General features: G+C 38.3%; 3 protein-coding genes and 1 pseudogene across 7 annotated transcripts; 2 read left to right on the top strand and 2 right to left on the bottom strand.

Moving 5' to 3' along the window:
• Positions 1-41,425: 41,425 nt before the first annotated feature.
• C10H3orf38 (chromosome 10 C3orf38 homolog) lies at positions 41,426-47,421 on the bottom strand. Of its 2 annotated transcripts, none has more exons than XM_038346282.1 (3): positions 46,942-47,421; positions 45,291-45,529; positions 41,426-43,292 (listed from the first exon to the last, which is right to left on the bottom strand). In XM_038346282.1, the coding sequence occupies exons 1-3, from the start codon at positions 47,066-47,068 to the stop codon at positions 42,615-42,617; spliced, it is 1,044 nt and encodes a 347-aa protein (XP_038202210.1). In that variant the 5' UTR covers positions 47,069-47,421; the 3' UTR covers positions 41,426-42,614. The 2 variants fall into 2 exon arrangements, with proteins under 2 accessions (XP_038202210.1, XP_038202209.1); XM_038346281.1 differs by having other exon boundaries at positions 41,426-43,295; positions 46,942-47,419.
• Positions 47,422-54,870: 7,449 nt separating this feature from the next.
• On the bottom strand, positions 54,871-126,756 carry Znf654 (zinc finger protein 654). 2 transcript variants are annotated; one of them, XM_038345402.2, is made up of 9 exons: positions 126,504-126,756; positions 103,460-103,605; positions 81,610-81,691; positions 68,588-68,723; positions 65,999-66,201; positions 65,322-65,461; positions 62,070-62,211; positions 58,665-60,957; positions 54,871-57,839 (listed from the first exon to the last, which is right to left on the bottom strand). In XM_038345402.2, the coding sequence occupies exons 1-9, from the start codon at positions 126,690-126,692 to the stop codon at positions 57,832-57,834; spliced, it is 3,339 nt and encodes a 1,112-aa protein (XP_038201330.1). In that variant the 5' UTR covers positions 126,693-126,756; the 3' UTR covers positions 54,871-57,831. The 2 variants fall into 2 exon arrangements, with proteins under 2 accessions (XP_038201330.1, XP_038201331.1); XM_038345403.2 differs by lacking the exons at positions 81,610-81,691; positions 103,460-103,605; positions 126,504-126,756 and adding an exon at positions 74,086-74,140.
• Positions 118,809-119,439, top strand: LOC119824861 (annotated as a pseudogene).
• Positions 126,757-127,032: 276 nt separating the features above from the next.
• Positions 127,033-131,562, top strand: Cggbp1 (CGG triplet repeat binding protein 1). 3 transcript variants are annotated; one of them, XM_038346391.1, is made up of 3 exons: positions 127,033-127,226; positions 127,759-127,975; positions 130,974-131,562. In XM_038346391.1, the coding sequence occupies exon 3, from the start codon at positions 130,991-130,993 to the stop codon at positions 131,492-131,494; it is 504 nt and encodes a 167-aa protein (XP_038202319.1). In that variant the 5' UTR covers positions 127,033-127,226; positions 127,759-127,975; positions 130,974-130,990; the 3' UTR covers positions 131,495-131,562. The 3 variants fall into 3 exon arrangements, with proteins under 3 accessions (XP_038202319.1, XP_038202317.1, XP_038202318.1); XM_038346389.1 differs by having other exon boundaries at positions 130,971-131,562; XM_038346390.1 differs by lacking the exon at positions 127,033-127,226 and adding an exon at positions 127,486-127,621 and having other exon boundaries at positions 130,971-131,562.
• The last annotated feature ends 12,617 nt before the right edge of the window (positions 131,563-144,179 follow it).

Raw genomic sequence — 144,179 nt, 5'->3', positions numbered from 1 at the left:
TAAGATCCGGGTCTTCTATTCGATTCCATTGGTCGACTTCTCTGTTTTTATGCCAATACCAAGCTGTTTTCAATACTGTAGCTCTGTAATAGAGTTTGAAGTCACGGATGGTAATGCCCTGTGAGGCATTTTCTTGATTTCTTATTAACTAAAGAGTTGCTAGCCCACTGTGAATGGTACCATTCCTGGGGGTGGGGGGGGGGCGGACTGTATAAGAAAGGTAGTTCAGCAAGCTAATAATTGGTGTTCTTCTATGACGTCTGCTGCAGTTTCTGCCTCCAGGTTTCTCCCTTACATTTCTGTCCTTGCTTCCTTCAGTGATAGATTGTGCCCTGGGAGTTGTAAGTTGTAATAACCCTTTCTTCCTTGGGTGGCTTTTGGTCAGTGTTTTTCACAGCATCAGAGAGGCAAACTGAGACAATTGGGGGAACTCAGTTGTTCAGTAAAGAACTTCATTCTTTCTTTTCATGTTTGGTCAACGTAAAGATAGATTGTGCTGGTCTTTTTCATCTGGGGATGATTTTATCCCAAGGGCATTTGAAACCATCTAGAACATTCTTAATTAGCACAAGTAGAAAGTCAAAAGCTAAGAAAACTGATAAATATTATACAGTGTCCAGAACTCAACCTCCTAAACACCCACATAACAAAGAAGCATTCAACCATAAATATCAACAGAACTGAGGATGAAAAACTAAGAATCAAAGAGTGAAGAATTCAAATTTTAAATAAATATTTTTTTAAAAAAAATAATTTCTGAATGTCTAAACTCTTCACTAAAACACACAGCAATCTGATTCAGTTGAGTAAATATCCTCTGTAATATCAATTAATATTTAAGGCTTTTCAAACTGTATGGTTTCCTACCAAGCATGGTAGCTAAAGCCTGTAATCCAAATGCTCCGGAGGCTGAGGTTGGAGGCCAGCCAGAGATTTACGCTCACCTTGGGCTACCTAGTGAGTTCCATGAAAGCCTGGGCCACGGAGTGAAAATGTGTCACAAATGACAAGGAAACAAAACACATGGCCTCTGGGCCACATGCAGCTCTGGACTATTGAATCACAAGGGCAGCACAGCCTGTGATTGAGCATCCACGAAGTTCAGTCAAATGTTATTTACAAAAATTCACAGCCAGTGGAATTTAGCCTGTAGATCACAGTTTGAGCATCTCTGGAAAAGTTTAAAAGCAGCCTAGCAAGATGGCTCAGTCGGTAAAGACACTTGCAGCTACTACATATGGTGACCTGGGACTGATCCCTTGGAGACACACACACACACACACACAGACCACACACTGAATGAATGAATGAATGAGTTAGTGAGTGAGTGACTGAATGAATGAATGAAATTTTGAAATGTGTGTAAGAATATTTCATTAGGAAGCTATGGTGGCCAGAGAAGGTGTCACAGTGGAAGAAACCTTTAAGCTGAGGCTTGAGTGATACAGAAGGAGAACACAAGCCATAGTAGAGAACGTTTCCTCGTTTCACTTATTGTTTGATTCTCATAGCAACCCTGTGACATTGATAGAACAATAGCAGAATATGTTTGGACGATAAGACAGGACAGAAATACAAGTGCCATAAAGGTACTAGAGAACACACTGTAGAACATGAAATTTAAACTCACAGGTGCTCTGAGTGTTGGAGAAGAGCTTCAACAAAAATACCACTTACCAGGGTAGGGAATGGGGATTAGAAAAGTTAATGAAGAGCCGGGCGGTGGTGGCGCATGCCTTTAATCCCAGCACTCGGGAGGCAGAGGCAGGCGGATCTCTGTGAGTTCAAGACCAGCCTGGTCTACAAGAGCTAGTTCCAGGACAGGCTCTAGAAACTACAGGGAAACCCTGTCTCGAAAAAAAACAAAAAAAAAGAAAAGTTAATAAAGAGAATAAGACATGAGTGAAAATAATAAAACAGAAAATGTGGGGCAGTACTGTAAGCGAGCGCCAGTGAATGCTGAAATCACCCACATTTAATTTTCATTTGCTTAAATACCCCGACCCCAGAAGGAGTAAGATTTAAAAAAAAAAAACTGCATTAATGTGATACCAGGAAATGAACAGACCAGTTGAAGACTGCAGGTTACATTTTTACTTAACCATTCTGTTGCTAGAACAAGATGAGTAATGTTCACACCCTAGACCAAAACATTCTGTAGGCAAATCACTCCCTGGGTAGAATCCATAGTTAACTCCCTAAGGAAGAAGGAACTTAATAGGATCCTAAGACTTTTGAGGTAGAAATAGGTCTGCTTCTCTATACCTGAAATACAAGGTCTGGATATTAGCCACACCTGTTAACAATAACCTTGAGAGAGCAGAACACTGTGCTAAATCTAGGTAGGACCTTCGTTTGAGGTAGAAATAGACAATAACCTTGAAGGAAAAGAAGTAAGTTCCAAATCTCTCGTCTTTGGTCAGGGTGGAATGGGCAACAACTTTGAGCAAGCTGAAACTCTCTGACCTTCAGACAAAGTGGAAATAGGCTCACATTTTTGGGCCTCCACATATTTTTCCCTTTTATTAAGTTTAATAAAACCTGTGCTTCTGCAACAGGATAAATGATTGTGTCTGCCTTCGGTGAATATTTTCCCATTTTTCAGACTTATCCATCTTTGGTATATGCATCTTAATCATACATGCCCATGTCTTAAGCACCTGAACAGGCACATGTATGATTTTAGCTAAGAAAAATGTCCTATTTCTTGTTATAATTCATAATCCAACAAGAGGAATTAAAAAGAAATCATAGTATGTGGGGCACAGCAAACATTCTAGCAGTGTTCTGTCTACATGGGCAGTTTGTAGAATATATTCACTCTTAGCCTAATCCCAAAGGGACAAGGGCAGATGTGTGCCTTGCCAGGTCTGTATCCCAATTCCCAATATCCAGAGAAATTTTAGTGATTTAAATATATATTTTGCTTCTGAAAGTCTTGATCTCTTTAATCAGCAGCTGCTGAAGTCATTTCATGCCAAGTCTGGCAGCTATATTTCATCCCAGATCCTATGGTGGAAGAGAGAACCGATTTCCACAAGCTGTTCTCTGACCATCACATGGCTACTTACTGTAGCTCAGGTATTTGTGTACACAGGAATAGTACTTTAAAGAGGAACAAGAATCATAGAAGAGAATTATCCCCTCTCTAGACAGATAATAGATAGACAGACAGACAGACAGACAGACAGAGAGATATATAGACAGATACAGTGGTAGATATTGATATAGATATATCCCTCCCTCCTCCTCCTCTCTTTCCCTCTCTTTGGGTCAAGTGAGGACACAGTACAGTGAGCTATCCATCTGAAAGCTAGAATGTAAGTTTCCTCTGAGCCAGCCCTGTCAGCTCTGGGATCTTGTGATTCCAGGCTACAGAAATGTAAAAGAGTAAGCCTTTTGTTTAATACACTCCATCTGTGGGGTTTTATTGTAATATCCAAAGTAAACCAATGTCTTGAACATTTTATAGAATGCACAGATAAAACTCTCCTTTCTATTGGAGATACAGTAGTCCTAGAGAATGTCTTCATTTACCCCTCAGAAATAGCTTTAATGCAATTTGAAAAAAAAAAAGGATCACAATTATTTCCTAGTGTCAACTGCCTGCTTGAAAAAGTAGAGAATTGGTTAAAGGAATATAACAAAAATCTATTACTCAACAATAAGAAATTCGCAACATTTAACATGCAATAAGTAATTAATGAAGATGTCAAAACAGAAAAATATAAAATCTAATACCAAATCCATCAATTAATATAGAGTAATGAAGGACAAAGGTGGTTTAAAGGACAAAGACTTTAAAGGAGCTATGAAAATATAAATAGATTTAGAATATAAAATAAAATATAAATACAATGAGAAGATGAAATATATAAAAACCCAAATAAGACTCTTGGAAATAGAAAATACATTATCTGTAAATTAAATTTTACTGGGAGAATAGACTAAGGTCTTAATAAGGAAGAAGGAAAAGTAGACTGGATGATACAGCAATAAAAGCGACCAAAACAAACCCCAAAGAAAACGATACAAAAAAATACAGTCTCAGCGTCAAGCAGCCTAAAGTGTGCGTTATTGGCTCTGTCTCAGATAAAATAACAGGTAAAAGTAGAGTGTGGAATGGAACTAATTATAAAGATAACAGCAGACATTTTCCAAATTTAATAAAAAAAAAAAGTGATAACACCAAGCTGCTTGATAAAGGAAAGAAAGGAGAAAACAAGGAAAGGGAATGAGGGAGGGAAGGAAAAAGGGAGGCTGGAAGGGAAGGAGAAAGTGAGGAAGGTAGAGGGGGAAGGGGAACTAAGCCCTTTAACCTGCTTATCTTTTAAGCAAACACCAATGCATACATTTATCTAAAGCCTTTATGTTTTAAGTATGTGTTTGTGTGTGGAGTGGAACATGTCTCTGATACTGCCAGTGATGCTGGAAGACAACACCAGTATGTTTTACCCATGTTTGTGTGGGGTGGAACATGTCTACGGCACTGCCAGTGAGGCTGGAAGATAGCACCAGTACCCGCTGGACTTGGACTTGCTAGTAGTTGTGATACCTGCATAGGTAATGGGCACTGAACTCAGGTCCTCTGCAAGAACAATACGTGCTCTTATCCACTGAGCCATCTCCCCAGCCTCCAATGCACTTATCCTATAACCTTTCTACTATCTCTTCTGAGACATAATTGCATCTAATGGAGTCAATTTGAAGAATTAACTCTTTTGTATCCCCTATTCAGTATCTTTTAGAACCTGTTCCACACCAGTCTGTCTTTCCTCTTTAGAATTCAGGTCTGTTACTGATATGAGTATAGTCAGTTAATTTTTAAAATATAGGTGGTTTTCATCATCTTCAGTCACATAATCCTGAAACAGTCCCTTTCTAGGCCATGATGTGTGGTAAGGAAGATGCTGGCCCTGCCAGAGAATGGCAAACAGGATCGCAAACTGTCTACAGAGTACAGAAGCATTCACTAGGTTGAGAAAGACCCAGGATAACCCACTGTGAAATATTAGGTTTGGCTTAAAGAGCCAACATTGCTTCCAAATGCATATTAAATATAATATTTGATTAAAGAGTATTAGAAAAAATATAATTCAATAATTTAATTTCTTAAGAAATAAAAATTTAACCAAAAAGAAATAAAAAAATCACTTTCAACTCTTACTTACATAAATTCATTGTTGTATAAGTAATTACGCTATAGCCGTGTGCAGTGGCACACACACGCTTTTAATCCCAGCACTCATGAGGCAGAGGAAGGTGGATCTCTGTGAGTTTCAGGACAGCCAGAAGTGTTACACACAGAAACCTTCTCTCAAAAAAACCAAGGGTGTGTGTGTGGTGTGTGTGTGTGTGTGTGTGTGTGTGTGTGTGTGTGTGTGTGTGTGTGTGTTGAGATACAGATTTGCTTTTATTTGTATGTGTATGTTGGTCAGTAACTGTGGATGCCCTAAGAGGCTGTCCAGTCCCCTATAGCTGAAGTTGCATATGGTTGTGAGATGCCTGACTTAGATGCTGGAACCCAATTCCAGACCTTCCACAAGATCAGTTAGCACTCTGAACCACAGAGCCACCTCTCTTGCCATAGCTTCCTTTTATAAAATACAGTGTTTTCACTCTGAGAATTTCACACATGCAGTCACTGGATTCTGAGCCTATTCAACCCCAGTTTCTCCTCTTAGCTCCTCCCAGTGCCAATCCTGGTCTCCCCTACCCTCCTAACTTCTTGTCCTCTTTTCCTTAGAACTGCCATGTTCAAATTTTAGTTCCCATATACTCCTGGATATGGGGCTATCCACTGAACATAGTCAATCCACAAGGGGCCACAACACTGAGCCAAATTGGCCCTCTCTACCCCAGAAGTCATCTACTATTAATATCTCCTAAGCCATTAATAGAGTGTTGTGAACCCAACTCTACACTATGGTAGAATATTAACTGACTTGACCTTGAATAGCTATTATGTAGGCAGCCACAACTGCCAAGAGTTCATGACTGCAGCAACCTTTTTTTGGTTTTTGCAAAGAAAAATATTCATTTATAAGTTATTTGGAAAATAAATGAGTGTTTGAGAACAAAGGTATTCAACCTGATTTAAATATTATACAATGTATATGTATATAACTTTTTATATTATATCATCAATAGCTATACATCTTTGTTTTATCGGTAAAAATAAATTTTTGCATATTTGAAAAATTATTAGAACAACTTCTCTCTATATAAAGTATATAAGCAATGGCAGCATCATTTCACACTGTTTTTAATTCTTTAGAGCTTTTTTATTGATATTTATTGAGCTCTACATTTCTCTCTGCTCCCCTCCCTGCCTTTCCCCTCCCTTTAAACAATCCCCCAAGGTCCCCATGCTCCCAATTTACTCAGGAGATCTTGTCTTTTTCTACTTGCGGTGTAGATTAGATCTACGTAAATCTCTCTTAGTGTCCTCATTGTTGTCAAAGTTCTCTGGATTTGTGATTTGTAGGCTGGTTTTCTTTGCTTTATGTTTAAATCTTGTCATGTCTAGAGGACACTATTTCATTCTGTTCCTCCCTTACTTCTGACTCTTACAATCCACACCTCTTCCTCAACTGTCCCTGAGCCTTGGTGAGAAGTGTCATATAGATATGCCATCGGTGGTATCTCTAGAATGACCCACAGACACCTATTCTGTACAGTTTATGCAGTTGTGAGGTTCTTCGTTAATCACCATGAATTGCACAAAGACACATTGTCTGAGAGCTACACTAATCTATGGGTAGAAAGATCCAAAGATAGGGGCAATTTGTTTTCTTTCTTCGTCTTCCTCTTCTTCCTCTTCCATAGTTTCATTTTTCTTCCCAGACGAACAGAACACCATGTGCATGAGTCCTGTGCTCTCGTTATCCATTCTAGGCTGTTTCCATGCCCCTGTTGCTAGCACGTCTCCCTGTTCTTGGCTTTACCACCTTCCCTTACCACTCAGAAGTTTCTGAAGTGTTGTTTTCTCTTTGTGGGAAACTCTTCACCTGCCTTGCTTGCTATCCTCCACTTCCTTCCCGTTTCCCTTCTTGAATCAGCTTATACTATTTCATATCTTCATGTAACTATGTATTTTCTAAGTGGGTAGTGTGCCTGCATGAACATATATGCATGACATGTGTGCAGTGCCTGCAAAGGCCAGAAGAAGAAATCATGCGCCCTTGTACTGGAGTTACAGACGCTGTGAACCATCATGTGGGTTCTGGGAATCAAACCCAGGGCTTCTGCAAGAGCACCCAGTGTTCTTAACCACGGAGTCATCTCTCCAGCCCCTAACAATGTGTTCTTAATGCCACGTAGGCAATCACCAAGTCTGTTCCTCTCCGCATATCCAGGAGCAGTAACTGGAGCAGCACTGTGGACTGGAAGCAGGATTTGCACAAAAACTCTATTGGCTACTTACAAGGAGTATTGTTTACTAGGAGTACTGTTTTATTCTCCAGCAAAGCCCAGGACTGGGCTGGTATTTGTCCTTATTTTAAATGCTGCATGACTCTTCAAATAGTCAGCTATACATTGAAATTTACTTATTTAGCTTTTCTTGGGATCCTAGGTGCTACGTGGAGAATCAGTTAAAAAGCATGATGTTACGTTTAACATTTAGAAGTAACATATAAAATGAAAATCTAATGACCCTACCAAAGAAAGTGACCTTATGCCAGGAAATGGAAATACTAGTTTATGATAAGATATTATAAAATGGGAAGGAAAATGAGTGCAGACCCAGAAAATCCAAGTTCACATGTGAACTCAAGCTTCCCGGCCTCGGCAATAGGAATCTATGTCACAACATCGCCACCCTGTGGCCAGATTCAGAATCGATTCGGCTCTCGTGTTTAAGCATGCTTTTCAGGTCTGTAAGTACAATGCTTTGAAGCGTTTACTTAATTCAGAAGAGAAGTAAAGTGAATAATCTCTTGAAAACTCAAAATTTTGTTAGATCCTTTAATCATCATGACTCAATACAGCATTGGAAATCTGTTGCTTTCCTTTTTGATGGCTCTCAACTCTTTCATTTCACATATATCCAAAATGTTATAAAAATCACATAATTATTAACAAGAATAACAAAAGGTCAAAAGGGGACTGAATTATCTTTCTCTTCTCCAATTCTAACTGTAACTTCTTTCATTAATCATTATCCCCTTCCTCGGAAATTTATCTTTCCTTCTATAATCTGAAATGCACACCCAGGTTATGCTTAAATGTAAGGAACAATGTGTATGTGTGCATGCACACATGTGTGTACAACTGTGTGTGGGTGTGTGCGTGTGTGGGGGTGGGTGTGTAGCAGAGGTATGTATGTTTATATGTGATGTTCAGGATCAAGCCCAGGACCTTATTAGGCAAACATTCTATGACAATTATTAATATTAAAAACTCCTAACTGAATAGTCAACTAGTCACTTTGCCATGCAAGAAAGAAAGGGCATTTTGTTAATCAAAAGTCTCTCAATACTGACAAGTTCCTGTGTTACAATCTGCAGATAGCACAGGGAAGGTATTGCCAGGCATGAGCCTCCAGGAGGGCAAGGACAGCGTGTTCCCCTGAAGATTCTTCTGCCACTTCCTAATGTAGTTTCACGTCTGTCATTGGCAATCGTATAGTATGTAGAATGGCTGAAGTGGGTTATCTATTTAATATATATATATATATATATATATATATATATATATATGCTGTGTTAATATGTCATATGAAGTTTATAGTCTTAGTTATTTTGGCTTTCTAATTCTGTAGGGGTCAAATGACAGAAGATTTTTCTCTAAGGCCTCTTCCAGATTGGAGATTGCAGGAGCTGATGCAGTCTACTTTTTATAGGGTGGTGGCATATATCTTAACGTATGGCAGTATATCTCTTATAGGGTGGTAAACGCCTTATAGGGTGATAGTTTTATGTAAGGCTCTTGGATGGATCCTCAAATCTTACATAAAATAAAAGGTGAAAACCAGCACATTGTTTACCAGCATGGCAGATACAAGCCCTATGCATTTTGGAAGCAGAGGCAGGACTCTCTGGAATTCTAGACCAACCTGAGCTACAGAGGGAGACAAGTGGCGGGGGGGAGGGGTTGGTTTTCTTTTATTCTGTATGTGAAAAAGGTTTTAAAATGGTTGCTACACACGGAATTTAGGGACTTTTTTTTTAACAAAACTACTTTAAAGAGACAGCAGCCGTGGGTTTTGAGAAAGAGAAACGGAACCATACAGATAAAGAACTTCAGTGCACCAAACGCCCAACTAATCCGGTTGTTTGAGGGACTGGCTTTGCCATATGCTTGATAGGCTGGTAACTACAGTTAGAGAGAAAGGCAAATTAATTCAAAGGCAGCAGCTGTCGGTAAACATAGCAGTCATTTCTATCAGTAAACTCACTGGAGCAAGTCACTCTGGAGAATTTGGAGACACTGAGAATGCCTCTGTCGATGAAGAGCAAATGAAGCTAAACTGTTTCACCACGCTTCGTTTCTCCTGGAACTATTTCTAGAAACTTTTGGTTGGCAAATACCCAGGATGTGAGAACATCCCTCAAAGAATGACAAATAGAAAGGGAAGTTTAAGACTCTCAGCAGACTGTAACGAAATGTCACAATTAATTAAAATAGTGTTTAAACATGCATTTGTTTTAAACTAATTTACAAGTATACGTCATTATGGGTTTAACTGAAGTACTGTATGCGTGGATGTTCTAGTCAAACATTTTCAGTAGCCACAGTGGTGTATGAGTCATCAAAGCCAGTTCTAAAGCTTCATAATGCTTCAGAGTGAGGGGGTAGCCATCTCCTTAGTACCTTTATTAGAACTGGCTATACAACACTCTCTTTCAGCACTCCAATAGTCAGTCCAGAAGATTCTTTTGCTTGCTAATATCTTCTATACTTGTGAGCTTGTTGTTGTTGTTTGTTTTAGGTGGAGTCATAACTGCGTGGTTTTAGGCATCATCAAGGAGGTTTATGGATCTTGGGAGGCTGCCAGGTATCTCTGTAGGGAGCATGTCAAGTTCAGTGTGCATCCAACTATATTCTTTATCTTCTTTGACAAGCATTTTGCACTGATATTGATTTCTATTATGCCACAAAACCTTAAACCTCTTTTCTCTCTCTCTCTCTCTCTCTCTCTCTCTCTCTCTCTCTCTCTCTCTCTCTCTCTCTCTCTCTCTCTCTCCTCTCTCCAACAGTGTGAAGAAGATATCTGAGTCACTACAGGAATAAAAGTCAGAAGAGGTATTTGTATTTCAAACAGGTATTTGTCAACCGTAAACATTTATATGTCCTAAAAATTCCCTGCCCCACACCTATCTTCTCTAGTTATAAAGTTATTCATATTTAAATTATTAGCAGCAAGGTTATTTTTGATGTGCAAAAATCCTATTTGTCCTTTTTGCATAACATAAAATGGCATTACAGAACTGCATTTCAGCAACATCTTCACCGTCACCAGCAACAGATTAATGTGGAGGGACTGAGGCCAGAGCAGAGAACAGTTATCAGAAAAGGGAAGTGTTGCTGCAGGAGAGTGCTTGCTTGCCCAATTGCCTGAGAGCTTAGGTTCAATATTTAACAGGAGAAAGAGGATAGGGTGGAGCAGTCAGGGTCGGGGGAACTAGACACATAGGGATAGAAAATGAATAGCCATTCAATAACCCTCCCCCGTGCATCCCACGGGAATCCTTTGACTTCTCCTCAGTGGTGATTAAAATACCCTTTCTAAGCCACAAGATCAGCTATTAACTTTCACTGTGGGTAACACCTGGGTCCTCCTTCCCAGTTCTCTTTCTGTAGTTGCCCCACACAGCTCCTCCCTCTTCTGCCCCAGAATGGAAGATTCATCACAACCATAGTTAACCCTTATCATGGACCTATCATTCAAAACAGACTGGGGTGGGGGAGTTGAGGGTGAATAGCATGAGGCCTTAGTAAGTAAAGACTTCTGCTGCCAGGTCTGAGGACCCAGGTTTGATCCCAGATATCACATTGGAAGGAGAGAAATATCATTTATAAAAGTTGTTCTCTGACCTACACACGCACGCACGCACACACACACACACACACACACACACACACTAATTATTAATTTTAAAACGGTTAAGAAAATAGAACTTGAGGTGCCTTTTGTTTTGTTTTGTTTTGTTTTGTGGTGCGATGCTGGGGTTGAACCATGGGCCTTGCTATACCAGCAACTGCTCTGAAGCTAAGTGGCAAGCCGTTGAGACAGGACTTCGGAAACCATTACAATCTTTGGGAACTTTCAGGACTATGTATTTTCCTATTGGTTGACCACTAGGAAGCTAGATCATGGACACAAAACACTCAGAGAACACTCTTGGCCACAAGATGTCAGTAAATTTCCACATTCTACTGTAAAATGTTGCCAGAGGGGATTATTCCTTCCAAAAGATTCTGAGAGGTATCAGGTTCTGAGCAAGCAAAGGAGAAAGGGCTTATGGTTCTTTTTAAAAATAAATTTTTAAAAAAGATGCGACCAACAAAGAAAGGATGCAAAGGCAAAGGAGAAGCCATTTGCAATACCATTTTGTGCTATCTGGACCTTTGCAAATTGGTTTCCAGTAAAATGAAGTCTAGTCATGTTTAAATGAGATTAGAATTAATAATTTAAAGTTTATACTTGAAAGTGGAGGAACTAGAATTTTTATCAAAATCCTCAGAAAACCAATAACATATGAGTATAAATAAATCCATCAATTGGAGCTAATTTACTTTAGATAATAAAACATCTGCTCATTCAAAAATGACTACGAAAACTCTAATTATTTTAGTCAATCTTTAAACTTACCTTAATATTTAGTCTTTAATTTTACCTATCTATATTCATATTAAATATTCATACTATATTATATGCATCCTGAAAAGCTATGTGAAATTTAAATGTTTACAAATTAAAATGAATAAAAACAACTGGAGTTTCTCCAAATTTGAAATTGATAGCACATGCTATATTATTTCAGTTAGATCTCATTGTGCTAACAGTACTTCTTACTTCACTTTTTAGAGCATTTTTTTTTATTTTTAAGCACATTATCATGTATCTTGGCATTTACAAAATCATCAATTACTCTGGCACCAGGAGGCATAAATTAAGGGTAAACATAATATTTTGGCAATGGCCACCAGAAAAGTATTTTACATGAAACAATAAAGTAGTGCTTGTTTTTTTCTACTTTTTTCTTTAATATTTTACTATTAGATTCCCTTTAAAAGACAAGGTTGAAATAATATAAGTGTCTATACATTTACCACAAAACTCCTGCTGTGAACTATTTCAGAACACTTGCTTTATGATGCATCTCCCATAGATCCTCACTGATGCCAACCATCAAGCCAATTGCAGATACTGGTAGATTTCTCTGTAAATACTTCTGCAGAAAACTATCAAAATAATTTCCTGGGGACAGTAGCCATATGTAGCTATTGCCCTAAATTCTTACAGAAGCAAAACAAATTCAACTCAACATAAGTGAATCTATGAGGAAAAAATTAATTAGTCTAAATGAATCAGAGACTGCCAAATGACTACTAAATGGGGACTGGGTGATCAGAAACTGCCAAATCTTCTGCAATTAGGAAATTTACTAAGCAGAAAAGTCCCAACTAATTTTTCTTGTGACTTTAAAACTCCTGATATAGTTTAACCAGCCAAATATTTTTTAACAGATTTTGTGCATAGTTCTGTTTTCCCTTTGAGCCCCTTCAGTGGACTCCAAGCCATGTGTATAGTTAGTGCTCCCTGATCCAGAGATCTGTGGCCCCAACTAAATTCTATGCTGTCCAACATCATCTCTTTTATAATTAACTAAAATTCAACACTCATGTAAAATTTATAGACACTACTTTGTTACTCATTTTTCCACAACTATGACAAAATACATGATACAACTAACTTGGGGAAGTGCTGCAGTTTCAGAAGTTAAAGTCACCATTTGGATGGCCCTAGTGCACCGGCCATCGGCACGGGCCATCGGTGAGGCAGAGCATTTATGATGGGAAGTAAATGACAAACCAAAGCTGTCACACTATGGACAAGGAAGAAAGAATTCACTTTTATAACAAAATCTTTCTTCTGAAACCCACTGAGCTGTGAATCCAAAAATGAATTAGCCTATTCATGAGATCAAAGCCTTCTGAGGCCCTGAACTCTGGTCATTTTTTCATAGTAGATATTTGGAGACATTGAAGATCTAAGCCATAATATTCTGCCCCAGTTTAAAAATGCAAGGCACATTCAGTCCATCTCCAAGGATTCTCATTGACTTAATAATTCCAGCATTGCTCAAATTTCTGAAAGGAAAGACTGGGCAAATGTTCCTTCCTTTATTCTTTTTAACTTAAAAAGCATTGCATTTTATTATAACATCTTCATACATGTATGCCATTTCACTATGTTCTGATTTAACCTTCTCCAAAGCCCCATATTCTGATATCCATTAAGTAGTCTCTACCTCCCACTAAGTAGTTTTACTTTCCTGTCATTTGCAATCCATTTGTCTCCCTTCATCTTTTATTCCCCTTCATCTTTCCTCCAGATCTTGAGATTTCTTCCCCATCTCATGGTCCCCTTTCTGCTGTTATGATATATATACACAGTGAGGAATATGGAGAAAGATAAAAATAAAATGCAATTTGTGTATATGAAAGAAATTTTGGTATTTGTCTTTCTGAATATGGTTTACTTCACTTGATGTAATGATCTCCAGTTGCATCTATTTTCCTGCAAATGTCATACATGTTTAATTTTTCTTTATGCCTGCATAACACTCCATTGTGTGTCTGCATACATGCTTTCTTTATCCATTTATCTTTCAATATCTGTAGTGATGGGCGGCGGGCTGCATCCCACCACCCGGCTCCAGCAAGGCTAGCTTTACACGCAAAATAACAACATACAAACTGTATTCTTTTAAATACTGCCTGGCCCATTAGTTTCAGCCTCTTACTCACATCTTGACTAACCCATATTGAATAATCTGAGTAACACCACGAGTGGTGTCTTACCAGGAAAGATTCAGCATGTCTGACCTGGTGGCTGGTTTCATCGCATCTGTCTCCCTGAGGAGAGGCAAGGCAGTCTGGCTCAGAGAGCAGAGGCATGGCAATTGTCTCTGAGAGGAGAGGCGGGGCAATTGTCTCAGCCATCTACCTCACTTCCTTCTTCCTGTTCTGTCTACTCCACCCACCTAAGGGCTGGTCTAATAAATGAGCCAGGCAGTTTCTTTATTAGCCAATGAGAGTCCTCCATCAAATATCGAAGCCTATTCTGTTTCCTTGTGAATAATGCAGAAATAAACATAGATAGGCAATATATCTGTGGTATGATGACTTAGCGTTTTGGGGGTATTTATACCTAGGAGTAGAGTAACTTGGTCACATAGTCATTATATTTTTAGTATTTTGAGGAACCTACACACTGACTTCCCTAATGACTTTATGAGTTCCCATCCTATAGTAATGTATGCGTTCCTCTTTCCTAACATATTTGTTAGAGCAACTTAACTCTTAACTGTGGAAATGTATAAAATAAAATAATAAAATAAAATAATAAAATAAAATAAGGAGGTGGAGATAAGGCTCAGAGCTTAAGAATACTGGCTGTTGTTCCAGAAGTCCTGAGATCAATTCCCAACAACCAACCACATAGTGGCTCACAACTATCTGCAAAGAGATCTGGTGTCCTCTTCTGGCCTGCAGGTACATATATACATGCAGGCAGAACACTGCTTACATAACAAATAAATAAATTAAAAATAAAGTAAAATAATGCATTCACGATATAATGGCACTGGATAAGCATCTCTGTTGGCAGAGCCTGTTTGTTCGTTCCTAGCTGCTTAGATCTAAAATAACCACACAGAAACTATATTAATTTCAATACTGTTTGGCGAATAGCATAAGCGTATTTCTAGTTAGCTCTTATATCCTAAACTAACCCATCTGCATTAATCTGTTCATTACCACAAGGTTGTGGTCTACAGGCAAAGTTTGGGCAGGCTACAGCAGAAGTATTTGTCTCCTATAGCAGCCACATGGCTTCTCACTGACCCTACCTACTGTCTCTCACATATCTGTTTGGATTTCCTGGCTGGCTTTATACTGTTAATTCATTGGCTGAAAGCAGATTCCTTATTCATTAACCAATAAAAACAACACATATATAGAAGGACTTCCCACATCATTTCCCCTTCTGTCTAATAAAAAGAAAGGTTTTAACTTTAACATAGTAAAATTACATATAACAAAACAGGTATCAAGCAATAATTACAGTTAGAATATTTATATCTACTTTATCTTTTATCCAAAAGTAAGGAAAACTGTAACTATTGATGTGGGAGTCCCTTCTGTGTGCTGTGATTACCATTAATGAATAAAAAGAACTGCTTTGTACCTATAGCTGATATAGATATGGATAATTTACATTGGTATAAGTTTTGCTTTGTTGATATAAATGTAAGGTCAATTTTGTTATATATATATATATATATATATGTATTTCTGATATTGATTAAGGTATTGTGATTGTGTAGTTCATTTAAAAATGTAATTTATAATTAAGAAATATAGGTTAATAGATAATCATCATAATAGTCAAACTTGTAGTCATTTAGTTAGACTTTCTAGATGTGCATAGATATTTTTCAGATAGGCATTCTTCATATCTTTTAAAGACTGCAGAATATGGCATTTAATGTTTTAATAACTTAGGGCTTTTCATGACAATAAGAAACATCTGCTCCTGGCAGCACCAATCTACTTCAAGAGGAAGATGGACATCAAAGAGGCTCCTTATGGAGTTTGATAGCCATTTGGGCAAGAAACTGCTCTTGCCTGGACTGATGCATAGACTAGACACAAAGAACCCGCAGAAAGAGGACTGCTGAACTTGCCTAAAGGTGAGATGATCTTTTGGGGTTCCTGATTCATGAAAGAGTCTGCGAGATATTCTACAGGACACAACAGATAGTGAATGAACTGTCTTTGAAATTTCCTGCTTCATGGAAAATCTGCTGGATACTGTGGGCCTGAAGGCTGAAGATGGATGCCCCAACAGTACAAAAGAACTTTGGGTGACTGTCCAGACAGCGAGATGTCTCTGCCATTTCTAGAGTTTGGAAGTTGCTTATTTCTTGTTTACTTAGGTAATATTATATCCTTCTGGAGTCTTTGATGGAGCTGAAAAATATATAGATAGTTATAGTTTTCCTTAGTTATGATAAAAGATAAAATAGGTATAAATATTGTAACTGTAATTCTTGCTTGGTAACTGTTTTGCTATATGTAATTTTACTATGTTAAAGTTAAAGCCTTCTTTTTTTGTTTAAACAGAAAAGGGGGAAATGATGTGGGAGAGTTCTTCTGTTTGAGTTGATTTCATTGGTTAATAAAGAAACTGCCTGGCCCATTTGATTGGCCAGCCCTAGGTGGGCGGAGTAGACAGAACAGAATGCTGGGAAAGGAAGTTAATAAATCGCCATGCCTCTGCTCTCTGAGCCAGACTGCCGTGCCTCTCCTCAGGGAGACAGTCGCCATGAAGCCAACCAACAGGTCAGACATGCTGAATCTTTCCCGGTAAGACACCACTCGTGGTGTTACATAGATTATTAGATATGAATTAAAGCAAGAGATGTGAGTATTAGCTAATAAGAGGCTGGAACTAATGGGCCAGGCAGTGTTTAAAAGAATACAGTTTCTGTGTAATTATTTCCAGTAAAGCTAGCCTGGTGGCAGGACATGGCCCACTCGCCTCCTTACTACAGAATGGGTGGGAATGCAGCCTGCCTGCAGCTCATCACTACAACTGAAAGATTTGAAGAATACCTATCTAACTGAGATATATCTAGAAACTCTAATACGATAACAAGCTTGACTATTATAGATGATTATTAACCTATATTTCATAACTATATATTACATTTTTAAATGGGCTACACAAACACAATACCATAATCAACAGCAGAAATTATAGATAGATGATAGATAATAGATAGATAGATAGATAGATAGATAGATAGATAGATGATAGATAGATAGATAGATTGATCTTAAATTTGTATCAATAAACAAAGATCCATACCAATGCAAATCTCTATAGCATATTCCACTTTAAATGTAAACAAACATTTATAAACAATATTTGGGAATTTGGGCATAGTTCTCTCCAAACTGCTTCCTGTTTTTTGTTGAGCAAAGTAATTTTGGGGTATGTTCATGGTGACTTTTTGGAGGTCTTGGTGCATCAACCATATTAGTCTGGAAGGAATCCACAGGTTTTTATCATCTATGGAAATAAAAGAAGAACCTCTCTTCCAGAGCAACAAATCCTTAGACCCGACTTTTGAAGTCAAGATACATTTAAAACATTTATGTTGGTTTAGCTTACAAGCACATATAGTGAAATATCTCTTTGTATTTAGCTTCTTCACAGTCAAAACATATAAAGAAAGCACAATAATATACATAATCCAGACTCTCCATGTACATTCCATCTTTATGTGGCTTATCTTTTTTATTTTTTAATCTATGACTGTCTGTACTCTATCTCTTTAAAGACTTTGTTTCATTTTTAACTATTTATTTTCATTTATAACTGTCTAAATTCTTTTTACTCTCTCTTCAACCTATGTACATTTTTGAAACACACTGTGACATATTTAGAGGTTTATTTTTATTTGAATCTGTCTTTATTGCATATTTATAATTATTTTCATTTTATTACTTCAAAAATATTAATGCAAATTCCCACTCCCTTCCCTCCTCCCACTCTCTCCATAAACCCTCCCAATCCACCACCCTCCAATCCTAAGAGAGGACAAGGAACCCTGCCCTGTGGAAAGTCCAAAGCCCTCCCTACTACAACAGGTTGAGCAAGGTATACATACAAAGAGAAGAGGATCCCAATGGCCAGTATAAGCAGTAGAGACAAATCCCAGTTCCACTGTCAGTGGCCCTCAGTCTGCCCCAACTGTCAACCACATTCAGAGGGAATAGTTTGATCCCATGCTCATTCACTCCCAATCCAGTTGGAGTCAGTGAGCTCAGGCAACCTGTTTCAGTGGGTGGAACCCACATGGTCTTAAATTTCTTGCTCATACTCTCACTCCTTCCACTCTTCAACTGGACCTTGGGAGCTCATTCCCAGTGCTTTGATGTGGGTCTCTGCCTCTGTTTCCATCTGTTGTTGGATGAAGCTTCTATGGTGATATTTAAGATAATCATCAGTCTGACTACAAAGCATGGCCAGTTCAGGAACCCTCACTTCTATTGCTTAGGGTCTTAGCTGAGGTCATCGTTGTCAATTCCTGGGGATTTTTATAGAGCCAGGTATTTTGCTAACCCCATAATGGCTCCTTCAATCAAGATATCTTTTTCCTGGCTCTCATATTTGTCCTTCCTCCATCTCAACTCTCCCATTCCCTCAATTTCTCCTCAATTATCCCCTTCTCCCCTTCTTACTACCCCCCTCCCCTATGCTCCCAAATTTTGTCAGGCAATCTTTCCTGTTTCTAATTTCCTGGTGGGTCTATATATGTTTTTCTTTGGGTTCACCTTATTACTTAGCTTCTTAGGATCATGAACTATTGGCTCAATGTCCTTTGTTTATGGCTAGTATCCACTTATGAGTGAGTACATAGCATATTCATTTGGAGGAAGCCTGGGTTATCTCACTCAGGAAAGTGTTTTCTAATTCCATCCATTTGCATGCAAAATTCAAGATATCATTGTTTTTTACTGCTGAGTAGTACTCTAATGTGTAAATGTGCCACATTTTCTTTATTCATTATTCAGTTGAGGGGCATCTAGGTTGTTTCCAGTTTCTGGCTATTACAAATAATACTGCTATGAACATAGTTGAACAAATGCTTTTGTAGTATGATTGAGCATCTTTGGAGTATATTCCCAAGAGTGGTATTGCTGGTTCCTGAGATAGGTTGATTGCCAATTTTCTGAGAAACAGCCATACTGATTTCCAAAGTGATTGCACAAGTTTGCATTTCCACCAGCAATGGATGAGAGTTCTTCTTATTCTACATTCTCTCCAGCATAAGCTATCCTTAGTGTTTTTGATCTTAGCCATTCTGACAGGTGTAAGTTGGTATCTCAGAGTTGTTTTGCTTTGCATTTCCCTGATAGCTAGGGAAGTTGAACATGACCTTAAGTATCTTTTGGCCATTTGAAATTCTTCTGTTGAGAATTATCTGTTTAGTTCAGTACATCATTTTTGATTGGGTTATTTAGAATTCTAATGTCTAATTTCTTGAGTTCTTTGTGTATTTTGGAAATCAGACCTTTGATGTGGGGTTGGTGAAGATCTTTTTCCATTCATTAGGCTGCCTTTTTGTCTAATTGACTGTGTCCTTTGCTTTACAGAAGCTTCTCAGTTTCAGAAGGTCCCATTTATTTATTATTGCTCTGGTCTATGCTACTAGAGTTATACGTAGGAAGTAGTCTCCTGTGTCCATGTGTTGCAGACTACTTTCCATTTTCTCTTTTATCAGATTCAATGTAGTCATATTTATATTGAGGTCTTTAATCCATTTGGACTTGAGTTTTGTGCATGGTGATAGATATGGATCTATTTTCATTCTTCTACAGGATGATATCCAATTATGCCAGCACCATTTGTTGAAGATGCTTTCTTTTTTCCCATTTATAATTTTAGCTTCTTTGTAAAATATTTTGGCTATCCTTGGCTTTTTGTTTTTCCTTATGAGATTGATTATTCTTCTTTTAAGGTTTGTGAAGAATTGTGTTGGGATTTTGATGGGGATTGCATTGAATCTACAGATTGCTTTTGGTAGGATTGCCATTTTTACTATGTTGATCCTTCCTATCTAAGAGCATGGGAGATCTTTCCATTTTCTGGTATCTTCTTCAATTTCCTTCTTCAAACACTTAAAGTTCTTGTCAAGTAGGTCTTTCATTTCCTTGGTTAGTTTTACCCCAAGATATTTTATGTTATTTGTGGCTATTGTGAAATGTGATGTTTCTCTGACTTCCCTCTCAGCTTCTTTAACCTTTGTGTATAGGAAAGTTACTGATTTTTTTTTAGTTGATCTTGTATTCTGCCACATCACTGAAGGTATTTATCAGCTATAGGAGTTCTCTGGTAGAGTTTTGGGGTCACTTATGTACATTATCTTATCATATGCAAATTAACAAAAGTTTGACTTCTTTCCAATTTAAATCCCTTTTATCTCCTTATGTTGTGTTATTGCTATTGCTAAATCTTCAAGAACTATGTTGAAGAGTTGTATGTATGGAGAGATTGGACAGCCTTCTCTTATTTATATTTTAATGGGATTTGCTTTGAGTTTCTCTCCATTTAATTTGATGTTAGCTGTTGGCTTGCTGTATATTGCTTTTATTATATTTGATATGATCCTTGTATGGCTAATCTCTCCAAGACCTTTATTATGAAAAGGTGTTGAATTTTGTCAAATGCTTTTTCAGCATCTAATAAAATGATCATATGGTTTTATTCTTTCAGTTTATTTATATGATGGATTACATCGATAGATTTTCATATGTTGAACCAGCCCTGAATCTCTGGGATGAAGCCTACTTGATCTTCATGGATAATTTTTTGATGTGTTATTGGATTCTATTTGCCAATATTTTATTGAGAATTTTTGAATCCATGTTCATGAGTGAGATTGGTCTGTAACTCTTTCTTGGTTGGGTCTTTGTGCAGTTTTGGTATCAGAGTAACTGTATACTCATAAGAAGAGTTTGGCAATGTTACTTCTGCTTCCATTATGTGGAACACTTAGAGAAATATAGGTATTTGTTGTCCGAGGTTTCTGTACTGCCTGGTTTCTGTCCTCCCACCAGGTCCCACAGCCGTTTAGCCCCAAAGAAATCACACAGAGGTCGATATTAATGATAAACTGATTGGCTCATTAGCTCAGGTTTCTTATTAACTCTTATAACTTATATTAACCCATTATTCTAGTATATGTTAGGCACATGGCTCAGTACCTTTTTAAGCGGGGTAGATCACATCTTCCTTCTGTACTTTTCTGTGTCTGGGCAGGACTGGGGAGGAATGGGCTTCCTCCTTCTCAGAATTCTCCTGTTCTCATTGTCCTCCTCTACTTCCTGTCTGATTGTTCCGCCTATACTTCCTGCCTGACTACTGGCCAATCAGCTTTTATTTAAAACATAATTGACAGAATATAGAGAATTGTCCTGCACCAGGTATTAGCTCTTCTTGAAAGTTCTGGTCAAATTCTGCACTAAAACCATCCAGCCAGGGCTTTTTTTGGTTGGGAGGTTTTTTATGACAACTTCTATTTCCTTATGGCTTATAGGTTTATTTAAACTGCTCACATGGTCTTGATTTAATTTTGGTATATGGTATCAATCTAAAAAATTGTCCTTCCAAATGAGGAGCAGAAGGAGGGAAAACATGAGCAAGGAAGTCTGGACTGCGAGGGGTGCTCCCATCCACTGAGATGGTGGGACTGACCTATTCGGAGCTTACCAAGCCCAGCTGGACTGGGACTGAAAAAGCATGGGATAAAACCAGACTCCCTGAACATGGTGGACAATGAGGGCTGCTGAGAAACCAAGGACAATGACACTGGATTTGGATCCTACTATGCATAATGGCTTTGGGGGGGCCTGGCCTGTTTGGATGCTCACCTTCCTGGACCTGGATGGAGGGGGGAAGAACTTGGACTTCCCACGGGGCAGGGAACCCTTACTGCTCGCTGTACAGGAGAGGGAGGGGGAGTGGATGGGGGAGGGGGGTAAATGGGAGGCGGGGAGGAGGCAGAAATTTTTAATAAAAAATTTTAAAAAATTGTCCATTTCTTTTACATTTTCCAATTTTGTGGAGTACAGGTTTTTGTAGTAAGATCTAATGATTCTCTGAATTTCCTCAGTGTCGGTTAGGTTCCCTTTTGCATTTCTGTTTGTTAATTTGGATGTTCTCTCTCCACCTTTTGATTAGTTTGGATAAGGGTTTGTCAGTCTTGTTGATTTTTCTCAAAGAAACAGCTCTTTGTTTCATTGATTCTTTGTATTGTTTTGTGTTTCTATTTTGTCGATTTAAGCCCTCAATTTGATTATTTCCTATCTTCTACTCCTCCTGGGTGAGTCTGCTTCTTTTTTTTCTAGAGCTTTCAGGTATGCTGTTAAGTAACTAATGTGTGCTTTCTCTGTTTTATGTGGGCACTTAGTGCTATGAACATTCCTCTTAGCACTGCTTTCATAGTGTCCCATAGTCTTGGATAGGCTGTGCCTTCATTTTCATTGAATTCAAGGAAAACTTTAATTTATTTATTCCTTGACCCAGGGTGGTTTAGTAGTTGACTGTACAGTTTCCATGAGTTTGTATGATTTCTGGGAGTAGTATTGTTGTTAAATTCTAACTTTACTCCATGGTGATCCAATAAGACACGGGGATTACTCCAATATTTTTTTGTTTCTGTGGATGTTTGCTTTGTTACCAAGTATGTGATCAATTTTAGAGAAGGTTCCATGAGATGCTGAGAAGACGGTATATTCTTTTGTGTTTGGGTAAAATGTTCTATAGATGTCTGTTAAGTCCATTTGGTTCATTACCTCTATTAAGTCTCTTAATTCTCTGTTAGGTTTCTGTCTGATTGACCTGTCCATTGGTGTGAAAGGAGTGTTGAAGTCTCCTACTATTAGTGTGTGTGGTTTGATGTCTGCCTTGAGTTCTAGTAATATTTCTTTTACATAAGTGGGTGCTTTTATATTAGGGGCATAGATATTCAGGATTGAGACTTCATTCTGATGGATTTTTTTCCTGTAATGAGTATAAAATGTCCCTTTCCATCTCTTCTGATTGATTTTAGTTTGAAGTCAACTTTGTTAGAAATTAGTATGGCCACACAGGCTTGTTTCTTAGGTCCATTTGCTTGATAAACCCTTTACTCTGAGTAGGTGTCTGTCTTTGTGGTTGAGGTGTGTTTCTTGTAAACAGCAGAATGTTGGATCCTGTTTTAGTATCCAATCTCTTAGCCTGTGTCTTTTTATAGGTGAATTGAGTCCATTGATATTAAGTGACATTAATGACCAGTAGTTGTTACCTCTCATTATTTTTCAGTAGTAGTGTTTGTGTGTTTCCCTTCTTTGGGTTATGCTGGTATGTGTGGGGGTTATCAGATGTTTGTGTTATTGTGGGTGAAGTTAGCTTCCTTGGGTTGAGATTTTCCTTCTACTACTTTCTATAAGGCTGGGTTTGTGGATACATATTGTTTAAATCTGTTTTTGTCATGGAATATCTTGTTTTTTCCATCGATGGCAAATGAAAGCTTTGCTGGATATAGTAGTCTGGGTTGCATCCATGGTTTTTTTAGTGCCTTCAGCTTATCTGTCCAGGACCTCCTGGCTTTAGTGATTTCCATTGAGAAGTCACGTGTAATTCTGTTAGGTTTACCTTTATATGTTACTTGACCTTTTTCCTTTGCAGCTCTTAATATTCTTTGTTCTGTATGTTTTGTGTTTTGATTATTATGATGAGGGGATTTTTTTGCTGTAATCTTGTACCTTCATAGGGATATCCTTCTTTAGGTTGGGGAAGTTTTCTTCTATAATTGTGTTGAATATATTTTCTGGGCCTTTGAGCTGGAGTCCTTCTCCTTCTCCTACCCCTATTATTCTTAGGTTTGGTCTTTTCATGGTGTCCCAGATTTCCTCAATGTTTTCTGTTAAGAATTTGTTGGATTTAATGTTTTCTTTGACCAGTGAGTCTATTTCCTCTATAGTGTCTTCAGTGCCTGAGAGTCTTTCTTCTGTCTCTTGTATTGATTATACTTGTCTCTACAGTTCCTATTCATTTACCCAGATTCCATATGCAGAATTCCCTCAGTTTGTGTTTTCTTTATTAACTCTATTTCAGGCTTCAAGTCTTGAATTGTTTCTTTCACCTGTTTGATTGCTTTTTCTTGGTTTTCTTGAATTTCTTTGAGGGATTTATTAATTTCTTCCAACTTTTTGTTTTCTCTTCCATTTCTTTAATGGAGTTTTTTACTTCCTCTTTAATGGTCTCCATCATATTCATAAAGTTACATTTAAAGTTGTTTTCTTCTACTTCTTTTGGGTTAGGATGATCAAGTCTTCCTGTTGTGTGTCCGCTGTTCTGGTGTTACCGTGTTGCTTTTTAGGATGTTGGAGAAATTCTTGCATTGACACCAACCCATCTCTTCCTTCAAATGAGGCTGGCAGTGTCTTGGCATCTTGGTCCAATGTTTGCTGTGGCTATCTGAGTATTTGGGAGTTTTTCTTGGTCTGCCTTCTTAGGGTCTCTCAGTATTGGAGCAAGCTGGGTTCCATGGAGCTTGCAGGCGAAAAGACATGTTTGGGGTGGAGTGGGTTGCAGAATAGCCTAGCCTCAGGAAAATTCCCTGTTGGCTGGCTAGAAAAACCAAGGAAGCTGGGGAGGTACCCATGGATTTTGTCCCACTGGGGAGATCACAGAAAGTGGGGCATCCAATTGTCCAGCCCTGTGGCTGCAGACTCAACTCTTAGGTCTCCTCAGTATTAGAGCAAGCTGTTTCAGGGTTTCACGATGCTCACAGGCAAACAGGCAGGTTTGGGGGTGGGGTGAGTTGGGGGATAGACCAGCCACAGGAAAACTCCCTGCTGGCTGGCTAGAAAAACCTGCCAAGGGAGTTGGGGAGGGGCCTTTTGGTTTGGTTCCACTGGGGATGTCCCAGAGAGTGGAGCATCCAGCTGTCTGGCCCTGTGATTACAGACTCACCTCTTAAATCCCCTTAGTATTGGAGCAAGCTGTGTTTCAGGGTTCCATGGAGTTTGCAGGCAAGCAGGTGGGCTTGGGGATGGGATGGGTTGGGGGATAGCCTAGCCACAGCTGTAATTATTTTCTGGCCAGGAGTACTTTTAAAATGCTAAGCAACTTGGTTACAGTGATTTTTAGATGCTGGCTCCACTTCTCTCCATCTTTCAATATGGTGGAGGTACCATTACAGCCAATTCTGGGACTGCCGGGTAGGAGCTGAACTCACCACTTTAACTCTGAGAAGATGCATGCAGCACATAAACCCCTTTATACTTGAGTAATAGCTAAATCTGCTATGCAGTGCACTGCACTTCCTGGAAATATCTTTATGCAGGATAGCAGAAATCCACCATGCTATCCTGCCTATGCACTCCTAGCAGACTCCATCCTGCAGCCTGCCCAGGAGGGGCATTCTGAGCCACAGGCATGGTCTCAGCTCTTTTTCCAACCTTGAGTGGGCATAAAACTATCCTGACCTGAAGTGGGTGATGAGCATCATTCCCAAATATTTCAGAATATGTCAGTGTGCCAATTTGTTGCAGTAGGCTGTTCGTTTGGTCCCGCCTGCCCTGACCCAAAATATTCACATAGAAACTGTATTAATTATAACACTGCTTGGCCAATGACTTAAGCATATTTCTAGCTAGCTCTTATATCCTAAACTAACCCATATCCATTAATCTGTGCATCACCACGAGGTCCTGGGTCTTCTGTGGTAGCTACTTAGCTTCTCCCTGACTCCACCTCCTCTCTCTTTACATCTCTGTTTGGATGTCCTGGCTGGTTTTTACTCTGTTAAGCAATTGGCCAAAAGCAGCTTCTTAATCATTAACCAATAAAAGCAACACATATAAAAAAGGACTTCCCACATCACATCTCCATTCTCAAAGGGATGAATATAGGAATAGATTAGACCCAAACCCAGGACAACAAATACTAAATCCTGTCCCATACTGCATTCAGGTCACACCAGAGTATGACTGGTTAAAAAAGACTCAAGCAGCATTTTGTGGGTGCAACATACTTGCTCCTGAGTCTTAATTTGTATCTGGCCTTTATTGATCTGGGAGGGCTTGACTCCAGCTATGGATCTGGAAGATAGTAAAAATGGTAGATATAGACTTTGAGAGAATGACAGTTTCTATTTGATAACTGGCTCAATGGAGAATGTTAGCATTTCCTCAGGAAATGTGGCATTAATTTTTCAGACAACAGTAGAAATGGCTCTCAACAACAAGGGAGAGGCTAGTGCACTGAGAACAGGGATGCTGCTGCCACTAGAGGTAAACCATTACCTAAGCTGGCATAAAAGATTTATCAGGCATGCTGGGAAAAGACAATGTATTATTAATTTCCCTATACCCATAAATAGTAACAGTAGTGATAATAAAATATAAAATATCTATAATCCAAATAGGCATGAACCTGGAACCTCTGGGTCCAAGTGTGAGTCTGGGACCTCTGAGGGAGTAAGCCTGGACCAGGTCGTCTGCAGTTCTGGGCACAGCCGAGCCTGGTAACTCCGAGGCAGTAGACTGGAGCAAGAAACCTTTGCACTTCGAACTCCAAGCCAGGGACTTCTGCAGGAGGGGATCCAGACCAGGAATTACAGAAACAGGTCAAAACCAATAACCTAGGCCAAAGTAGGCCCGAGGCAAGGAACTCCACCTTGGGCAACAAATTACACAGGAGTGGGACTGAACCAGATACCTAGGATAGAGAGGGCCTGAGGAAACATGCTCCACCAGGAACAGAAGCCAGGAGAAAATCCAGTCCCAGGAGCCAACCCAATCCTGGGACACTGGTGGATCAGGATTAGCAAGCGACCAGATCCAGAGTCAGAGATCTTCACCTATACAGGTCCAACTTCAAGCCAAGGACTTCTGCAGGAGGGGATCCAGACCAGTATATACAAAAACAGGACAAAGCCAGCAACCTAAGCCAAAGTAGGCCTGAGATAGCAAACTCCAAGGAAGCAGAGCAAAGCACAGGAGCACTGAGCTATCTCCAGAAACACAGAGTAACCAACAGGGTAACTAGGACTGTGGCACTGACTGTACCACGAGGAACAATCATCTGAGCTTTAGATTCACTGGCACCTAGAAGATTATTCAACAAAATTTCAGACAGCCCCAAATGCACCTATCAGAGGAAAAGATGAATAGAAAAGGTAGGAAAACACATAACACCACGAAGAGCAACACAACACCAGTAAAATCTAAAGACCCTACAACAGCAAGACCTGAACAACCAAATATGGATAAAGCAGAAGAAAATTACCTAAAAATAACTTCAAGAAAATGAAACTCTTACAGAGGAAATGAAAATTGAAACTCTTAAAGAGGAAATGAGAAATTCTCTTAAAGAAATGGAGAAAAAGAAAAAAATTGGAAGACATAAGCAAATCACTTAAAGAAAACCAAGAAAAAGAAATGAAACTATTCAGGACTTGAAAACTGAAATAGACACAATAAAGAAAACATAAATAAGATGAGGCAATTATAGAAACAGAAATCATGAGAAAACGATCAGGAACTACAAACGCAAGCATGAACAGCACAATACAAAAGATGGAAGGGAGAAATCTCAAGCACTGAAGATACAGGAGAGAAAATAGATTCATCAGTTAAAGAAAACATTAAATCTAACAGAAGCTTAACCCAAAATATCCAGGAAATATGGATCATGAAAAGACCAAATCTGAGAATAATAAGTATAAGAGAAGGAGAAGAAGTTCAACTCAAAAGCACAGAAAATATGTTTAATAAAATCATAGAAGAAAACTTTCCTAATCTAAAGAAAGATTTGCCTATGAAGATATAAGAAGCTTACAGAACACCAAATAGACTGGATCAAAAAAGAAGTCCTCTTGCCATAGAATAATCAAAACACTAAACATACAGAGTAAAGAAAGAATACTAAGAGCTGCAAAGAAAATGGTCAAGTACCATATAAAGGTAGACCTATCAGAATTACATCTGACTTCTCATTGGAGACAATGAAAGCCAGAAGGCTATGGTCAAGCATTATTCAGACATTAAGAGACCACAGATGCCAGCCCAGACTAATGTGCCCAGAAAAACTTTCAATCACCATAGAAGGACAAAACAAGATATTCCATGACAAAACTAGATTTCACCAAAACCTAGCCATAAACCCAGCCATACACAAAATACTAGAAGGAAAACTCCAACCCAAGGAAGCTAAACCAACAAAAACAGACAATTGACGGTCTCATAGCAGCAAATCTTAAAGAAGGGAAAAGCACACAAATTAACATCACAACAGTAAAAACTACATTAACAGGAGATAGGAATCACTGGTCATTAATATCCCTTAATGTAAATGGACTCAACTCACCTATAAAAAAGCAGAGGCTAACATTGAATATGAAAACAGAATCCATCTTTCTTCTGCATACAAGACACACATCTCAACCTCAAAGACAGACATCATCTCAGAGTAAAGGGTTGGGAAGAAAATACCAATCAAATAGACCTAGAAAACAAACTGGTGCAGTTATTCTAATAGCTAACAAAATAGACTTCAAGCTAAAATCAGTCAAAAGAGACAAAGAAGGTCATTTCACATTTGTCACAGGAAAAAATCCATCAAGAGGAAATCTCAATACTGAACATCTATGCCCCAAATACAAGGACACCCTTATATGCAAAAGAAACACTTCTAAAGCTTAAATCATACATTAAACTGCACACACTAATAGTGGGAGACTTCAACACTCCAATCTCACCACTGGACAGGTCAGTCAGACAAAAATGAACAGAGAAATAAGAGAACTAACAGATGTTATGACTCAAATAGACTTAACAGACATCTATAGAATATTCCATCTGAACAGAAAAGAATGTATCTTCTCAGCACCTCATGGAACTTTCTCAAAGACAGACCACATACTCGGTAACCTCACCAAATATAAAAATATTGGAATAACCCAATGTACCTGATCAGATCACCATGGTTTAAAACTAGGAGTCAACAGCAATATTAATTCCAGAAAATCCACAAACAAATGGAAATTAAACAATACTCAGTTGAAACATCAATGGGTCAAGGAAGAAATAAAGGGAAAAATTAAAGACGTCCTAAAATTCAATGAAAATGACCACAAAACATACCCAAATTTATGGAACACAATGAAAGCAGTATTAAGAGGAAAGTTCATAGCAATGAACACCCACATAAAGAAGCTGAAAAAATCCAACATTAGTGAATTAACATAATATTTGAAAACTTTAGAACAAAAAGAAGCAAAGTCACCTAAGAGAACTAGACAACAGAAATAATCAAATTGAGAGATTAAATCAACAAAATAGAAGCAAAGTAATACAAAGAATGAGACAGTTGGTTGTTTGAGAAAATCAACAAAATAGGCAAAGCTTTATCCAAACTAACCAAAATGCAGAGAGAGAATATCAAATTTTAAAAATCAGAAATGAAAAAGGGGACATAACAACAGACATGGAGGAAATACAGAGAATCATCAGGTCATATTTCAAAAACTTTTATTCCACAAAATTTGAAAACTTAAAGGAAATAGACAACTTTCTGGATAAATATCACTTATGAAATTTAAATCAAGACCAGATAAGCAAGTTAAACAGACCTATAACTGCTGAAGAAATAGAAACAGTCATCAAGTCTCCCAACCAAAATAAAAGCCCAGGACCAGATGATTTCAACTCAGAATGCTACAAGACTTTCAAAGAACTTATACCAATACTCCTCAAAATATTCTACCCATTAGAAGAAACAGAAGGAACACTGACAAACTCTTTTTATGAGGGTACAATTACCCTGATACCCAAACCATAGAAGACATTACTAAGAAAGAGAATTACAAACCAATCTTACTCATGAACACTGATGCAAAAATACTAAATAAAATACTGGCAAACTGAATCCAAGAAGACATCAGAACCATCATCCACCATGATCAAGTCAGCTTCATCTCAGAGAGGCAGAGATGGTATAACATACAAAAATCTGTCAACATAAACCACCATATAAACAAATTGAAGAATAAAAACCACGTGATCATCTCATTAGATGATGAAAAAGCTTTCGACAAAATACAACATCCCTTCATGATAAAGGTCCTGGAGAGAGCAAATAGACAAGGAACATACCTAAACATAATAAAGGCAATATACATCAAGCCAAAAGCCAACATCAAACTAAATGGAGAGAACTTTCAGTAATTCCACTGAAATCAGGAACAAGACAAGGTTTCCACTCTCTCCATATCTATTCAATATAGTTCTTGAGGTCCTAGCTAGAGTAATAAGACACCAAAAGGAGATCAAGGGGATACAAATCAGAAAAGAAGAAGTCAAACTCTTACTGTTTGCTAATAATATGATAGTTTACATAAGCGAGCCCAAAAATTCTACCAAGGAACATCTACAACTCATAAACACTTTCTGTGATGTAGCAAAAAAAAAAAATTAGTAGACCTCCTGTACACAGATGATAAAAGGGCTGGGAACGAAATCAAATAAACAACACTCTTCACAGTAGCCACAAATAGCATAGAATATCTCGTAGTAACTCTAACCAAACAAGTAAAAGACTTGTATGACAAGAACTTTAAATCTTTGAAAAAAATTGAAGAAGACACCACAAAGTGGAAAGATCTCCCATGCTCTTGGGTAGGCAGAATTCATATAGTAAAAATTGCAATTTTACCAAAAGCAATCTACAGATTCAATGCAATGTGCATCAAAATCCCAGCAAAATGCTTCATAGACTTCAAAAGAACAATATGCAACTTCATATGGAAAAGCAAAAAAAAAAAAAAATCCAGGTTAGCCAAAACAATCCTGTACAATAAAAGAAGGGACCACAACACCTGACTTCAAACTCTACTACAGAGCTACAGTACTGAAACAGTCTGGTATTGGGATTAGAAGAGACAGGAGGACCAATGGAACTGAATTGAAGACTTGGATATTAATCCACACTCCTTCGAACACCTGATTTTTGACAAAGAAGCAAAAAATATCAAATGGAATAAAGAAAGCATGTTTAACAAATGGTGCTGGTATAACTGAATATTAACATGTAGAAGAATGAAACTAGACCCACATCTATCACCATGCAGAAAATTCAAGTCCAAATGGATCAAAGACTTCACCATAAAGCCAGCTTCACTGAACCTTATAGAAGAGAAATTGGAAAGTACACTTGAACACATGGGCAAAGGAGACCACTTCCTAAATATAACCCCAGTAGCACAGACACTGAGAGAAACAATTAATAAATGGAACCTCCTGAAACTGAAAAGCTTCTGTAAAGCAAAGGACACAGTCAACAAGACAAAATGACAACCTACAGAATGGGAAAAGATCTTCACTAACCCCACATCAGACAAAGGTCTGATCTCCAAATTATACAAAGAACTCAAGAAATTGGTCACCAAAAGAACAAATAAGCCAATAAAGAAAATGGAGTACAGACCTAAAGAGAGAACTCTCAACAGAGGAATCTAAAATGGCTGAAAGACACGTAAGGAAATGTTCAACACCCTTAGTTCATCAGAGAAATGCAAATCAAAACAACTCTGAGATTCCATCTTATACCTGTAAGACTGCAGTTGTCCATGTTGGCACCATCTGCTGAGAGAAGTTTCTGTCCTGCCTGATCCCATAGTCATTCTGCCCCCCAAAAACACAGAGGCCTACGTTAATTATAAATTGGTTGGTCTATTAGCTCAGGATTCTCATTAACTAACTCTTAAATCTTAAAATAGTCCATAATTCTTGTTTGTGTTAGCCATGTGGTTTGGTACCTTTTACCAGTGAGGCATTTTCATCTTGCTTCCTCTTGGTCTGGGTAACCACTGCAGACTGAGCCTTTTCCTCTTCCCAGAATTCTCCTGTTCTGATAGCCTACCTATACTTTTTGTCTGGCTACCGGCCAATCAGCACTTTATTAAACCAGTTTAAGTGACAAATCTTTACAGGGTACAAGACCATTGTCCCACAGCATAAAGAGAGAGAGGAATGATATCAATAAGAAAGGGACAAATGATAGTCAAGATATGGAGAAGGAAGGGGGAAGGAAGATGACACAGAGAAAAGTAGGAAGTGGCCACTGATAGTTGTCTATGTCTCAGTGGATGGCACACAACCATGTTTGCTAGCTGGACAAAGGGGGTTATTAGTAACAATTCAAAAGGAAGAGGACTTGAAACTGGGAGACAGATGCAGTGGGAGTTCTTGGGAGGAGGTAGTGGTGGGATGTGATCACATACATTGTAGAAATATATGGAACTTTCAAAGAACAAAACATACTTTTTTTAAAAAGATTTATTTATTTATTTATTTATTTATTTATTATGTATACAACATTCCTTCCATGTCTGCCTGCCTGCATGCCAGAAGAGGGCACCAGATCTCATTATAGATGGTTGTGAGCCACCATGTGGTTGCTGGGAATTGAACTCAGGACCTCTGGAAGAGCAGTCAGTGCTCTTAACCTCTGAGCCATCTCTCCAGCCCCAACATACATTTTTTTTTTAAAGAAATAATTTATAACTCCAATTCTCACTCCTTGTTAGGTAGAGAACTCTGACGTCCCAAATGTAAAACAAGCCAGCACAGTAAAATTGGCCTTGGTGACAACATTCTGGAGGTCCTAGTAACAGGTTAAAAAAGTCAGTTCTGGAAATCTAAAATCCAGTGCAAGATGTGGTCAGTCTGTCCCTGCTCCTGGATGGCATGCCAGCACTGGAGAAAGTCACTGAATCACTCCTCACATCAGAGACTTCTGTGAGTAGGTCCAGGGGTTGGCAAGGAGCTATGCTGGGGAACAATTATGAAGCAGGCATAAGAACTCCCTACATACTGTGGGACAGGGCTGAGGCAGACTTTCTGGAGGACAAATATGTTGGATGTAAACATATATGGAACCTTGTAGGGAGCAGATGCACATGTTACAAGTATGTTGGAAGTCAGATTCTCAGGCATCAGCTCTCTCTAGTCACCCTGTGGGATATGGGGACTGAAGTCAGGTTGTGAGGTCTATGAGCAGGCGCTGATAAGGGTTGAGTCATTTTACCCTCCTGTCCCCCCCTCCCCCGAGTCTGTAAATAGCAAGACTCAGTTTGTGATCAACACCAGAGACAGTAGCTTCAAATTCTGCCACCTGTGGAGAGACTGAGAACTCCATGGGGGAGGGGCATCAACAATTGTTCAGCTCCCAGAGCTTCCTCAGTCCATGTGTGATTTGCCTAGAATTCTGAGGTGTGGAACATTCAGTGTCTAGAGCATCCTTTCTGTATGGAGTAGCTTAGTGATGGACAGGATCTGATAACACTGGCACTGGCTGGCAGAGTTCTGGTTCATTCTGTGTGCATGTTCAGCTATAGAATTAAGGTCCTGTTTGCTTTTCCAACTCTGATGCATTCAGAGACACCCTCAGCTAAATGTGCCACACATGGGTGCATACATATAGCCTGTGGAGTAAGTGGAAACATGCCTATCCCAAGATCCTAGAAGTCTTTAGAGCCAACAGTTATTCCTGGAATGCAAAGAAGAGCTTCTAGGGCAAATCCTGTCTGTGACAACATACATTAAAAACAAATTATTACTGTGGTGTGTGGTGTGGTGTGTGTGTGTGTGTGTGTGTGTGTGTGTGTGTGTGTTTGCTTTTGGAGTCCAGAAGTGGACAACAGAATCCCTGGAACTAGAGCTTTGATGTGCCCAATATGAATGCTGAAAAACAAACTCTGGTCCTACTCAAGAGCCTCTAGTGTTCTTAACCACTTAACCACTTCCTCTCTGTCCCTCCTTTCTCGTTTTTATTCAGTCCAAGACCCTAGTCATGGTAGGAAGTCTAATTATTAGCTAAATAGTCAGACCATCAAGTCTATTTCTTAGAAATGGAAACAAGGTGCACTAAAAGCTGCTGCCAGGCAGGTGACTTCAGTTAATCACTTGTGTGAAAAGGTAATCACTGATTTGTGGTAGCATACAGTTTTGTACAACTTTCAACGACAGACTGCTGGATGTTCAGAAGAGTTCTGGAAGCATGGTTTTCAGGTAGCCCTCGAAGGCTTGGTTGTCTTAAAAACCAATCTATACAAATATTTTCAACCATAAACCTTCTCGTTCAATAATCTTGTCACCTAAGTACAGGAAAAGAAACAAATCTGCCCATGGAAGATCTCAGATGGGCTTGCAATCTGCCTTTCAGTCAAATCCAGAAAGAAAGCCTTTCACAGCAGCCACAGTATTTGGATGTGGTTTGCACTAAGCCCCACCCACCAGTTTCTGCCGTACGCAAAACACCAAGCAGACTGTGACGAGATAAGCAGTTCTGTAGAACTGAACCATTTGTACAGCCACATGACTTCACAATCTTAAAATAACCAGCCCTTCAAGGCAATGCTTTGTGCATATGCCATATATGCAAGGTACCTAATAGTACATAATAATCCTTCACTAAACAGACTATCTCAAAGAAAGGTTTTTCTAATCCCAAAACCTCATGTGAACCCCTTCTCTCTATAAACAGGTTGTGTGAGAGATGAAAAAAGTTTGACTTCCTCCCCATTTTTTCTTCAGCATTATACCATAACTCAAGAAATCCAAATTTCCATCTACTTCCTTCAACAACAAGCCACCATGCTGACCTTAATCACTCTTAATCACTCAAATATTCAGTTAATCACTCTTCAGAAAGGAAGTGTTGTTTGATTTGTCTGTGGTGTCCTTATTTACCTGCCACCTTCAAGGTTGCTGAAGTTTGCATTACATCATCACAGTGAATGGCATGGTCTAAGCATGATGGGCTATTTTAGTCCACACCAAACTTATTTCCTAGAATAGTCATTTTCTATATTTCTGGGTTTTCAGAGAAAAGTAGAACAGGAAATTAAGGCCTTTTTATTTATACATGTAATACACTACGGCAAATAATGTTTCATGCCATGAATTTTGTTTGAAATTGAGTAACTTCAAAAACACAAGTCAGGACTGCTGTTCCACAGTCACTCAGGCTATTTTTCTAAAGTTTATTTTTATGTGTATGAATGCTTGTCTGCATGTATGTCTGTGTACCACATGCATGCCTTGTGCCCATGGAGACCATCAGATCCCCTCAAACTACTTATAGATGGTTGTGAACTACCATGAGAATGAACCCTCAGTCACATGAGGGAAGCGAGAACTCTAATGTTGAGTCACATCTAGCCTCAGCTATTTTCTTGCTGACAAAACATTTCCAATTGTTTCTGCTTTCCCTCATATTTGAACTGTGTACGCTTCTAGCAAGTACCTTATGATTTACTAAAATTCTATAATATGCTTCTAACTTTTGTTGCATCTACCTGGCATGGTGAACCAAGTATTATCTAACACAGGAAATAATTATCTAATAATTATCACTTACCAAAGAAGTCAATGTGCTTAAACAAAACGTTACTGGAAGATGGGGAAGAATGATGTCAAATGTTGTCATCTAGACGTGACATGGCCAGTCTGCTCATGAACTCACTGCAGCTATGGCTGCCTGCACAAAATCAAGCCAATGAGATCAGCCAACATTCCAACAAACACCCCTAGCTGGACTATGACTTACAAAAAGGGGAGGTAGTGCCGGGCGGTGGTGGCGCACGCCTTTAATCCCAGCACTCGGGAGGCAGAGGCAGGCAGATCTCTGAGTTCGAGGCCAGCCTGGTCTATAAGAGCTAGTTCCAGAACAGGCTCTAGAAACTACAGGGAAACCCTGTCTCGAAAAAAAAAAAAGGGGGAGGTAGGGGACATGGTGGGGGAAGGATATATATTGGGATTGCCTGGGGGGAGGCATAGGAGAAGAGCTTAGGGGAGGAGAGTTGGGGTGGACATCATCAAGATTATTTGCTTACATGTATGAAATTGCCAAAAAAGATTAAAGAAAACAAAATGATAATATGAATTTCTGGTGACATAATATAGCCATTTGACATGCTTTATACTTTGGATCAATAATAAAAGAATTTCAGGCCCTAATCATTTCAGATGGTAATCAATGTCCTCCTTTGCTTCAGCTGACTGAAAACACTGTACTTAGGATCTCTGGCATGGCACACACACAGTTTTTCTGAATCACACAAATCTTCCCACCACTTACAGTATGGCACTTACAGGAATGAGTTACACAATGCAATGCTCCCAGCGTATATATGAATCTAGAGCAGTGGAACTGAGACACTTCCGTGTATTGCTTTCACACATCAAAAGATTCTTGGTCAAACCAACAGAAGTAGAGAATTTCCTGCTTCTGTTTTGCATTTGATTTCTGTCAAACCACTTTGCACTTTTCTTGATTAAAAACACAGAAATATAAGCATATGCAAAAGCATGAAAAAGAGTTCAGCAAAACACGTTCAGCATTTACAATGATTAGAGAACATTACATATATTTTTATAGACTTAACACATTTTTCTTTTTTTGGTTCTAGTATAAAACTTTTCATATTTTCTGGGTATTAGCCACTGCAAATAAAAATTCAAACACTGGTTGGGCACACACCTTTAGTCCCAGATTGGGATGTAGAGGTATGTAGACCTGTGAGTTGAGGCCCCAGGCCAGCCTGGTCTACAGAGCAAGTTCCAGGACAGCCAGAGCTACACAGGGAAAGCCTGTCCTGGAAAATAACAACAAAACAAACAAAAAAAAGCCCAAATCAAAATAACAACAACAAAAGAATACTAATCACATTTAAGAGTATACATGATTTTATAAGATCTATTTTTATTTTTTACCTGTGTGAGTTTTGCCTACATATATGTATACCATGTACATAGGCCAGAAGATGGTATCAGAACCCCTGGAACTGTAGTTCCATATGTTTGTGAGCTGCCATGTGAGTGCAGGGATTGAATACAGGTCCTATGCAGCAAAAGGTGATGTTCTCCCGCCTCTGCACATATGTGCTTCAAGAACCAATTCTGTTTTCTATAAATATAACTTGTGAGGAAGGAAGATGGGTATTATGTTATATAACTTATTTTTTTAATTTTTTTCAAGACAGGGTCTCAATATGTAGTTCTGGCTGTCCTGTAACTCACCATGTAGACCAGGCTAGCCTCAAACTCAGAGATCCATCCACCTGCCTCTGTCTCCTGAATACTAGGATTAAAGATGTGTACCATTACACCCAATTCAGTTATTGAAATTATTAAAGTTCTAAACTGTAAAGTTTTATGGAAATCCTTTTCATTGAAAATTTGAAAAATATTAATTATATACAAAATCTGTGAACTACATATAAATGGGTTGTGAAGCGTTCTGTGCATTTGTTCCTGTGGAATTTCCAAACTAACAGACCAGAGGATCACTATTCCTCCAGCAGCACTGAAGGAGTCCTTGGCTAGGACTCAACCCAGTTTCAGATAAGTATAAAATATAGTTTAGGTAGTAAGAGCATCAAGGAGGCATCACAAGAAGCACTCTGTGGTAACATAAACTATTAATATAGCAAAAATTACCTTCCATAAGAAATTAGAAGAAAGCTTACATCTACCAAGTGCTCAACAACCTATCAAATTAAATCAAAAGGTTTAAGAACAAAGACTGGTGTGTTAAGATCAATGTTTTTTTCTTTCTTTGTATTTCCTTATTGAGACACAGTCTCTGTATATAGCCCTGGCTGTCCTGGGACTCACTATCCAGATGAGCTATATTGAAACTCACAGAGATCCAACAGCCTGTGCTTCCCAAGTGCTGGGGTTGAAGGCATGCACCATCACACTTAGCTGCCGATATTTTTCTTTTTCTTAAACTCTTGTCTGTTATAAACTTCTTCTTTAAAAGTATGGCATATGCTACAATAAAACTCTGAATTCCTCCTATCAAATATTTTCAGGCTTTTCCCATCTATATACAGAAATAAATTACTACCCACACATATACTTAAAAATGTATACCTGAGTTTTTGTTTGAAGAATGAATTGTGTTTTCAATGAGCAGTATTTGTGAGAAAGTGAGGGAACTGAATTTCCACACCTATGCGGTCACAGTACCATGCAGTGTCAAAAGCATGGGAAAGAGAAGCCGTTTCACCCTATCTTCCCATGAGAAAAAGTTCCAGAGTTTAAATAAACTACTTCAAACCAAGGGTCCAGTGAGATGGCTCTGCAGCTGTAGGTGCTTATTGTGCAGCCTTGACAACCTGATTCCAATCCCTAGAACCCAAGACAGAAGGAGAGAACCAAGAAGTCTCAACTCTCAATTCTCGCGTTTTCCGTAACCCCACACATACTGTGTCATGTGCATGCACATGCACGAATACACACACACAATGAATTCACATACTTGTCACACACTAATAATAAAAAACAAACAAAATATTTCAAGATAAGGTAGTATATTGAAAATGACAAAAAAATGAATATTTGCTTTGTAGTTTAAAACCAAAACTAAAAAATGGCCAAATAATGACCTCCATAACCTTAAAATGAAATGAAAATTTGAATGCTATTTACATATTGAAGCTTCAATTTCTTAAGCCTTTTATAAAAGTGCAATTATGACCTTAACTATTCTAGCAATCAGGAGTATTGTTCCTTGGCTCCAGTGGCATGCATGTGCAACGTCATCACTGAGAAGAAACAGACTGGAAGACAAGGAGGCTGGCCTAGAACATGTGAAGATTATTCTCAAAATAAACTAAGCAATTAATAAATTAAGTATAGTTCACTGGATAACTTTACCATTACCCATTTAGCATATATAAATACATGTACACACACACACTAGGCCCTGTCTTGAATGGACAGGGCAAGTCTGGAAATGCATTAGAGTCTGAATAAAACATAGTACTAAATTACTTACTTCTAATTTTAACAAGTATCTGTTGTAAAAAGCACTATGGTATAAACCATGTAAAACTCAGCTACCCCAGAGGTTGAGGCAAGGTGGTCAGCCTCCAACCATCTCAAAATAAATTTTGAAAGGGAGGTAGGTGCAGGGGGAGCTCAGTGGAGATATGTTTACCTAGTGTCCCTGAGACTCTGGGTTCAATCACCACTTCCAGGAATTCAAAAAACAAAAAACTGTTAAAACACTAGTCTCTGTACAAATAACAGAAACAGAATGTAAAAGAAACAACTGTAATCCCAACTTAATATCCTGTAGAAAGGATATTGGAAAAATTTACAACAAATAAAAAAATTGCTCATACTAAGCCAAAAAAGACATGCTGATGAAAGCCATTAGAGGATCTCCATGGAAGAGAGAAAATGCATCTAAGCCAAGTACTCAAAGACAAAAATGAAACAGCCATGCAAAACACTTGAGTGTTTCCATGTACCCATAACTCCTAAAACAAGTTTAAGAAATCCTTACAGAGAAAAACAGGAGCTGGAAAGGTGGTTCAGCAGCTAAAGGCACAAGCAGAGAACTCGTTTTCACAAGCTGCCTAATCTCTCTGCATGCCAACCATGCTGCACAAACACGCATACACAAACATAAAATGCACAAATACATGAATGCTGTAGAATAGTGTTATTCTTATGTGTTAAATTGGCTTACGTTATGAAATATTTGTTTAATGTTGCAAAGATGTGTTGCATTCTTTTATGTTGCATTTGTTTAACTCTGTGAAGCTGTGTTACTTTGCCTGTTAAAACACCTTATTGGTCTAATAAAGAGCTGAACAGCCAATTACAAGGCAGGAGAAAGGACAGGTGGGGTTGGTAGTCAGAGAGAATAAAAGAGGAGGTGAAATCTGTAAAGATAGCAAGGAAGAGATCAAGGAATGAAAAAGGAAGGGGTGAGCCACCCAGTCAGACACAGAATAAAAAGAAAAGATATATGGAAATAGAAAAAGGGAAAAGTCTAGAGACAAAAAATAGACAGGATAATTTAAATTAAGAAAAGCTGGGAAAAAAAATATAAGCCAAGCTAAGGCCAGGCATTCATAAGAAAGAATAAGACTCTGTGTGTACTTATTTGGGAGCTGGGTGGGCCCTTGAAGAGTAAAAATAACCAACACATGAAAAACATTCTTTAAAATATAAAGGCATCTTTGCCTTCGAAAGAAGACAATAAGCAAATGGCAATGTTCATTCTGAGGATGACTAGTCAAAAAGGGTTAGATATTAACCTTCTATACGCAATATAAAGATGCAATAGTTACCTTACAGCTCTTGTCTTTGAATGTCTGAGTTTATATCCAGATCTTAGTCAGGAGCAGGGGCACATACCTTTAATACCAGGACTCAGGAGGCGATCTCTTAAGATGAGGCTAGCTAGCACAGTCTGCACAGCGAATTTCAGGATAGTCAGGGCCAAACAGACCATGACTCAAAGAAAAAAAAATCTAGGTTATAAGATCATCTATTGCTACTACAATAATGGCAGTCAGCCAGAGTAAATTAATACATTCAGTGTACACAGGAAGGTAAACTGTCATATAATTAGTACTCTGAATTTATCTAATGCTTATCTTGTACAAGAAACTGTGGGAAGAAGTTTGATTGCAAAGTTAAACGGCTCTAGCAACGTACAACTTAGGGAGACAAAAGCAACTTAATGTAAGACTATGAATTATGTAAGAGTAATCAGTAAAAGAGATGACGATAAGAACCAGAGGAGAGTGTACAAATTTATAAACTAAATGCTTCAGCAATAACCTTCCTCAGTAATTTTTCCTTGGGGAGGGGTGCCTCATGCATCCCAGGCTGGCATCAAACTCCTATATAGACCAAGATGACTGTGAGCAGTCTGGTCTTAGTACTGCCTCTCTGGTGCTGACACTAAAGGTGGACACAGCCATACCAGGTTAATGCTTGGTGGCGATCACCCAAGGCCTCCTGCATGCGAGGCAAGAACTCATTCAACTGCTGCCATGGTGGTGGGCCAAGGAAGTCAATGTTTGCACTTTCTTTTGGTTCCAAGCTTCTTCAACAAATTTCAGTTCTTCTAGATTTCTTTCTCTGGACATTTTCTTCATATTAGCTCCCTATATATTTGTTACACTGTCTCAGTCACTAATATTCCACCAACCCGAATACAACTCTCTTAAATCTGAATAAGGAGGTCTACGTTTTTGCACATCTACATATTAAATCAACGTGACCAAAAAATATTGGGGTGGAAAACCAAACTTGGAGCCTCCCCACCTAGTGTTTTGCTCATTTATCTCTTCCCTGCAATATAAGGATCTACTTTGAGCCCAGATACAGAGATAACCCCCAAAAAGCAGTCAATCCTCTCAATCAAGAATACATCAATTTTTTTAAGTTGACTTAAAACTGTAGAAATATGAGCCTTTCTTAGTGTTTTTATACATTCAAAGGTTCAATAGTAAAGATAAGTGAAGATTTCCACAGTACTGACACAAATAGAACAAGGATAGTTTTTCATCTCATGCTTTTCTCAGGATATTTAACTTGATCCTTAAAACCTAAATGAATATAAAAATCAAACTAAGTTTTCAAACCCGAGGAGAGGCAGAGTGACCTAGTTGCCTTACCTTGTGAACACACGGTAACTGTTCTGTAGGCTGCTGTTTCTTTATAATATGCTGACAATATACATATAGGAAAAGCAGCTTTGTGGTGTTAAACTGCCTACAGCTCTCCTTAGGAACTATGGGCTGGAACCAAACCGTTTACTATTCTAAAACAGACAAAAAGGATTTCCCATCTTTATTAACTTATGTTACAACACACTGATTTGTACTCTTCAGAGACATGCCACTAAAACAAAAGGGAGGTGTGAATGAATGCTTACCTCTTACTTCCAATATTCATAACCAATCACCCTAAATTATCAGAGTGCAATATAAAAATTAACAAGTATAATAAACCATTACATTTTCCAGATACTTTTCCAAATAGTAATTTAAAAACTAAAATTTTTAACCAAATCCAGGATCAGCAAATAGTTACTAGGTGATGAGAAATTTAAACTCTAACCCGGCAAATCAACTTTGGATCTCAAATCTAGTAACACAGAGGTGCAAACCTTTGTTAGGCTATATGTATGCATATTTCCACAGCCATGTAGTAAGTTCTAAAGGGGCTCTGTTTCTATTTTGAGGAGAATCACCCTCTGCCACATTCAGTCAGGAAGAACAGTAATTTGATTCCTAGGAATGGTGCATACCTTTAAATGTTCAAAGCACAGTTTCCATCTTTAGGGTATCAGTCAATGTTCTAGAAAACTGTTGGCTAAAGCCTAAGTAGTAATAAGGTCTGAGTGGCAAACAACATCTACTGCCCAAAATAGTTGAGCAAAGTAGATTTTGAGATAATGTGGCTGGACTAGAACAGATAATTTGAAAGAGACGCTTCAAAAAGAAGTATAAGCTTTTCTTCCCAGGATAAATTATTGGACTCTTTGCACAAGTATATTATTCATATTTTATATAATTAGTAACACTTTTGAGTTTATACTAAGTATCTCTAAAATGTTACTTATTGGTTTGTTTTTATTTTTCAGATAGCACTTTAGTAAGACCCATTTGTAAGCTATCCAATAAGCCATGACTACTACTAATTGCTGCCACTTGGAGGTTCAGAGATTGTAAGTTTTCACTAAATAAATGAAAATAATACCTATGGTTTCTAAGGCACACCGTTATCTACATCTCAAGTAGGATTTATTTGATGGACTGCAATAAGTTCTCAGAACATTTGCTGTAACTCGGGTAGAAATAGCAAATATTCGCATTAGTCTGGAGTCCAGAAAGGTATTTCAGCTAAAAAACATCAATCCTCACGTCGGCAATCACTTAGAGACGATCAGCGTTGTGCTGGGAAGAGTTTCTGCAGCGACTTCCAGCTGTGCACAGTGCTCAGTGCTTCAGAGGGTTAGGCAAATTCAGTTCCCTTTTGTTCAACAACGCCTCATCTCCACTACCTAAAACCTGGTCTCCAGTTCCACTATCCAATATCTGCTTTACATTAGGTCTTCCTTCAGTGCTATTACACAAGGTGACTACATTATAAAAGGCCTCCAGATCACTCTGTTCAAATGTAACAGCTGGTTTCAGTGATGTTCCGGGAGCAAGGGAACCTCCTCCAATAATTCTCAGGTTGATAAATTTGATTTTCCAAGTATTTTCCACAAAAGGGCTACGGATAAGTCCAAAAATTTGCTCGAATATGCCCAAACAAGTATTTCCTCTGTGGACAGTCCCTGCAACTCCGACCATAACTAATCCATGAGGAGAAGAAGCACATTTTAGTCCTTGAGAATCGAGGTTGGGACTTAGAAAAAGAAATTCCTCTTTCACTAAAGACAGTAAACGAAGGCTCACGATTTCTGCTCCATGGTAGTCTATCACATTTTGTTCTGAGGTGCTATAATAAAACCTAAGCTTGACATCATGCCAGAAGTGCTGCGGGCCCCATTCGTCCTGAGGTGGTCCCATAAAAGGATTCTGAGAATTAAGAAGTTCAAAGAACCAGTGACAGAATTCTTCTCCTAAGCGACGAAAATCAATCTTTTCAGTTTTTTTATCTTCTTTTGCCTGCTGGTTTAGACAAACACAGTGAAGTGTAAGTTTCCCTCTCACAGCCAAGTCTCTACAAACCTAACTACGTGTCACGCACACTGGCTAGGGCAGAGGGAGCTGGGTGAAAGAAGCACAAGTGGAGTAAAGGTGTCCCTCTCACAGTCGTCTCTACAAACCCGTTTCCTAACTAATGAACACATACCAGTTAGAGCGAAGGGAACTGAACCATATCATACACAGAAAAATTTCTTTCAAAAAGGAAGAAAATATTTTAAATTTAAATTTTAGCTCAGTAAAATTTAACAAGGCCACTGCTGGGTTCAGTGGCACATAGCTAAGATGCCAGCTACTCAGGAAGCTGAGGTAGAAGGATGGCTTGAATACAGGAGTCCAACCATTCCCAGGATTCTCTCATTCATTCATTCTCTCCCTCTCCTTTCCCCTCCTCACCTCCTCTCATTTCCTTATCTCCCATATGTTGGGGATCAAACCTGACAGATACCCTCGATCTTTTGTATTTCCCCTTCCTCTAAGAAAGGGAGGGTCTTACTCTGTCCAACATTGATCAAGTCTCCCTCCTGCATGTGACAGTCCTCCTAGTCTCATATCCTGTCTCCTCAAAACCAATTATAACACAGTAAGATACGAATGTCATATGCGGTTTCCATGATTTGGTCTTAGAAAGTTTTAAAAAATCAAAAATGAACAAAACCCTTTAAAATATCAATGTCAGCATGAACAGTCAATGATAATTATTTGTGTATAATTTTCCCTTGACTGTACACATCTCTCAAAATTTAAAACAAATTGCTTCAAATGGACCCTTTATTGACTAAACTAAACATCAATAAAGGTGATTATGAAAATAAGACATTGCAATAATTATCAAAACTCATGAGGAATTTGCATTTTTCTAACTATTGAAAAGTAAGCTCTTGATCTTTTTTTTTTTTTTTTTGGTTTTTCGAGACAGGGTTTCTCTGTAGCTTTTTTAGAGCCTGTCCTGGAACTAGCTCTTGTAGACCAGGCTGGCCTCGAACTCACAGAGATCCGCCTACCTCTGCCTCCCGAGTGCTGGGATTAAAGGCGTGCGCCACCACCGCCCGGCCACAATGTTTTTTTTTTAAAAAAAAAAATTCTCCTCTACCATCTTTAAAGAGATATTTCTAAAGGTGATAGAAATTGTTAATTTTCCATGACTGGAATTAATACTATTATTTTTTTAATTAAAAGTGATTACTATAAAAACATGCTATATAAACGACTTCATACATCTATGTATTCCAGAACATAGTACTCACCAAGAATAAGATATTATGTCTTATTCTATACTATATGAAGTATCTGCTATTCAATATATTTAATAAAGAATATGATATTTAAGTACATTTTCCAAGTCTTCACAATAAGCTTGATAACACATTGATAAGCTTGATAAGCATTTCTTTTTTCTCTTTTCTGTATATTAAGCAAACAAGACCTTAACACATCCTTTCCTAAGCCGTACTATGAAAGTATAGTAACTACCCAGAGTTCAATCTATCAACATTAAGCACTCAGTATCTAACGCACACACAAACTAGAGCAGCCAGGATCAACTGAAGAAAAGTGGAAATCATTTTTTGACGCTTCCTAAATAAAATTTTGACATGACTACCAAAGGCAATCTTACAAAATGACAAAGGAAATTGATGATTAGCTTTCCTTTAAAGTACAAAAAGCATGAGAAATAGAGCTAAATGAAATGATTCTTATGTTTCTAAACATACACTAGCTCTCATCTGTGAGAGGAGGACTATACTCCCCCACCCCCCACACCCAATTCAATAGATTCCATGCACACCCCATCTGAGAAGGATCTGGCATCTAAGTGGCTTCAGTGGTCTTAAAGAACATAAAGGAGGTAAAGACTAGATAACACAAGTACTAAGAACCACTCGCCTCAGTTCTATAATTATTTGCACAGTTTCATACACAACAGGGATTCAGAGCAGAAGTACAAATCTAGTGTACCTGTTGAAAGAGCTGGATATCCTCTGTCTTTGTAACTGGTTCTGCTGTCTCCTTCAGTTTCGGTGACTGTTTTTCCCAGTAACCTTTTGCATACTGAATAAGATTGTGTTTTTCAGTAGCTGGAGGTACAACCACCCCTTGTGTTGCCAAATACCTAAATATGACTTCTCGGTGGACTTTTTTGCGCCTCAGAAGTTCTTCTACGTTTTGGCTATAAACTAATATTGCATGAATAGCATCTAGAAAAAAATAACAGTAATTAATAGACAAACACAAGGCATTTTGTAAATTTGCCCAACATCAGCAAAAACTCTACTAAAAAATATTTAAGGTCTTGTGATACTTGCTACTGCGTAAGACAGCTATGGCTTTGAAAAGGGAGACGTGGCTTATCCATTTGTTTGCTTTTCAAATCGTTCACACTTTAAACCTCCTTTATCTTACTGGTGGTGGTGGTGGTGGTAATGGTGGCAAAGACTTTAGTCCCAGCACTAGGGAGACAGAGGCAGGCAGTTCTTTTAGTTCCAGGTTAGGCTGGTCTACAAAGCCAAGTCCAGGACAGTCAGGGCTATACAATGAAATCCTGCCCCCCAAAACCAAAATAAAAAAATAAGAGTTGCTTTAATAAAAATATTTGACCCCGAAAAGATTATTTCTATGACCCAAACACCTAAAATCTATGAACCTTGAAGAAGTGATTAAAATGACAATATCTGAGATGTCAAGGAATATTGTCAAACTCCTGATTCTACAGATAATCAAAGTTGGTAAGCGGCAGAATCTGGAAGTTGTTTTTAAATTTAAAAAGTTGTGCTGAAAACACAGGCTAAAATATATCTTTCAGACACACGACAGGTGCAAAACAGCAAAAATTAATTTAAAAAAAATGCACATATACCTTCCAAAGACCTGATTCCATGGAACACACATCTTTGAAGCCCCAAGTTCAAGCTTCCCTAATGCTATTCTCTTTTTCTACCCAGCTCTGGGTACTACTACATTTGATTGTTTCGGTTTGTTCTTTTTTTAAATTTTTTTGGGGGGGGAAGTATTGTTTTCCCTTTCTTTACAGCAACATACATATCAACAGTCTGTATTTAGTAAGGATATTTTTAATATTTTATAAATTCAACGTACATATATATCTTTTGTGTATTACATACAACTTTTTTTGATTAAAAAAAACTTGTGGCTCAACTTTATCTGTAGGACGAAGAGATTGAGCATTCCATGACATATATGGATTAAAGCCACCGGCCTTTTGTTGGCTCCAGCAGGTTATTTCCCTAAGAGACCCACAAGAGGTGTTTATGTTCTCCCTTTTCGGTGGAAAATAAACAGCCAGAGCAGCAACCGCTCATTCCCCGGATGATAGAAACTTAAAACAAAAACCGACTCTGGGGCTTTCTGGAACTCCTGACAAACGGCGGACTCGTATTCGGTTCATCGTGTCACCTAAACTGTACCCGGAGCAGCTCCACCGTGAGACGCGCCGGGTCCCCGGGACCGCACTCCGCCCGCTCCGGAAGCTGCAGAGCCGCGCAGCCACGGCCGGAGCGGAGTCCCGCGAGTTCGGGCCCCGGGCGGCCCAGCAGCGTCTCCGGCACGCCCGTCCCCTCCGTCGGAGGCTGCCGCCCGCCGGCGCGCCTACCTTGGCGGTCCACAGGCTGCACCAGGCGGTTGGTGACGGTGTCGCACAGGGCCATGATCTCGTCATTGTCCAGCAGGCCGAGCAGGTTCCGGCAGCCCTCCGTCTCTAGGTGGCTGAGCCCCGACATCTCGCCCCCGGAGAAGGGGGCAGAGGGCGACGCCACTAACGTCGCCCTCTCGGCCCGCGGGCCAGCCGGCGCCTTGGCAACACACACCGGAAGTGCCTTTCCAGTCGCTGTCGCCGGAACCGTAACGGATATTCCAGTCCCCCCAACCCTCGGGTGGGGGGGAGCGGAAATGCTTCCTCAGAAAGTCCGCGAGAAAACGCTAGGAATCCCAACTTATGGTTCCGGGCTGTCTGGGAGTAGCGTTCGACCGATCGCGCTTAAAAGAGGCATTGTGACCATTCACCTTCCACTCGAGGGTTGGTTAGAAACGAACCTTTAAAGTCACCAGCACCGACTCTTCCGGAAGCGCGACTTAAAGTGCAGCTCATGCGCGGGCGGCTGCGTGGGGCGGATAGCGCAAGCGCGCTCCCGTCATACCGCGGGTCTTGCAGGTGAACTCGCTCCTCCCTTCTTTCCCTCCTGTCGCCCGGGAGCATTTGAATGTCTGTCGTGTGTGGCCGATTTTGAGTTAGGTGAGCCTCGGTATTCTTAGCTCCACAAGTGAAAATACACCTTTAAACACTATGCTTGGAAGATGTTTACGAAGAATTATAACTTACTTATCCGTGAAACCACGCTTTCCCACCTTGTGGATGGCTTTATAATCGAAACCCATGGAGGAGGTAGTGGAACCTGAGTTTGCAGATGATTGATCACAGGTACAACTGAAACAACCTGAGGCTTCAGATTTGTATCTAAGGTGCAGCTGAAGGGGCGAGGTGCCACACCGTATTGGGACTGTGCCTCTAGCTGCATATCCTGACGCCTTTAGATTTGAATTAATAGCTGGCATTTCCCACAGTAGTAATAGTTACTTGGTTGATGTGGGAGAAATATACACAGACAACATACCTCGGGCAGAAAATGATTTGTGTTGTGAGTATAAGCAGGAAAAACTGAATTTCAGTTAGACTTTTTCCTAAATACAAAATTATTAATATTTGGAGCAGGATAATTTGTTGTTGGAGAGGTTGAGTTCTGCATTGCAGGATGCTTAGTACCTTCCCTACATTTCCACAAGTAGTAGTATGTCCTTCTCTAGCTTGATGCACGTGACCATACCTCCAGAGTACCAAATGTTCCCCGAGAAAGAAAATCATCCCCAGGTGAACCACTGATTCACTTTCCCTAGGGGTTTCTGAACTAATGAAAAATACTTTCTGCATTACGCAAGACTAACCATTGTCCACTTCTGGGTTTTGAAATTTTGGGGTGCTGTTAGTAGTGTTATTCTTTTGGCCCTTTAAGGGGCAAGCCACGCCCACTCCCAGCGGACCCCCCCCCCCCGCCATCTTGGATTCCTCTCCCTGTCCTTTTCTGGTTCTCTGGGCTTGCGAACGGACCTCTCTGATGAGAAGCAGCAGCAGAGAGAGATTGGGAGAGTTAGGAGAGAGAGAGGAGAGAGAGAGTAGAGAAGAGCAGTAAGAAGAACCAGCTATTGAGAGCGCGAAGCGAAGCAAGATAGAGAGACTACGATAGCGAGGAGAGATGCGCTTATCTCTCTCTTCTCTTATCTCTCCTTCTATCTCTCTCTATCTCATCTCCTCCTCTCTCCTCTCTCCTCTCTCTCTCTCCTCTTTTACCCACCGCATGTCCATACCCGCCCGCTTGGGTGGCTCTCCCAAACCCACCAGGAGCTGTCTCTTCCCGCTTGCCACCTGGCGGGACCAGCTCGCCCAGGATGGGCCACTGCTCGTGCACCACCAGGGATCTTGGGCAACCGCTGGGGACCCGCTGGGCTCCCACTGCTCTGTGAGCTCGCCTCCTGCTCACATGGCCCCGGGGATCTTGCAGGGACCCACAGTCGTCTCTGCCTTGGGACTGGCTGCTCCCAGAGTCCACTGCCTGCCTACAGCTGCCGCCTGCGACTTTATAGCATTTTTTAAAAAACAACAAGTAGTAAAACTGAGTATTTCAAGTTTTCCTTGACTTTGAGTCAAGTTTTAATATCCATTTGTGGCTAGTGGCTACCGAATTGGATCATGCACATCTATCTACAGATTTGTAGGCCATTCCATAGACCTGTATCTTTTATGTTTGACCTCTGACTTCAATCCTTTTTGTTTTCTAAATCCATTCGTGCAGATAAGTCACAAGGGTTGCTTTCTTGGACTTCTGTTCCAGGTTTCTGCTTCAAAGCCTTTGTTCTCACTATGTTACCTGAGATGGCTTTCCCTTCAGATATCTCAACTGCTCATTTCCCCTACTATTTATTCAGGTTTCTGCTTCAAAACACTGCTAGGGAAGCCTCACTGCATTAGCCTATTCAAAGCACGATCATGTTTCCTTACCTACTTATGCTTCCTAACCATTTTGCATGTCTGCATGTCTCCAAAATGTTTATATAATTTAGTATACTATATTTTTTATTGCTCTCATTCCACCCCATCCCATTATAAGGTGAGCACTGTGAGGCAAGCAATTTTTGTTTCATTACTTTTACAAAGCCTGGCACATAATAGATGTTATTTTTAACAGCAATTTTTAATAAATAAATACACCATGAATCCTAGATGGTTTTAAGTGGGGATGAAATGATCCAGCTTGTTTCAAACAGGACGACTTTGAGTCATGGTATGAAGGGTAGGCTGAAGTGAGTGAAGAGGAAAGCAAGCCCATTTAGGAGGCTACTACTATTAGTCTGTGTGACAGAATATGGCAAGCTGAGGTAGAGTGGAACAGCCGATAGTCTTGGATAGCTGCAGGCTTTGGTTTGGGCCACCAGAGTTGCCATTTACTGAGAAAAAGAACATTTGGTAAAGTAGGTTTTAATGGAGAATATAAGAGGCAAGAGCTCAGACTTTCTAGAGCAAGTGATGATACCTAAAAAGGAGTAAATCAAAAAAAGAAGGTTGGAACAGAGAGAAGGTCCTGAATTAATTGTGATCAGTAGAATAGTATGAAGGCAGGTAGAATTTTCAATATGACTATAAGACCAGAGACAGAATAATAATCCTAACTAATTTAGCAAGAGCATAACAAGAAGGGTTTGGTGTCAGGGCCTTCAATTACTAAATTCTTGTAACCTTGCACCAATAGCTGTCCCATTTTACAGAAATATGAAGTCAGTTGGATACTTTTTAAATAGTTTATTAGTTATTTGAGCATTTTGTATTTTGACGACATTAACTCCCTTCCCGATACTTTCCCCAGATACACCCTTACTCCCCTACCTTGTGTCCTCATATTTTTGAGATGTGTCAAAATCAATTTGTGTTGCCAAGTATCCTTATACGTATGATCTTCAACTGGAACATGATCAACTTACCAGGGGCTAATTAAACTCTTAGAGAAAACTAACTTGCCCTCTCTGGGGGTTAACAATTGCTGTTCCTCAGCTAGAGCAGGACTGTGTGCCCAGCTTTCCTGTCCATGTTGTATTTGGCCTGGCTTGGCCTTGCACATGTCTTATGCATGTTTGGATTTCCTATTTGCTGCTGCCTGGCTGTGTCCAGAAGACAGTTTCCTTGTCTTCTACTGCCTCTGGCCCTTGCAGTCTTTCCTTCTCCTATTCTGAAGTGATCCCTGAGCCTTTGGTGGGAGAATACTGAGTGTGTGTGTGGCAGGGGCGGGGGGAGTACTGAGGATTCAGTTTCTTATTCTCTACACCTTGGCCAATTTGGTGTCTCTGTGTTATTAATCATTTACTATAGACGTAGAATCATCTCTGATGATAGTTGGGAGATGCATTAATCCATGGATATAATGATAAGTCATTTATTACCACTTACATTTCCAGAATAAAACTACCATTCTAGAATTTGAGCACAATAATCTTACTTATCTACATACCCTTTTAACTGTTTCTAGTAACTATGAACTGAATACTTTTTATAAGAGGTGAAAGACATATACATTGTAAAGAGACATCAGAGTATACTCAATATATTTTTTGAGAAGAAAATAAAATTTTCTCAGGGGTTAAGCCATTTCAGGTATCAGTTCTATACACTAAGTTGTGGGAGAGTTTTTGAGGAGTTAAGAGCAGTTTACCATATAGGGATATATGGTACACTGTGTTGTAAGAGTTCCCCGAAATTTGTGATAGATGTAATGGGTACTAGCTCATAGATAAGCACTAAGGAAACCAGGAATAGTAATCACACAGGCTTATCTCTTCAGTGGCAGGGATGTATACCTGTTTTTACCCCACCTGGAAGACTGGAAGTGGTTAATAACCTGGTGACCTTTGCTATCTGTAGGACTAGGCCTCACCCAAATCTCCCAAATGCTTATTTCAGATTCTTTCTCCCTAGACTTTTATCGTTAGCTATGTTTCTCAGTCAGTAGGACCCATCCTTATGGAAGATATCTCATGTACTTTATAGCCTGAGGACCTCTACACTATCTCAGAGACCACACCAGATCCTAGGCCAGTAAGCTAGAACCTACCTTCATGTACTTTGCAGACGAGTTTCACTGTTGTTATGAATTGTTTTATTATACACATTAGATTGAGATAATTCTTACCAGGAAACTTTTTTTTCCAAAATTAAACCATACTTAAATGTGTCTACAATAAACTGCATGGTGTCAGAGTCTAGAAGTTTGAACCAGCCTGGCTAAGTTGTGCTGAACCAAGTTTCCTTCTTAAATCTTGTGGTTTCTCTTTCTGCTAGTAGTAGAGCTTGAAGGGACCCTCTCCCCTCCACACATAATAGAAATAAATTGTTACTTAACCTAATATTTAACAAGCTTCCTCGTGATAACTGTTGTTCTGCTACAGGGACCACACTTTTAAGAATCATTAGAAGATATTAAACTGTCAACTATGTCCACTGGACTACAGCCTGTCCTTTAAATCGCTGATTCTCAGATAAGGTTGTCTCTGTTTGAACGTATGTTCATTCATGTTTGTAGGGACCATGGAGGACTAGAAAAATTTAATTATTCAATTGGGTAACCCTTCTAACTCTTAGGCATCTGACAGTGCTCACCCGTGAGTTATTAGAGGTGACACCTGGTGGGCACATGGTAAGACAGTAAAATGAGAAGCCGTTTTTCTTCTGTATGTAGCACTTCTCAATGAAACTTTTTTTTTTTTATGAAAATAACATTGACTGGCCATTTTAAAACGTGATATATAACCTGAACTTATGTCCTAGTTAAACACTGATTCTTCAAATTAATATGGATTTTTTTGCTGTTTGAATATAGCATGTTTGATTTGAGCATGTATACAAGTTCATACTAAGACATCATGAAGAACATTAATTATCAGATCATTAAATCATCCTTGACAGTATTAACTTTTGAAGGACTATGCTGGCTCCTGTGAGCTTGTTCCAGAACTCCTCCTCACTCCTACTTCTTGGCACATACCTTTTCTGCATGCTGCCTCTGCTTTTCTAACAAGACTGTAATATAGACAGAGTTGGTAGTGTGCTTTTTTGGCTTTCCCGCACCCAACCTTGGATTGAGTAAACTATGCTTATACATTATCTAGTGTTGAGTGTAATGGCAACACCAAAAGATGGAAAAACTATGAATGCAACTTAACTTGATTATAAGAGAACTTAGTACTATCTCCCCCAGATTCTTCCAGTTCCAGGAAAGGAAAATGGAAAGTTACCTAAGCAACAACTTGTTTAAATATCATAATTCATTGTTCTGAAAACAGATCACGTTTAGTCCAAGATCATATGTCCTTCAGTCAGAAAATTCTGCACTTCAGTGCTAGAATATTTCATGAAGATTTTCATGTGTCAAACTATTGTTTGTAATGTATGCAAATCCCTTTAACTTATCTATTCATTTACAGTGCTACCTCATTACTTTAAAAGATTTTCTACTTATACACCATTTTCCAAATTTTTAAGTTATAGCTAATTGGACAGGGTTATTTTTGGATTTTTGTTGTTTTGTTTTTGTTCCTTAACTAAAAGAGGAGCCCTTATGTTCAAGATCACTTTTGGAATCAAGTAACTTTCATGATTTTTTAAAAAAATATTCGCATTAAAACCAGGGCCTCAAGCATGCCAAACATGCTTTCCACTGCTGAATCATACCCCTAATCCTTTTTAAAATAAGGATGAAAATCCTGAGCATGACAGGGAATAAGGTGTATCCCAGGGAATAAGCTGTACCCTGACAACCAGTGACTCCATCATTTAAGTTACAGGAAGCACTTCTAATGACATACGCATTAGAGTACTACTCAGTGGTAAAAAATAATGACGTCTTGAATTTTGCATACAAATGGATGGAAATAGAAAACACTATCCTGAGTGAGATAACCCAGACCCAAAAAGATGAATATGGTATGTACTCACTCATTAGTAGACTCTTGCCATAAACCAATAGTTCACAAGCCTAGAGAAGCCAAATAACAAGGTGAACCCAAAGAAAAACATATATAGATCCTCCTAGAAATCGAAAGCAGACAAGAACTCCAGGCAAAAGTTGTGAGCATGGGAGTGGGGGCAGGGGTGGAGGTGAGGTTGGGGAAAGGAGAAAGGGGGAGAGGGAAGGGAGAAGGGAAGGACTGGCAAGAGCTTGGGGGAGTGGGAGGGTGGAGATGAAGGAAGGGTGGATATAGGAGCAGGGAAGAAGATATCTACATTAAGGGAATTATTTCAGGGTTTGCAAGAGACTTGGCTCTAAAGGGGATCCCAGGTGTCCACGGGGATGTCCCCACCTAGGTCCTTGGACAGCAGAGGAGAGGTTGCCTGAACTGGCCTTGCCCCACTATCACACTGATGATTATCTCGAATATCACCATAGAATCTTCGTCTGGCTACGGATGGAGATAGAGACAGAGACCCTCATCAGAGCAACGGACTGGGCTCCCAAGGTCCACTTGAAGGGCAGAAGGAGGGACTGGGCTCCCAAGGTCCACTTGAAGGGCAGAAGGAGGGAGAAGACGAGCTAGGAAGTCAGGACCACGAAGGGTTGGTCCACCAACTGAGGCAGTGTGCCTATTCTAATGGGAGCTCACCAAATCCAGCTGGACCGGGTCTAAAAGAGCTTGTGATCAAACCGGACTCTGATTGTGGCTGACAATGGGGGCTGAGAAGTCATTGATAAAGGCAGTGGGACTTATTTTTACGCCATGTTCTGGCTTTTTGGGACCCTAGTCTATATGTATGCACAGCTCCCTAGGCCTGGATGTAGGGGGGAGGACCTTGGACTTCCCACAGGGCAGCGGTTCCCTGCCCTCTCAAACAGGGAGAGGGAGGGTGGAGGGTGGGTGGGGGACAGGGAAGGGATTGGGAGGAGGGAAGGAAGTGTAAATATTTGAATGGAAAAATAAAAAGTTGGCATATGACATGGCCTGGCATCTGTTGAGCATTGATACTTCATTTTGCCCCAAGTCTGCAGTCTTTAGTTATCCTTTACTAAATTCTACTGAAGTAACTTCAATAGTCATCATTTTATGTGTGTGATGTTGGGTGTGTGTGAATATGTGTATGTGTATGTATGCCTGGTGCCCATGGAAGACAGAAAAGGGTTTTAAACCCCTGGAACTGTTGGGAGCTGTCATGTGATGCTATGAACTGACCCAGGTCCTTTAGAGAGCAGTAAGCACTCTAAACCTCTGAACCACCTTTTCAGCTCCCTCTATGAACTGTTACCCCCATCCAGACTTAAAATAGGAACAAAACCCTACTTCCATCATTTTCTATGAGATTTCAAAAAAATTTCAGTAACCTGAATGTGATACATTAACTGAAAAATTTCACTTTTAGGAGACATAAAAATTTCTTTCATATAGGCTGAATTCTTCTTGAAATCAGTGTACTACATAAAACTGAACACTTGCATTATCAACAAGGACAATGTTTTATTGAACAAATCTATGTACAATACAAAAGGTTTCTTGAAATGAGACACTATTGTCGATTTATTGCAGTTCAATGGCTCAGTTTTAATTTGTACTTTTATAAAATGCAAAGTAAAATAATTTAATATTCAACAAGGAAGCACAAATTTCCCTTCTTGCTGAATCTGTAATATCTTTTACATAATAACAATTCCAAAATGCATATGCAGCATTTGCTCATTCTGAAAAGGTGTTTGACAGTACCAAATAAATTAAAAAATAAACACTATCATCCCTTTTAGGCTTTTCATTCATACAACATTAAACCAAACATGGAATTACAGCTAAACGTTCAGTGTGATTTGAAAAGAATCACAAGATCAATGATATAAATTATGTATTCATTATATATTGGTGGTTTTAAAAAAATGAATATGGCTAGTGCCCAAAGTACCAGTGTCCTTGTCCATGGAGACCCCCTCCTGTGCGTTTTCTGTGTCTAGCAGCAAGGATTCAGGTATGCACTTTTCCTGACCTCACTGACACATAGAAGAATTTTAAAACAAAGATTTGAAACTTGGTCCATGTATCCTCAACACAAAAGTAGAAAAAAAAAGAAAGGAGATTGAAAAGAGTGTAAGACAAAAGATCCCCCCCCCCCCCAAAAAAAAGAGTGTAAGACAAAAGATCCCAAACCAGATCTGCTGGAAGTTCACACAAAAGCAAAGTGTTTTGGAGTAAAATCATAAAATGCACACATTCTTTCAAGAGGTAAAAGTGAGAAGTATATAAAGAGGTAAGGAGAATGTGGTCAACCAGAATGTTACATGACATTTTGATTTGATTAAATAGGAACCATTTTTATCTATATGAAAAAATTTCTCCTAGCAACACAAGAGAAAACCTTCAAATTAAGCTTAAAGTCAAAATAGCAGGTGGAATTTGTTTAAGACATCTTCACACAAACTTCAGAATTCATGAAAATAACATTTGATGTATTTATATTTATCAGTGGTTACAGTTTGTAAAAAGTAAAGAAATGGAAAAATGTTATTAAGTGGAAAATGTACAAAGCAGAAATTATGTTTCCAAAAAAACTTCATTGTGCAAATGAACCAGTTTCCAAACAATTTTTATTACAAGATATACTTTTAAGATGAACTAAAAGTCAATTATTACATTTTTTAGTGTCAGGAAATGTGGAAAACAGTTTGAGTTGAATTTAATGGATTTAGAACTTTTGAGTTGTACTTATCTATTTTCTGCATGTAAATTCCACAGCCTAATGTAGGCTATATAACAAAACTAAAACAAACTTAAATCTGATTGGAATGGACTAACGACCATCATTGCATAGTTGCAAATGCCCATGGTAAATAATAAAATACAGAACTTAAAAAAAATCCTCTGGTATAGCATTCCTGAAAAAAAATTTTTTTAACATCTGGATGCCACCCTAAAAGTAATGTCTCATTTTTATAACTTCATTCAAGTAGCCATAATGTTCCTAAAATCTGTAATATGTGTGATGAGATTGTCTGATTTACATAAAACCATGCTGGAATAACTGGAACACACTCAGTTGTCAGTGATATAGTGTATCTAAAGAATTCACCTGTTTGTAGTCTCTTTATCGCACTTCTGAGTAATATAGGAGTAGGTAGATAGGTGTAAAATATCTAGAGGATTTTTTAACCTGTAAAACATTTGTTTTAATAATTTAATAAGTTAAAATCTTTCTTAGGAAAATTAATGGTCACCAAAGACAATAATGCATTAATATATCTTATGTGTTCCTGTTGTGCAAATTTTGGTGTAAATACTTTCTTAAGTACAAAAATTATTTTGCAGGCCAAATTCATCACTGTTGAAGAAAGTACATTAGTATGGCTTACTTTGGAATTAATTCTCCTAACTCAACAAAGTAAACTTTTTATCTGATTCTTAATAGACATACTTTTAAGCCAATTATTTTCATAGGATCATACTTAGATAACTCACACTAATGTCTAAAGGACTTTACTATGAATCATCAAGCAATGTCCTAATACTATGTACAGATAGAAATAGCCCAGTGTGCTTTTACCATTATTCACATTGAAGAATTTTCAATTCAGTGTTTTCCTTCAATTGTCTACCATGCGATGGACTTAGATTCTTCTTGCATCCTCCCAAAGAAACTGATACTTTTCTTACTTTTCTACTTAACACTGCTGCATTTTAAATATAACGAACTGACTTTACAGAAGTGGTATGCTGAATGTTCTTATCAAGAGCTTAGCCAAGCACTGTTTTTGTTTGGATTTTTATTTTTCAATGGTGGCATGCCATTCACTCAACTCTGACCTGCCTACTTAGTCATCTGAAAACAAGTTACAATCTTTAGTAGATAGCATGGTGATAAATCAAGCTTAATTTCTATGTATCAGCTTCTAAATTATATCACAAACTAAAGAGCAATGAATGGTTCTTTAAAATATGTTTGACCAGAGGGAAGACATAATGAATATGCATGACAAGAAAAAAAATCAAATCCCATTTTCAGAATGTTTTACATTGTTTATTGTAAACCAGCTCCCCCTCCACCTTATTATAATTAATCAACTTTTTCCTTTCTTCAGTAAGGCCATAGCTGGTTTATATTTCTGACTAGTTACCCAAATGTGTTTTCACATAAGCAAAATTGAACATGCTGCTATCAATCACCATAAACTTTTAAAAAGTGGTTTCATGGATAACTGGTACTTTGGGAGTTTTATAACCCTTTTGGAGTCTTAGCCGGCACATCTCCTCTGCAAGTTCATTCCAGAAAATGTGCTTTGTCTTTTCTTTAGTAATCCGAGACCACTCTAAAATTAAGGCCATCAGGGAAATAGCAAACTGGATGATGCATTTTCTTGTAGTGTTTTTTGTTTGTTTGTTTTACACTACAGCACGATCAAAAGATCTTTCTGAGACATTATCAGGCACCTGTAAAATAAAATATGTGTTAATGCAAGTTTTATGGATTATAGTAGAAAAGCAAGGCTTATATTTTTGGTATCCATGTGTGCATGTGTTTTGTGGTGTACATGTATGTGTATGCATGTCTGTGTGTGAGCACATGTGTACAGGTACATGTGGAGACTGGAGGCTGATGTTGGGTTATCTTTCTTGATCATTTTCTACCTTATTTAAGCATGTTCTCTCACTGGAATCCAAAGCTCGCAGATTCTGCTAGTCTAGCTAGCCAGCTTGCTTGGTGATCTTAGCTGAGCCTCCTACATGTTAGAATTAGAGGCAAGGCACTAGGCCAGCCCAGCATTTACATGGGAGCTAGCAATCTGAAGTCTAGTCCTCAGCACTGCACATGAAATATTTTATCTGCTGAGCCATCTCCCAGGCTCTTATATTTTTGACACCAATTTAATTTCACTTGCTTCCTATTCTACCTTGCTGATGAAATTTACTATCTCTATTATATGAAACTTGAAATGAAGAAAAGCCACTGGTAGTAGAAAGAGTACAGAGCAGTAAGAAAAGCAGGAGAAAGAGTGAAAAGTCTTGAGTCCCAGCTTCCAAGGTTCACAACCCTATGCAAACTACTTGTGAGATTGTTGCTTAATCTAAAACAAGGAGATTAATTTCATAAAATCATACTGGTTGTAGAGTGAAAGGAAATATGTGAAATAGTGCTTTATCATCTGGGCTACATAGATGTTAGATGTTTATGGTCCTAGCAGTACAAAGATACATTTTGGCTACATTGATCATGTCTTTCTATCTCTATAGAGCTACTGAAAAGAGAAGACTTACTTTCATCATCTGAATCAAATCCAAAGAGTGTCTGACATTTCTTTTGTGCAAGGTGAGCCTCAAGTGCTTCTGCATTACAGTAGGTGGTCAGGCATTTGCCACATCGTAATCTTTCCACTGGTTTTTTACATATGTTATCTTGATCAGAACAGGCATCTACTCGATCAGTCAGAAATTTTCTGCGTTTTGGCATACTAAGGTATCGTTCATCAAGGTAACTGGGAGGCAAAGGTCTAACGTATGGCTTTGTTAAAATTAAGCCATATGAAGTATGTTCGCTTGTAAGATTTGGTTTAGATGGTGCCTGAGATAGTGACAGGGCACTGTGTTCAACATTGGTTAAAACAGAACCATTTTCTGTCCTGTTTCTGTTTATATCTGATTTCAGAGAAGGATCTGATGCAACTAACAGTGTTTGCTCTATTTCACTGTGTCCATTGACTAAGTCACTGGTACTATGACTATTTTCAGGATTTGGCTCTATGGCAGGCATCTTTTGGTCTATCAAGCTTATATTTGAAACAGTATCGTCAGAATGTTCATTTCCATTCTGAAATAAACTGTCTGTTTTCTTTTCCATAGTGTCTATATATGTCTTTGGTTCTGTAGAATCTTTCCTTGTTTTACTAGTAGAAACTGGCTGATAAACCGTTTGGTTCTCATCACTAGAAGGGTCTATTTCCTGATGATTAAGAACTGCTTCACTCAGTTGTGCAGATGATTCTGGTGTTTTGCTTAAGTAATGCTGGGCTTCATGTTCATATAACAGAGGAAGATCTTCAAAAAGCTCATGGCATTCTGGAAAACTACACTGAGCTTGAAATATCTGGTGACTTTTTGTATGTTGGGCAAGCTGGAATGGCAGCTTAAATGACTCATTGCAATTAAAATGCAAACAAAAGTACACATTTGGATAGCTGTGTCTATTAAGGTGATCTATAAAATGTTGAGAATCTTCAAACTGCCTTTGGCAAAATTTGCATTTTCCTTTGCTCCACTTCATTACTGTTTGCCGCACATTTAAATCGGTTGGATGTACAGTCCTTGCATGCATATTTAGAAATCCAATTCTTTTAAATATCCTTACACAGCCAAGAGCAGGGCACTTGAAATTACCTTCTTGGTCTGTAGCATATACATCTTTTGGATGGCAAACAGTTCCATTGATTTTATGAAGTACTGATGTTTCTTGATTCAGGTCATAATCATCTTCACAATCATCTTCATTCTCTTCCTCTTCATAGTCATCATCACACTGAGGTAAAGACTCTGAGATATTATTGAAAGAAGTGTCTGGTTTGCCATTTTCAATAGCATTCTCTGCTATATCAATGGGAATTTTAATAAATTCAGCCATGTGTTCACGGATGACCTCTTTGTTTCCATCAGTGGAAGCAGTCAATTTCTCTATTTCCAAACCCTTAGCATTTGAATTCCCATTTTCAAATGAAATGGAAGTTTTAGAACAATTTATTTCTTCCAGAGCGATGACTTCTGGATCATCCTGTTGTGCTGTAGCAATCTGCTGCCTCTGGATCTTCTTAACATGATTCTTTAAATGCTTCTGCATAAGTCCTCTGTTCCTAAATTTCCTACCACAGATCACACATGAAAAACTGCCTTTTTTCTGATGAGCCTGAGCATGTCTTACAATGTGGCCACCAAGGAATTCCTTGTTACATAACATGCACCGATGCCTTGGGACACTGTGATCCACTTTGGAAGTATTAAGAGCACTGAGGCTTCTCTTTGCATTAACATGGCCTTTAGACGGCACTCCAGACACATCATCAAGATCCGTCTCTCCAGTGCTCTGATCAGTGAGTGTATCAAGCCCTTCATCCACACTCTGCTGTTCCACTGTCTTTTTTAGACTACCTGCAGAATTCTCCAGTGTATTTTCATTCAGAAGTCTCACTGCTGATTTATCACGCAGTAATGCCACACAGTTTTTCTTAATCATTACAAAGTTCCAAAACTCAGGATCAAAAAATAATCCTTTTTTCAAAATTGGAAGTAATTCAAAACGAACACGATTTTGAACAGTACTTGTACCTTCACTATACTCTTCGTCAGGACGTCTGTAAAGCTCTTCAACAGTGTGGTAGGCCTCTAAGGAGCGCTCAAGAAAAAATACTGACAGAGCACAAACCCTGACGATTTCTAGATCATTTGGCAAAAAATGTGCAATGGTCTTATAAATAAGACATTTAGTTTCAGGATCATCATGAAGATCAAGCTGAAGGGCACAACCACATATTTCAACACAAATTTGTAAGCCTTCTTCTTCAACCTAGAAAAACAAACATAATTCTACTAAATATAACTTAAAAAATCATTATACTAACTGCTTTCGTGTTTAAATACAACTCCAAAAGGAAAGCTTTATGAAACAGTGTTCTGAAGTATGGGAAAGATTTCTAGTGTACATCTCTTCAATAATTATGTTTTTTACCCTTATATAGCACATATCTTTTATTAAGTGGTAATAACCTGATAGGGTTTTATATTTAATTTTCAAGAGTGACAAGACCAATAACCATAATATAAAATACTTACAAACTTTGTTTAGACTTTCAATTCTGGGCTCACTTGGAGGATCATTCTCATTCTCTGATAGAAAGGTCAAGGCATACTATTTCAAATAGATGCCGAGAAGTAATTGAATTATTTTTAATACCTGTGCAAATTTTCTCATACTAAATACTACTTATAATATTGTATATTATTGGTATTATTATACAGACTAGGCAATTTCTTCATATTTTTACAAATATGAAAGGGGCATCATACAAATCTAATAAAGTAGAATAATAAGCCTACTAGAAACTGTATGAAAATAAGTCAACCTTTACTTCTAATGATAATTGTATTAGCTTTCACTATAGAATATTTTATTCATCTACTGCAGTCAACTTTATTCCTGTAATGGTTAAAACAATCAATACTTACTTGAATAGGACAAGAAATCACAATGTACTTATGTTATAAGGTATCTGTGTATGTTGCGTGTCATACTGCCTACAAATGGTTATGGATTAAAGGTAAGAGTAACCATTTGTAAATCCTCTTGGTCTCTTATATTCTGGTAATCCCACTTAACTACATACAGTTTTACCATCAACTAAGATTTTTCTGAGACAGTTAATGGATATTATCAAATCATTTGTAAATTAGTGTTCAAAAACAGAACTTATTATGGTAAAAATGATAAATTTGCTTAAGTCATAAGAAAAGCATTTCAATATGGAAGCAATTGTTCTCAAATTAAGTAACAATAAACTGGCTTCCCCACCTTTATTTCATGTACCATGCTGAATGTTTGAAGCTGGATAGAAAAGACTGTGGCATACAGAGAATGCAGCCTTAAAATCTAAAAACTAAAAGGATAAATATCTTATGTACCTCATCTTTAATGATTTTCATGAAAGGAAATATGACTCTCACATTAGTTGCTGTTCTTAAAAGTTGGTAACATTGATCTACAAACACTTGTTTTGAAGGATTAGATTTAAGCTGTAGTTTACTCCATATGAAAATCAACTCCCTGTAAATGAGAAAAAGACATACATCAAAAAATAGTTTATTCAAGGACAGACATTAGTTCCTTTCCCCGATTCTAGACTGTCCTAGTTAGAATATACGTAAAGCAATTATAAAAGTGCACACTACATGTCCTACCTTTGAGATGAACAGAAGTTCAAAGAGAAAAATAAAATATTATAATTTTGAATTGATAGTAATGATTTCCAACAATATGCTGGCATGCCTAAGAAATATATAGTATTGAGTCAATGCAGTTCTAATTTTAATGTACTAATACTGATGTTATAACTTTAAAAACACACACTTCGACCTTTAGTATACTACTGTCAGAACACCATCCAAGAATGGAGTCTTGTGACCTCAGTTTCTTCAAAAGCATGGAATTGTTCTGGGAATGTCTTTTTGTGTCCCTCCCATGTGTAGTGAATAGGAATGAGTTTACTTCGGATTATTCTGCTGTTATTTGCTTATATGCTTCTATGGAAAAACATGTTTTTGACACATGTGACTTGCCCCTGTGATTGTAATCTTATTCATGTGACTCTTCTTAACCCCCAGAGTATAAAATGTCAGATGTTCTGAATAAAACTGTGTGTTCCTTGAGGCTTTAGTTAAACTCATTTACTGGCTTCATTCCCCCAGGTTCCAGTGCCAACTAGAGCAATAATTCTGTTAAAATACTAAAAGTAATTTTAAAATTTAAGCATATTATAGTACGAAATTGTATCCTTTACATCATCTTTGATTATGTACTTTTCTGCAATATTTTTGAACAGACAAACTATAGGGCACTTAAAGCATTTCACAGAAATGATTTTCCAATACATGGCCAAGGATGAACAAAAGACAAATAGGCAGGAGAATCTGAGGTAAAGGCAATGCATAAAGATTTAACTCATAGTAGCATTCTTTAAAATCTGCCCTAATAGTTATACAAAGCACTGTAATTTGAAACTACTAAACAAGTTGGTGGAGAATTTTCCTGTTTTCAAATGTTGATGTGGGAAGGTCTTCTGTTTTAATAAAGAAACTGCCTTGGCCAGCTCTTAGGTGGGTGGAGTAGACAGATAGGAAAAAGGAAGTGAGGTAGATGGCTCAGACAGTTGCCCTGCCTCTCCTCTCTGGGGAAGACTGCGTGCCTCACCTCTTCTCTCTGGGCAGACTGCCGTGCCTCTCCTCAGGGAGAGATGCCATGAAGCCACACACCAGGTCAGACATGCTGAATCTTTCCCGGTAAGACACCATTCGTGGTGTTACAAAGATTATTAGATATGGGTTAGTCAAGATGTGAGTAAGAGGCTGAAAATAATGGGCCAGGCAGTGTTTAAAAGAATACAATTTGTGTGATGTTATTTGGGGGTACAAGCTAGCCGGTGGCCAGGAGCGGGGTGGCGGGAACGTGGCCCACAGCTAATCACTACAAAATGTTATTTACTGTGTATGTCTTTGTGAGCCCAGAACATGCAAACAGACTTGGGCTCACTGGGCACAGGGCTCTTTTCTACATAAGAGGGTATTATCCTGTAAGTAAGACCACGTAAGTGTTAATTCCACTAGAAAAAAATGTAACAAATCTGGTATCAAAAAGTTCTTTGGGTCAAGACAGAATAACAAACATTTTTCAGTTAAAAATTCATTACTCCGTTATTCTGTATTATGAATTTTTAAAAATGACTACTACTACTCTAGGAAGAAGTAACATATGTTTGCTACACACAGATTTTGGTTTCAAATTTCCTGAAGCATCAGCTTCTGAGATGTTGGATGGGCTTGTTTATGAATCATATTTCCCAGCTATTAGTGCATATAAATCTCCCCAGTAACAATGTATGATGAAGATAATAACTGATGTTTAAAAAAATGAAAATATCCAATGTCCACTTACCTTTATTATTTAAAGACATCCCTAGTGAACTGCCTGATATGTATTGAAGCTTCATAGTTACTAGCTTCCTACATACATTCAATATAACCTTCAAGATACCAAGATATAACATTTATTCAATAAATTTTTATTAGCTGATAATCTGGGGTATTTCATTTTATTTTTATTCTGTTACTATTGTTCACAGATGCCAAGCAACTAACTATTCTATAATTAAGCTATTGCCTCATCCAGATAATCTAGCAACTATTATATTTCTAAATGCTGAAACTTCTTGAGGAATTTAGTAAGATAAAGTATATACATGAAGTGAGATTAAAGATGATAGTAAACATTTTAAATAAGGTGTTTTGATAAAATGGAGATGGAAAAAGCACGCAGATTAATTTGAATTATATTTAAGAGTATATATGGCTTAACTCTGCAACAGGTTTTTAAGACAAAATGATAGCTAGAAACCGTAAGATAAATAATCCATTTAGTATTTTACAAAAGAACATATTACAAATATATACATAGTTATTTCCCAACTTATTCCAAAATAATATGAGATTTTTAAATGGACATTCATTGAACACAAAAGGTTTGTTTTTTTTTAAAATATTTATTTATTATGTATACAATATTCTGTCTGTGTGTATGCCTGCAGGCCAGAAGAGGGCACCAGACCCCATTACAGATGGTTGTGAGCCACCATGTGGTTGCTGGGAATTGAACTCAGGACCTTTGGAAGAGCAGGCAATGCTCTTAACCACTGAGCCATCTCTCCAGCCACCATTGTTTTTTAATTCTTAGGTGATAAAAGTTTAATTTCCCTTTTGTTTTTATTAAATCAGGAGAGGGGTGGTCAGACTTGGTAAAGAAAATACTGCCCTCCCCCCACCCCGAAATGGGTCTGGAGAGATGGTTTGGTAGTTAAGAGCTTGTACTGCTGTTGTAGAAGACTCTAATTTAGTTCCTAGCACCCATGGTTGATGGCTCACAAACACTAGTCAGTTCCAGCTCCAGATATGATGCCATCTTCTGGTCTTCAAGGGCATCTGCACTCACATGTATATGCCCATACACATACATACACAGTTAAAGAAATAATAAAACTAAACCTTTTTATTTTAAATAAATACTTTCACACAACCGTAAGGAAAATATAAAGTACAAACTCCACTAGTCAACCCTCCTTCTGTTCTTCATTTCTTCATTTCATCTTCTGCATCAGAAACACTTACCATATGTAGTACATGTCCCCATTCTGGAGCTGTGGAATAAGAAAGGATTCACAGAGTTGCAAGGCTAGCAATGTCTTTCCTTCCTTTTCAGTGTTACAGATGATATCAATCCCACTCTTGCAGTCAGTTTTCAATAAATGCTATAAGAAGAAAGGAAGAATCAGTTCCTGCCATTAACAATGTATAAAAATCTAGTTGTAGTTACTGTTCAAATACTTGCAAGTACTGGTAGATTTCTAGTTTCTTTTAGAATTATACACTACAAAAATTTCATGGTCTCACATTTTAGAGTATTGCACATGTGTTTCACCAGTACTTGTAATGTCATCAATGCCTATGGGTAAGATTCAGATTAGGAAATAATTCCTTCTTTTATTGTGAAAAGGAAAATAAACATAAGCATTTAGCTTCTTAGCACTTTAAGAGGAAAAAACATGTTTCTTAGTTTCTGTCTGCATCATACCAAAAATTTAGTAAGTATATTGTATTAATTCAATCATTTTTTATTATCAGATTCTGACTAATTCACATGAGTTTGAAGAATGGTCACCAGAGAACACATTTAGATAATGTGATCTCTAAATCTTTGGTATTACTGCACATGAAATGCAATAACAATGGGCTTTTGTTTTAATTTTAGTAAGGTTAATAAAATGTAATAGGGAAAAAAAGGATACCTCCCGGAAGAGCTGATCTTCCACAGGTGACATAAACAGACAGGTGAAGAGTGCTTGATGGAAGTACAAGTCTTTACCGATTTCTGGGTGATTTATACAAGATTTAATAAGAGCCATTGCTTCAGGGATGCGCTCACAGGCAATTAGGTATCTGGCACGCAGTTCAAAGAACAGTGGATTTTCAGAACTTAAGTATTTGTTCACTACATTAAAAAAGAAAACATTATTACTCTCAGAAATTATTCAGACTTTCTTGTTTAAAACTTTACAACTAAAACATCCTATCTAATTAATTGTGTAAGTAACATGTTCCATAGTAAAACTTTTATTTTTGAACAGTCACTTAATATAGCTGATAAAATGAGAATAAAACATCAAAACAGTACTCAAGAAATACTAGTTGATTTCTTCTTAGTTTAAAAAAGGGAGTAAAACAGAATTAAAACTGTATAAAAGGGGAAAATCAAATGTCCTTCTTTTAGTTCATCAATACATTAGAATGTTTAAGTGTAAAATGCTCCTCTAGCCTAAGATTACACTCTTTATTCTTATATTCCCATTTTCTCATTATAAAAGATTGAATGCTAAATTAGTACATTAAAACCACATTAAATCAGATTAATTGTAGAGAAATGTAAGCTAAGTTAATGAAAACTCTAATTCATGAATAAGTAAATATTAAATAAAATTAATGCAACGTTGTACCAAAGAGGTCTATTAATGTGTTCATATATCCCCAAGGATAACTACTAACTTATGCTTACTTTCACTTTATAAATACAAACACATTTAACTGTATAAGTTATTTAAGTCTAACAACAACCTTAGGACAAGTACTATGCTATTCATTTTAGAGCTTAAATGACTTTTCCAATGACAAAGAAATTGTAAGTGGCAGAGACTGAAGTGGAACCATATTTTATGATTTTTAAATCTAAACATTTCACAATTATTTAAGTTTCATAAAAAGCTACTAAAGTGTTTATGGACTATATCTTATTTTGACTTAAACATTTTACTTATACTTCAGTTTAAAATGTATAAGTAAATGCTGACTTGGGATTAATGCAAAAATAAATTAGTGTCTGAACTTCACCACAAGGATTAGATCCAAAAGAGGAGTCATCTATATCAATGAGGCAGTAGTGAACCTTTGCCCAAAGTGATGAATGCTAGTTAGTTATAAAAGGAATGTTCATTATTTTAATGTGATTCCCACCTGAAGACCCATCAGCCTTCACACCAGCTAACCACAGGTCTAGCACTTCCTCAAAGAAGCCTAAAAGCTCCCTTAAAAGCCTAATTAACTTTCTTCTCTCCTGCACTCTTCAAAAAATTATATAAAAAAGTAATAAAAAACACTTTTGTATGTATTGTACTCAGGTTAAGAAGCTAGTTAATGGGGATTATACTCAGATTAACAAGCATGTGACAGCAAGTTCCTTTCCCTTCTGAGCCATCAAGCTAGCTCCTGCTTTCTCCATTTGTGGTTTCTTGTTGTTATCCTCTGTCTTCTCTGGCCACATTTCCTAGTTTATTTTCATTATGCCCCTTATCTTTTCTATATTTTACTTTTTATATGTGTCCTCAATAAGCAATCCTTTCTCCCCAGTTCCAACTGTCTCCCTCTGATTTTCTCTAAGTGCTTGCCACGATCCAAACATGAAGCAGCAGCTTCCCTTGTTCCCCTTGGGTTCTTCACACTTAGCATTAAGCCCACCATTATTGTCCCTTTGCCACACACTCCACCTCATAATCTGGTACAAACATCCCGACATGTTCAACAGATGCTGGTGTAAACTGTCCCCAAGTTGGAGAGCTTGTCTGTTCTCTTGGGCTTTCTTATTACTGTACTTCATAAACTCCATGATTTCAAAATATTTTCTACATTTTTGTGCTTATGCACTATGGTTTACTCATACATCTTAAGTTCTGGTGATCCAATGTATCTTAGAACTCACATTTTAATACTATGGGAAACTTAAGAATTAACAAGTAGGAGTAGAGAAGTGAACCTCCTGCTTCAGTAAGAAACTTTGGCTCACAAGTGTCCACTGTGGATCTGTTTAACAGGAACTGATGGCTAAGAAGGATGTAAGTAATGAGATGATAAGACAAAATTTTATTAGTTTAGGAAATACTATCCTATTTGAAATTTAATTGATTGATTCATTCATCATGTGATCATTCAACCAATATGTGTCAGTATTAAGTAATTGCTATGCACTGGGTACTTGACTAACTATAGAATAAAATACAAGAATGTGTTACCATAGTAACAGGGATAATAAATTCAGAGTTCCAAGCTTTACAAGAGAGCTCCTGTGAAATGAATATTCTGCCTGCTATTTTTATGAAAGAAAGTTTAGGGTTTGGGCTTTAAGCAACAACAACAACAAAAAGCATTCCTACTTAAACAGATTTAAAAAATGTAACTGAAGGGATAAAAACAAACACCCTGTATTACCCAGAAAATATGTCAACAGTCTTAGTACCATTACTAGAAAGAAATGTAACAAAGCTGGTGTCAAGAGCACTTTGGGCCAAGTTAGAAAATAAATGGTTTTGGTTTTGACTCTCCTCAAGTACCTATCTCCTGAGATGCCGGTTGGGCTTTAAGAATAGCTTGCAACACTGGATCCTCCCATGGGCCACCATCTCTAATGATTCGAGTCACCAGTTCCAGATTCACATTTCCATATCTGCGGAGGTGATTCTGGCATTCCTACGAGAGAAAAGTCATTTTGGCTTTGTGAATTTAAAAAAGTTAAATACTATTTGATTATCATTGTCCATGTGGCTGATGGCCACATGACAGCTACTAAATTATAAGAGAAAATGGCACCGTTGCAAACTAAGTAGGTGACAAAACTCAATAAGTAACAATTAGGCTTAATGCCAAAGGTTACACAGATAAACATAATTAGTCATAGAAAACTCCCATTAAAAGAGGGATAAAATGTAATAAAAGGGGAAAACTTACAGGTGAATCACTTGTAGTGAAAGAGCCAGGTTGCAAAAAGCTGAAAATTAAATGCTGTTAAACTTACATATGGATTCAGAAAGTCCCTGTTAACAAAGGCAGGCAAGAGGTGCTCAGAGGGGAGGTGCTCAGAATGTACACTCTACGCACAGGAAACACAGGTCCCTTGCTCTGACCTGATCTAATGCCAAATCTTCCATTTCTCTTTGTTTGCAAATTAGATTTGTGATTAGCAGATGAATAAACAACAGGCTGAGGAAAGAAATCAAACCTGTAATAGGAGCAGTTTACATCAGGTTTTAGATAAAGGTAAGTTAATAAAATGTATAGTATTAAGTACTCTCTATCTTCTATATTTTTTAAAGGGATTAACAAGTATCTCCTTAGGATGTATACATTCTTCTATTTATTTATTTTTAATTGATGTGCATTGGTGTTTTGTTATGGTGTCGAGTCCCCTGGAACTGCAATTACAGACAGCTTTGAGCTGCCATGTGGGTGCTGGGAATTGAACTCGGGTCCTCTGGAAGAGCAGTCAATGCTCTTAACCACTGAGCCATTTCTCCAGCCCCTATCTTCTATATTTTTTAAATATGCACAATGCTTTTAAATATCTTTTAACATATTGTAAAATCTGTAAAGGAGATTAACTTGGTTTACTTAATCTTACTGAGTTTGATGCACTGTCTTTAAATATAGATCTTTTTTTTAACTTGTACTGTTCTTTCTAGATATTAAAAGTTGTTCAGGAAACTTAGAATTTTGAAAAATGGACTAAATCTGAATAAATTTACTTTTAAAAATTAAGCTTAGCTTGAACCTTTAAGAAAAAAAAGATGACAATCAAACCAACAGTCTATGAATACAGTTGAATACTATCTGCATAGCAATTAAAGCACAATTGCAAGAAGTTTATTCTGGCCGGGCGGTGGTGGCACACGCCTTATATCCCAGCACTCGGGAGGCAGAGGCAGGTGGATCTCTGTGAGTTCGAGACCAGCCTGGTCTACAAGAGCTAGTTCCAGGACAGGCTCTAAAGCTACAGAGAAACCCTGTCTCGAAAACAACAACAACAAAAAAAAGAAGTTTATTCTGTACTTACAAACTACTTCAGGCAGATACCTTAGCATGAAATAAATATTGCTTCAGTATTTTTAAAAAGGTGTTAAAATTAACAAATTCATGGTGGTGGATACTTTATTTGTATTAAACTATCATCTTTTATATTATTTGAACGTTACATTTTAAGCTAAACGTTATTAAAAGCTAAAGTACTGTTTTCACTTTCTGGTAAGGAAAAAAGGGGGTTTTATTTATTTTATTAAAGAACAAGTTGGGAAAAATTGAAAAATAAAAGTTTCAAATGTGGTAACCCTGTTCTCTGGGTTGGGTTCAGGCTGCTGGGCTCAATCTGTCCTCCCACCTCAGTCTTCCAGGAAGTAGGAACTAGAGGAGGGCACCACACGATAGAACTCAAAGATTTTAAGTTTTGGTTTGTTTGGTATTTTTTATAACAAAAAAAATGTATATCATCAAGTAGGTCAAAAGATAATTAAGTTCAGACATCAGGAAATAAGTTAACTCCTAAATGTTATTTAAGGGTGTTTCCAAATTAATACAATAAAAAAGAAAATACTAGAGTCAGCAAATTAGTGAACCTCATTGTGCTCTATCAACTCGTCTACTAAAAAAAAAAAAAAAAAAACCCTATTTCATAAGATTGTTGTGAGGATTAAATAATACTATACAGTATTGAAGGGTTGCTGGGATATTATCTCACACACAGTAAGCACTCACTATAGCTTTCATTTCTTAGAGCATTTTATCATTTTGAAAAAAGTGTGTGTACATGTGTAAAATATATTTTAGGATACCTACTTGCCTGAGCATTAAAAACAATGCATTTTCTCATCAGCATGTTAGAACATTTATTATTAAGAGCTATGGCAGGTGAGGTGGAGTTTGTGTAATGGCAGATGAATGAATTACCAGCCATAATGTCAACTATGCTGAGCTATTTAGAACTGGACTGAGGTCTGTTAGTGTATATGTCAGTTTCCTAAGAAATAAGTGAAGGTTTAGTTTAAACACTATAAAAAGAAAAGTTTCAAAGCCCCCTATTTAGATCACTGAAAGTTCTTCAGAAAAAGCTGTAACAATCTTTATATATCTTACAGCTATCACCCTCAAGAAAATTTAGGTAGCTGTAGTTTTGTGGTGTGTGTGCATGTGTGTGTGTGTCTGTCTGTCTGTCTGTCTGTCTGTCTGTCTGTCTGTAAGGGATGAGGAAACTCTGTTTCCCAGACTTCTCCCAAACTCCTATGCCAAATAAAGCTATTTCAGCTCCTGTTCTGACTAGTATTACAGTACTTTTGTAAACAGATCCAAAAAATTTTATAGACACATGAAGACTTTAAAATGGCAACCAGTTTAGGATGGAAAAAAAAATCTTACTTCAGAACATTAATCCCATTTTACAATCGATTCTGAAGAAGAAGTGCATCCTGTAAGATACTTTTTTTTAACTACCCATCCTCATCTAATGTGTGGTCTATCAGTGTTATTTTCCTGGTATGTTTGTGTGTATGTGCTTCTTTTGTCAGTGTGCTACATTCTGGAGAACATTCCTATGGTAAATAAACAAAGATGAAACACTACAGTATAGTCTAAGTTTTAAAAGACAGAATGAAAGAGAATAAATAAATATGAGAATAGTGCCCTTCTTTAAGTAGTACTAATGGCGTTTTGCATGATATTCAATGCAACACATTCAGAGTTGCTAAGAAAGCATGTACATACAGCACCACAGAATTGCTTTCTCCCCTAAAGCAGGGTATATTTTTAAATATCTCATTTCTGAAATAACACATGAATGTACATTAACACCCTCCTCTACCTTAAACTATTTACTATTGCTACTTAATGCAGCAGGCTTATTATAATTCCTTTAGATATTTTCTTTCAATCTTGTGCCTTTGCCAGGTATCGGAAGAAAACACAACTCTTCACTTTTCTTTAAGAATTGATTGTAAAATGGGATTAATGTTGTTCTGAAGTAAGATTTTTTTTCCATTCTAAAGTCCACATGTGTGTAGAAAACTGTATTTCAGTGTTTAGGTCTGTTTACAAACTGGTTTGACCCCTTCATCAACTTATAATTAAAAATGTAAGGCCCACCTGCATCCTCTTCTCCATTCCTTGTTGGCAATAAATTCCAAGCTCACCTTATACAAAATACTTTCCTGTGCCTTTTTCTCATGTCATTACTCAACAAATTCCACAATGCTATCTAAAACTAACCTATTAAGTCAAATAATTAATTGATGTATTATCTTTCACATTTCCACTTTTAAGAAGTCTTTACCATCTACTTCAATCCACAATGATGTAATTATTGTCTTTTCAGTATTAATAATCTATTCTAATCCACTCTTAATTATCATATTAAGAAGAGGGTCTTGAGTGTTAGTATCTTATTTTTAAAGGCAATTAGGAGTTTATTCAGGTCTGGGGCAATGACTCAATGGATTACAGCACTTGCTATGTAAATAACAGGACCTGGGTTTGAATCTCAAGCACTGTCATAAAAAATATCTGGCATGTCTGTAACCACATTGTTGAGCGCAGAGACGGGCAGCTTCAAGAAACCCACTGACCAGGCATCTGAGCTGACATGGTCAACTGAGGTTTAATCAAAGACCCTGCTTCAAACAATAAGATGGAGAGTGATAAAGGACACCTAATATTTTCTCTGTCCTTTGCATATGAGCACATGAGTGTGAGCACCAATGCACTCATTTGTGCATATACCACACAACATGTTTGCACAAACACACACAAACTTTTTGTTTTTAAAGCTTTTGGGGCGAGGTGGTGATGGGACATGCCTTTAATCCCAGCACTCAGGAGGCAGAGACAGGTGGATCTCTGTGAGTTCAAGTCCAGCCTGGTCTACAGAGTAAATTCCAGGATAGTCAGGACTGTTACACAGAGAAACCCTGTCTTGAAGAACCAAAATCTTTTTCATAGTCAGGAAACATATGCCAAAGAAGCTGCTTGTTTTATTTGTTTGTTTGTTTTATTTTTGATGTTTTACCTGCATGTACGTTTATATACTGTGTGTGTACAGTGCCTATGGAAGTCAGTAGATGATATCAGATTCCCTGGAATTGGAGTCACAGATGGTTGTGAGCTGTCATGTAGGTACTAGGAATCAAACCTTGGTCTTCTGAAAGGGCAGCAAGTGCTCTTAACAGCTGAGCCATCTCTCCAGACCCAGATGTAGTAGGGAGGCCACTTGTTCCTTCCCAACTGCTCAGCCCCGAAATAATCACACAGAAACTGTATTAATTAAATCGCTGCTTGGCCCATTGGTTCTAGCTTCTTATTGGCTAACTCGTACATCTTAATTTAACCCATTTCTAGCAATCTGTGTATGGCCATGTGGCTGTGGCTTACTGGCTAAAGTTCTAGCATCTGTCTCTGGTAGGGCATTTCTCTCTCCACCTTCTTTCTCCCAGCATTTAGTCCAGTTTTCCCCACCTACCTAAGTTCTGCCCTATCAACAGGCCAAGGCAGTTTCTTTATTCATTAACCAATAAAAGCAGCACATAGACAAAGGACCTCCTACACCATTTCCCCTTTTCTGTTTAAATTAAAGAGGAAGGTTTTAACTTTAACATAGTAAAATTACATATAACAAAACAGGTAACAAGAAAGAATTACAGTTACAATATTTATATCTACTTTATCTTTTATCATAACTAAGGAAAACTATAACTATAAATTCTTCAACTCCATCAAAGACTCCAGAAGGATACAATAATACCCAAGTTAACAGGAAGTGCATTGTAAGCAACTTCCAAAACTCTAGAAATGACAGAGACATCTCGCTACCTGGACAATCACCCAAAGTTCTTCTGTACTACTGGGGCATCCATCTTCAGACTACAGGCCCATAGTATCCAGCAGACTTTTCCATGAAGCAGGAAGTTTCAAAGGCAGTTTCACCTATACTGGCAGTTTGTCCGTCACATTTTTCTGTGTCCTGCAGAATGCCTAGCAGACTCTTTCATGAAGCAGGAACCCCAAAGGATCGTCTCACCTTTAGGCAAGTTCAGCAGTCATTTTTCTGTGGGTCCTGCATGTCCAGTCAAGCAGTCCAGGCAAGATCAGTTTCTTGCCCAAATGGCTAACCAACTCCATAAGGAGGTCTTCAATGCCCACCATCCTCTTGAAGTAGTTTTGTGCTGCCAGGAGCAGATGTGTCTCACTGTCATGAAAAGTCTTAAGTTCTTAAACATTTTAAATGCCATATTCTGAAGGTCTCTGAAAGATTTGAAGAATACCTATCTAACTGAAATATATCATTTATATGTCTAGAAAATCTAACTAACATGATTACAAACTTGACTATTATAGATGACATTGCATTTACAAATGAACTGTACAAACAAAATACCTTAATCAGAAGCAGAAATATACATATAACAAAACTGACCTAAAACTTGTATCAATAAACCAAGATACATACCAATGCAAAGTATCCATATCTATGGCATATCCCTCTTTAAATGTAAAGAAACATTTACAAACAATCTTTGGGAATATTGGCATAGTTCTGTCCAAACTTCTTCCTGCTGTTTGGGGGTACTGTTAATCAGGTCTTTCATGTTGTATCCTGTATGCTAGGTTCATCTCAGTCTGCAGTTAGGCAAAGTAATTTTTGGGGGTGTTCACGGCGACCTTTCAAGGAATTTTGGTCTATCAAACCATACTAGTCTGGAAGCAATCCACAGGTTCTCATCCTCTGTGGAAACAAAAGAACCTCTTTTCCAAAGCAACATATCCTTAGAGACAAATTTTAAAGTCAAGATACCTTTACGTTGGTTTAGTCTAGCAGCCTATACAATGCAATGTCTCTCTGTATTTAGCTCCTTCACAGTCAAAAAATTTAAAGAAAACATAATAGTATACATAACCCAGACTCTTTGTGTATATTCTATCTTTACATGGCTCATTCTTTTTTTTACTCCTTTTAATCTATGACTATCTGTAATCTGTCTTTTTAAAGAGTTTACCTTTTCTTTTTAAAACATTAACTTCCTTTTATGATTCTCTATACTCTTTTCTCTCTCCCAAGCCTATGTACATTTATCCAACACTGTAACTCATTTAAAGTTCTTTTATGTCTGAATCTGTCCTATTGTGAATCTGTAATTCTTTACTGTCCAGAAGTGCTTCTGAAAATCTTAAGCTGTGGCATTACCATGGTATATATATGGTACTTCCTGCTTGCTCTGCACAGTCCAGCATGGCAGAGCTGTTTGTGCCTCTGAGCTACGTGCACTGCCCCACTTCCAGGCACACAGCCAGTCCATGCTGCCATTAAGCAAGGTACAGCAGCCTGCTCACAAGCCCTCTCAAATGCTTTGTTGCTGGACCTGCCTGAAAGAGTCAGGGTTTGCTCTGGCAGCACAGCCCAAAAAAGCCGGCATTTCGAAACAGCATGTCTTTTTCCTGCTACACTGCATCAGGAAAGACTCTCTTAAAGGAGCTGCAGCAAGCCACCAGCTGAAAAACAATGTGGGTAAACTTTGTTTTTTTGTGTGTTTCTAGAGTTCCTTTCCAAGTCCTCTCAGGTTTTTCATGGATTTAGTCCATCATTGCTGGTGCCAGTTTGTTGGAGAAGGTTGCTTGGGTGCCAGTTTGTAGTAGGGAGGCCGCTTGTTCGTTCCCAACTGCTCAGCCCCGAAATAATTACACAGAAACTGTATTAATTAAATCACTGCTTGGCCCACTGGTTCTAGCTTTACTGGCTAACTCTTACATCTTAATTTAACCTATTTCTAGTAATCTGTGTATGGCCACATGGCTGTGGCTTACCGGTCTGGTGTCTGTCCCCAGAAGGGCTACATGGCATATCTCTTTCCACCTTTCTTCTCCCAGCATTCAGTACAGTTTTCCCCACCTACCTAAGTTCTTCCCTATTGATGTGGAAGTCCCCTCTGTGTGTTGCTTATATTGGTTAATGAATAAGAAACTGCCTGGGCCTGACAGAGCAGAACTTAGGTAGGCAGAGAAGACAAAACTGAATTCTGGGAGGAAGAAAGCAAAGTGGGAGAGAGACACCATGGATCTGCCGGAGACAGACACTGGGAATTTTACCCGATAAGCCATGGCCATCAGATATAGGGATTAGTATCATCAACATAAACTAGGAGCTTGTTAGAAAGCAGACCATCAGGTCCCACTTTACACAACTGAATCATAATCTGAATTTTAACAAGTTTCTCGGATACTTTAGCATACGTTAAAATTCTAGCAGCATTGAGTTTTCCCAGTTAATGAGAATGAGAAAGAATACAACCTTAAGCCTATCATATGACTCTACAGATGATAGACAGAGGTGATAAGCTCAGAGATATATTTTTACTGACAGTATATTAAAAACAGTTCAAAAGTCTACTTTAGATTATAACTGTAATATATCAATAGTCACTCAAAAACTTGGGAAATTTCCAAGCTTTGTGAATGTAAACTTTTAGCGAGATGTACAGGATAAGACTGCATGTTGACCTTTGCTAGATCCTAAAGGTAAGAAGCCTGGAAAATAACCAACAGCAGTAACTCTCAGATAGAAAAATGAAAACAGATTCCTCAGGTAAAGCTAAAATGGAAGCCAAAAGTTTTAAAGCTTCTATGAGTTAAAAAGCTTAAGTAAGCTGTGCAGTGACCCATACCTGTAATCTTAATATTTGGGAGACTGGGGCAAAGAGGTTACCCCAAAGTCAAGGTCAGCTTGGACTACATAGTAAATTCTAAGCTAGCCAGTCCTACACAATGCAAAACTACAGAAAGAAGGCTCAGACTAGAAAGAAGCCATAATCACAGAAGTAGAAGGAAAGATTTTTAAGTTGTGGAGGTTAAAAGGATGGGCTTTCTAATTCAGCCAAAATTAGAGATATTGAAGAGATTATACAAGATCACACCCACACACACACACACACCCACACACACACACACACACACCCAACCCTTCCCCACAAACCCTACATAAAAACAAAGGCATAAAGCCAAGCTTTCCATTAAGTGTGTGTGTGTGTGTGTGTGTGTGTGTGTGTGTGTGTGTACGTGTGCGCGCGCACGTGAGGGAGGGTAGGAGTGGATTGTGGAGGATTTTCAAAAATTGATTATATTCTGCTTACAAGAGAATAAAATATAGGATGTTTTTTCACTGATAAAATACATTTACATATATTTTAAGTAGAAAATAACCTTAGCTGGAACTGGAAGAATATGCATTCAGACAAAAACATCCATATACATAAAAAATTTTATATATGTATATGTCTGTATATAAAAAAGAAATAAAAACTTTTCAATGTCTCCAGACACTTAGATGGTTCCCAGTATCAGTGCACAGCATGACATATTTGCTGAGCCCCTCATTTAACACTGAAATCGCCTTCTCCAAAATCATTGTGCAGATATTCTCTAGTTCCTATCTGGCTTAACTGTAATATATCTGCTGCTTTCCAAAATACTCACTTTGAAAGTTTTGATTTATTGTCTTTCTGCCACAATTACAGGAGTTCACTGTTCTGCTTAATGTTGTTTTTCATGGAGCTTAGTGTCAAGAACAGTGTACAGACTCAATAAGTAAACATCTGCCAAGCAAAGACATTCAAGAGTACATTACCAAGAACAAGTGTCAAACACAAATTGAAATGGAAAAATTAATAAGTATTAAAAACTTGAATATATAATATAAGCAGATTATGACTATCATGAAAACAGTTTCACTTTAATTTTTGTTTTCTATTTGCGTATTTCTGAGACAGGGTTTCACTATGTAGCTTTGGCTGACCTGGAAATCACTATGAAAACAAAGCTGCTCTTGAACTCACAGAAATCTGCCTGCTTCTGCCTACAAAGGGCTGATATTAGGAAAGCAAGTATTTTGATCTATTTTGTTGAATTAAGAATAGACATAGTGGAATGCCAAATATAATTTTCATAATACAGCCAAACTCCTGATTGGCCAGAAGCCTTTAACACTATAATAATATTATATATGATGGGTTCCAGATCAGCCCCTGGAGGTGCTTCAAGTATGCTGTGTTTTATTCCAACCCCAGAGAAGTACTGATAAGATAATAGTGAAAACACATGGATGCACAGAGTACTATGTGTTTGTAGTGTGGTTTGAAAAAAATGACACCCAAAGGGAGTAACACTCTCAGGAGGTGGTGCCTTGTTGGAGAAGCTGTGGTATTGTTAGAAGAAGTGTATCACTGCTGTGAAGGCAGGCTTTGAAGTCTCATATATGCTCAAGATCCTGCCCAGTATCTCGATCTATCTCCTGTTCCCTGCATATCAACATGCAGCAGCTCCTTCTCTAGTACCTTGTCTGCCTGCATGTCCCTATGCTCCCCACCTTGATGATAAAGAAATAAACCTGTAAAACTGTAAGCCTTCCACCTCAATAGAGTATTTTCCTTCATAAGAGTTGCTATGGTCATGTTTCTTTACAGTAATAGAAACACTAACTTAGGCAGATATTTAATCTGTCTAAACCAAGTTAACTAAATTGGTACCAGGAGTGGGGTATTGCTATGCTGACCATGCTTTTGTTTGGAGGAATGTGGACCTTGGTACTGCAAATGAGAAAAGCAGTTGAACATTTTAAATGCTACTTAATGGGACATACTAATAGGAATATGGTAAATAGTGTTGCTAGTTATTTGAACTGTGGGGGGCTAGCTCAAGAGGTTTTTAGAGGAGAAAAATTTTTAGTATGTTGCCTAGAAATTGTTCTTGTGATATTTTGGTGAAGAAACTGACTGCCTTTGCCATTGTTCAGAGTCTGACTTAGGTTAAGTGATGTTTTGGGTTAATTCTATTGGCAGAGGAAATTTCAAACAGCCTAGTATAGACTCTATCATGTGGATTATTAGTGTTAACTCTATTGAAGATAAATAATAAAAAAAGTTGACCAGAGTAGATTACAAAATATAAAATTTAAAGAGAAAAGAAACACCGGGAAGTGGAATGGAGCTAAATTCTGTTTTCAAGGAGATAAACAGAATAAGAAATGGAACAGAGAAAGTGATGATCTGCTCAGAGCAATCAGTTAAATTTCCAATTTGTGAAAGGGAATTAAAGAAAAGCATAGATTAGGCTGTGGTGGTGAACAACCTTTAATCTCAGCACTGGGAAGATAGAGAGTGGTAGATCTTTGAGCTAACTTGGTCTACAAAGCAAGATCCAGGACAGCTAAGCTTAGGCAGTGAAGGAAATCATCAAAAACAGAAAGCTGGTAAAGATGTAATTTGAAAGATCTCTGAGTTCAAGATCAGCCTGGTCTACAGAACAAGTTTCAGGATAGCCAATTTTAAGAAGTGAAGGGAAGGAACTAAAAGAAGCAGAAAGCTAGTGAAGATGTAATTGAGCAAGGGGGTCATGTTCCAGCCCCAGCAAGCAGAATTTGGCAGCTTCAGCCAAGTGGTTGTGGCTTCAAGGATAGAAGAAAGGTATTATGAAACCTTTTTCTGCGATTAAGGAAAGCTGCTACGGCTAGGCACATGACAGGGGTATCCCTGCATGAAGACTTAAAGAGGCCATTGCATGATGCTGTGAAGGGCAAGCCTGGATTGCCTTGGAGATCCAAAGATGGAGATTCCATAGCTGTGGGATACCTGCCAAGAAGAGCCACTAACAGGGAGTGAAATCAACCCAAGAGAAAGAAGTGTGTTGTAGTCAACAAAGCTGAAAGTAATTGGAGATCTGAAGAGCATTTTGACATCACACATGGACATGCAAGGTTTGGAGTTTGCCCAGCTGGTTTTCTGTCCTACATTGGTCCAGTAATTCCTCACTATGCTCCCTTCCCTACGCTTTGGAATGGTAAAGTATGTCTTGAGCCATTATATGTTGGAAATATGTGATCTGCTGTTTGATTTTACAGGTGATTACAGTTAAAAGACTATATGAATTTCAGAAGAAACTTTGAAGTTTAGACTTTTAAGTAAGTTTGTGATTGTTATAAACTATGAAGAATTTTGAAGTTGAACTGAATGATATGGCTACTAGCCTTTGGGGACCAAGGAGTAGAATGTGTTGATTTGAAAGAAAATGGTCCCCAAAGGAAGTGGTATTATTATAGGAGGTGTGGCCAAAGTGGGTCACTGTGGAGGCAGGCTTTGAGAGTCTCATATATGTTTAAGATACTGTCCAGTGCCTCAGTTTACTTCCTGTTGCTTGCATATCAACATGTAGCAGTACCTCTCGAGCTCCATGTCTACCTGCACACCATCATGCTCCCCACAATGATGACAATGGACTAAAGCTCTGAAACTGTATGCCCCCACCTGAATTCTAGGTTTTACTTTATGCTGGGTGGTGGTGGCACACGCCTTTAATCCCAGAACTCAAGAAGCAGAGGCAGGCGGATCTTTGTGAATTTGAGGCTAGCCTGGTCTACAAGAGCTAGTTCCTGGAGAGGCTCCAAAGCTACAGAGAAACCCTGTCTTGAAACCCCCCCCCCCCAAAAAAAAAGAAAAAATAAGGGTTTCCTTTATAAGAGTTTCCATGGGTCACGATCTCTTCACAGCAGCAGAAACCCTAATTATGACTGTTGTTTCCTAAATACATGGCTAAAAGAACCAAAATATTTTACGTGTATAGAAATGGTCTTGAAATATTTTGGTAGTTTATGTTTGTGTACTGTGTGTAGAGGCCAGAGATTGATGGTGGATGTCTTCTTCAATTGTTCTCCACCTTGTTTTGAGAGAGTCAACTGAACGTGGAGCTTCTGAGTTCAACTAGACTGGATAGCCAGTAAGCTACTAGTATCTGCACTGTGATTACAGAAGTGTACAGTGATTTCTAGCACTTTTTCAACAATATTCTGTGTATAAGGGTAGACACCTGCATGCCAAACCACACATGAGACATTCAGAGAGCACCCCCCTTGGGAGTCTGTTCTCCTTTCACCACATGAGATCCAGGAATTGAACAAGTCATTCAGTTTGGCAGCAATCACCTTTACTCATAAGTCGTCTATCCAGCCCCTGACTTTTTGTATGGGTGTTGGAAGCCAAACTCAGATCCTGACGTTTTTGAGGGCAGGCATTTTACCAAATGGGCCATCTCACTTCATTGGTCATTCTTGTCTAGATTTATTTCTTTTCTTCTCATACATTAGATGCCAAAAAAAAAAAAACCCAACCTACAGAGTTTACTATATGATAGAATATCAGCTAGGCAAAGGAAAACAACATAGGGCAAGTAGTTTGTACCTGGCATCAGCAAGACTGCTTCTTCATCAGGGGAAAGTTCTAGACAGGGGGAAATGTCACTGTATTCCCAAATGTGCTTAGTTTCTTTAAGCATGGTAACCACTTTGGTCTACTAAATGTAGAATTAATGACCTGGATATAAGCTGCCTGGGAATAAGTTAAAATTGATTTCATGATTTTTCTTCACCTGCCAGTAGAGGCAAATCTTTAAAACTGTCGCTATAGTGACTATAAACTTTTAAGCAAAAATTTAATATAAAAAAGTATTTTTAGGGAATAAAACTGATGTATGTGTATATAAAATGTAAAAGAGTAAACTGTTTTACCTGGAATGAGCCAAGAATATCCTTTAAGGGTTCTTCATAAAACTCATCTCTTCCAAAGAACAGGAGCAACTCAAAGAAACTCCTGAAAAAAAAAAGTAATTTTCATTGCTTTGTGGGTTTGTTCTAGTTTAAAAGACTACCAAGTTGTAACATTTATCGAGGAGCAAATAATTTACTTATAAATACTTAGTTTTAAAAACTCATTAAAGGGCTTTTGTTAGCATACACAGTGCTCCTAATTCAATCCACAGGATAGGATATAAAAAGGTGTATTAGTACATGTCTTTAATACCAGCACTTGAATGAAAACAACATCAGAAGTTCAAAGTCATTCTCAGTCACACATCAAATTTGAAATCACCCTGGAATACATAAAATACTGTTACAAAATAAAAAATTAAAAAAACCTCTACAAAGCACAAAAGTAACAATGAACAATAAGCAAGAAGATTTAAACATTAAGTCAGAATAGGTTTGGCACTATGTGATGATAATATGTAGAAGGAAAAGTTGAATGTGGAATTGTTTACTACCTGAGGATTTAGACATCTACTGGGAATCCTAGAATATACCCTTCAAACATCAAGGAAGAACTACTGTGCATTGCCTTTGTACATGCAACAATATATAATATAATGGTATTATTTGTGTTTTAATAAATAAAGTTAGCTTAAGGATCATAGTGCTAAGCAGCCATACTAGTCAGCCATACAGGCCAAGGAATAGTGGCACACACCTTTAATCCCAGGACTCGAGGAAACAGAGATAGATGGATCTCTGTGAATTCAAGGCCACCCTGGGGTATGCAGGATTAAATCTCTCTAAAAGAGAAATAGAGCTTATACAAAGGTGATCCCAGCATTTGGAATCACATGCCATTATTCTCAGCACTAGGGAGGTGGAGAAAGAAGGGAAATGGCTGGGAAGAGAGAGGAATACAAAGGGGAAAACTCAGTGTAGTGTGGAGTTTGAGAATTCATGGAGACAGGATCTCTCTCACCCCTTCAGTCTGAAGATTTGATAGAGGTAAAAGGTCTCTCTAGTGGCTGGCAGCTTTGCTTTTATGATCTTTAGGTTGAACCCCAGTATCTATCTCTGGGATTTCAAGGTCTCTCTAGTGGTTGGCTGCTTTGATTTTTCTGGTCTTCAAGGTAGACCCCAGTATCTATTTCTGGGTTTTTATTATTCATGTTACAATACAATATTTATATTTTCATAGATTGCCTAGGGAGACCAGAAACTAATAAAAGTAGTTATCTCTCTTGAAGGCAGAAGGCAAAGATGAACCAGAAAAGGAAAGGGTACTATTGGCAAAAAGTAGTGTGAACAAGTAAGTATATTGGTAGTATGAATATGGTCAAAGTTTATTATGTTTGTGTATAAAAACCTCATAAAAAACCCATCATTTTGCATAATGAATATGCCCTAATAATGAAAAAAATAGGAGAGAAAATAAGACAATAATGAAGTTGCTACGTCAGTTGGTTCTTCTTTTCACAAAGACTTGTTTGTAATGTGATTAAGAAAGCATCATGTGGAGCAGGACTGAGCCAGCAACCTAGACCAGAGCAGGCCTGAGGCAGCAAACTCCACAGAATTAGGACTGAGCCAGGAATCTGGGCTGGAGCAGACCTGGGAGGGTGAGCTCCACTTGAGCAGGAGCAGATCCAGAACAGGGACATTTGCAGAAACAGGACTGGGCCAGCGAGGGAGGCTGGAACATGCCTGAGTCGGCAAGCTCTACGGGATAAGGACTGAACCAGTAATCTAGGCTACAGTGGGCCTGAGGCAGCAAGTTACACAGGAACAGGTACAGGGGAGCAACTGATAAGCGAGTGGGCCAGAGCAAGAGACTGATGAAGTTCGGACATGAATCTAAGACCTCTGAGGAACTAGGCCTGAGCCAGGTCCTCTGCAGATCTGGGTATACCCAGGTCTGGGACCTCCAAGGGAGAAGATCAGAGCCAGAGACCTTTGGAGAACCAACCCCAACCCAGGCACCTCTGCAGGAGCAGATCCAGACCAGGGGTATTTACAGGAAAAGGTCTGAGTCGGAAACCTAGACCAGAGCAGGCCTGAGACAGCAAACTCCACAGGAACAGAGCAAACCCCAGGGGTGCTAAGTGATGTGCAGGAACAAAGAGTGCCCAACAGGGTAACTAGAACCATGGCACTCACTCTACCATGATGAACAACCATCTGAGCCTTGGATCCATGGGCACCTAGAAGATTAATCACCAGAATCACAGACAGCCCCAACCACACCAATTAGAGGCAAAGATAAGTAGACAAGTTAAGGACACACTCAACACTATTAAGAGCAACATGACACCAGTAAAATCTAGAGACCCTACAGCAGTAAGATTTGCAAAACCAAATATAGATGAAACAAAAGAAAGTGATCTAAAAAATAACTTCAGGAAAATGTTTGAGTCTAAAAGAAGAAATGAGAAATTCACTCAAAGAAATGGAGGAAAAGACAAACAAAAACTGGAAGACATCAACAAATGCCTTTAAAAAAAGAAAAAGAAATCAAACATAAGGAAAAAATATTCAAGACTAGAAAACTGACATAGGGCCAATAAAGAAAACACAAGCTGATGGAATTATAGAAACAGAAATCATGAGAAAACGATCAGGAACCACAAATGCAAACATAAACAACAGAATACAAGAGATGGAAAAGATAATCTCAAGCACTGAAGATACAATAGAGGACATAGACTCAAAGAAAACATTAACTCTAACAAAAGCTTAACCCAAAATATCCAGAAAACATGGGACACAATGAAAAGACCAAACCTAAAAATAATAGGTATAGAAGAAGTTCAACTCAAAAGCATAGAAAATATATTTAACAAAACCATACAAGAAAACTTTCCCAACCTAAAGAAGGATATCGCTATGAAGGTACAAGAAGCATAGAGAACTGCAAAAAAAAATGTCCCCTCACTACATAATAATAAAACTAAACATAGAGAATAAAGAAAGAGTATGAGGAACTGCAAAGGAAAAAGGGCAAGTAACATATAAGTCAGATCTATCAGAATTACACCTGACTTCTCACTGGAAACAATGAAAGCCAGAGGTCATGGTGAAGCCTTAAGCAGACATTAAGAGACCACAGATGCCAGCCCAGATTACGATATCCAGCAAAACTTTCAATCACCATAGAACAAAACAAGATATTCCATGACAAAAGCAGATTTAACCAATACCTGGCCACAAACCCAGCCATACACAAAGTAAGAGAAGGAAAACTCCAGCCCAAGGAAGTTGGCTACATCAGCAAAAACACAGACAATTGATGATCTCACAGAAGCAAATCCCAAAGAAGGGGAAAACACACAAATTAATATCACCAACATCAAAAACTAAATTAACAAGAGACAGCAATCACTGGTCATTAATATCCCTTAATATAAATGGACTCAACTCACCTATAAAATGACACAGGCTAACAGATTGGATACAAGAATAGAATCCATCCGTCTGCTGCATCCAAGAAACACAACTCAACCTTAAAGACAGACATCATCTCAGAGTAAAGGGTTGGGGGGAAAATTTCCAAACAAATGGACCTAGGAAACAAGCTGATATAGCTACCCAAATATCTAACAAAAAGACTTCAAACTAAAATTAACCAAAAGAGTCAAAGAAGGACATTTCATATTAGTCAGGAAAAATCTATCATGAGGAAATCTCAATACTGAATATCTATGCCCCCAAAACAAGGACACCCTCATATGTAAAAGAAATACTTCTAAAGCTAAAATCATACATTAACAACCAAACACTAATAGGGAGAGACTTCAAAACTCCATTCTTACCAATGGATAGGTCTGTCAGTCAAAAATTTAACAGAGAAATAAGGGAACTAACACGTTATGACTCAAAAGTACTCAACAGACATCTGTAGAATATTTGATCCAAACATAAAAAAATACCTTCTTCTCAGCACCTCATGGAATGTTCTCAAATATTGACCACAAACTCGCTAACAAAAAAAAAAAAAAAAACCTTAAAAGATACAAGAAAACTGGAATAACCCCATGTATCCTAGCAGATCACCATAGCTTAAAACTAGAATTCAATAGCAACACTAATTCCAGAAAGCCCACAAACACATGGAAATTAAGCAATGCTCAACTGAATCATCAATGGTTCAAAGAAGAAATAAAGGAAGAAATTATAGACTTCCTAAATTTCAATGAAAATGACCACACAACATACACAAATTTATGGGACACAATGAATGCAGTACTAAGAGGAAAGTTCATAGCACTAAATGGCTACATAAAGAAGATGGAAAAATCCCACAATAGTGAATTAACAGAACATTTGAAAACTTTAGAACAAAAAGAAGCAAACTCACCTAAGAGAACTAGATGGCAGAAAATAAATTGAGAGCTGAAATTAACAAAATAGAAAAAAGAAAACAATACAAAGACTCAATGAGACAGTTTGTTCTTTGAGAAAAATAAAAAAAATTAGACAAACCTTTATCCAAACTAACCAAAAGGCAGAGAAAGAATATCCAAATTAAAAAAATCAGAAAAGAAAATGGGGACATAACAGACACAAAGGAAATACAGAAAATCATCAGGTCATATTTCAAAAACCTGTATTCCACAAAATTTGAAAAATTAAAGGAAATGGACAACTTTCTGGATAAATATCACTTATCAAAATTAAATCAAGACCAGATAAGCAAATTAAATAGACCTATAACTGCTGAAGAAACAGAAATTCACCAAAACTCTCCCTACCAAAAAAAGCCAAGGACCAAATGGTTTCAACTCAGAATTCTACAAGATTTTCAAAGATCTAATACCAATACTCCTCAAATTGTTCCACACATTAAAAACAAAAGAAACATTATGAAACTCTTTCTATGAGGCTACAATTACCCTGATTCCCCAAACAAATAAAGACATATAAGAAAAAGAATTACAGAGTTCCTGCTCCTGCAATGAGGCTTTCCACCCAAAGGGGTGAGTGTCTGCCCGCCCAGCTGGAAGAGAGTGCAGGGCATCTCCTGCTCCTGCTACAGGGGCTTCTTTGTTCCACATGACCCTGCCCCCCCCCCAAGTTCACCCTTTTGTCGGGGGAGGGGGGGTTCTTGTACTACCAGGTGTCCCTGTTCCTGTGCTAAAAAGATCCATTCATACTGGTGAGTGTGTGCCATCCCAGAAGCATACAGTCCAGGAAGGGAGCACAGGGCCTCTCCAGCTCCTGCTGCAGGGGCTTATTTGTTCCACATGACCCTGCCTCCCCCAAGCCTGCCCTATTGTCTGCAAGGTCCTTGGCCCAGGAACAGTTCCTGCTCCTGCACTGAGGAGATCCACCCAGAGAGTCAGTCACAGCATAGATTGGACCAAGATGCCAAGACTCTCCTGGCTGCATTTGAAGGAAGAGATGGGCAGGTGACAATGCAAGAATTTCTCGAACAACCTGAAAGGCAACATGACAACACCAAAATCCAAGGATAACACAAGAAGAAGACTTGAACACCCTATTCCAGAAGAAGTAAAAGAAATCGACTTTAAATGTAACATTATGAAAATAAAAGAAATGGAGAAGATAAACAAAAAGGTAGAAGAAATAAATAAATCTCTCAATGATATCCAAGAAAACCAAGAAAAAGCAATCAAACAGGTAATGAAAACAGTTCAAGACTTGAAAAATGAAATGGAGGTATTGAAGAAAACACAAACCAAGGGGAGGCTGGATATGGAAAATCTGGGTAAACAAACAGGAACTACAGACACAAGTATAATCAACAGCATACAAGAGAAGAAAGAAAGAATCTAAGACGCTGAAGATACTATAGAGGAAATAAACTCATTGATTAAAGAAAATAACAAATCCAACAAGATGGTTTCTTAACACAAACCATCCAGGAAATCTGAGACACCATGAAAAGACCAAACCTAAGAATAATATGGGTATAAGAAGGAGAAGAATTAGAGCTCAAAGGCCCAGAAAATATATTCAACAAAATTATAGAAGAAAACTTTCCCAACCTAAAAAGGATATTCCTATGAAGGTACAAGAAGCATACAGAACAACAAATAGACTGGATCAAAAAAAAATCCCCTCACCATATAATAATCAAAACACAAAACATACAGATTAAAGAAAGAATATTAAGAGCTGCAAGGGGAAAAGGTCAAGTAACATATAAAGGGAAACCTATCGGAATTACACTTGACTTCTAAATGGAAGCCATGAAAGACAGAAGGTCTTGGATAGATGTGCTGCAGACACTAAAAGACCATGAATGCAAGCCCAGACTACTATACCCAGCAGAGCTTGCATTCACCATCAATGGAGAAAAAAAGATAATCTAGGACAAAAACAGATTTAAACAACACGTAGCCACAAACCGAGCCTTACAGAAAATATTAGAAGGAAAACCACAAACCAAGGAAGCCAACAACACCCATAATAACACAAGCATCTGACAACCTTCCACCAGCACAACTCAAAGATGGGAAACGCACAAACACTACCACCAGAAAAAATAACTGGAGTTAACAATCACTGGTCATTAGTATCACTTAATATCAATGGACTCAATTCACCTATAAAAAGGCACAGGTTAAGAGAATAGATATGAAAACAGGATCCAACATTCTGCTGTTTACAAGAAACACACCTCAGCCTCAAAGACAGACACTACCTCAGAGTAAAGGGTTGGGAAAAGGTTTTCCAATCAAATAAACCAAATAAACAAGCAGGTGTGGCTATACTAATATCTAACGAAATTGATTTCAAACTAAAATCAATCAGAAGAGATGGAGAAGGACACTTTATACTCATAACAGGAACAATTCATCAGGAGGAAGTCTCAATCCTGAATATCTATGCCCCTAATATAAAAACACCCACATATGTAAAAAATAATTATTAGAACTCAAAGCATATATCAAACCTCACACTCTAATAATAGGAGATTTCAATGCTCCACTCTCACCAATGGACAGGTCAACCAGACAGAAACTTAACAGAGAAATAAGAGAACTAACAGATGTAATGTACCAAATGGACTTAACAGACATCTATACAGAACTCCACCCAAACAGAAGAGAATAGACCTTCTTCTCAGCATCTCGTGGAATCTTCTCAAAAATTGTTTTTTTTTATTTTTTTCTTATTCTCAAAAATTGATTACATAATCGGTAACAAAGCAAACATCCACAGATACAAAGAAATTGTAACTACCTGTGTACTATCGGATCACCATGGCATAAAGTTACAATTCAACAACAATTCTACCCGCAGAAAGCCTACAAACTCATCGAAACTGAACAGTCAACTACTGAACCACCCCTGAGTCAAGAAATAAAGAAATTAAAGTCTTCCTTGAATTCAACGAAAATAAAGACACAACAAACCCAAACCTATGAGACACTATGAAAGCAGTGCTAAGAGGAAAGTTCATAGCACTAAGTGCCCACTTAAAGAAAACGGAGAAAGTACACATTGGAGACTTAACAGCACACCGGAAAGCTCTAGAAAAAAAAGAAGCAGACTCATCCAGGAGGAGAAGACTGCAAATAATCAAACTGAGGGCTGAAATCAACAAAATAGAAACACAGAAAAAAATTCAAAGAATCAATGAAACCAAAAGCTGTTTCTTGGAGAAAAATCAACAAGATTAACAAACCCCTATCCAAACTAATCAAACACCAGAGAGAGAACACACAAATTAACAAGATCAGAAATGAAAAGGGGGACATAACCACAGACACAGAGGAAATAAGGAGAATCATTAGATCTTACTACAAAAGCCTGTATGCCACAAAATTGGAAAATGTGAAAGAAATGGACTTTTTTTAGATAAGTACGATATACCAAAATTAAATCAAGACCAGGTGAACAATTTAAATGCATCTCTAAGTCGTGAGGAAATAGAAGCTGTCATAAAAAAAAAAAAAAAAAAAAAAAAAAAAAAAAAACCCCCCAACCAAAAAAAAAAAAAAAAAAAAAAAAAACAAAAAACAAAACAAGGACCAGATGGTTTTAATGCAGAATTTTATCAGATCTTCCAAGAAGAGCTGATACCTATACTCCTTAATGTGTTTCACATAATAGAAACAGAAGAGTCATTGCTAAACTCTTTTTCTAAAGCTACAGTCACCCTGGTTCCAAAACCACACAAAGACCCAACGAAGAAAGAGAATTACAGACCAATCTCACTAATGAACATCAATGCAAAAATTCTCAATAAAATTCTGGCAAACAGAATCCAAGAAACATTTAAAAAAGCATTTGTTCAACTATGTTCATAGCAGCACAATTTGTAAACAACCTAGATGCCCTCAATGGAAAAATGGATAAAGAAGGTGTGGCACATATACACTTTAGAGTTCTACTCAGCAGTAAAAAAAAATGACATCTTGAATTTTGCATGCAAATGGATGGAAAGAGAAAACAGTTTACTGAGATAACCCAGACCCAAAAAGAGGAATCTATACTCACTCATAAGTGGATTCTAGCCATAAACAAAGGACATTGAGCCTATAATTCGTGACCCTAGAGAAGCTAAATAAAACGGTGAACCGAAAGAAAAACATATATTTATCCTCATGGATATTGGAAGTAGAAAAGATCGCCAGGCAAAAGTTGGGAGCATGTGGGTGGGGGTAGGGTAGGGGAAAGGGGAGATAGGGAGAGAGAAAAAAGGGGAGGATTGGGGAGAGCTTGGGGGAATGGGATGGTTGAGATGGAGGAAGGGTGGATATGGGAGCAGGGAAAAAGATATCTTAATTATGGGAGCCATTTTAGGGTTGACAAGAGACTTGGCTCTAGAGGGGTTCCCAGGTGTCCAAGGAGATGTCTCCAGCTAGGTCTTTCAGCAGCAGCGGAAAGAGAAGGCTATGGTCTTCTCCCATACCCACACTGATGAATATCTTGCATATCACCATAGAACCTTCATCTGGTAATGGATGGAGATAGAGACAGAGACCAACATTGGAGCACTGGACTGAGCTCCCAAGGTCCAGATGAAGAGCAGAAGGAGGGAGAACATGAGCAAGGAAGTCAGGACCGCGAGGGGTGTGTCCACCCACGGAGACTGTGGAACTGATCTAATGGGAGCTCACCAAGGCCAGCTGGACTGGGACTGAATGACCATTTGATCAAACCGGACTCTCCGAATGTGGCTGACAATGAGGGCTGACTGAGAAGCCAAGAACAATGGCACTGGGTTTTGATCCTACTGCATGTACTGGCTTTTTGGGAGTCTAGTCTGTTTGCATGCTCACCTTCCTAGACCTGGATGGAGCGGGGAGGGCCTTGGACTTTCCACAGGGCAGGGCACCCTGATTTCTCTTAGGACTGGAGAGGGAGTGGTAGGGAGAGCGGGGGAGTGGGAGGAAAATGTGAGAAGGTGGAAATTTTAGTAAATAAATAAATAAATTATAAATTTAAGAAAAAAAGAATTACAGACCAATCTTACTCATGAACATTGATGGAAAAATACTAAATAAAATACTGACAAATCAAATCTAATAACACATCAAAACCATCATACACCATGATCACTTAGGCTTCATTCCAGAGATGCAGGGATGGCTCAACAATGAAAATCTGTCATTGTAATCCACCATATAAACAAAATGAAAAATAAAAACCACATGATCTCATTAGATGCTGAAGAAGCATTTGACAAAATACAACATCCCTTCATGATAAAGATTGTGGAGAGAGCAGGGATACAAGGAGCATACCCAAACATAATCAAGGCAATATACAGCCAGCCAAAGCCAACATCAAACTAAATGGAGGGAAACTCACATCGATACCACTGAAATCAGAAACAAGACAAAGTTGTCCGCTCTCTCCATATATATTCAATATAGTTCTTGTGGTCCTAGCTAGAGCAATAAGACAACAAAAGGAAGTCAAGGGGATAGAAATCAGAAAAGAAGAAGTCAAACTTTCAGTATATGCTGATGATGTGATAGGTTACATAAGCGATGCCAAACATTCTACCTAAGAACTTCTACAAATCATAAACACATTCAGTAATGTAGCAGGATAAAAGATTAACTTAAAAAAATCAGTAGCCCTCCTGTACACAGATGATAAATGGGCTGAGAATAAAATCAGAGAAATATCACCAATCACAAGAGCCACAAATAGCATAAAATTATGCACAAACATCTAACGAACAGTACTCAACTAAGTATGGAAAAGCAAAAAAAAAAAAAAAAAAACTAGGATAGCCAAAACAATCTTGCATAATAAAAGAATTTCTGGAGGCATCACAACCCGACTTCAAACTCTACTATAAAGCTACAGTATTAAAAACAGCCTGGAACTGGCATAAAAACAGACAGGAGAACCAATGGGACCGAATTGAAAATATTAATCCATATACTTTCAAACACCTGATTTTTGACAAAGAAGCAAAAAATATCAAATGGAAGAAAGAAAGCATATTAAACAAATGGTGCTGACATAACTGGATATCAACATGTAGACGAATGAAAATAGATCCATATCTATCACCATGCACAAAACTCAAGTCCAAAGAGATAAAAGACCTCAACATAAAGCCAGGCACACTGAACATCAGAAGAGAAAGGTGGGAAGTATACTTGTACATACTAACACAGGAAACCACTTCCTAAATATAACCCCAATAGCACAGACACTGAAAGAAACAATAAATGGGACCTCCACACACAAGGGCAACCCTCCACAGACACATGCGTAGACTCAACAAATAAAATAATAAACTGCCCTCTTTTTAAGTTGAACATTTTCAAGTATTCTATTATAATAAAAAAATTTTCTTATAGCCACTTTCATAAATTTCATTAGCTAGATCTTCTGGATACCTTCTTCAGCTTCTACATTAGCACTCCTGCTCCAGCTGGTACTTTTGTATTACAGAGAATGCTTCCTTCATAGAAACAAACAAATGAACCTCAACTAACATCAATCTTTCCTTTTATAGAGAGCCTTCAGAGAACTGAAAACAGGGACTTGTATACTCCTCCATACAGTAACCATACAAGTTTAGAGATAAGTTGACTATAAAATTATATATCTAAAACAAAAACAAACAACAGCAACAACAACAACAACAAAAAAGCTGGGCATGGGGACTTTCATTCTGGAGGAAAATGTAGGTGGATCGCCTCTGAGTTCCAGGGCAACCTGGTCTATATAATGAGTTCCAGGCAAACCAAGGCTATGTAGTGAAACCCTGTCTCAGGAACGGAGAAGAGAGGGGAGGAGAGGGGAGAGAAGGAAGAAGAAGGAAACAAAAGTACAGAGTGGTGGCTCACACCTTTGATTCCAGCAATCAGGAGGCAGTGGCAGGTAGATCTCTGTGAGGTCTGCAGAGTGAGTTCCAGGTCAGTCACAGCTGTTAACACAGAGAATCCCTGCCTGGGGTTGGGAGAGGAAGAAAGGTAAGTGTAGGGAGCCGATTTGCCAGCCACCATCACAAGATGGCGCTGAGCCCCTGCAGCGCCGAGTAAACAACTCCATATTAGGCAAGGCTCTAGACAAAACCTCCCACAGGCATGACCTGTGTCCACTCTCCCTATATAAGCGGCTGTCGTTTAGTGCTCGGGGCCCTTCGCTTCCTGCTCTCCCTACAACCAAGAGGCTCCAATAAAGCGTGATTTGAGAAGAATCCTCGACTCGGTGGTCGTTCTTCCCTGCTGGCCAGGGGGGTTCGCCGTTGCCGAAACCCGGGACGCTGGGAGGGACATCTTTCGGTCACCGGGCGAGGGGCCAGAGGATCCAGAACTCAACACGTGGGGCATGGGGCGTCGATAAAACAAGTCTCCCAGGTATAATGATTGCTGGAGTTGAGCCCTGGAGTGTTCTGCCTAGCTTTTGTGGTAATTGTGATCTGTGTGTTCCTGTGCTGTTTTTGATTGCGCTGCCAAAAGCCTGGTCAAGAGAGTGCCTTTGTTATTGCGACAGCGCCTAGTCAGAATCAAAAGTAAGTCCATTGTAGATAAAACGGCTTTTCTCTGAGGGGGAAGTAAGACTGCCATAAATTAAGCGGCTCCCCGGTAGGGCGCCCGTACAGATTGATAACGGTCGTAAAGGACATTGACCAAAACACACCGTGGTTCGCGGTCTCTGGGGATTTCACCTTGCCCTCATAAAAAAAATTAAAACAGGACTTAAAAAGAGCTAAATATGAGGAAAGAATAGGCAACTGCTTATGGGAGGATGATAATACAGATCTAATTAAAAAAGATAGAGAGGCATTAATGACACACCAGGACAGCTTATCAAAATCAAAATCAAAAGGGGAAGACTTGGACAGGCCTAAAAAAAAAAAAAAAAAAGATCCAAAAATTAAGTCCAAAAAAATAGGCCAAAGAGAGCCCTTAGACAAAAAAAATAAAATATAATAAAATATAAAATATAATATAATATAATATAATAAAATATAAAATAAAATATAATATAAGATAAAATAATATAATAAAATAAAATATATAAAATAAATATAATATATAATATAAAAAATATAATCCCCAAGGCCAGGGGATCATTAATAGGGCTAACAAAAGCCTCAAAGATATTCTAACAAAACAAAAAGGGGGAATAGCAGAAACAGCATCCCCCAGGGATAGAATTGCCTTGGCATTTTTTACATTTAATTTTTTAATTTTTGATGGTCAAGGCCAAACAGCGGCTGATAGACATGCTAACATGACCCCCAAAGATAAGGGAGTATCTGTTATATAAAAAGATATGTTGGATAACAAATGGTATGGACCGGATCCAGTCATTGCGGGATCAGGGGGAGCTGTTTATGTTTTCCCACAGAGTCAAAAAGTCCCTCATTGGGTACCAACACGGCTGACAAGGAGCCTGACACCAACAGCTAAAGATGAGGGCTACAACAACATGGATGCTGATCCTGACAATGGAGACAGCCCTGCTGAACGCGAGTCCAATGATGTTATGGGCGGTAACGAGGGCCTGGCCCATGCCGATGCCTGTTCATGCTAACTCCTCCATATTGCCCATACTGTTTTCCACCTCCTGAGATCTGGAGACACCCTGTCTGCCTAACTCAGACGCTAAACAAGAGTTGTTTAATGCTACAAAGATAGCCCTAAATGGGACTCTATGCTTCTCCCTTGAGGAAAAAGGATCCTACATAAGGTTTTAACACAAAAACTTGACCAATTAAATGGATCCCCTGATACAAAATAAAGTTAGGATAGGGTCCCTGGGCACAACATTAGCCCAGGTGACTCAGGATGCCACCTCAGGGTAAAGAGGGCCCAGTAATGCTACATCTATCAATGCTACCACCTTGGCCATGAGAGTGGAGTCCATGGTACCATTGGGAGGTACATCCACCCCTAAAAATGCCACTCGTTTTAAGGCGTCACCAATACCTTTATAATCAGTCTAATCAAAATTCTACTATCAGATCAGGATGGTCCTGGTATCAATGGTTGCTCTCTAATAAAATAGGAGCCACGATGGACATCTCAGCCCTGGCGACGCTACAATTAACTAAGACTTGGCTCCTTAATGTTTCTGGTAACATATCAGAGTCACGGGGCTGGAGAGATGGCTCAGCCGTTAAAGGCTAGGCTCACAACCAAAAATATAAGAGTTCATAGCCATGGCTAATTAGGTACAAACGGCGACCACAATTAACGACATGGTTTCAAAAACAGCTGATACATTAAAAACCCAAAATAAAATCAACAATCGTATCCTTTCTGACATAATAACTGCCAATCAGAGGATAGATTATGTACAGACTCAGGTGGATAAATTGACCCGTCTGGTCCAGATCAAATATGTCTCCTATCAAAAACACGTGTACATTACTTCTCTTGTCTTTAACAATTCCAAAAATGAGTCACAAAAAATTGGAGAGTATCTGACAAAAAACTGGTCACAAAAAGTAGAGCTGTTTCTCCAAAATCAATTGTTCCAGATCACTATCCTAAATAATACTCGTGTCCAGCCCATCACCCTTAAACAGTTTTCTGATTGGCTATATTTCCGCTTTTTCCTTTTTTAAGGAATGGGTGATGGTTGAGATATTTCTGACATGCTGTCTGGGAGGATACATGGTCTGCTTGTGGCTGATTTGCCGTCTTCGAGCCCAAACAAATAGAGATAAGGTTGCTGTCCTACAGGCCTTAGCCGCTTTAAAATGTGGTGACTCTCCCCAAATATGGTTATCGGTTCTTAAAAACCAATAGACATTTGTCCTACATAGCCTTTACACCCCTGTAGGGCTTGTTCCCATTACACCAAAAAAGATATGCTGAGACAACGCTTGAGATACTGCCTTTACACCTCCTAGGGGTTTGTCCCATTACACAGGAGAAGGAGTACCATGAGCCTGGGCCTCCCTTGATTGGCCCCCACATCATGAGGTGAGAGCCAAAACAAAAATAAGACCCCTTGTTGCCTACTTTGCTATAAAAATTAAAAGGGGGAACTGCAGGGAGCCGATTTGCCGGCCACCATCACAAGATGGCGCTGAGCCCCTGCAGCGCCGAGTAAACAACTCCATATTAGGCAAGGCTCTAGACAAAACCTCCCACAGGCATGACCTGTGTCCACTCTCCCTATATAAGTGGCTGCCGTTTAGTGCTCGGGGCCCTTCGCTTCCTGCTCTCCCTACAACCAAGAGGCTCCAATAAAGCGTGATTTGAGAAGAATCCTCGACTCGGTGGTCGTTCTTCCCTGCTGGCCAGGGGGGTTCGCCACAGGTAAGGAAACCTATGAAACAAGAGTAGTAGTACTACTACCTGTGCAGTAGTGGTGCATGCCTTTAATCCCAGGACTTGGGAAACAGAGGTAGGCAGATCTCTGTGAGTTCAAAAACAAACTCTTCTACAGAGCCAGTTCCAGGACAGTTAGGGCTACATAGAGAAACCCTGTCTTGAAAACACAAAAACAAAAATGAGTAGTTATAAAGGACTAGCTAATTTTAAATTCTGTAAGACCTCTGTTTTTGTGATATAATCCTCCACACTGTGAAGATGCGTCCCTGGTTGGTTTAATAAAAAGCTGAATGGCCAACAGCTAGGCTGGACTAGGTTAGGCAGAACATACGAGGACAGAGAGGTTTCAGGGAAGAAGAAACGCAGGGTCATCAGTCTGGTGTAGGAGTTCCTTCTGTTTATGTGTTGCTTCCATTGATTAATGAATAAAGAAACTGCATTGCGCCTGATAGGGCAGAACTTAGGTAGGTGGAGAAAACAGAACTGAATGCTGGAAGAAGGGCAGAGTAAGAGAAGCCATGGATCCTCTGCCTGAGATAGATACTGGTTAGAATCTCCAGAAAAACATTGCCACGTGGAGACACACAGATTAATGGAGATGGGTTAAACTAAGATGTAAGAGTTAGCCAATAATAAGTTATAGCTAATGGCCAAGCAGTGTTTTAATGAATACAGTTTCTGTATGATTATTTCGGGGCTAAGCAAGCCGGGCAGCAGGGATAAACAAGGGGCCTCACTCCTTGTAACAGGGTGGTCTTGAACTAACAGAGATCTCTCTGTGTCTGTCTCCCAAGTCCTGGCAGTGCCAGAACTGCCTGGCCTCAAGTGGCTTAGCTCTGCATTCTGATCTTCAGGCAAGCTTTATTTGTTAAAACACAAACCAGAAAAAAAGTCAAACTCTCACTATTTGCTGATGATATGATAGTTTACATAAGTGATCCCAAAAATTCTATCAAGGCACTTCTACAACTCATAAACACTGTCAGCAATCTAGCAGGATACAAGATTAACTCAAAAGAATCAGTAGCTCTCCTGTACACAGATGATGAAAGGGCTGGGGAAAAAATCAGAGAATCAACACCCTTCACAATAGCCACAAATAGCATAAAATATCTCGACGTAACTCTAACGAAACAAGTGAAAGACTTGTATGACAAGAACATTAAATTTTTGAAGAAAAAAAGTTGAAGAAGACACCAGAAAGTGTAAAGATCAGCCATGCTCTTGAGTAGGCAGAGTTACCATAGTAAAAATGGCAATCTTACCAAAAGCAATCTACAAATTCAAAGCAATGCCCATCAAAATCCCAGAAAAATTCTTCAAAGACCTCCAAAGAACAGTACTCAACTTCATTTGGAAAAGCAAAAAACCCAGGATAGCCAAAACAATCCTGTGCAATAAAGGAACTTCTGGAGGCATCACAATCCCTGACGTCAAACTCTACTACAGAGCTACAGTACTGAAAACAGCCTGCTATTGGCATAAGAACAGACAGGAGGACCAATGGAACCAAATAGAAGACCCGGATATCAATCCACACATCTTCAAACACCTGATCTTTGATAAAGAAGCAAATACTATCAAATGGAAAAAAAGAAAGCATATTTAAGAAGTCGTCCTGGCATAACTGGAAATCAACATGTAGAAGAATGAAAATCGACCCATATCTATCACCATGCAGAAAACTCAAGTCCAAATGGATCAAAGACCTCAACATAAAGCCAACCACACTGAACCTCACAGAAGAGAAAGTGGGAAATACACTTGAATGCATTGGCACAGGTAACCACTTGCTAAACATAACCCAGAAGCACAGACACTGAGAGAAACAATTAATAAATGGGTCCTCCTGAAACTGAAAAGCTTCTTTAAAGCAAGCGACATGGTCAACAAGACAAAACAACAGCCTACAGAATGGGAAAAGCTCTTTACTAACCCTACATCAGATCTGATACAAAGATTACTCAAGAAATTGGACACCAAAAGATCACACAATTCAATTAAAAAAATGGAGTACAGACCTAAACAGAGAACTCTCAACAGAGGAATGTAAAATGGCTGAAAAACACTTAAGGAAATTTTCAGCATCCTTAGTCTTCAGAGAAACGCAAATCAAAACAATTCTGAGATTTCATCTTATACCTGTAAGACTGTCCAGGATAAAAAAACACTGATGACAACTGATGCTGGAGAGGTTGTGGGGAAAAGGGAACACTCTTCCATTGCTGGTTGGAGTGCAAGCTGGTGCAACCCCTTTGGATGTCATTGTGGCAATTTCTCAGAAAATTAGGAAACAACCTTCTTCAAGACCCAGTAATACCACTTTTGGGTATATATCCAAAGGATGCTCAATCTTCCCACAAGGACATGTGCTCAACTATGTTCATAGCAGCATTGTTTGTCATAACCAGAACCTGGAAACAACCTAAATGCCCCACGACCAAAGAAGAATGGATAAGGAAAATGTGGTACATTTACACAATGGAGGACTACACAGCAGAAAAAAAATAACATCTTGAATTTTGCAGGAAAATGGATGGAGCTAGAAAACATTATTTTGAGTGAGGTAACCCAGACACAGAAAGACAATTATCACATGTATTCACTCATAGGTGTTTTTTAAACATAAAGCAAAGAAAACCAGCCTACAAACCATAATCCCAGAGAAGTTAGACAACAATGAGGACACTAAAAGAGACTTATATAGATATACTCTACATGGAAAATAGAAAAAGACAAGATCTCCTGGGTAAATTGGGAGCATGGGGACCTTGGGTGAGGGTTGAAGGGTAGAAAGAAGAGGCAGAGAAAAATGTAGAGCTCAATAAAAATCAATAAAAAAATTTAAAAACATGATTATGGGAGAAAATACACACAAAATTGGAAATGGTACTAAATCAGAGTTGATAGATACAATTAAAAGTTGAGACACAGTTAAGAGTGCTATTGGTGTAGAAAAGGAATTAAGATTAGAACCTTTCTCTCTTCCTTAATAGCAAAATAAACATAGGGGGCCCACAAATGGCTCAGTGCATAAAAGGCTCACCATGAAACCTGATGACCTGAGTTTAATCCCTAGGACGCACACAGTAGGAGAGAACAGACTACCTCAGGTGTCCTCTGACCCCAAACAAGTAAACACACACATACTCACAAACACACTATATTTTAAAAAGAAGCCAAATGTGCTGTCATAATTATTCTTTCTTCTTTTGATTTCTAAATAATTATTCTTTCTTCCTATGATTTCCAAATTGGTTGATACCTGTATCTACATTACTGTATATTATCAATGAATCAAATGAAACTTGGTTGCAATACAGTAGAAAATCAAGTTTGAAACATAGTACAATAAAGATAATCAAAAAAAGTAATTTACCATTACACATGTGGTACAGCCACAAATACCTACTGTTCTTAATAAGAAGCTAATCATACATGTTACAACTTGACATATTAAGATATACATAAGCATGTGCTTTTTTGTCCACTGCACATATCAATGCTACTAGTCTAACAAGTCCATGCCTCTGATAATCTGGGAACCTGATGTCTATCAGGAAAATACTTAGTTTCCTATTTGCTCATCTCAGTCTGGTATGCTAAAATCCATGAACACTGTTTCCTTGTTGAAAAAAAAAAGGCTGGCATAGCATCATTAATATCTGAATTCATATAAACCTGATAGCTATCTTGATTTTCAGTTTCATACACCATTGTTTTTCACCCATGAAAGCTAGAAATTACTGATACACTCATAGATCTGTGTCTTGTCTCATCATCATCAAAGAGGTTTCCTCTGACAGCAGATGGGGAGTGGGTGCAGAGACTTAGAACTACAAATTATGTAGGGAAAGTCTAAATCAGGTCCCTACCCTCGAAGATCCGGGAAGAGGAGGAGTAAAGACTGTAAGAGTGGGGGGATAGACAGCACCAGGAGAACAGAGACTAAAGCAGCAAGCTTGGGGCCTGCAAGGATCTGTACCACGTTCACTACATATATGTTATGGTTGTTGGCTTAAGTGTTTTTTGTGGGACTCCTAACAGTAGAAGCAGGTGTATATTTGACTATTTTTGCCTGCTCTTGAGACTTTTCCTCCTATTGGGTTGTTATGTCCAGCCTCAATATGTGGGCTTTCACCTTATTTTATTGTATCTTGTTTTGTCCTGTTTGGCTGTTGTCTTTTGGAGGCCTGCTCTTTTCTAAAGGGAAATAAAGGGGAAGTGTATCTGAGCGAGAAAGGAAGTGGGGAGGGGGCTAGGAGGAGTGTAGCAAGGGGAAACTGTGGTTGGGATGTACTGTATAAGAGAAGAATCTATTTTCAATAAAGGAAAAAAAAAGCAGGGAGGGAGGGAGGGAGGGGAGGGAGGAAGGAGTGTTTATTAATATACAGGAGAAGAGAAAAAGACTAGCTAGCTACTCATAACTAGCTACCTGAAATTTGCAAGTCTCCAAACTTCTCAATCCTCAGTTTCCTTATCTACAAGAATGAATATTTGAGAGGTATACTTTAATTCAAATATATGTGTATACAGACACACACACACAGAGAGAGAGAAAGAAAGAAAACTTTTATTTCTGTATTACATATAGTTTACAAAGGAAGTAAACCCCAGTAAAGAGAGACATATTGTGGTTAGTGATTTAAAATATGTTCCTACATGGCTCTTCATTTCTAAAACATTAAAAAATCCTCAGATTAATAAAAACAGAATTCATTTTCATTCTCTGAAAAGATCCCCTCAATAGCCATAGTTCAACTGTCCAGCCTGGAGATGGCCTGTCTTCCTACATAATTATATTAGTAGAGAATTTTGTAAAGAGGGGCATATATAAATTACATTAGCTTATATTTATATACAGCATATATATGCATATAATTACATGAATATAAAACACTCTTAAAACACATAGTTCAGACATATATATATGTTTTTTCAGCTGAATAAAAGTTACCCATACATGATATAAACTATGAAAGAGAAGTCTTCAAACAGAAACTAAACATTTTATAATGACTTTTGTGAATATTCTGACTTCTTGTATAGTTACCTTTATGTGCTGCTTCACTTAAGTTATTCCTTGCATTTTTTTCAAAAGTCAGTAAGTGTTAACTCAACCAGAAGATTTCCCATAGCATCTAAGGCCAGGTAAAGCCTTTGCTATGCCCCCTCATTATACACTGCAATTATCTCAAAATTGCAATTACATAAAGGTATAACTGGTGATTTAGTATCTCTAAACTCTGCAAGAATTTTAAGAATAAGACTTATTCATTTTCTACTTTGACCTAAAAACAAAACACAGAGCTTTACAGAAAATAAAGAATAGTTATGCACTTCTATAATTTTCTGATTAGTTTAGAAAAACAAAATACCATCATCACAAACCTTACTATTTTAATGGAACAATCATTTTGCTATTTCTCTATTTTTCTTCTAGAATGGAAAATACAATTCTCCTTTTGAAGGGGCATGGTTGTTCAGCAGTTATGATTCACCAGACTAGCTTATATATGTATATATACATAAATATATAAAATTCAGCTTTAATAAGGGAAAGAAAAGGGAACTTACAAATCCAAGGTTCCAGCGAGGAGCGCAGGAAAATAAAGAGCAGGAGGGCCGCAGGCCCGCAATATTTTATAAGTCAATATTAGCCTAAGGGGGACACGCCTTACAAAACAAGGTGATTGGCTAGGCTTCCCCTTTATCCTTTCTACTGTAGTAAATTCCAGTAATAGACTTTTCCTTTTAAAAAACAGCAACACTTAATAAGCAGTTCAAATAACTAATTCTTTCACCTAGCACTCACTCTATGTTACGTAACACTTGATTCTTATTTTTTGAGAAAGGGTTTCACATAACCATGTTGGCCTCAAACATTAGAAACTATTGCTATTGCCCCTGGTTGCCCCAGAAGTAGAAGGTAAGTTTTTATTTCTGAAGACCACCATGGACTTCAGACACGTGGCCCAAAAGCTCCCTAAACTTGATATTATTTGACTGTTTCTTCCCTGAGGATCAGTTTTCATAGTAATAGAAGGTGACACGCAAGCTTTCAAATTGTTGTAGGAGGTTCTTCTGCTTATGTGTTGTTTTCATTGGTTGAATAAAAAAAACTGCCTTGGCCTTTGGATAGGAGCACTTAGGTAGGTGGAGTAGACAGAACTGGATGCTGGGAAGAAGGGCAGACAGACAGCCACCATGGAGATGCCAGGTCAGACATGCTGAATGTTTCCTGGTAAACCACGACCTCATGGTGACATACAGATTATTAGAAATGGGTTGATTCAAGATGTTAGAGTTAGCCAATAAGAGGCTCGAACTAATAGGCCAGGTATTGTTTAAATGAATATAGTTTCTGTGTGGTTATTTCGGAAGTTAAGCTAGCCAGGCGGGACGGAACAAGGGGCCCCACTCCCTTTAACATCATATGAGGCAACTCAACCAACAGTCCTAACCCGGCTATGATGCTTATGAACCACACGGCCTAACTCTGAGATGCAGTAGCAGCACACATACCTCAGTGGTAACTAACAGTTCTCTAATTGGTCTTATGACCAACTCAACAAGAGGGAAATCATGCCTAGTACTGAACACCTATCCACAAGTCAGGGTAACTGAAATCATGGATCTTGAAGGAGAACCTTCAACTACTACAATACTAAAGCAGCTAATTCTTAACAAAAAGCCCAGTGTATAATTTTAACTCAATTCTACCTACAAGCGATTTTTAAAACTGGGAGTTTCTGGACCTCTTTCTAGAAGGTTTTAAGATCCCTCTCTGCTTATTACCATGGCCGCAAATGACCATATGCTGAGACTTACCCTTAGAATTTTCTAAGGTCACCTGGAAAATTAAAACCCAATGCAGTGACCAGAAAATGTGTATACCACAAATCCATTTCAACCCAATAAAAGTAAAATTGTTCCTAAATGTTGAAAATTAAAACAAAGTAACTGAAGTAAAGAAATGACAGTTTCTTTTTGAGGTAAGAAATTAGGAAAGGTTTTATCCTCAGAAGAAAGAGAAAAAACTATTATATCAAAGCAAAAAAATAAATGCGTTGTTGATAAGAAAAAAATATACTTACACAGCAAGACTACTCAAAACATACTGTACGTGCTCACATTCATCTGGGAACGATGAGCTGGCTGACGTGAAACAGCAAAGTGCAGTCTGAAGAACCTGAAGCTGTGGCAAAGGGACCTGCCATCGTCCAGCATAATCTTCAACCACCTTATAGAGAAGTGAGTTAAAAAGCACGTTACTATAGGAAATGTTACCAACTTTACATTTTAAAAGGCAGATAAAACTTAAAGGATATGTGAAAATATTAGCTCTGTATGAATGCACATGATTGACATAAGGAAAAGCATCCTATACTGTTTTATCGGGGTAGAAATCTGATATGTGAATACCACTGGTTAATAAAGAAATAAGCATGGCCTGATAGGGCAGAGTAGAGCTAGGTGAGGAAAATTAAATTGAATGCTGGGAGAAAGGAGGCAGAGTCGGAAAGAAGCCATGTAGCCCCACCAGAGACAGACGCCAGAAGGTTACCAGGTAAGCCACAGCCTCGTGGTGATACAGATTAATAGAAATGGGTTAAATTAAGATGTAAGAGCTAGTCAAAAAGAAGCTGGGGCTAATAAGCCAATCAGTGACTTAATCAACACACTTTCTGAGTCATTATTTTAAAAGTCTGGGAGGCTGGGAAACGAACAAACAGCATCTTACAACAAATTAGCACCCAATGTGAAATACTACATCCACATAAAAACCGGAGAGAGCTTAAAAAGGAATTCTAGACATAAAAACCAGTTCAACACAGCTTCTTGCTGTTGGCTGGCAGCATGTCGAAGCTCCTTTAAGAGAGGTTTTCCAGATTTAGCTGTAGTGGGGGGAAAAAGGCACGCAGTTTTGAAATGGTGGCTTTCTGGGCCTTGCTGAATGCTGGCTCTTTCAGGAGGCTGAGCATTTAAATAGGGTTTCAGGGCAGTGTGCTGCAAGTTACTTGATGGCAGCATGGGCCAACTGGGTATCAGAGTTGAAGTGGTGAGAACGACTCCCACCCAGCAGTCTCAGAGGCAATGAACGGAACTCCTAAGACATGTTGGACTAAGCAGAGCCAAAAGGTAAAGCAGCCTTAGTAATAATAATGCCACTTAGATTTTTAGAAAGCACTTCTGGTCAGAAAAGAATTACAGATATGCAATAAAGACAAATTCAGATGAAAAAGACCTCTAAATGGGTCACAGTGTTGGAGAAATGTACACAGGCTTGAAAGAGAGAAGGAAAGAGTATAAAGAGTTAGAAAACGAAATAAATCGTTCTTAAAAATAAAACAAAGTCTTTAAAGAGACAGAGTACAGACAGTCAAATTAAAAGAAATTAAAAAATAAGTCATGTAAAGATGGAATATACACAGAGAGTCTGGATTATGTATAATATTGTGTTTTCCTTGAAATTTTTGACTGCATAGAGACAGGGACTGCTAAGCTAAGCAACATATATACTTTAAAGGTATCGTGATTTCAAAATATGGATCGAGGGATTTGTTGCATTGGAAAAGAGGTTCTTCTTTTGTTTCCACAGATAAGAACCTGTGGAATCCTTCCAGACTAATGTGGTTAAATGGACCAAAACCCCCCAAAAGGTCACCGTGAACACCCCCAAAATTAATTTACCCAACAAAAATCAGGCAGGAATAAGTTTGGAGAGAACTACACCCAAATTCCCTAAATATAAATGATTGTTTATAAATGATTGTTTACATTTAAAGGGGGATATGTTATCGAAATTTGCATTGGTATGGATATTGGTTTATTGATACAAATTTAAGGTCAATTTTCTTATATGTATATTTCTGCTCTTAATTAAAGTATTGTGTTTGTACAGCTCATTTAAAAATGTAATGTATAATTAAGAAATATAGGTTAATAATCATCTACAATAGTCAAGCTTGTAGTCATATTAGTTAGATTTTCTAGATATACAGAGATATATTTCAATTAGATAGGTATTCTCCAAATCTTCCAGAGACCTTCAGAATATGTCATTTAAAATGTTTTAAGACCTTAAGACTTTTCATGGCAGTGAGACACATCTGCTCCTGGCAACATCAATTACTTCAAGAGGATGATGGGCACCGAAGAGGCTGCTTATGGAGTTGGTTAGCCATTTAGACAAAAATCTGCTCTTGCCTGGACTACTTGATGTTACACTGTATAAACTGGACATGCAGGACCCACAGAGAAATAGCTGCTAATCTTGCCTAAAGGTGAGACGATCCTTTGGGGTTCCTGCTACATGAAAGAGTCTGCCAGACATTCTGCAGGACACATAAAAATGTGGCTGACAAACTGCCAATATAGGAAGAACTATCTTTGAAATTTCCTGCTTCATGGAAAAGTCTCCAGATACTATGGGCCTATAGGCTGAAGACGGATACCCCAATGATATAGAAGAACTTTGACTGTCAGGCAGCAAGTGTCTCTGTCAATTCTAAAGTTTTGGAAGTTGCTTAAAATGTACTTCCTGCTAACTCAGGTAATATTATATCCTTCTGGAATCTTTGATGGAGATGAAGAATAGATAATTTTCCTTAGTTATGATTTAAAAAAGTAAATATAAATATTGTAAATGTAATTCTTGCTTGATACCTGTTTTTCTATATGTAAATTTACTACATTAAAGTTAAAACCTTCCTTTTTATTTAAACAGAAAAGGGAAGGTGATATGGGATTCACTCCTGTATACTATGAATATCATTGGTTAATAAAGAAACTGGCTTGGCCTGATAGGGCAGAGTAGAGCTAGGTGGGGAAAACTAAACTGAATGCTGGGAGAAAGGAGGTAGAATCAGAAAGAAGCCATGTAGCCCTATCAGAGATAAATGCCAGAATTTTATCCGGTAAGCCAGAGCCTTGTGGTGATATACAGATTAACAGAAATGGGTTAAATTAAGATGTAAGAGTTAGCCAATAAAAAGCTAGGGCTATTAGGCCAATCAGTGATTTAATTAATACAGTTTCTGAGTGACTATTTCAGGAGTCTGGGTGGCCAGGAAATGAACAAGCGGTCTCTTACAACATAATCTGAAAATAATATATACTATCTTTGAAAGTAGAAAAGAAATACACTAAATGAATATGTTCAACTGGCAAATCACTGCCAGTTTTTCTTAATAAATTTTCACATTCCATATACAACTTTTGCTTAAGTGTCAAAAGTCTGACTAGATACCCAAGCAGAGAAGATTAGACATGTACATGCATATTACTGTCATTATTTATACATCACTGAGCATTCTATCAACAAATGTTTCCTAAGATACAGTAACATAATATTCTGACTATGAATATATGTGTACAATATTACTGGGAACATTCCAAAATACCTCATGCCTGAATAGATAGAACCTGAGGATTCAACAGTTTTATAATCTTGAATGACAAATAAAAGTAACTGAAAAGTCATAGTGCTGGAAATCACTTATTGCATAAACATAAAGACTAGAGTTCAAATCCCCAGAGCCCACTTAAAAAGCTGGGCATGACTGAGTGCTTGCCTATCACCTCAGAGCTGGGGAGAGAGAATTATGATTCACATGCCTTGTTGGCGGCCACCTCAGTTTCAGACTCAGTGAGAAGCCCTGATTCAACAGAACAAACCAATAGATAAGAGTTTGACATGTCCTCCTCCTCTGGCCTCCATGTACGCACACATGTATGTCCACCCCTCATCCTAGACACATACACCAATCAAACACTTCATACATAAAGAAAGAGAGCCAGTCATCATTTTGAGCTTTCCTAACTAAAATAATTTTGTAGGAAAAATCTAATTAAAGTTATGTTTTTAAAAAGCTAAAATGATTTAAAAGTAGGTTTTAATAAGTAAAAAGCCATTTGAAATCTGTAACTATCTTAAAGCTCAATATTTTTGGATGCTTTAATAAAGATGTCCCTTGCTCAACTCATCGCTACTGAAGTTGATATTTATATAATATGAAAGTCTTTTAAGAGCTCCCAGTATGTTCCAAAATGGAAGGTGGAATAGGTACTTCTACATCTTCACATTTCATGCTATCTTAAAGACTATCTATCCTACATTTACTTACTATCCAGAAGCTTAAGCAAATCCAAATGCAGCTATTGATAGATAATTCACTACAATTAAAGACAGTTTTTGCTGGTGTAAATAGTTCAGTAGTAGACAGCTAGACCAAATTCAATCTCTGGTAGCAGCAAAATAAATAAAGATGATTTACTTTACAGACCCGCTTATTAGAATATCATTAAGAAACAAAAAATGACATCTACCCACAATTTTTACTTTGATTTGAAACTATATAAACAAAACATGCCATAGTTTGTCAAATGTACCTGGCAGCCATCATAAACTTCTTTATACAGTCTCTTGTCTGAATTAGATATCTGTCTAACATCTCTCATTTTAACTATTTTCCCAATGATAGCCAAAATTTCTACTTCTCTCAAGAGCGTATCCTGTTTATAGCTCAAATTAACATCCATGTTCCTCTTAAGCATGGTCTGAATGAACCATAAGAGTATAGGATGAGGCTGGGTGGTGGTGGCACATGCCTTTTATCCCAGGACTCGGAAGGCAGAGGCAGGCTGATCTCTGTGAGCAGAAGGCCAGCCTGGTCTATAAGAGCTAGTTCCAGGAAGACTCCAAAGCTACTGAGAAACCTTGTCTCAAAAAAAAAAAAAAAAAGACTATAGTATAAATTGTCATTGTCTCTGTTTATATAAATAAACTGTTAGTACAGTAGTAATTTGAGAATAGTCAGCAAAAATTTTACACCTTTTCTGCACATAGATTGTTCTTAAGCAGTCCTAATTTCACAGCTTTCACTATTCCCACTCACAGTGCCAGCCCAAATGCAAAACTTCATGTCACCTGAAAACATGCACATATTTTTCATGTCATCATCAAGGTCATATCCAAAAAATAACTCAGACACAGATATGTAACAAGAACACGATCCCCTAGTTACATACTAAAGATGACTAGTCAATATCTTTTTGGCAAGGCTATTAAATCAGCTACTAAGACTCTCCTATTTCTCTACCTGAGAAAATTCATTTAGAAAAAGAAAAATAGACTGAAATCTACATATGCTGAGTCTGTCACATACCCTATAGCTGTTATCAATAATTCTATTTTTAAGCAGAAACCATTTAAATTATCTGATGGCACAGAGATACAGATAGTCTTCTCTTCCTACTGTCAACCATTTTTTCAATAAACAAATCATCAGACTTACTCACTAAACAACTATCTGTCATGCTCAGTGGTTCCCATAATTCACCTATTTGAAAACACAATACTTGTTCATATCTGTCTAAATTAACAGCAACTCTTCAGTTCTGGTTTCTATAAATATGATTGTTTGCAGAACGTCCCCAAATATCCATCAGAATGTGATTTGGGAAATTTCAGCTTATTTAAGGCCTCCTGTACCAGCTTTCATTTGTAAGCTTTGGTTCTTTTAGCTACAAACAGTTTCCTAACATGGAAAAAAAATCATTTGCCTTAGATGACAGGCTTTGTAATGAAGTAGTTGTATCTTTTCTACCCAAACCTTTGACATCCCTTCATTTATACTCATTAACTTAACAAAAGATAATAAATTTGCACAAGAAGAAAATTAAGTAAAATCATAGGAATGTATTCCACTCCAAAGGAAAGAAGACATCAAACCTAGTTTCTCACAGAAATCAACCAACTATACATAAAAGTTTGAAACAAATATACTTCTTAAAGCCTAAAAGATAATTTTCATATGAAAATATTCAAATAAAATCTAATATATGAAATAAATGCACTTTGGTGAATCATGAAATAATAAAATAAACTTAAAATACTGATTAGATATTAGCCTGCTTCACAGGAAGGATGTTTATACCTGGTACTGTAAACCTGGTCAGAAACCCTTGACTGCGAAGAGTATAGGCCTTAGGGGGGAAAAGCTACTGCTTTTTTTTTGGCGGGGAGGGGGGCTAGGGTTTTAAATACTTATGTGTATACCCATAAAACAGAAGCACAAAAGTGGTTGAGCACTTAGCTAGGGATGGGTTGTCTATATCAGCCTCCCCCAGTCCACAGCTCAGGACCGTGAAAGAAGAGGGGGAAGAAAGCCATGAAAAGATTATTTCTGGAGATGACATGGATGTTACACACAGCAGCTATGGCTTCCAACACGAGATCTATGCATGACCCAGCATGGATAGGAGAGGGGCTCCCAAGGTCCCTAGTGTTAGACTTTTGGCAACTGATGGTTGCTGAGGGATGGGGAGTCACCCTTCTTGAGTACTTGGGTACTGGAGGTTGTCCATGCCCCAGTGATGATCCCGTTATAATACATATAGGTATCACTAATTGGACACAGGGAGTTACTAATAATGATTTTTAAAGATGGCACGAAGGTGAGAGGGACACCGGGTGGTACGCACCAGTAAAAACTGCAAGTGGAGAGTGGTAGATATATATAATCACATTGTATAAATGTATGAACTTCTCAAAACACAAAATAGCTTTTTTTAAAAAGTAAAAACAAAGTAGTGTGGTGATGGTGTATACCTTTAAACCCAGCCCCTGGGAGGCAGAGGCAGCCTGGCCTACAGAGTGAGTTCCAGGATAGTCAGGGCTACACAGAGAAACTCTGTCTCATTAAAAAGAAAAAAGAAAAAAAAGGAAGGAAAGGAGGGAGGAAAGGAAAGAAAAGAAAGAGGAGAAAGAGGAGGAGGAGAAGAAAGAAAAAGTTAAAACAAGAAGACTGCACATCATTATCTCCATCCTAACAATCAACCTTGGTTTGAGCCAAATGCCATTAAAACACTGTAAATAACTTTTTGAACTAAGATCTATGTAATATTTAGAATCAGTTGTGACTTTATATTTTAAATATTCTGTCAAACTGCATTCTGCTAGTTTATACAAATATGCAGCATTTTCCATTTCGTTTTTTTTAAAAGGTAACTTTATCCAGATGCAATCTATTTTTCTTATATTCCCATAATACAAAAAGTATTATAATTTTATCTATTTTGTATAAAAATAAGGACCAACTTTCTTCTTTCCCACTTCTACAGCTAATACTTTCTATATACTCAGGAAAGAGGCAAAAGGCTTATACTGAAAGCCATATACTAGAAAGCTAATGAAAAAAGAAGGGTAGACACCAAAACATCGCTCAGGATTCCCTTACTCTATTTTTATCCTCTTTCTAAACTCTAGACAGTATGACTCTTTTCTACTACAATCTTACCTATAAAATATGAACTTAGTCCTTCTCATAGTGAAGACAAATTCCACCCTCACAAAAAAATCACTTAGTCCATGGGTTGATGTTTGCAATGATTAGTAAGAGCCTACCAGCTGTAGGCCAAGGTTATTTGAACAGGACTGTTCTATATTCCTCCTCCTCAAGTTCTCTGCATTTATTGTATGTGAGGAAGGTCAGAGCACCTCGGCATGGAGGTAAGCCTAAAGATCTGGCTTTCCTATTATAAATAGTAAAGGGTTTTTATATTTTTGTTTGTTTGTTTTCAAGACAGGGTTTCCCTGTAGTTTCTAGAGACTGTCCTGGAACTAGCTCTTGTAGACCAGGCTGGCCTCAAACTCAGAGATCCACCTGCCTCTGCCTCCCGAGTGCTGGGATTAAAGGCGTGCGCCACCACCGCCTGGCTAATAGTAAAGGTTTTACATCAATTGTGATGTCAATTTTCATTTGTTACCAAAAGGTAAGGGAGAGACTGTTTGCTTCATAAATTCTCAAATTGGTGCCTGAAATACAATTATATGTACAATATAAGATTAAATTAAAATGAAACCTAAAATAAATCTTCTCAATATCAGGTTTTCTCAGTTTCCAAATGAATTAAATTTTACAAGAGATGATACACTTACATTCATAGTGAAAGAATTAAAGAAAAGAAGGCATGCTGAATAAGATGGAGAAAAACCTAGACTTCCTTACAGAGTATATTCTTAAAATCCAGGGGGAGGGAGGGAGGGAGAGAGGGGGGAGGGAAGGAGGAAGGGAGGGAGGGAGGGAGGGAGGGAGGGAGGGAGGGAGGGAGGGAGGGAGGGAGAGAATAAGGATATGTTCTTATCATACACACACAGAGCTGTTCTCAAAGATGGAATTAGGGAGGAACAAAACACTAGTTGTTACCCAGTAGAAAGATGATTTCAAAGGTACCTAATGATTCAGTGATGATTTCACTGATGCTTCATGGATGTTTTCAAAGGTACCTAGCTGAGGGATAGAAGCTAACTATAGAACAGAAATCTCAAAACTGAACCAGCGTGAAAATCCAACTATGATAAAGTAGTGTTTTAAAAATTGATGGAAATTTGATAATAAAAAAATATAGAAAACTTCTCCTTGAACACTGAGAAATCTATTTGAAGTATCATTTGTATAGATCATTTGTATAGATCTTAAAGGTAGCAAAAAAGAGATATTATTTTAAATCACTGAAGCATTTCAGGCACACTTTGAGTTAATAGCTAATACAGATGGCAGTTATATAAAGGAAAGGCCTAGGGAGAAGAGAAGCAACAATGAAGAGAAAACAGGAGAGCTGCTTTAAGCCAATAAGATTTTCATAAGTGAAGAAGGAAGAGTGGTTAAATTTTGTTTGATACTGAAGATGTTTTGATTCAAACTCCTTGACAATTTTAGTCTCCTGGCATCACAGAAATGAAGCATCCTATACCCTACTACCATTCGCAGAAATGTGACAAAACAGATGTTCATCCTACCAATAAAGGTTAATCGTGTTATGACTTGGAACAATTAAAAGAAAAGTAAGCAAAAGATTGAAAGGAACATAGAATAAGACAAGGTCAGCATACTGTTCTTCCAAGAACCCAAATTAAGTTTCAGAACCCACCTTGGGTAGCTCACAACCTGTTACTCCAGTTCCAGGAGACCCTACAGCCTCCTCTGGCTTCTGTGGGCACTTGCATTCACATGCACATACCCACAAACAGAAACACAATTAAAATAGAACATTTTGTTGTTTGTTTCTTAAAGAGGTACTCCTTCACTGGGTTCCAAAGAGAAAAACATATTTCAAAAACTTCTAAAAGAACTTCCTTTTTCGTTATTATGTAAGTGATGTGAACATAGAGCAGGAGTGTTTTTATGATTTTGTTCAGTAAGTTTTAAAACGTCAGTAAGCAGCAACAGTCCAGGTATCAAAGTGCTAAAAGTATTTTAGCACAAGGCTGAAAACAGAAAGCAAGAACACACACTGGACTGTGAAGGCTGGAGTTCAGCAGCTGCACTAGGGCTTCTTCAGACAGAAATGTGTTAAACTCATATGTAAGAATTAGCCAATAAGAAGTTAGAGCTAATGGCCAAGCAGTCTTTTAATTAATACAGTTTCTGTGTGGTTATTTCAGGTGTTAGTTAGTTAGTTCAAGGCCAGCCTGGTCTACAGAGTAAGGTTCCAGGACAGCCAGGGTTGCTATACAGAGAAACCCTCTCTCAAAACACACACATGCACTCATGCACTCACGTGTAGGTGCGTGCACACGCGCACACACAAACCTAAAAGAAAATTTTATATTTTAAAAATGATCATAGTGGACAGTGATTAGCTTAGTGGGAGAACTTAAAAGCTCAGAAAACACAAGGCCTGAGTTTAATCCTTAGTGCCATAAAGGGACAAAGACAGCATCCAAAAGGAAAATGCAACAAATTTTAATGGGTATATGTTAACTCCCATACAGCCTCTACTAAGATCTAGCCTTAAGCACTAGTAAAAAGAAAGAAAACAAGTTCTGTACTTCAATAAACACATCAGCTACTTTAAAATTAATTGTTCTAACACCAGGAAGAACATCCTCAAATTAATATACATGATGCATTCTCACTAGATGATAAATAATTTCTGTTTGTTCTTTATAAAAATAATATACTAATAGTTGAAACATGAATAAGTTAACTCTTTGAGCCAGCAAATCATTCAGTTCATTAGATTCCTTAATTGTTTCTTCTACCGTTTATTAACAGCACATCCCCAGATATTCAGATTAGAACCTGATGGAATATCAAGGAATTGTTCTGGGCATTTTCTCTTCATTCACACATTGCCTTACATCCTTAACATTTCTAGCAACTGACCTCTCCATTCTCTCACTAATCTGTCAAGACTTCAATCATTCATTTTCTAGTTACTCAACAATGGCATTCTTTTTAGTGTGGTCTTTCATACTTTACCTTCCTTGATATATCTTAAAACATTTAGGATTTACAAAAATACAGCTTTGCTTTAATCTCTACACATACTGTTCCTTAAAATTCAAACTCCTAAACCAAGATCTAGATGAATCCATCTTTTACTGTAAGTCTTAGAGTCCACTGAGGACAGACTCCTCCCTCAAAGTAAGCTTTGCATTGTACTTCCAGTTTCCCTGGTAACTCTCCAAAGGTAAACATATCAGCTTTGCCACTCTTGGGCCTCCTGGTCAAAAGAATAAAATACCTCTGGCCCATGGTGGAGATCATGACATTCTGATCTGCTCTAAAGATTAGAACATTATATAGTATTGTCTCCTTTAAGAGGCAATCCAGCTAAGCCTGTCAATCACCTGGCCAGGAGTCCATGCCACAAGAAATTTGATTTCTTGGGGGGAAAAAAAGGCTAAAAAGAGGGGAGGAAAAAGCATATCTATTCCCTTTTCTTTTCTTTTTCTTTCAGATAGTGATCAAACCTTAGATGTGTTAACCTAAATCTCTGGGCTTTTTCACCAGCTCTGCAGTTTCTCCCTTCTGCCAGGTAGCTGCGTACCAACCTTTATGGCTGAATATGCCAGCTTTCAGACTCTTTAACTCAAGCAACATGACATTCTTCTTCCTCTTCTCCATCTCCAATTTCCAGAAACTGCTGGGATTTACAGCTTGTCTGTGTTAGGTATTTCCCTAGTCTAAACTGCTAAATTGTTCTTAAGATTTTTCAGTCCATAACTGAGTTCTTTGTCTATCAAGACTCAGTTCACAGTAATATCAACATAGGAATATGGACATCTTATCATAAAAAGCAAGGGTGTCTAGACTCTGGTTCTAGTTTCAAGTTAGGTACTGAAACATAAAGTAAGGAATGCATATATACTCTTTTTATAAACACAGTTTGGCACATAAAATTATTACCAAAGTAATAATTTTAAAGAATAACTTTTAATATTTCATAATTCTTGTCTAATTTTTAGACCTTGCTCCTATATTGATTACAAGTTATACATATTGCCTTAATTAATTTGAACATTTGAGAAAAAATTATTCAGCATTAATTTACCTACCTATAACCACTACTAACACCTTGCTATACTTCTATATACTTCTATATAGCATCTTAAGATACCTGTATATCTTAAGGCTAAGTGTTTACTCAGGCATGGTGTAGCACACCCTAATCTCAGCACTCAAAAAGCAGAGGCAGGAAGATGTCTCTGAATTTGAGGACAGCCTGGTCTACACAATGAGCTATATAATAAAATAGTGCTTAATATTGTTGCAAATATTAACAAAGATACTAGGACAGAGAGTGATACATTTGAAAAAAAAACTGTGGCTTAAAGGCTGCATTCATTCTCCATCCTAGCTCCTCACTCTTGCTATGTCATGGAGACAATGAGAGAAAAGAGATAAACACATGAGGAAATGGAAGGCACCAAATGCTGTTTCGAATAGGCAGTGTCATTGTACCACTCCACCTACAGCAGAGGTTCACAACTGTAGGGGTCTGGATTATAGCTGAGATATATTTGTTTGTAAGGCAAGCTATGAAGTTCTCAAAGACTATGAAGATTCAAAAGAATCTCATTTTAAAACTTCAAAGTAGCTCATGAAGAAAATGGAATTATAACATTTAAATTCCAAAAAGCTTAAGGCTTCAAGATAGCCTCTTTCTAGTGAAATGTCGTTGTTTCAAATACTCCCTTTGGCCCTAAATTCTAGATGTAAGTACAATAGGCATGAGTTGACTTACACTCACACTCAAACTGTGAAATCCCACTGCAAATGAATTGTTTTACTTGATTTTTTTTTTCTTTTTAGTTATGGTATGTTCTAAATTGCTATGTATTAACTAAAACATTGTTTACTGAATAAAAACAGAGCATGAGAGTTGAAAGAAAGTTAAAATGTACAAATTACTTTGCACATGTATTAAGATTATGGTGATTTTGGTTCCTTCAGAGGACAATAAGAAACAATTTCACCACCACTATATGCATAAAATATGTACAAATTCTAAAAATTTACAAATAACATCTTTAATCTAGAAGATTGCAGGCAACAGTTTTAAAGGCTGCTAAATTGAAAGATGGTAAAGTAAGAAAATGCATATCCACTTTATTTAATGTTGGTAGGAACTTCTAAATTATTTTAAATAGCATGGACAGATTAAAACTTTAATCAGTTATTAACATTTAACATATCCCCCATATTTTCTTTTAAAAAGACAAGATGATAATAAACATCATTTCTAGTGCTCTGAAATCATCACAACATTTATACTGAGACTAACTGCGACCATAAGCCACCCTTTTGAGATAAATGGATCTTCACATAGGTGCATAGCAGACATGGAATAAGAGTTAAGAATTAAAGAATAATTTTTATAAGAAACTTCAAAAAGTTTAAGTTCTTTGTTTGGAAGTTTTTTCTTGTTTTGCTTTTCTTTTCTTTCTTTCTTTTTCCTTTTTGCTCCCCTTTCCCTTTTTTCTCATCCACATCTAAGTGGTTGGAATGAAAATGTCTCCCATAGGCTCAGATATTTGAACACTTGGTCCCCAATTGGTGGTGCTGTCAGGGAGGTTTAGGAGCATGGCCTGCTGAAGGAAGAATGTCACTGCAAGAGGTCTCTGGGAGTTAAAAAGCCTTATGCCATTTCCAACTAGCTTGTTTTCTGCTCCTGCTGGGGTCTGAAGATATGATCTCTTAGCTTCCTGCTCCTGTTCTCATGTGTTGCTTGCTGCCATGCCTCCCAGCCATGATGGAGTCTTGTCCCTCTGTAACTGTAAGCCAAAGTAAACTGTCTTCCGTGAATTGCTTCAGGTCGTTTTTCTTTTATCACAGCAACAGGTAAGTAATACACACACTGAGGAACATCTGTAGTTTTCTTGCATTATTTTTAAAATTGGTGTTTATGACACTACTTCTACTCAGTAATGAATTTTACATGCCATAACATGTATCACATGCTTATCTCAGATAGAATACAGTTTATATGTCTACCATAGTAACTAAAATATATAGGCTGGTTCTTAGGAGTAAGACTAGCCAGGCTACAGTCTTATTATCACATATTAGAACATAACTTAGCCAAATCATCTGCGTTCTCATTCTTAGTTCTATTATCTATAAAATAAAAATAGAGGCACATACCATGAAGGGTAGCAAATTAAATGCATTACCATAGGCAAAGCAATTATCCAAGCTTTGATACATAGATAACACTGAAAATAGGAGTAACATGTATACATACATAGAGTACAATCTAAAAAAATGTTCTGGATATTTAAAACTGTTATAGTTTGAATACATCTTCTAAAGTTTGTGTTCTTGAAACTTAATTTACTCTCTGATGGTGTTTGGAACTGGGGTTTTTTTCAAGAAATATACTTTGGACTAGATCACATCACAAGATTGAGGCAATCGTGATAGCATTAGTGGTTTTACCACAAAAAGGGAAACCTAGTATAGATGCTCCCTTGTTCTTGACACATGATGATTTTCACCAAGTTTTGCTTCAGTAAGAAGGCCCTAACGAGATGCTGCAGCTATGAGTCTTGTAATTCTTAGCTTCCAGAACTGTAAGAAGTCTTTTGTCTTTATAAATTACTTAAGTCAATGATATTCTATTTTAGCAGCAGAAAATATACTAAAATATTAAGCTTTTGTTATCATAGGTATTTTTTTTAAAAAAAAAAATCATTGTCCATGCCAATCAATACAATATTAAATAGAACTACTTAAAACATTTAAACCTTCTAATAGAGAAAATACCCTGGTAACATCAACTTTAGTTTAATTCCTCTTCTTATGAACCTAGTTTTTATTTTCTCCCTATGTGAACTCAAATCTGGCATCAAATACCATCCACATAGAAATCACATTGCTAAGCTGTGATTTCTAGAAGCCCAGCTACCTTTCAACTCAATTTAAATGGGGCACTATATCTTAAATTGCATGCTTAAACAAAGAACTTCAGCAGAGCTTAGCTTGTGCAAGAATCCAAGAACAGATAAGTCCATTAGCCCATTTATATAACTGTATACCTTCTCCTCATAGAGCCTTTATAAACAAGTACCAACATTTGCATCAATAGTTTGTCTAGTGCATAGAGGAAGAGTTCTCCATTCTCTTGAGTTGCTGTTGGTTTGCAGTTGATGGTATAGAGTATTAATGTAGTCAACTTTAGAATCTTATACAACACATTTTATTTTTCTATTGAAAAATTGTATTTTTCATATTTATGTTGCTATTACTACTTAATCATCTACTCAGTCCCTTACCATTACATATTAATATGTACCTAAACAGTATTCAATAAAATAGATTGTATTGGCTACTAATTCACTCCACACTAATTTCACTGGATCTTGGGCTTTTTTTTTTTTTTTTTTTTTTTGCAAGACTGGGAATCTGTCAGTTCTCTACAGCTAAGCTACAGTTACAGCCTTTTTTTCTTTCTCACTTTTTATTTTCAGACAAGGTCTCACTAAATAGCCTGGGCTGGCTTTTCAACTCCTTCTGTACTACAAACAGGCCTTGAACTTGCAATCCATCTACTTTAGTTGATAGTGTCTATATCACCAGACTTAGCTACAGACATTTCTTAAACTTGATTTAAAGTGTGTATGTGTGTTTTCTTAATGATTATGGTATAATTTAGCACATTTTGGTAATAAAAATTATGTCAAAAACAAGAGTACAACTAATAACCTTCTTTTGACAGGACTACAAAAATCATCTTAAAACATAAAGCAATAAACTTCCTTAAAAGCATTTCTTTGTACCATATTATTTACAAAATTAAAACTGGGGTTCAAACCAAGACTACAAGTATTCTAGATAAAGGTTGTATCACACAGCTGCAACCCCAGTCGGAGACAGCTTTTCAAGGCAAGGAAATAGTGAATATTTAGAAAACAGTGGTAAATATATGAAAAACTGTCAATAAATTACTTACATATAGGATTTCACTGGTTAACGTAAAAAATAACCTTTACTAAATTCATTTAATCAAATTAGCATTTCTCCACACCCACCCCAAAGTGGGGTTATTTCAGTCATCTTTGGGGATAAGAAAAAAAATTCATTATGCAAAATGACTGTACTTGAAAATAATCTAGCCTTTCCGCTCGGCCGTTCCCCTGCACCGGAGGCAGCCATGGCGCCCAGCTGGAATGGCATGATCTTGAAGCCCCACTTCCACAAGGACTGGCAGCGGAGAGTGGACACTTGTTTCAACCAGCCGGCTCGCAGGATCCGCAGATGCAAGGCCAGCAGGCGATAGCAGGCCGCATTGCCCTGCACCCTGCGTCCGGGCCCATCAGGTTTATCCTGAGGTGTCCCACAGTGCGCTATCATACCAAGGTCCGAGCTGGCCGGGCTTCAGCCTGGAGGAACTCAGGGAGGCTGGTATCCATAAGAAAGTGGCTCGCACCATCGGCATCTCCGTGGACCCAAGCAGGCGAAACAAGTCCACCGAGTCCCTGCAGGCCAATGTGCAGCGCCTGAAGGAGTACCGCTCCAAGCTCATCGTTTTCCCCAGGAAGCCTTCTGCTCCAAAGAAGGGAGATAGTTCGGCTGAAGAACTTATATTGGCCACTCAGCTAACAGGACCTGTGATGCCCATCCGGAATGTTTATAAAAATGAGAAAGCCAGAGTCATCACAGAAGAAAATAACTTCAAGGCTTTTGCCAGTCTTCGCATGGCCCGGGCCAATGCGCGGCTCTTTGTCATCCCAGCAAAGAGGGCAAAGGAAACTGCAGAGCAAGATGTTGAAAAGAAAAAGTGATGTGCTTTTGGAATATTGTAATAAATTTTCCATAAAGCAAAAAAAAAAAAAATCTAAGCAAGAAAATAAGATAAATTTTATCCTGTATTTTTCCATCACTAAAATAAGTTTTAAAAGCTGGGCATGGCAGTGCAGACCTTTAATCCCAGCATTCGGGAGGCAGAGGCAGGTGGATCTCTGAGCTGAAGGCCAGCTTGGTCTCAGAGTGAGTTCAGGACAGCCAGAGCTGCTATATAGAGAAACCCTCTCTCCAAAAATACTACTACTACTACTACTACTACTACTAATAATAATAATAATAATAATAATAATAATAATAATGTAACAATATTAATAATTCAGCCATAAACATAGCACCAAGAGATTCCACAATTATCTGCATGTGAGGGTGCAAAGTGAAACTGCTATACACACTGAAAAATAACATGCAGCTGCCTTCAGCTTATGAATATGGTGTATGGGAAGCAAATGGATTTGGGTTTGAATCTAGGTTTCATCCGCAGTGTATCTTTCTGAGTGTATGCAAGTCCTCTAAAATCTGGAGTGTGGGAGGGACCACTATATTGGACTGAGTGTGATAGTATGAGTCTTTAGCTCTAGCAACCAGGAAGTATAGGCAGGCAGATCTCTAAATTCAAAACACAACTTGTTCTACATAGTTTCAGGCCAACCAAGGCTACATTGAGACCCTATCTCTAATAAAATAAACAAAGAAAGGAAAATCCTAAATGAAAAACACTTCTGTCTGGTCTTAAGCATCTTAGATAAGGGATAGTCAGCAGGCTAAAACAGTTTTACATGTGAATAAATGTTACTTATAAGCATGACTTAGGGAAGGGGACATGGATTGCAAGGTGGTGTTCTCAGTAATTTGCTGTTATACCATTAGCAACAATTAGACTTCACTGTGAAAGTCAACCTAAAAAAAGTATTAACAACATGAGACTAATTGATTTTGTTTTGTGCTTCCTAGTTATTAAAAATAAGTAAATAGCCTTTCATAAAATTCATCTTCTATGAACACTGGAAATATCTCTAACATCAGATTTTGAAAACCATTTTTTAAAGTCCACTGTCTTAAAAAGACTAAAAAGTACATATGCATCATATAAAGTGATACAATAAATTGATTTGTAGCTCTGACCACCCTACTTGCATAAGTAAGTAAATCAGTACAAATTATCATCAATACTTGCCTTCATATTTTATGTTTATTCTTTTGTTTTTACTGTTTGTTTGGGTTTTGGGGGTGGGTTGAGACAGGGTTTCTCTGTATAACTCATTCTGTATATCAGGCTGGCCTTCAACTCAGAGAGATCTGACTGCCTCTGCCTCCCAAGTGCTGGGTTAAACGTGGGAACCACCATGCTCAACCTTATATTTATTCTTTATTGAGCCAATTTTCAACATTTACTTAGATGTGGCAGAATAAACACACATTTACTCCTGATCTCACTTGCAAACTCAACTACTTCTTTTAAAAGCCTTAACACACACAAAGATGTCAAAACGCATTATTTATGACTATTTTGGGAGCTAGAAAGTAGCTGGATGAATCTGTTCCTAGCTTGAGACCTGGGGAGCTAAAATCCAAACCACCGGTGGAGGAGGTTCAGGGTTCAAAACAAACTCATCTGTGCTTTAAGGACTCCAGAATCTGGAGAGGAAGGGGAGTAGGGGAGTGAAGGAGGGAATGTGGGGATTACAGGAATGTGAGGAACTACATACATTCTTGTAAAAGTGGAACTGAAAAGAGAATGAAAAAAAAATGGGAGAAAAATTTCCCCCAAGTCTTTTTCCCCAAAATGAAACCTATCCCTTAGTTGTTTCTCTGGAGAGAACTGTAAGAGATTCAAAATAATCAGAGAAAAGGTTTCCTAGGGACATGCGAAGAAAATGAGTATACACAAGAGCCCATGCATGCTTGATGGACCCAATAACAAGAGGGTAAGGAGGTCCCTACTTTCTCCCTCAACTAGGCCAACTGATCACACCAAAAATTAAAGGGGGAAAGTCACAAGTAGGTAAGTGGGGAGTGGGGGGGGTGGGGTGTGCATTGGAAGTGATTGTCTCTGGGGAAAAGAAAGAAAATGTTTTTTTTTTTTTTTAAAGTTACATGCCTCTCCCCAAATAAAAAGCTAGTTGCTTCTATAACTCAAAAGTTCTTTTTCCCTTCCTTACTGAATAGAATCATAAGCATGAATTAGTCATTTTTAATAAGTTCTAATATTCTTTGTGGATGGGGATGACTAAACAAGCTGGAATAAGCCATTGAACAAGATTTAAGGCAAGGTATTTTTCAACGACCCCACAAAAATACCCTTGTCTTATCATATAGAAGTCAGATGTGATACTTGGAATCCTAACAGGTACCTTGGCTTATCAAATAATCCAGGGAGAGAGAAGAATAACTAAGAGAGAATAGAAACTGTACAATTGTAAACGTTTACAGTGCCTTCCCTGTACCATCTAGTCGAGACTTTTTACATGAGTAGTCCACATCTACATAGTTTAAGTAACTTAAATCAGGTCTGGACTTTGAGCAAAAAGGAATTCCTCATACTTAGGCCTCATATATGACTTTTGAAATATGTAAATTGATTAAAGACAAAAAGGTTATCCAAATTAATAGTAAGAATTAACCAAAAAAAAATAACAACAGTACATTATACACCCTCAGAAATCTTTCACAAAAGTGCAAGCATTGTATACATTTTGTAACAAGACCAACGTATTAGGGCTGTTTTCTAAGACAATTTGAATTTCTTTGAAGAGAAATTAAATACATATTTTTTAAAAAGAATAATGAGGCAAACAAGCCCTTTTTCTGTTAAGACCATCTCTTTAGGTGTCTTACATTGGCCATAATTACTGTTAAAATTACTGCATAATTATTAGTACCTTTTGCTAAGAACCACCCAAATAAAAAACTACTTAGCTATGAAGTCGAAATCAAGGGTATGACAAGTTCCTCCCGTAGGTACCACTGACAGTAAACACCGTGCTTACTGTTGAGCTGTCCTACCCTATGCGATGGGAGGCTGGACTGCATTTCTAGCCCCATCCCACTGGTTTGCCTCCCAGGACAATCTATTCTAAATCTGCCAAATCCCTTTGCAGGAAAAAAAAAAAAATCCTGAAAACCCACCAGAAAGAAAATACAGTTGCTTTGCAAATCACTGGGCTTTACTCATCCCGAGCATCTAGCTATGACAATATTTACAAACACTAAAATTTAAAGATAGTAACATTTTAAAATGGTGTCTGAAGTTCATTATGAGATAGAAGCTATCAACTCCAAAGATAAGATTATCTCTAATTCCCCTCTTAAACCCACAGAGGATTTTGCATCACAGAAATATTAATAGCTTCTATCTATTTAATCCTACCTATGTGCTAGGTACAAACATAAGAGCTTTATGTTCGTGATGTCCATTCTCTAACTTATACGCTTGTCATCTTCCTTAGGTGGCTACCAAGTCGACTGTAGTACATAATAATTTTACAGTCTACTTTAACCTATAAGATTTCCAGATACGTGTCTCATAATCATTCTAGTACTAGAATTAAGAATGAAGCATTTTAACTTGTTTACTTTACAGTGTATGACCAAAGTTAAATCATTTTAGGTTTTAGAAACTGAGTGTTTCCTACACCTAACAAGTCAAGGGAAACAACAATGATGTCCCTTGAAATTAATTTTACTACTATGTCATGATAAAGCATCATTTTAAAACCTTTTTTTTAAATTTTAGGTGGGTTTTGTTTTGGTTTGATTTTGGGTGTTTGTTTGTTTGTTTGTTTGTTTTTAGAGACAGAGTCTGTCTACATAGCCCTGACTATCCTGGAACTCACTATGTAAACAGACTGGCCTCTAACTCACAGAGATCCATCTTCCTCAGCATCCTTGATGCAGGAATCATAGGCCTGCACTACCACACCACACTGGTTCTCTTTTAAACTTTGTATCTGTGCTTCCTTGAGTACTGTTACTAACTGCCTGTACTGTTATAACTGTACTGTTATCCTCTGCCTGTTACTAACTTTCCACCACTGTATCCCATCCACAGCACACAATTCAAGGTATGTGTTTGATTATTTGCCTTTCAGCAGATACTGAAGTCTGAATCAATTGCCAGCTTGCCTTTCCTTTGGAACCCAAGGAAAGTTAATTTGTTTAGGCTTCACAGTCTGCTGTGTAACTCCTTATCTGAAGGTTAAGCGTTAATAGGCTCTTAGTAATAAGTTGTCTTCCCCTCCCTTCCATATCAAAGCAAATTAAAGTAAGGGTTAAGTACCCATTCTCCTGAAGCATTTCTTGTGCAGATAACTTAACATAGCTCAAGGGTAATTAGAGGCAATTAGTTTTACTTTTCCTGAAAAGAACTGTTCCATTCCTTTCTCCTATAACCCTAGCACCTACTGCCAAGAAATTTGATTCATATTTTCCTCCAAAAAAGGAGATAAATTATAGATTTTCTTCTCAATATCACTAAGCTGTATATTTAAGTCATATATTCAGTTTACTGTCCGTAGTTAAGAGTAAATTATCTATTTTAAGAATTACTAATGATTAGGTAATTTGCTAATAAATTAAAGTTATTTAATATCACTACTAGTAAATAATAGAACCTTAATTGTTTAAAAAAATTGGTCTTGGGGAATACAGTTATATAAGCCACTGTTTTCCTTACTGGAAAATATTAATATACTCCTATTTATTAAATAGTAGATGAAATGTGATTCTTTCATTACATTTAAAATATTTAAAATTAATATATATAAATATAAATATCACTTTCAAAATAAAGCAGAACAGGAACTCAGAAAGAGACCTATTAGAGATCTATAAAATAGGTAATGAATTTTCAGGAAAAACTTGGCAATCTGAAAGTATGTTTATATAACATAATTTAGCTATATAAAAGTTCATTGCATTTTTCCTGTTCAGTTTTAGTCTTGGTTATTCATAATTTAAAAAAACAGTCAACCTCATCTGTTCTTAAAACATTTTAAAGACAACTATCAGAGTCTGACGTTGTTGTTTATTGACGAGGGTCTCACTATATAGACCAGGTAACCCTTGAGTTTGACATCTTGGCGTCCTCCCCCAGGTGTAGTCATGGTTTTCATGAGCTAAATCTTAAATCTGCTCATTTGCTCTTAAAACTTAGCTTCAAGGGGAAATTTAAAGGTGCGCAAAAGTTCTCCAAAAATGCTTGGCACTCAAAATTTTCAGCAATGAGGAGCCACTGGACAAGTAAACTAACACCACCAAGCTGGGGGTGGAACACATTGGGAGATGTAGCCTTGGTTTCAATGCCCAGTGTGTACGTGTACACACACACACACACACACACACACACAAACACACACACGACACAAGGGGGAGGGGCAGAAACGCAGAGAAAAGCTGTTCTTTTAAAAAGTAAAAAAGAGAAAAGTGCAATGCCATTTGTCTCATATTTAAAATAGCAAATGCATGCTAATTTGCATATGTTTGAAGTTCCTAGGTACACAGTCTACAAACCTAACGGTGCTAAACAAGAAACATGTAGTCATAAGACAGAGGCTCTAAACACACTGAACTTCAGTGAGCATCAATTGTCAAGATGAAAAGACATTTTCAAGAAACTCATTAAATACAGAAAAAAGGTTAAGGATATACATTGTCTATATATCAGACTGTTCCGACCTTCAAACCAATTTATCTATGACACTGGCAAAAACTTGCCAAAAGAAAATTTATATTCAATCATTAGCAACTTACTGAAAATATCAACTTTATCCTTTTTTTTAACTTAAATGTTTGGCAGGACATAAAATGAAATGTTAACCAATATAATGCCCACTCACTGTTCGCTTTATTTGGCACCTGTGACCTGAAGGAAATTAAGGGCTAACTGATGCAAACCATTCATGTATTCACCCAGCTAGCAACTATCCCACTTGACAAAAAAGGAAACTGAGGCACAGAGGTGAAGTAACTTGTATAGGTACACATGGAAGAAATGATAGAGCCAGGACCTGAACCCCATGTGCACAATAAGAAGCATTTTTAAAGGTAATATGATAAAGTATCTTTTTTTAAGAAGCAAGCATTGCGAATGCAAAAAAAGCTATATTACAAATGTATGCGGATGAGAATGCAGATTATACTAACTTTATTCCTAAACGCTTGTTTCTATATTTGCTTACAATTCAATACAAAACTACATTCAATCCTAACAGCAGTCCGCAAAGTGAAAGAAATAATTTACTTTCCCGAAGCTGAAATTAACAGACGAACCAACAAAAAAAAAAAGTGTAACTTAAAAGGATGGGGGAGGGGTGGTGTAACCAGGGCAATAGTTTCAGGAAAACGACTTTCTCTGTGTGCAGTTAATTAGGAAACAGTATGTCTGTCAGAGAAGGGGGTCAAAAAAGGGAAAGATGACAATCACTCCATCAACGTCCCACGCCCAAAGCGCCCCCCACCCGGGAGGGAAAAGTAGCTAACGGTGGGTCAGTGCCAGTGCCAACTGAAGAACTGGCCCACGGGGACCTATGAGGGAATGACAGGAGACCCTAGCAGAGGGGGAGGGGTGGCGATGACAGGAGGGCAGGCAGTGGGGATGAGCGCTTGCCTGGCGACTCCAAAAACGAGAAAACCGGGGATGCGGGTATTAGAGAGAAAGGCAGGGGAGCTCAGCAGAAGTGAGGGGGGCCGGGCAGGGAACGTGCGTGAGAACGACCGGACCCTCGGGCACCGAGGGGGTCTCCGGGAGGCAGAGCCAGGTCAGGACGCAGTTCTCCCCAGCTGACCGTCCTGCTCCCAGCCCCTCCACCAGGACAAACTCACTTTCTCCTCACCCCGAAGTCTGCAAGTCACCCCTAACCTGCTCCCCGTGCCCCTCGCCAAGCCGGAAAGCTCCGGAGAGGGAACCGGGGCTTCCCGGACTCCCTCCCCGTCCGGCTGGCGGCTGAGCCCCGGACACAGCCCAGAGAGGTGGCCCAGAAGGCCAGGAGCCGCGCCGAGGCCCAGGAGCCGGCTGACAAGTCGGAGCGGCCGACGGGCGCCTCACCTGACAGAAGCGTCGGCAGTAATCCCGGCTGCTGATCCCGACGCCGCCGCCACAGCCGCCGCCGCCGCCGGCGCTCTCTCTGCCGTCGTCCGCAGCCCTGAGCCCCACAGGGCCCGGCGGGGACTCCACAATGGCCACGAGCTCTTCTCCGAGGCGTTCGGCCTCTTGATCGCTCTCTTCCTCCGCCATGAGGCTCTCGCCGCCCAGCGCGTACCCAGCCCCTGCGCCGCCGCCGCCGCCGCCGCTGCCTTGGTTAACCTCCTCCTCCTCCTCTAGTTCCCTCCTCCTTTCCCTCCGCCCCAGCCGGACAGGGGCCACTCGGCTAGGCTCTACTTCCGGCTCCGCCCACCCACGCCCCCAGTTTTCACTGGAGGAAAGAGGCCGCCAATCATAGGCATGCCCGCCCTACACCCCTATTGGTTCAGAGAGCCGTCCGTCTGCCAGGCCCGCCGTCTGTTGGTCGCCGCTGCTCGGCGGTTGCTGAGGCCCGCCTACGAGCTCTGCCATAGGGCGCGCCCGAGGACGGGGCGCGGCGGGGGACACGGCGGCCACGGCGGGGTTCGCTCGGGCGGCGGCGGCAGCGGCAGTAGCGGCGGCCGCAACGGGACCTCCATCCCGTTGCTCTGCCTTTCCCTCCTCCTCTCTTCCTTCCCGCCGAGGGCTCGTGCACTTCCCCTAACGGCGGCCGGATCGTACGGTCCCGAAGAGCTGGGGAGACGGAAGGTGGGCTTGGCCGTTGGAGCGGGCGGCGGGCTGGGGCCTTGGGCCCGTGAGGGGGAGCCGGGGGCGGGGCCGGCGGCCGCCGGAGAAGGAGGAGGGAGGAGACGGGCGACCTGACAGCCGCGGCCTGGGCCGCCCCCGCCGCTCCCTCCCCGGGGACAGCCACCGAGTCGGCTGCCGACTCCGCGGGACCTCGGACGGTGGCTGGGACGCGGCCCGGAGCGGCAGGCGGCGTCGGGGCGCTGGGGCGCCGCCTCGGCCGGCGCGGCGGGAGGAGGCTGTCTAGACGTCGGCCGGCCCGCGCCCGCCTTCCCCGCCCCCACCGGTGCCTCGGGCCTGCGGAGCGCGCGGGCCGCAGGGGCACCCGCCCGGGCCGTGCGGACCGAGCCGCCTTCGAGGTCTGTACTCGCCTATCGCTCAGCGAGGGCGGAAACACCGGGGCTGTGCGTGCCCTAGACGCTCCGCCGCCGGCCTGCGGTCTGCCTTTCCCGCCCCTCCACCATCTTTCCTTTCTGTTTGTTTTTGTGTCTTACAGTAAAGGCATGACTTCCCGGCGCCGCAGGGAGAATAGGGTGCAAGCCCAGAAACTCTTTCCCCACCACCACCTGTTGAAAAACTGATTTTCGAAGGCGTCTCCGAGTCCGAAGAAACGGAAAGTTGCTAGGATTGGATGCGTCCCTAGTTCTGCAGTTTTGCACCGGAAAACCCTTACTACTTAATATCAAGGAAAAAAAAAACTGGAAATTAAGCCGGTAAACATTTCTACTTGAAAACTTCTGAGTTTAGTTTTGCTCTAGTAAATTGCTGCTTCGCTTTTGTTAGCTAGTTCTTGCGTTTAACTCCTCAACTTCCTCATTTGTTTAAAATATTTCGGACTTCGGAAACTACTTTTACTTGTAACGAAGATCATCGCCTCTCTACGAGGTGGATATTTGCATCGGCAATATCAGAAGCAAACCTTTCAACTTAAAAGACTAGAGAAGCTTAGGCCTCACATTAGTACAAGAATTACAGATTCGCACTTCGCTTCTGTGGTGCTAATAGTCTGTGTTCCTGCTTGAGCTCTGGCTCTTCTCGTCATAATTTGCAAAATTAATAGGTGTAGTAAAGATATTTTCTGCCAGGAGGAAAAAAAACAATTACAGATTTGGTCACCAAAGTCTTTAATCCCAGAACCCAGGAAGCAGAGGCAGGTGGATCTCTGAGTTCAAGGCCAGCCTGGTCTACAGGGCGAGGTCAGGACAGCCTCTGAAGCTATACAGAGAAACCCTGCCTCGAAAAACCAAAAAAGAATTACAGATTCATTTTTTTTTCAAAGTTTGCAGTCCAGGTACTTAAATATAATTCCATAGGAAAAAAAAATTAAGTGGTACCCCAGAACAAGAATTCAGGGTTTTTCATGACTGTCTTATAGCCATTAATTATAACTAGAACAGGTTGGTTTCAGAAGTATAGAATACATGTAAAAATTTCAAATATTTGCACTGATAGTTGTTCACTGAATATTAGGTAGGATTCATTGACCTGTCTTCTGACATGGAAAACTTCTAGCCTAACACAGTATCTGACAGGACTTGTGTCAAAGATGTAATGGGGCAAAAATCTACAAAAATTAAGCATATTCTAGGCTTGTTGTGCCTTACAGAATTTTCATGAATTGCTAAGTCCTCTAACTTAGATTTTTGCTAACATATTGACAAAAATTAAAAGAATTTTGATGTTGCCCAGCAAGTAGATTAACACAGTGGGATACTCCATGGGTTGTAATTATACTTATAAAAACTAATTCTTCAGAACATATCTGGGCATATTTCTCCAACATGTTTATAACAAAATTATGAATTTTTATCATTCATTTTAGTGTCTTTATATTTTGATTATTATGAAATTAGCTCAGAGGCATGGTCCCAGGGGAGTAAAACTAATTATTCATTTGTTGCCGGAGTGTATTCATTGTCTTGGGTTTTCAATACTGTAATTTTACAAAGCTCATAGTCAGGTGATCATTTTAAGAAGTTTGTGGGACTGGTAAAATGACTCAGAGTAAAGATGCTTGCTGCCAAGCCTGACAGCCATGAGTTCAGTCCCTGGATGGACTTGGTGGAAAGGAAGATCCAGCTCCCTCTAGTTGTCCTCTGAACTCCACACATGCCATGCATAGGGGCTCACACACATTCATACATACATGTAAACATAAGAAGTAAAAAGCAGCCAGATATGGTGGCACTACCTGTAATCCGAACTCCTTAGTACAATGAGGCAGGAAGATTTCACATTGAAAACCAGCCTGGACTACAGTTTTGCTGTGTTTGTTTGTTTTCTTTTGTTTTGTTTTTTTTTGGGGGGGGTGTTTTAGATTTTTAAAGTTTGATATCTGGGTAGAGTGAGTTATTAAGCTGCTTCTAAATATTTTTTTTTTGTTCATTTGGTTTGGGCATTTTTGTGTTTCAGTTTTTGTTTTATTTTGGTTTGTTTGTTTGTTTGTTTGTTTGTTTAATTGCTGGAATCAAACCCAGGACTTAGCTTATGCTACACAATTGCTGTGCCACTAAATTGTACACTGACATTCATTTACTCTTTCAAGCATCAAGGTTTGGTTGACTCCCTGTCACTTATTGGGCACCATATTAAGAGAAATAAAAATTAGTCTTCAGTGGAAATGAAACCAAGAGCATGTTGACTTAACTTTATTATCACCCTTTAAAAATACATGTATTAAAAATAACTTGCTTTTCCAGGCATAATGTCATATACTTACAATCTTAAGCACTCAGGAGGAGGCATAGATAGGTTGATCTCTATGTCTACAGAGTAAGACCCTTTATTTTGTTTTATTGTTGTTGTTGTTGCTGCTGCTGTTGTTGTTTCTTGAAACAGGACTTCTCTTTGTAGCCCTGGCTGTTCTGGACCTCTTTATCTGTAGACCAGGTTGACTGACCTGGAATTTAGAGATCTGCCTGCCTCTGCCTCCACAGTGCTGGGATTAAAGGGATGGGCCACCACTGCCTTAAATAGATACATACTTATTTTTTGCTATATATAAATCTCAAGGTTTAGTGCCATTGTATATAGTTGCACTTGCATTATGTTCTTTGTTAGTTGTTACTTGTTCTCTTTAAACAAGTTTTGCTATCAAGTTTGCACACACTTGACTTCTCAAAATCAGTTTCCAGTGAGAAACTAACTTGAACATGTCTAACTTGGGCAAGATTAGTATTATTGTTCTGAATGTTTATTGTGTTTGGGATTTTCTAACAGATAGAAATATCTAGAGTAATTTGAGTTATTCATAAATCTAATTTATTTGTCATAAAGGTAATGAAAAAAAGTTGGCTTAGTAGGTGTAGTGCTTCTTGTGCAAGCATGTGTCCTTGAGTTCAGATCCCCATCATCTGTGTAAAAACTGGTCTCATCAGTGTCCGTAATCCCAGTTCTGGGTTCAGCTAGAGAAGTAATTCAAAAACTAAGGTGTCTTCACGGGCATATACCACATACACAAATGGCAAGGAATGGGCCTAGCTGTCTGCTGCTAATTTGATTTAGTTTTGCTGTTCTTGAATATTTCAGATAAAGATTTATAACACACACAACCTACCAAATTAAGTTTGAGGTTTTTGAGTGAGGGAGGAGTTGGTTTTCTTAAATCTTTATTTACTTTTAAAAAAGCACTTTAACCCTATCTATTATTGTTAAATCACTTCTAGAATGAACTATTGTCATGATACTTACATCTTTCTCTTGTCTTAGAAGAACCTTACTCAGTCAAAATGGAACGGTTTGTAGTAACAGCACCACCTGCTCGGAACCGTTCTAAGACTGCCTTGTATGTGACCCCTCTGGATCGAGTCACTGAATTTGGAGGTGAGCTTCATGAAGATGGAGGAAAACTCTTCTGCACTTCTTGCAATGTGGTTCTGAATCATGTTCGCAAGTCTGCCATTAGTGACCACCTCAAGTCAAAGACACACACCAAGAGGAAGGCAGAATTTGAAGAGCAGAATGTGAGAAAGAAGCAGAGGCCCCTAACTGCATCTCTTCAGTGCAACAGTACTGCGCAAACAGAGAAAGTCAGTGTTATCCAGGACTTTGTGAAAATGTGCCTGGAAGCCAACATCCCCCTGGAGAAGGCTGATCATCCAGCAGTCCGAGCATTCCTGTCTCGACATGTGAAAAACGGAGGGTCCATACCTAAGTCAGACCAGCTGAGGAGAGCGTATCTGCCTGATGGATATGAGAATGAAAATCAGCTCCTCAACTCACAGGATTGCTGACAAGGCAGTTATGACCATTGTGATCAAGATTAATAATGTGGAGTATTAAAGTTAATGTGTTGATTGTGTGCTTCATTTTTATATTTATTTCATTTCAGATCATGTGATACAGAATAGTTTTGCAATGTGTATATAGTTGCAGGCAAAAGGAAAAAACCTCACTGCAAAACTTATGCTAATGTTAGTCACCTATGGTATAAAGCAAAACTTAGCTATAGAGTGTATTAGGATATCTGAAACCTGGTGGTTATCTTTAAAACTGATGGGTTTTCTTCTGAAATGTTTGTGCATGGAAGAATTGCCCTGCGTTGTAGCCCTGTTGCCATGTATGATTATTTCTTGTGAGGTGACTTAATTATTTGGATTGAGAACTAGCCTAGAAAATTGAAGCTGCTGCCAGACTATACCACTCACAGGAACTTGAAGACGTTTGAGTTCTTTTCAAAATAGAATGGTAGACAGGAAATGTTCTTAGAGCTTGAGATCTCTAGAAGAAATGGCTGTTCAAACTCCATTTTGTTTATATGTGAAGTAATTGCCTACCCTTCATTTCCTCGCAGTCTTCACCCTTTTAGAGATTTGTACACAGTAGCAGCTTCAAGTGACCAAAAGACTAAAATCTAATGTCTGCCAAAAGCCCTGGGGGGTTTTGCGGTGATGAGATTTTTAGTCTCAAACTATGAACACAAATTTTTAAACCATAGTTTTCATGTTAAACATCATCTTGGATTTGCAAACTTTTTATGTCTTGGTATTAAAGGACTACGGGACTTTTTTTTTTTTTTTTTATTTAAATACACTGTGGTTCAGTTTTTTTTTTTTTTTTTTTTTTTAACAAGGAATTAGTAGTTACTTTTTGACTCACAGCAAATAAAAAACTTGCTTTCTATACAGTAATTTTTCCATAAGATTTTATAAGTTTATTTAGGTAAATAGGCTAGGAATGAGTTTTAGTTTGACTTTTACTGCTTTGCCTCTGGAGACATAGGGTTTTAAACTTGGATGCTAAACAGTTGTCTAATAAATGAGGCACGAATTTTATAGTAGAGATTAGCAGGATGCTGCTTAGCTGTTTTTGAGTCAGAAAATCAGTTCTGTTAAAGGTCAACCATGTTTAGGTTCTCTCTGAACCTCACTGTTCTGTAAGCTTTTTAGAAGTAATTTAACTCAGATAAGTCCTCTTCATCAGATCCAAATTATATTTTTTAAAAGTTTAGTATCCGAAGACTTAGAGCTTTAATATAAAAATAAAAAAAATCAAATAGTTGAAAACATTGAAGTTATATTTCTATTGTAAATCAGTGGCAAGATGCCCTGTGTGACTTGGAGTTATCTTTCAGGTCATTGTGCCGCAAATTTCCATTAAACAAAAAGCCAAAGTTAGTAAATAATAATATAATTTGGGGATTGGTTTATGTTTTGGGGGCTTTTGTTTTGGCTTTGCTATTTTTTTTTCTTTTTTGGTTTTTGGTTTTGATTTGTTCTTGGTTTTTTGAGACAGGGTCTTTCTACATAGACCTGCTGTCCTGGAGCTCACTCTGCAGACCAGGATAGCCATGAACTCACAGAGATCCTCTTGCACCTGCCTCTTTCCCTCCTGAGTGCTGGGATTAAAGGCGTGCGCCACCACGCCCAGCAATAATTTGTGTTTTTAAGAACAACTTAAGGGTCTTTTGTAGATTTAAGTTCCCAATTCAGGTTGTCAAGGTGACCAGTTGCTTCTTTTAAAAGCCTGCTGTGGAAAGGAAAATCAGTTCTCAAAATTTGTATTTTCCATTTTCTCATGTTTGGTTATATTCATGTAGAACGTAAATGTCTAGACTAGTTGTTTACTAACTGCAGTTGGTAAAGCATATAGATCAGCAGAGTGTAAACAGTATATTCTACTCTCAGAATTTGCAGGCGACCATGTTTAAATTGTCTTAAGATGGTAGGATGTCTAAGCAACTAAAATAATTGAGTTTTGTACCACTATTTTCAGAATAAAAATCATTTTAATTTTTTCAGAATTCCATGTGATTTGGACTATTCCCTATTGTCTGGGACTATGCACTATCTGTAAACATGGCAGAACAGCTTCTAGTAATCCCCTAACATGTTTGATATTGCACTAGGAAAACAATTCACCTTTGCCTTTCTTGCAGTTATTACTGACTTCATAGTCACTTAGTTCCTATAGAAATGTTTTTCCAGGCTTGCAACTATTCTTACGTTTTTGCATCTCTTGGGCATAGTTCATTCTGTTAGGCTTGTATCATGTCCTTAGAATGAGTTTTTCATTCCCTTGGGGGAAAGTATCAATGTTGCTTCACTGATTATGAAAGTTTGTTTCTTGGAACTGGTTAAATTTGTCTCATAAATAATAAGAGTGGTTATAGTAGCCTGCTCAAACTGGTAAAGATTTGCAAAACTATGATTGGCATGTTAGCTAATAAAGGAGACTAAGGCATGTGCTACTTGGGAGGCAAAGTGAACGTGTACAGAAGCTTTCAATCTTAGTTATATAGTGGTAGTATGATGCTATACTATTGGACCAATAGCAGCTCCTTTTTATAAGTTGGATGCATTATATTTCATTTATAAACTGCCTTCAACACATACTTACCTGTTATGTTTGAGTGTTGTAGTATGTCTTCCAGAACCTCGCTATATCCTGACAGTAAACAGTCCTAGCTTGTTGAATTTTCTGTTGGTTTCTTTCTCATTATCTGTGGCATATAGCAGGCCTGAAAGATATTGTAATCATATTTTACAGAGTGAGAAATTAGAGAGATTGTGTATGAGAGCCTATATAGTTATTTTATCCATTATCTTTGATTAAGGCTTTCTAATATTTAGTAAGTGCTACTTCCAGTTTATGCCTGTGGCCTCTGAATTTTAAGGGACCAGAAAACAGCAAATTTTACATCTTACTCTTTTAAACAGTTAAGTGTCTGCTTGGAAATAATCTGAAGTTGGACATACAGTTGGCAAAATTTCCAAGCTGAAATTTGGCCTCAAAAGAATTTGTGCATGAATGATAGCAAGCACATAAATGCAAATTAAACTTAAGGTGACCTAAAACAAAGGCTAGAAGCAAGTTTTCATTTGGTTCTTAGTCTTTGTAAGGGCTTACTTGTTGGACTTACCTCAACTGCCATTCAATGAGGACAGATCACCTTAATTGATTTACATGGAAGGTTAGTCCTATAGTTTCCATGATAGATTGCTTTGGCTTTCAGCCAGCACTGATGAGAATGTGAAGTGGCTATCCTAAACCTTGGATGATCTCAACCCATACTCAGATCGCTGAGGTAACTATGGTCCTTACCTAGTGCTATTCTACTTGTATCCATAAAACTGTATTAAAACTTTACTATGTTAATTTTCGTCTTCCTGTGCTTATTTTTTACTTTTGCTCATGCACGTATTTTAGTATAAATGTGTTGCTTTTTAAAAGTTTGTGACATTTAGAAATAAATTTCAAAAAGTTTCTAATGTTTTTGAAAGCATATCTTTTATCAGCCAATGACAAATGTTTTGTGATTTCAACTGAATTTTGATTTTTCTATCAGTCTTTCACCTGTTTGTAGTGTTAGTCTGTTTGCCCGAGGTGAAAGTTTTCTGTTATGCCAAAGTGACATCATAGCATCAAATTATCTTGTTCTCCCAAAATTCTATAGGCAATGTATAAGTTCAGTCAACATCTTAATGGGAATATTTTACAAGTATTATGAAGGACCTTGGTTATGGCTCAGTTAGGAGGACTTATGTACAGGGTTCCCAGCACTCACACTGATTGACTTACAACAGTCTAACTCCGGCTGCAGGGGATCTGACACACTCTTCTGGCATCGAGCACCTGCATACAAGTACCTACAAACGCAAGCACACACGGAAATCTTTAGAAATGGCATGAACATCAGTTAACCACAGGCAGTACTGGTCATTTAAAAAAAATATGTGAAAAAGGTCTTATTTGCATCTTCTATATGTTTTTGAAACTCAGTAAGACAATAAATTTCTTTTAAACCAATAATTTTACATGGTTTGTCAGAGCTGTCCCTGTCTCCACTCATATCTGTGACCAAAAAAAAAAAAGCACTGAGTTAATTGTAGTATTTTGTTTTTTTCTGAAATCAAAGTAGAAAAGCACTTAGAAATGAACCCTAATATTCAGTATTATGTTAGCAAACTATCTTCAGGTTTTCTAAAGAACCTCCTCTTACCAAGAGTAAACCAGCTAGTAGGCAGAGAGCCTCTCCGATGTTTCTGACACCATATATGGTGACAGCAGGGAAATGGCTCCCCTCAGGGCTCAAGGGCAGTGGCATGCTACAAAAAGGCATACCTTTGTTTCCAGCAACTAGAAGCCTTACTGATAACTTTCTACCAGCCAACGTTTTGGATCCTCAAAGACTTGTGTTTTTTTAAAGCTACAAAAAATTGAACATGCACAGATGAATGTTTTATAAACCTGGTATTCCACTAGGTAGTGGTGGTGCACACCTTTAATCCCTGCACTCAGGAGGCAGAGGCAGGCAGATCGCTGTGAGAATGATCTACCGAGCAAGTTACAGGATAGCCAGGGCAACAGAGAGAGATGCCACATTGAAACCAAAAAAGAAAAATCTGGTATTCTATATAACCTATAGAATACGATTTTAGATTAGAAGAAAAAAAACTACCAAGTGATGCCGTTTGCCAAATGAAATTCTTGCAAAGAACCTACCACAAGAATGATAAGGAATTGTGCACAAAAAACCTAACACTTAATTGACTGTTCGGTATCAAGATAGTCACAATTGTACATAAACACTCATTAATGATTATCATAACCCAATCCTCTGGGTTCGTATGGATATCATAATAAAAAAGTTTCCTGTTTAAGCATGAAATCAGTACACTATACATTCTCTCCTGCTTTCCCCCCTTTACCCGTGCTATTTAATACCTATTCAGTAAAAATAATGATGGGGACTGAGAGATGGCAGAGTGGTTAAAAAACGCTGCTCCTGCAGAAGATCAGGGTTTAATTCCCAGTACCCAAATTTAAGTGTTTCAGGTCATTCTGTGAATCCAGTTCCTGGAATCTATTCATCACAGGCTCTGCATGCCCAGGGTGCAAAACAGGAAAACTCACATGCATAAGAATAAAATATAAAAGCAAAGTTTGATAGTTTTATATATTCCTTTTAATCTAGCAAATTTCCCCTTTATGGGCATCCTATGGATGCAAAGAGCAAGTGTAAAATATATGTAAAAGGAGATGTATTGGGGGGTAGAGTATTAGAGTGAGCTGCCTATTCTTATGTCAACTTGACACACACACTAGAGTCATCTGAAAGGGAGGAACCTCAATTGAGAAAATGCCTCCATAAGATCTAGCTGTAAGGCATTTTCTCAGTTAGTACTCAATGGGGGAGGGCCCAGCCCATTGTGGGTTGTGCCATCCCTGGGCTGTTTGGTCCTGGGTTCTTTAAGAAGGCTGAGCAAGCCAGGGAAGCAGGCTAATAAACAGCACTCCTCCATGGCCTCTGCATCAGCTCCTGCCTCCAGGATTCTGCCCTGTTTGTGTGTTCTTATCCTTCATTGATAAATACTGTGTAAGTGTAAGCCAAATAAACCCTTTCCTTCCCAACTTGCTTTTGTTTGTGGTATTTTGTCACGGCAATAGAAGCACTCACTAAGAGAGAGTATTTCCACATAGCCCTAGCTGTCTTGGAACTCACTAGCGTCAAACTCAGTGATCCATTTGCCTCTGCATCCCAAGTGCTATGATTAAGGCCATACAGCCACCAGTTCTAATTGACTCATTTAATAAAATGAAAATCAACAGTAAGTACTTTGAAAGTTTAGTGGTATAGTGATGGGTAAAATGTATGGCATAGATGTATTATAAACTACTAAAGTTATTTAAATATTTGGACCAGATTTGTCTTTGCTAATTGCTAAGTTTAAAGTATGCAGAGTGTATTGTAACTGAAGGTTTCTCTCCTGCCTGCCAATTCTTGAATAACCACTCTGAAGCTTAATATTAATTATGAACTGTTTGGCCTGTTAGCTCAGGCTTATTATTAACCAGCTCTTACAACTTAAATTAATCCATTTCTATTACTCTATATTTTACCACAAGGCTTGTGGCTTGCTACCTCACATCTTGCTTCCCTGGTGTTTGCTGCATCTCCTTGACTCCACCCTCCTTGACTCTCTGCTTGTATTTCCCACTTGGCTCTATTCTGCCTGGCTATTGGCCAAATTGGCTTTTTTATTAACCAATGGTATTAAAGCATGCTCACAGCATACAGAAGGGCAGTGTGTTTTCTCCCCTTTGGAAAGAACAATGCTACCTAAGTATAATATGTTTGTGTGAGACAGGCAGATACTCATCAAATATAACTGGAAATGTAGACATTGGATGAGTATATCATACACTCCTTTATGATTGACTCATTTAGAGCAGCATATGTTATCATTATCACACACATAAAATATGAAGTAACTTATTAAAACCAGTTTACATGACAGTTATATTTAAATGTGAGTAATAAGTTGAAAAATTCATCCTCTTTATTAAGGAAATATTAAGCACTGTAAATATTTAATTTTTTAAATTGCATTACAAGAATGTTAATTCGTAAAAATATTTGTAGATCTATAAAATTTAGTCACATATTTGTAAAGTTAAGTCATTTTTTGCTGAAGTTATTAAGTAGATAAAGGGGAATTAATTTCAAATCTGTGATATCGATATCTTTGCATTGTTAGTCTATATATAACCTAAAATGTCAAAATTTTTTACAGTACTTGTATACATTAGTTCACTATAATTCAGTTATGTGTCTTACCCATAAATACCAAACCACTGCCAAAGCCCTGGAGACACATTGGAAAATTTGCCAATTAACCGAAATAAGGTGAATGTTACACAGCATCATTGAATAATTCTTTAGAACTTGTGACAACTTCTATATACACATTTCATTTTCCACTTTAGAAAAATACTACCTGATTAGTATTAGAAGTTAGTATTTGGTATTTATTTGTTATGTGAACCTATTTATCTCCACAAAGGTTGCTAACTCAGAACAGAAATTTTTGGAGTGTTCTTTTCCTTTTTAGAAATTGCTTAGTGTATCCTTGCTTACTGACATCACACTCTTTAGTAGAAAGCTAAAGACTCAAAGTGCAATCCTTCCCTCTACTCCTGGCCCTCTATTGTGAATTCTTCCTAGCTGATTCTTCTCCAAAAGGCTGCTTTGAATAACAAAACATTATCAGTTCACTGTGAGTCCCTACAAACTGTTCATGTCCAGAAGCCTGTAGTTATCAGTCCACATTTTTAAATACACCCAGTACATAAAGCAAAGATTTTCAATTCAGTCATCATATCCCAACAGAATGTGACAGCTCATGTCTTGACTAACTTCCCTATAAACATGACTTCAGGTTCTACATTTCCGTACAAGTGAGAATGGCAGTAAAACCCTCTACATGGCTCTAAGGCCCTCAGTATTAAACTCATTAGATGAGTATTAATGTGCCTGTCATATTGGATTTTTGTGTGCTAACCAATATTAATGAAGACAATACTATAAATATCTGATCAACTTAATTGCTGTCTCCATAAGCTTGTGTGGAGTATAAATCATCATGCTACATTTCAGAAATAAAATTTCTAGATGTGTTTTCAAATTACATACAGAATAATCGGGTTTAATTTTTTGTTTCTAATTCTTTTAAAGTTTTTTTTTTGACAGAACATTACGTGCACATGACTTACAGCATTGGATGATGACACACGGCTGTGTCAGCGGTCTCGGCCTCACCCTCCCCTTGTCCTTTTTCTTTCAGGCACCACTAAAACCTCCCCTTTGGATTCCCTTCAGATGTTTATTCTGATAATCACTTTCCTGTTTCTGAATAAAACCTTTGTGCTACTATAACTTTTAGACACAAAGCGTTTTCCATTAGGATCCCATGATTTCCTTCACCACAGAATTTTTATGTGGTTAAAATCGATAGGCAATATTTCCATTATTATGACCGTGTAAATGACTGTCCACTATTGAACTATGGGTATTTATCTCTGCATATATTTCAACATTTCTTAAAGTCCTTTGTAAAAGTAACTTCTTTAAATTTGCTGTTTCATTTATTCCAAAAGACATAACCAACACGTTTAAAGATCCCTCCAAATGCTTGTATATGCCAAGTCAACTACCAGTTCCACCTCTTCCTGACCATGGCCCTTTCCAGCTTCTTTTATCCTCCAGTTCAAGTCTGATGTTTTCCCTCCAGATCCAGTGCAGTGGTGATTTTGGAATATCTCCTGTCTCCATGTGGGGATTTTCTGGCTAGAGCCTTCCTTCCCGGGCTCCCACATTCTACGTTTTGCTTAATCCATTCCTTGGCTTTCATGTGTCAAAACTTTCCTAGAAGGGCTGGGAGAAGAGCACAATTGGTAAAGTGACTGACTTGCAAACACAGGACTGCCAGGCATGAGAAGGCAAAACAAGATGAATGGTCCCTAACACATGACACTGAAAGCTTGTCTTTCTGCTTCCACACACGATGCATGCACACACACTTGCAAGTGCACCTTCATATACATGAACATATATGTGCACTAACACATTTAGTTTCTGAGAAAGAATTCAGTGAAGGTATAGTTCTTCATCCCTTGCAGGACTAAAAATAACTTCATTAACCTTCACAATTAATCGAAAGTTTGGCTAAATAGGTTGAAAATAATTTCCTGTAGTTATTTTTAAAGGCATTACTTTTATAATCAAAACTAACAACACTTAGGCTGGACGGTGGTGGCACATGCCTTTAATCCTAGCACTCAGGAGGCAGAGGCAGGCAGATCTCTGTGAGTTCAAGGCCAGCCTGGTCTACAACAGCTAGCTCCAGGACAGGCTCCAAAGCTACAGAGAAACCCTTTCTCGAGAAACAAAACAAAAACAAAAACAAAACAAAAACAAACAAAAAAAAGAAGAAAAAGAAAGAAAAGAAAAAAGAAAGAACAGAAAAATAACAGCACTGCTTGGTCCTTCCACTTCCTTTGTATTAGAATAGAAAGTTTGGGGCTGGAGAGATGGCTCAGTGGTTAAGAGCGTTGCCTGCTCTTCCAAAGGTCCTGAGTTCAATTCCCAGCAACCACATGATGGCTCACAACCATCTGTAATGGGGTCTGGTGCCCTCTTCTGGCCTGCAGGCATACACACAGACAGAATATTGTATACATAATAGATAGATAGATAGATAGATAGATAGATAGATAGATAGATAGATAGATATTAAAAGAAGAAAGTTTGGTGCTTTTCTCTGTCTTACTGAATATGAATTTATATCATCTTTATATACATTATATTATAAATATTTACTGCTACAAAACAGGAAGTCAACGACAACCCAAAATGACTTAGATAAGTTTCAATTATACCAAGAATAAAGAAGACAGGAAAAAGAGATCTCCATAGAAATGAATATATGTATATTATCCAATACTTATATTGTGGTATTGATAATCTTGTCGTTGTGTGTCGTTTTATTCTCCTTTTGATTTCTAACACATTGTCTTAGTTCGGGTTTCGGTTGCTGTGAAGAGACACCATGATCGTGACAATAAAGGACATAATTTATTTTCTAATAAAGGGAAACATTTAATTGGGGTGGCTTGCTTACAGTTCAGAGGTTCGGTTCGTTGTCATCATGGTGGAACATGATGGCGTTCAGGCAGACTTGGGGCTATAATTGTAACTGAGTCCTACATCCTGTGGGCAACAGGAAGTGGAATGTGACACAAGCTTAAGCAAAAGAGACCTCCAAGCCTGTCCCCACAGTGACATGCTTCCTTCAACAAGGCCACACCTCCCAATAGTGCCACTCCCTATGATCTTATGGGCTAATTACATTCAAACTACCACAGACATCTTTACTGGTTTCTGAACATTTACTTTAAATAACATCATATTTTAAGTGTATCATTACAGTATTTTATATTCCTGTTAAATTTTTCCAAAACCTATAGAAGTTTAGGTCATCCTCAGCTACATAAGGTGGACTTGGTGTCACCTATGGATAAACGAGGCCCTATCTCAAAAAAAAAAAAAACAAACATTATAAGCCATGCAGTGTTGTGGTATACGCCTTTAATCCCAGTACTCAGGAGGCAGAGGCAGGCAAATCTCTTGAGTTCAAGATCAGTCTGGTCTACAGAGCTAGTTCCAGTAGAGGCACCAACACTACAGAGAAACCCTGTCTTGAAAAGGACAAAAAAATTATGAAAACAAAATAAATTGGGTGGTGGTGGCAAATGCCTTTAATCCCAGCACTTAGGAAACAGGTGACTATGTTTTCTGTTTGCTCTGTTTAAGTGTCATGTGTGACTGCATCCTTGTTACTATCTTTAGTTGGATATTAAGTATAGATGAAGTAGATGCATGTGGGTGCCAAGTTAATGACAGGTGGACTTGTGATGGTTTTATGAGTGGGCTCACATTGCCAAGAAGTATGTAAAAGTTTGTTATTATCCCAGCACTCGGGAGGCAGAGGCAGGCAGATCTCTGTGAGTTTGAGACCAGCCTGGTCTACAAGAGCTAGTTCCAGGATAGGCTTCAAAGCTACAGAGAAACCCTGTCTCGAAAAACCAAAAAAAAAAAAAAAAAAAAAAAAGTTTGTTATTATTCTGGTGGTGACTATCAGGGTGTTCTGAAGGAAATGCATACTTGAATTGTGGACTGCGTGAAGAGTATACTCCCTAATGTGGATGGGCCATGACAAAAGGCCATTCATTCAAGTTGGCCTTCCTTCTTCTGGAAGAAGGGGAGGGCTGGGGCACAACTTAGACCTTTGTCCTTCATCTCCTTCTCACTCAAGTACCACTTCACTGGCTATGGTCTCCTTGCAGGTGAGATGGTTAGGAAAAAGATTCACACAGTTACAATAAAAAAGAGGAAATCTAGCTATATCCATTTCCCAGCAAGGTTGCCGCGGGTAATCATAAAATGGGTTGCTAAAAACAACCCCAATGTATTCTCCCACAATTCTAGAAAGCACAAACTTTAAGTCAAGGCGTTGGCAGGTGGCTGATTGCTGATAAGGAAGGTACTTGCTTGTCATAAATGAGCCCTTAGGCAGGGAAAAGTCTGGGGGACTTATCAGGAGTCTACTCTTGAAATCTTTTCTGCTAGCTTCTGTGGTTCACCAGCAATCTTTGATACCCCTTGACTTACAGCTGCAATCTCTGTCTCGTTGTTCTATGGGATTCTTTCTTTGTGTCTGCATCTACGTTTCCCTGGACTAGTAAGAACACCATTCACGCTGAACTAGGAACATTTCAATGCATTCTCAACTTAATTAGTCTGTAATTTTTTTTCTAGGGATGCCTCTTCAGTCGTGATGAATTATCTCCTGATTAACTCCATTGTAAATGGAAAACATCTGTCATAAAATTTAAAAGTACATCTAATATACTTGACTATTGAACCCGACTGTTTAGCAGCACAGTGTGTTCATAAATTAGTTTTTTATCTTCATGCTCTCCATAACCAGCTGTATTAATAACTAAGTATTCCTGCCCACGGCTACACAGCATGATAAGAAAACATATTGCAAAGCCCAGAAAAGGGTCAAAATTTGAAGGGTTTTTAATTATTAAATATACATTCTTTTTCACCACTATAAAGTGAAAGTCGAAAGCTGCCCTATCATAAGTCAAACTACTGAAAGTTTGGGATCATCTGTATTTCAAAACAAAGTTCTATTCACAGCTTCCAACATATCTTCTTGGGAAACATAATTCAACCCATCATAACAGCTTAACTCAACAATTAATAGAAAAATAAAAACATTTGCCATAGATGAAACAAGATGGCAAAAGAGATGATAGAGCCCCACAAGCTGAAACTTGCTCAGTTTAAGCAAGAATGTCTTGCTGTTGTTTTGGAAACCAATGAAACAAAATCAGATCTTATCAACATTCTCTAGGGGCATCTTGAAGAACATGATGAAGATTAAGCAAATCCAGATGGTGTAGTTGGACTTTCTCTGTCCTGCCATCTGGCTCCCAAATAACAACACAGACACTTTTTATTTATAAAAGATTAGTCAATAGCTTAGGCTTATTACTAACTAGCTCTTACAACTTAAATTAACCCATTTTTAACAATCTACATGTTGTCACATGACTCATGGCATTTACCTGTTCTTTTGTATGCCTTGTTCACTCTCCATCTGGCTGGTGACTTCTTTCTTCTTCCCACAGTTCTCTCTGTCTGGCTTTCTCACCTATGCCTCCTCACCTATACCTGCCTAGCTATTAGACATTTAACTCTTTATTAAACCAATGAGAGCAACCACATCTTCACAGTGTACAAAATGATTGTTCCACAACAAGATGTACTACAAGATGAAACAGAAGGAGAACAAAAGTCCTTGGACTGCCTTTCAAAGAAGAGGTATATCTGAAGAAGCTGTCGTATCAGCATGCCATAGAAAGAACACAGAGGAAACTGAACAACTCAAGGTCTCCATGTGTTTTCAGTGAGAATGGTCTCAGGGGTTTAGATGTCTGGGGACCAAACCCAGTTGATGGATTATTTAGGAAAGCTTAGGAGGTGTGGCCTTCTTGGAGGAGGTATGTCACTGGGAGTGAGTTTTGAGGTTTCAAAAGCCATAATAGGCCCAGTCTTGCTCCCTC

The sequence above is a fragment of the Arvicola amphibius genome, chromosome 10 (assembly GCF_903992535.2).
Source record: "Arvicola amphibius chromosome 10, mArvAmp1.2, whole genome shotgun sequence".
Lineage (NCBI taxonomy): Eukaryota > Metazoa > Chordata > Mammalia > Rodentia > Cricetidae > Arvicola > Arvicola amphibius.
Note: the sequence above shows the minus strand (reverse complement) of the source record. Positions and strands in the feature narration are given on the sequence as shown.

Bases quoted from the DNA above. Each gene is read 5' to 3' on its own strand.
- Cggbp1 (XM_038346391.1), top strand. From the start codon at position 130,991: ATGGAACGGTTTGTAGTAACAGCACCACCTGCTCGGAACCGTTCTAAG.
- Znf654 (XM_038345402.2), bottom strand. From the start codon at position 126,692: ATGGCGGAGGAAGAGAGCGATCAAGAGGCCGAACGCCTCGGAGAAGAG. The intron at 65,462-65,998 runs GTATCCTTTTTT...TTCTTCTTATAG, and splicing joins AAGATCAGCTCTTCCGGGAG to CATTTATTGAAAACTGACTG. The intron at 62,212-65,321 runs GTAAGTGTTTCT...TCTCATTTACAG, and splicing joins GGGGACATGTACTACATATG to GGAGTTGATTTTCATATGGA.
- C10H3orf38 (XM_038346281.1), bottom strand. From the start codon at position 47,068: ATGTCGGGGCTCAGCCACCTAGAGACGGAGGGCTGCCGGAACCTGCTC. The intron at 45,530-46,941 runs GTAGGCGCGCCG...ATTTTTTTCTAG, and splicing joins GCAGCCTGTGGACCGCCAAG to ATGCTATTCATGCAATATTA. The intron at 43,296-45,290 runs GTACACTAGATT...TGTCTAAACCAG, and splicing joins ATATCCAGCTCTTTCAACAG to CAGGCAAAAGAAGATAAAAA.